General features: G+C 34.3%; 1 protein-coding gene across 1 annotated transcript; it reads right to left on the bottom strand.

Moving 5' to 3' along the window:
- Positions 1-48,463: 48,463 nt before the first annotated feature.
- LOC129947508 (homeobox protein B-H1) lies at positions 48,464-129,963 on the bottom strand. Its single transcript, XM_056058097.1, has 3 exons — positions 128,783-129,963; positions 74,427-74,658; positions 48,464-50,041 (listed from the first exon to the last, which is right to left on the bottom strand). The coding sequence occupies exons 1-3, from the start codon at positions 129,363-129,365 to the stop codon at positions 49,531-49,533; spliced, it is 1,326 nt and encodes a 441-aa protein (XP_055914072.1). The 5' UTR covers positions 129,366-129,963; the 3' UTR covers positions 48,464-49,530.
- Between the last annotated feature and the right edge of the window lie 14,216 nt (positions 129,964-144,179).

Here is a 144,179-nt window from a genome sequence, read left to right as displayed (position 1 = left end):
TGACAACAATATTTCTTAAACGATAGAATTATTTTGAAACCAAAATCTCAAAGTTTGGAAAAATATTTGAGGCAAAAATCAATTTTTACCAACGTATACATTTTTTTCTTTAGGTTTTTATTTTGTGTAAAAAAAAACTGTCAATTCGGTTTTTTTTATAAATTTTTTCCGAATGTTGAAAACAATATTTCTTGTAAGATAAAATTAGTTGAAAGCCAATATCCGAAAGTTTCGAAAAAATATTTAAGTTGAAAATCAAAGTTTACCAACTCGTGTTAATTTTTCTTAGGTTTTTAATTTTTTGTAAAAAAAACTGTCAATTTGATTTTTCTCAAAATTTTACCAGATGATTAAAACGTTGATTTTCGTTGTACAAAATTATTTTGCAGATGAAATAATTTTGTATTCGTATTATTTTAGAGGTGAGAGATTTTTTTCCAAAAATATGTATTTTTGATATCACGTTGCTTAGTGAGATATTTAGGGTTAACTAAAATTGTCACCTATTTTTTAAATTGCTATCGTAAAAAAAACCACACACGCAATTTTCTTGAGAGCCCTTTCTGCATCTTTCTGCATTATTATGCGTATAACAAAATTTATCTGAAGTCGATATCTCTTCTGGTTCTTGTGCTATCAACGACGATAAAACGTCACCAAAGTACGGACGTACGAACCAGAAGTATGTACGTACACACGCACTCACAGACATCTTTCTAAAAATCTTTTTTTTCGACTCTAGGAACTTTGAAACGTCGGGCTATGTCAAAATTTTCAATTCGACAAATCGGAACCCTTACAATAACTTCCTATGCGAAGTTAAAAATGTTAAGATTTAAAGTTGAAGCTTTAATTATTTTCAAATCTTATATTATTAAATCAGTCAGTTCTCTGTCAGTAACTACCAATAAGCTGACAACAGCATGAATGTTTTCATTTAAAAATTGATTATTTACAAGATTGGCAGAATTTACCCTGCTTAATAAAAATGCGAAGACTTTCACAAGAATACCGTTTAAAAGTTGTGGAATTATTATTTTCGAAATTCGCAATTTATTCTTAAAGGTTATGGACTTGCTGTGAAAAACCAATTTCAGCGATGAGGTTCATTTCTAACTTAATGGAAATGTAAAGTAGAGGATATTTTTTGGAGTAAGTATACAATCCTTATTAGGCTTTGTATACTTTTGGTTAATTTATTGAATTTCTTGAGATTGATTTTTGTCTATGTCTTAAAAAAGAACCTATATATGTTTAACACTGGCAATGAGATTTTTCATAATAAGGTGAAACATTTCACATTCACGTAGTACAGCTAAAGTTTACGACTCTCTTTTACCTCCAGTTTGACTGACAGTCCACGTTGGATTCCTTTAAAAGCACGAGGAAAGGAATGAACATTATTCGTTATAATAACGGTAAAAAGGGATGAGACAATGAACTCACGAAGGTCTTTAACAGCGAATCATTCATCTCTGATCCAGCAACTCCCTTCCTTTTACTCATTGTTGTGAGTTCACAAAATAAATTTCGAAGTTGCAAGAAAATTCCGTTTTGTATTAGATGTTCTTTTTTTTCATAAATGACAGACTTTGAGCCCTTTTAACTCAAACATACATAGAATTTTTAAGTCAATTATTAAAATTTAAAGGATTTCCATTAAAAGCCGTTCGATTTTAAAATTTTATAAAAAAAGTTTTATATTTGAGCCCAATGACATTATGTGTGAAATATATCATCGCTTAAATGGCCGCTGCTGTTTTTTTGGGTAGTATGCATTTGAAAAGTCAAGACGTAGATAACTTTGTAGCATAAACCAGACTCCATTGGCCAATGATATAAAATAAGCTGTGTTTAAGGGAAGCAGTGAATTGCAGCTTATTTGTATAGACGTACAACTAAAACAGCCCCATTAGGTGCAAACAAAAAGTCTTAAGGGGTCAAATCACACGATCTTTGTGGCCAATTCAAATCGCCTCAGAGCGAGATAACCCATGCCATAAAACCGCTCTGATAGCCTGACCAGCATGCTGCTGGATGTCAGTCTAAATCCGGAAATTTTGCTTACATATACAAGCACCAATTCTACCAAAAAAGGGCCTCATGATTTTTCGACCAAAATTGAGATCAACTTCCAACTGCTCCGAAACTCAATTAGCGAAGACACAACCCTAGGTATTGTTGTTCATTTTCAGTTTGGTTCAGTTGGATTTTGTATGGGTGCAGACCTTAATGACGATGCAAAATTTGCCATGTTGTGGGCAGTGCTAGGCCAAGTTCATGTAAGCGAAGAGGAATTGAGTACCTCTAATTCTGGTGCAGACTTTCACGAACAGCGGCAATGCTTTCGATCAGATCGAGTAGATTTTGCATTTATTTGACCTCCTGGTGTTGGCTGATTGTTCACTGTGTGGACTCGAAGTAACTGCAATAGAGAACATCTATTTTGAATTTAAAATAAAAAAAGAGGCTGGGATGCGACCCACACTGTGTCGAGTTGTCTTGCTTAAAAGTTTGTCTATATGTATTCGTATCAATTTTTACCGAATTTACGTACTATTTTTTATGAAAAAACGGACTGTGGGATTTTTATATAAAAATCATTGAATATTGAAAACAATATTTTCTGTAAAATAAAATAAGCCAATATTTCAAATTTTTGAAAAGATATTTGAGTCGAAAATCAATTTTTACCAACTTTTGTTAAATTTTTTAGGTTTTTATTTTTTTGTACAAGAACTATCAATTCGATTTTTTTTCAAAACTTTACTGAATATTAACAACAATATTTTTTAAAAGATAAAAGTAAATTAAAGCCAATATCTCAACGTTTTGAAAAGATATTTGAGTCGAAAATGAATTTTTACCAATTTTTTTAATTTTTTTTAAGGTTTTTATTTTTTGTAAAAAAACTGTCAAGTCGATTTTTTTCAACATTTTTCAAAATGTTGAAAACAATATTTCTTATAAGATAAAATAAGTTTGAAGCCTAAATTTCAAGTTTTTGAAAAGATATTTGAATCGATATTCAATTTTTACCAACTTTGAGTAATGTTTTTTCAGTTTTTTATTTTTTATAAAAAAAAAATGTCCATTCAATTTTTCTCAAAATTTTATCAGATTTCAAAAACATTGTTCTCCGTTGCTCAAAATTGTTTTAGAGATGAAATTATATTTTAGTCGGTAAATTTTGGAGGTGACAATTTTTTTTTTTTCAGTTTTTTTGATTTATAAAAAAACCGTTGGATAGATTTTTTTGAAAAATCTTTGAGATCAAGTTACAGTTTATTATATAAAATTTAATTCAAGTTTCTAGCGTTTTCGGTTCGTAAGATATTTAGGGTTAACCAAAATTTTCACCTTTTTTTTAAACTGTTATGGTAAAAAAAAACACCCACGCAATTTTCTTGAGAGCCCTTTCTGCATCTTTTTGCCTTATTATCTGTATAACAAAATTCATTTGAAATCGATATCTCTTCTGGTTCTTGAGCTATTGGTGGACGAAAAAAACATCGCAAACGTACGGACGTACGAACGAACCTACAAACGCACGCACAGACATCTTTCTAAAAATCTTTTATTTCGACTCTAGGGACCTTGAAACGTCGAGAAATGTCAAAATTTTCAATTCGACAAATAGGACCCATTACAATAACTTCCTATGGGAAGTTAATAAATTAGGTGGCGCAACAGTTCGTTAAAAGCTAGGACTTACCGACTTACAACTCTCAACTATTATTGTGTGCGAGAAATGTTGTCAGGGATTGTACAAAAGCCCTCTGACATGACAGTTCAACGCGCTAACCATAACGCCACGGGTTCTATTTTGATTATAAAGTTATTTTATTTGCACGTGGTCCTCAACTCTAAAACTTGCAATGATGATTTGCCTTTAGTGATTGATATAAAAAGGTTTTTTGACCAAATGTAAAAGAAACAATATGTCCACGAATTGTCAAAATCAACCTGTACTAATTTTAAAACCTTAAGTTCCTAAGTTTTATTTTGAATATAGGTACTTATAAATATTTGTGGTTAGGTAATAAGGTCTTTTTTTTTTGACAGGAGGAAATCTTCAAAAGACACTTGGCAGTATTCGACACTAAGTAGTGTGGGACTCTTAACCACTAAAACCACCTCTTCATCAGGGCCAATCTTGAAGGTTCGACTTCCGATTTTTCTTTCTTAATTTTGTACAATCACTTTGGGGGAAGTTTAAACTTTAAATACTTTCCCATGTTTATTTAGATCATTAGCTCATAAGGCTTGGTTCTTCTTAATCTCCGAACATGGTTTCTTATATTCAAGACGGACTCCATTTCAGAATTAGTATGACTTTGCAGTCTCTGGTTGTGCGATACAGTGTATTTTTTAACAACTTCTCTAACCATTTCTATTTGTAAGCCATGATGTAGATCGGTATTTCTTATGTACCAAGGTGTATTAACTATTCCACGAAGGACTTTGTTTTGGAATTTTTGGATGATTTTGGTGTTTGTTTTCTTTGTACAGCCCCATAATTGGATTCCATAGGTCCAAACAGGCTTTAGTACTTGATTATACAGCATTATTTTGTTTTGGATTGATAAATCAGAGTTGTTACCAAGCAACCAGTACATTTTTTTATATTCCAAGTTTAGTTCTTCTCTTTTCTTTCTGATGTATTTTTTCCACTTAAACTTTGTATCCAAAGTCATTCCAAGGTATTTGGTCGTATTGGCGTAAGGTTCAGCTTGATTATTAATGATTATTGGAATATTGTTTATCTTTTTATTTGTAAAGTTTATGTGTGAAGTTTTTTTTTCACTGAGTTTGATACGCCATTATTCGGTCCAAGTTCTCACTGTGTCGACGGCATTTTGTAGTTTTACTGCTGCCTTAGAGATACATTTGTCGGGTACCAAAATTGCGGTATCATCTGCAAAAGTAGCCATTATGGTGTGATTACCAATTGGAATATCCCTTGTGTATAGTAAATACAGGGTAGGACCTAGGACACTTCCTTGTGGTACACCAGCTTCTATTTTTTTCAATACCTAGTATTCTTGATCGTACCTTACTCTAAACAATCGGTCTGAGATGTACGATCCCTTTGCAGTTTGTACTTAAGTCCCTCATGCCAAACCTTGTCAAAAGCTTGAGCAACATCTAAGAAAATACCTGAACATACTTGTTTTTCTTCTAATGCTTTTTCTATTACATCCGATATTCTGTCAACTTGGAATGTTTATTTCTAAAGCCAAACTGATGGTTTGGGATTAACCTTCTTTCTTCCATGATTTTGTTAAGTCTCTTCAGAAGCAGTTTTTCAAAAACTTTTGGCATAATTGGTATAAGCGATATTGCTCTGTAAGCCGTCACTTCTGTAGGTGGTTTACTTTGCTTTGGTATGACAATTACTTCAGCAATTTTCCAATGGTGCGGGACATACCGGTGCTTAAGGCATGCATTTATTATATATTGGAGTTTTTTGAAGGCTTTCAATGGCATTTCTTTCATAACCTGAGCAGTAATTGGATCGTAACCTGGTGATTTTTTATTTGGTAGTTGATGTACGCACATACTTTTTATTTCTTTAAGTCTTACAATTGGTATTTCATTTAATTTAATTTGGTAATAAGGTCTGAAGTCAAAAAATTTAATTTTAAGCTTTTGATTTGGTCTGTTTCGTCTAATACTAGAAACCTTAGTATAGAACAACTGGTTATTATCGTATTGATTTAATCTTCAGATAATAATCCAGAAAAATTAATATTAACGTCTAATTTTATGAAGTCTGTGTGACCAGTTTCTGACATAAGCCCTTTTTGCCTACCATCAAATAAATTTTATATCAATTCTAAGGGTGAATCACTTAAAAAAAAGTGTCAGAAACCTTTTCACACAACTTTCCACACATTTTAGCTGTTTATTATTTTTTGGAGTTATGAGACTGTTACAAAAATACAATTTTCAGAAGAACCCATTAATGATTGCAATTGATGAAAAAAATAATCAAATAAATATTTAAAACCTATTTTACACCTTCCTACGCTCTATTTTCCTTATGACAAAGCGAATTTAATAGTAGCCTATGTTTGTATGTGATAAAGGACGAAGAGTTGATTATGACATAAGTAAACCGTTTAAAGATTAATAATTGCTCTACTTCAAAATGATGAACGGAACGGTATGCGACACATAGAATATAGCACATTGATGTGCCATCATAAGTTCTGTATATTCTTCTGTAAGTATTCTTGATGTAAGTAATGAATGTCAAATGAGTCGACACTATATTTCATCATCATCTTTCTTTTGCTGTCAAAACTGTCAAAGTCATTTGATATTAATGGATTTTTCATCTATATTTTTTTATATGCGTTACATAGAAAACTGCGTGTAAATGGTGTGTTAATATAGAGCTGCTGGGCCCTTCGTAATATAATTATTTTATTATAAACTCGAAAAATATTAATAAATAAAGAGAACAAAAAACACTCGTGGGCTGAACACGAATTAAACACTAAAAAAAGGTACTCAAAAATGAATTGTGCGACTCCAGAAGGCATCGTGTTTTATATAAAGGTATGTTTATGTTAGCTACCGACAACCCACACATTTTTGTTTAGGTCCATCAACATAATTCCAAGGTTGTATAATTTTGCAAAAAAAAGAAGACGAAAACATTTGAAATTAACAATAGCGGTGAGATATTTAATAATATAATAGGCACATAGGAGTGACAACATTAATGATAAATGATGAACAAATTTAAGCCACCTGGACTATTAAGGTCCATTTTCAAATGTCTTGACGTCAAGTTTGCACTACTTTGTTTTTTAATCTTTGAATATCAATTGGATTAAAGATTCTAAATTTAAATATTAGTTAAAAGCCTAGACTTTTTTAAATTGGTCGGCTAATTTTTCCAAAATATTGGTATTTGGCAACATAAGAAACATATTTTGTTTGATTATTTTAATGATTTGAAAAATGTTTACATGAAGATGAAAATCATTATGAGCTTCCTTAAAATTGAATAAAGAATTACAAAAGTTCAAAAACCATAGTGTTAGAACAAAATGTTCCAATTTCCGTACGTTTGTATGTTCGGGTAGCTTTTTTGGTCGTCCATATCACACGAACTATCTCTTCTGGTCAACTTCAATGACATTTTTTTTTTGTAAATTCATTTTTATTAATTCAATCTTAAACCTATTTAAAAGCTAGACAAAAATTCATAAAACTAGCCTAAATAACCATAACTTACAACTTACTTAATGGTCCCATACGGACACTCTAACTTATACAAGAATACTTAATTCTAATGCCTTTGGGAACTAAGATCTATTTTACTATGATAATTTTATTTATTTTTGTATTTATTAGCCAATTTGAAAAAAAACTAATATCGATATCCTCTTTTATTTTTACTTAAAAACTACTTAAAATAAGGTCCTTAATATAAAACTTAAAACTAACCTAAACTACCTATTCTACCTATAAACTACTTAAAACCAGAATAACCACAGCAGCAAATCTAACTTTCTAAATGTTTGTTTTTTTTTTCTATTTCTTTTTGTGCCACCAGGCCTATTCTACTTAAAACTAAACCCTAAAACTATAAAACAAGTATATAAGTTCGGTCCCGTTCGGACACAGCCCTACTGAACCGAAGGAGCTCTGCTCCACCTTATGCCATGACATCCCGATTTTACCAGGAGTCGCCTATCTACGGTTCTCCGTCTGACGTGGTAGATTAGCGGAACTGCCAATCTATCCTGTGTCAGACCCCACCTATCTAAAAAGAGAAATGCCTTTGGTGGCATGAAGACGCTCAAGCGTGCACTCTCAAAATACTCGTCGTTCGTATAGAACGCCCCGAAAATTAAATTGTTGGTCGAAGACATAGCTCTTGCAATGTGACCTCGGACGAGAATTGTCAATAATGTTGATTCGAGCCCCGTTGTATAGGACCTCGGTGGAATAGTAATGTACATAAGAATATTCGGCTGTTCGATATAAGCCTGTACAGCGTCGTAAACACTGCCGCTCGAACACCCGAAACTTATCCATCTGGGAAGGGGCAACCTTGAACGTTATGTCTGTCGAAATATAAATACTGATCTAACCAGATACCGAGGTACTTCACTACACTTTTGCTCGCTAATGGCTGCCCGTGAAGATCAACGATGACCATCTTGCGCCAATTCTTACACGTATCCCTCGTGGCCCTAGCCAACGTAGTCCGGAACAGAATTGTCTCTGACTTCTGGACATTTATTTTCAGTTTCCAGTCGTCACAATATCGCTGAATCTTGTCGAAATCCCGCTGCAAGAGAATTCTAATAACCTCAACCTTTCGGGCCGTTCTGCAGGCAATTAGATCGTCGGCGTACGCAATTGCCTTTGTAAGACTACCTATCAGATCGCTGTGTGTAAACGCTGAAGAGAATCGGCGAATTCACCGCTCCCTGTTGAAGACCATTTTCAATTGAGAATGTTGTGGTAGAAGTTACATTGCCACTTTTGACAACAAACTTTCTACCGTTAAGCATATCATAAAGTATATACAGCAATGGCTTGCTTATGCCAAGCCTGCTCAGTTTAAGGTAAAGACCCTCTAACCATATAGTGTCAAAGGCCTTTTCAAATCAACCAGAACAGCACCTGTGCATTTTTGTTTTGGTTTATTCCATTGGATATCAGAAACGAGTTTAGACGCAGCATAAATTGTGTCATGACCCGCCTTGAACCCGAACTGTTTATCCGGAATTATTTTGTTGTCCGCAGCCCGCTTAGTCAGATCCCTATTAATGATTTTTTCGAAAACTTTGCTGATGCTCGGAATAAGACTTATCGACCGAAGATTTGACGGGTTGAAGTTGTCCTTTCCCTTTTTCAGGAGAGGATGAACCACAGCGGTCTTCCAATGTACTGAATAATATGCATTATTCATTACCTCCATCGGTAAATGTCTTAGTACAACGTTGGATAGATCGACACCTGTTGACTTTTTGTTTTTTATTGAGTTGAAGATGAGCTGAAGCTCAACCTTCGTCACTAACAAGGGACTTGCTCCCGTTTGCTCGGCGATTATGGCATCTGCCAAGGAATCGTCATTGAACCGCATGAAACCTTGGTTCTCAGATCGCTATTGTGTCATATCATTTAGAAGGTAAAAGTGATTAAGTAAAGTCTCTGTTTTCCAGGTCGTGGTTGGGGCGAATGCTAAAATTCACCTTGTACACTTGCTGGAAAGCAGCTCATACCGCCTCCACTTTTTCCTTCGGATCTTCAATTATATAAAAGTCATCGTCAAAGATGGCTTCCTCTGGATCTATTTGCGCTGTCCTGAGTATGTCTCTGTTCTCTTCAGTTCTTTGGAGATTAAGACACGGAAGGTCATTATCGTTTTATTTTTCTGAATACCTTGTTGATTTTGGGGAACATACTAAGGTCACTCGAATCAACTGACCGGATCTTGCGGTCCCAGTACTTGTTAATTGATAACCTAGTTCTCCTTAATCAACAGATTGACATTTTTTATTGACGACTTCAGTGTCCTAACCTCCAAGTCATGTGGGTCTGTAAGTCGTCTGTACATGTTTTTGAGTCTTGTCAGTAAGCCACTCTTGTGCCTTTGCAGTGCGTCTATTCTCCCGTTCTTTGTACTTTGGAATTGTCCCTTCCATCGTTCGTTTTATTGTTTCGTCCATCTGTTGTAAATGTTGGTCAGTTTCTGTATTTGTCAGGTTTCTGTTGTTTGGTGGGGCTATGTCACTCGAACGGAGTTCTCTCGCTAGAGCGTTGGTAAAACGAGGCCAACGCATCTTACTGTAATTGTAAGAGTGCGTTGCAACGTATTCCTCTAACTCCACGCTTTCGTTCGGAATCTGCATTACGGCAGCCAGTCCGCAGTGATCACTGTAGTATTCGACTGTCTGTAAGCAGTTTCGAGTGTGATTACCCACTTTGTCTGTAACAGTCAGTCTGGTGTCGTACAGCAAAAGATCCAGAAAGGAGCCGCTTATTGGATACGATGGCTTTTCAGTAGCCAGCAGGTCGACGCCATATTCCACGCTGTAAAGATTCATCAAATTAAAAGGATTGCTATGTTGATTTCCCCAATCTTCATGTTTTGCGTTCAAATCAACGGCCAAGATGAAATAGTTTTCTTCCAAGCTCAGTTTCAGTTCCCTAAAAAGAATCTCGAGTTCTGATGCAAAGTAAGTGACCTGCGGAGCTCCAGCCGCATAAGCCGCAATCATATACATCCGCTTCCCTTGAGAGAGAGAGATGCACACAACGCAAACTTCTAGCGTCTTGAGCTTTCGCAATTCATTATTATATACGACTTTATAGTAAATGCCTTCTCGTATAAAGAGAGCGACACCGCCCCCTCGAGTGGAGGCCCGATATCGTCTCTTTTTACGATATTGTAATTTGTATGAGTCAATTTATGTTTGTGGTTTAGCTTGGTTTCGCTAGCCATAAACATATCTGGACTGTAGTCTTTCAACAATTGGAACATGTTGGCTCTTCGTTCAATCCTAATCAGTGAATTTACATTCACAGGTACGTATTTTAGGTCCATTTTGGTCTAAATTTCACCAGGCCAGGCAACAAAGAGTAGAGATGATCTACTCTTTTGCCTTGCTCCTTTATCTGACTTTGCAGCCCTGTTAGTTGACCTTGAATGCTCAACAATAAGGCTACAATGTCAGGCTGCACTTCTGGTGCCTTAAGCACGGGGGCCTTTGTTTGGCTTTAACCGAAGTCGATGGGCCCTCGGCCATTGGGCATGTCACTACTAATGGCCTCTTTTTATTTGGCTTCTCTCCTGTGGTCTTGGGAGCGGGCTTGGGTTGTGGCTATTTTTGCTGCTGTATTTTTTGTTGCTGTTGTTTTTGCTGCTGCTGTTTTTGGGCTGACTCTTGCTTTCGGTGCGCCTTTTGTTTCAACCTTAGGCTTTGCTCGAACTGGCTGATGGCTGCCTGTTTGGCTTGCAGGGCCTGCACCAGTTCTATTTCTTGAATGTCTGCCTCTACCTCCAGAGCCTTCCTTTTCAGCGGGACTGGCTCTGGCTCCGATAGAATTAAATCCCTACTCGGAGACTTGAATAGCCCCTCTCCACCTTCAGACATCTATTCTGTCTTCCTAGACTCGGCATAGTCTGAATTGTTTCTTTTGACCTTGTACGGGCTTTGTTTTTTAGCTTTCTTTTTTGGTTTCTTGCCGTTGACTGGTCAGATGCCTGACCTGATGTTGTTACGGTTTTTTGCGGTACCGCTGCTGGCACCACCGCAAAATTGCCTGATATGTTGGCAGAGGTATCTTTCGATAAATGTATGTATTTATATGTAGATATCTTCAAAGTCTGAAAACAATTTAAGTTGAAGTAGTTAAGTTTCCCAAACACCATATTTTCTCTAGTTTGAGGATACCATTTGGAAAAATATATTTTCATGTAAAATGCAAACATTAAATTCTTTTGTTGCCAGCCTCGTTTTAGGTTAACAACATTACTTATTCTTTAAGGATTCTGAAAATTGTAAAAGGTTATTTTGAAAATTCTCGAATTACAATTTTCTTCGTCTTTAGATTTAATTGAGCTATCTTTTTATTGAACTAAAAAGTTTAATAAACATGAATCTATTATGTTTACGGAAAACATATATTGGTCCCATAAAAACAACAATTTTCCATAAACTTATATTAAAAAAGTACATATTTTATTAATTTCACATTTTCTATAAAATAGTATTACAAAAATATATTTACAACTTTTCTTAACAGCCTCGTATTCCATTTTATGTGATACTCGCCTATCTATACAAACCTATAACCCCATTGTTCAAGACACCACAAAGCAAAACTCAACATTTAGACAAACTAAGCCATAATAATCATTTCATTGTGCGGATACATAATTTAAGTCTTTCCTTGACCACAATCCGATTAAATAAAAATAAACTGTATAAAAATTCAATCGGATACTCTTTATGGTCTTTGTGTCCTGATTCTCTATAACTCGCATAATAGAAACATCAAAGATAATAAAAGAAGAAGCGCCATAGATGTTATAAAATACCATACAGATACACTGATCTCTTTTGATATGAGTTTATTATACGCATAATAATTGTGTGTGTTTTAATATTTGTCGGAAATAAAATTTCAGGAAAAAAAAAACAATAAGAAGAAGTTTTGTCTTTGGTCATTATGTGACCAAAATCTACATTTTATGTCTATTTCCATTTTTGTCGTTTTCTCATCACATAAAGAAAAGATGAAATAATCCGAAAGTGGGTTTTTTAAATGCTAAGAAATCGCCTGTAATTGTTTTAAATCTTAACATATTTTTTGTCAAAATTTAATAATTCCTCCATAATTATATTATCACGTTATTAAATGGGAGGCATTATGCGACATAACTTTTACTTATTTCCTTTTTATTGCCTAAATGCCTAATTCGAAAATTTAAATTCAATTTTTCGATCTCTTTTTGGTGTTACATAAAGGAACGTTTTTAGAGTTTTTGTTTTTTAAATCAACCAACAAGATATTGACACACCCATAACGAAACGAGATCTCATTCGGTGAACAACTCAAGCTAAATTAAAAAGAACATTAGTTTCATGTCACAATTTAATTTAAGGTTGAAGTTTCTGCAAAATACGCACCTGCCGCCGACAATTTAAATTTTAACAGAACCCAACAACAAAAATACTCAAGATTAAACATTTTAATCTCATCTCAGCAGCAACAGAAAAAGGAGCCACTTTTTTATACATAACTACACTATCGTATCGATTGCCCTCCTGGGTAATTAATCAACTGCTGATTCTCAATTGACGAAAGGTGCAAACGCTTCCAACTGAACATTTCTCAAAGTGCCAAATGCCATTACAGACCATTCACACTTTTTTTTCTTCTTCTTTTGTGCACTGAATGCATTCACCAAAAAATGAATTCAAAAGGGTTAAAAAATGTGATGGGAGCCATAAGAAGAAGAAGAAGAAAAAAAATGATATTTTTGATTGATGCGCTTGTCTTGATCGAAATTAACCTTTTTGGTTTGGAAGTATAACTGGTATGTTGGTTAAAGGAGATACCTTGTAGCATGACGAAGAAAAGACATCTTTAAATCAGCATTTAGAAGAAATAAACGAGTGTTGCAGTTTTGAAATATTTTTATATTGTCACTGGGGAAGTTTCTGACTTTTTTGTGTATTTGATACAAATTTTCAATATTGCAAAACAAGTAGATGTAGATTTGAATCAGGAAACTTTTTCAATTCGCAGCTTTGACGAACAAATAGCTTTGGTTTTGTACACAAATAAATCTATAATACATTTATTTTAAATTTGTATTGAAGGGTGCGAATTTTGAATGTAAAATTGAATAGGTTTGAATTTGGTACAATTTGTTTATTGATTTTTTAATTATCAAACTTCAGCCGAAAAATTATACAAACCATACCATGAAATGTGGCACCTTCTTGAAACTCTGCTTCCCAGTTTTTTAGAAAACTGAAAAATGCAATAAGCATTTCCGCGAAATATGATGGTTCAAAATAATTTTCTTTTCTAGAAATATTAGAATACTTGTAATTTAATACACAATTTATTTTTGAACTGCATTAAAAGTATTCCCAGAAAATGCATCAAATAGGATCGAAATAACATTTCAATTCTAAATTCAATTTTTATCATTTGTATATGAAGGTCTTTCAATTGAATATATCATTCAAAAAATCCTAATAACCGTGTAAATATTTTTGTATGGCCAAATTATGGTCAGTTAGTGGTACCCGTGGCATGATGGTTAGTGCGTTGGACTGTCATGCTAGAGGTCTTGGGTTCGATCCCTGCCTATGCCATCTAAAGTCTTTTCACGGGTACTGCCTCTTGCGAGGAATTGACAAATTCTCCAAGAGTAACTATTGTCATGAAAAAGTGCTTTCTCAAAATTAGCCGTTCGGAGTCGGCATATAAATTGTATGTCCCCTCCATTCCTGACAACATTACTCGCATACAGGAATGGTTGAGAGTTGTAAGTCACTAGGCCTTGGTTCTCAACGGACTGTCGCGCCACCCAATTTATTTATTTTAGATGACCTACAAAGTGAGTACAAAAGTGACCGTTTTTTATTGTTTACATTTTAATTTAAGTGTAAAACAGGAGACGTCAAAAAAATAAACGAAGCTTTTCCCACCTCTCTAATCTATAAGCTCATTACAGTCCTAGAAAGAAGTCATAGTCCTAACCGAAATCGGTGAATTATATAATTTTCATTCTTATTAATTGGTAGATGTAGGAAGTATTGTAAACGTTCAAAATTACGAACTCGAGATTTTAGTCAAAAATACTAAAACCGATGGTGGAAAAGTCGAAAAAATGGGTCCCCCGATAACGTCCACTTGTCTGTCTATCTTCGCCCCTACATCCCAAATAATTGAATGGAATGAGTTCAAACTTGAAAATTAAGGGTTTGAGCCGATTCATGTTACTCGTTTTTCTATAGTTTTTTTTTTCAAATCATAAAATAACTGCGGTCTTCATACAAATTTTTTGAACAGATATAGAGAACTCAACTTTTATAGATAGATTTTTATTAAATTTTCTTCACTTGCCTTTAATCAATAATAGAAATTTGTTTGTATTGCTCAAGAAGAGTACCCCACACCGTTATTTTGTTTTTAAGTTTTCTCAATCGATCTCAAACATTTTTTTTTCTGCACAAGCAACATTTTCTTTCTCTTCCTCCCCAACCACCTCTCATCTTTATTGGGCTGGTTCTAAGTGTTAAACGACCCGTGCCGATGATCAGCCTGGCTGGGGGCCAAATCGCCCAATTCAAAAATAGCCCAGTCTCTAAGAGTCTCTAACGGAGCATCCGGATACCTGGCGACCTCCGGATTAACTAGCTTTATCTGTATATGCGAATCTCTGTGCAGATGGACCTCTTTTCTTCGAATCTCGTGGGACCAAGGTGTACAAAACCAAAACTAAAAACAAAAATGAAAAAAACAATGAGACTGGTATCTCTTCAGGACCGGGCGGCAACTTGACGCTAAAGCCTGCTGCCGTATCTCCTGCGGCCAACGCAGAGAAGGGAGTAGTGGCTAACCATGGACCCTTCTTTGCTATTGGTTGCAAGGAGAATATGAAGGTAGCGATACCTAATTTCAGTAGTGGCAGGGTTGTGAAAAATGGCCCTACCACTACTAATGAGAGTACATCCAGAAAACTCTCAAAAAGACTTTAAAGACAAAGGCGGCAAGCGGCGAAAATCTTAAAGGACTCTGGTGCATCATCGGGGGATGAAAGGACACCGCAGCGCAAACCGCTAGCGTTAAATGGGCTAAAAGCATACTTGCTACAACAAGGACCAGTAAGGACTCTACGTCTAAGAGAGAAAGTTTTTTTTGAGGGGGCCGTACCGCCACAAAAACGGCCTCGGGTGCACAACACCAGCACTCCCCTCAATAACATCAAGAAACAATCCAGTTTCAGTGACGTAACGAAGGGCAAAGTTGCGGGTGCGGTCATTGACAGGAGCGATGATGATGGCACAATATCGGCTGATCGTTGGCGGTTGGTCAAGGTTAAGCTCTCGGGTGGGTTTTTGAGCATTTTAAGGGAGCTTCCAGGACCACTTCCTTCCATAAAGCGATGGGGGTTGGCATCAAGGCCATGTCAAACTCATGATTTAGATACAAAATTCCATTTGACAACCCCCCATATATTCAAAGAACCCAATTAAAAGTCTCAGACGGGGCTAAATACCTGGGTCTTGTCTTAGATAAAAAACTAAATTGGAAACGCTACGTACAGGAAAGAGTCAAAAAAGCTACTGTAGCTCTCTTTTATTGGCAAAAAGCTATTGGTAATAAATGGGGTTTAAACCCAGAATCACCCATTGGCTATACACATCGGTAATCAGACCGATTTTAACGTACTGTGTGGCAGTGTGGTGGACTGCTTTAGAGAAAGGTATAAACAGGGATAAGCTGAATAAAGTCAAACGATCAGCTTAAATATGTATAAGCGAATCGCTTCGCACGACCCCGTCTGCGGCACTGGACACCTTGCTCTACCTAACACCTCTTGACATATTTAGCAAACAAATAGCTGCAAGCTCTGCTATTCACCTCAATGCTTCATCGCAGGGGACTAACACCAACATTGGCCACTCCGTAATTCTAAGGTACTTAGAATCAATTCCAAAGCACACAGACTACGCCATCCCCCAACTACAATTCGACAGAAACTTCCAGATTTCTATACCTACCAGATCTTTTTGGGAGGATAGGACATTCTTGGAGGATGAGTCAATCCACTTTTACACAGATGGCTCAAAGACCAAAGAAGGGGTTGGTGGTGGTGTGTACTCTGAACGACTGAAATTAAGTCTCTCATTCCGCCTTCCCAATCATTGTAGCGTGTTCCAGGCGGAACTTTTGGCGATTAAGGAAGTCTTGTCTTGGCTCAAAGAAAACGTGATATCAACATCTGATATCCGTATTTTCTCTGACAGCCAGACCGCTATCAAATCTCTGGACTCTGTCTCTACAAACTCTATAATAGTCCATAGCTGTCGATCATCTCTAATGGAGATGGCGCAACAGTTCAATATTCACCTTTGCTGGGTGCCGGGCCATAGAGACATTCCAGGTAACTGTAAGGCAGATGAACTCACCAGGAACGGTGCAGTACAGCTCATCCTACCACGTTTGGCAAGTACTGGCTGTGCGATTAAACATGAAATATTTAAGAAAATAATAAAATTAATAATAGTAATAGAATTAATCAAATTTAAATAAAAGCAATGTAAATTCAACTTTAAAAACAGTATTGCCAACCTTTGCATGTAAAATTAAACTTATCGAAAATTTAAAAGAATTCAATGTCAAATTAAAGTTAACGCAAAGATATATGTTATAATTGGATATTCTATTTTAACCTTTGTAATAAACTTATACTTAAATTAACCTTCAAACTTTGCGGTTTAACTTATTCAATTGTTCTTTTTTTCTTAATTTTTTTTCAATAAAAAATTCTTGTTCAAAGTACACACTGGCATTCCAATCGCTAATTGTAAACTGCTGCTAATGCAAGACGCTGTGAGGAGGGCAGGCACCAGGTGGAACAATATCACCACGTGCAAGTCACAAAAAACATCTAGCCAACACTGGATTTAAAACGTTCAATCCGCATATAAGCTCAAAATAAGTGTCATAACCGAACACTGTTTAAAAGGAAAGCACGACACGAGACTAGGCGTATTCTCAAATGACTTTTGCAGAAGCTGTATGGACTAGGAAGAGAAAGAAACGGTTCTTCATCTTCAGAGGAAAAAACGGTTCTTCAGCTTTTCTGCACATGCCCTGCTCTGGCTCGAAAACGCATGAATTGCCTAGGAGAATTTCTTTAACGATCTAACGGAATACTATTCGCGGTAAAAAACTACCTTATATGCACTTTGGTTGATTCTTTTGATCTTTCTGACGTCGAAATGCTATGTATTAAAATCAAATTGGAAACAGGTTATCTCTTTATCATCTCAGTATACCTACATACCTCCAAGATCTACCAGTTTTGTCTATGAAAATTGCATGCATTTAACTGAGAAGATCCACGACCAAATGGAACCTAATGATGAACTGCTCATCATAGGTGATTTCAATCTTCCGAACCTCAACTGGAAAAATTCGTCAGAATTCAACTACTTTACACCTATCAGTCCAACGAGCACCAATGAATTCACAATTATTGATGGTTTAGCTTCTTGTGGACTTGTTCAATTTAATGGAGTTGCCAATCAATACAACAAATATTTGGACCTAATATTTTTCTCCGACACGATAAATACTGACGTAGCTGTATCTCCAGCCGATGTTAAACTAGTAGAAGAAGACCGTCACCACCCAGCTTTAAATATATCACTGAATATAAATGTGTGCAATATCCCTAATACATCAAATGAAAAACTTGAATTCAATTTAAAAAAATGTAACTTTAACGAACTAACTAACTTATTGTGTAATGTTGACTGGAATCAACTGCTCCTAAATCGTAATATTGATGACATGTGTCTAAATTTTTATAGTATTATTTTTAACTATTTTTATGAAACTACGCCATTACGGAAATCTCGCTATAAATCTAAAACTCCACCATGGTTTGACACTCAATTAAAAAACTTAAAAAATAAAAGAAATAAGGCATGGCTAAAATTTAGTAAAACTAGAGCAGAAGAAGACTTCAGGATTTACTCCGAACTTAAAAATATTTTCATTGACTACTCCAATATTCTATACTCTGACTATATTATAAAAATTGAAAATGAATTGAAACAGACCCCAAAAAACTTTTGGGATTTCGTGAAAAGTAAAAGAAGAACTGACGGTTACCCAAACTCTATGTCTTTTAATAACACAACAAGTCATGACTCCCAAATAATTTCAAATATGTTTGCTAATTTCTTCAAGGATGCTTTCGACGTACCTCCTTCTTTTCAAATTCCCCATTCGTTCTTTCCAGCCCAAAATTATCCTCACCTTAACTCACTTGACTTGACAATATGTGAGGATTCAATTGTTCGTTGTGTCTCAGAACTTGATGACTGTTTTCACCCTGGCCCTGATGGGATACCATCATGTGTTTTAAAAAAATGTGTGTCTCATTTATCGTACCCTCTGTTTGTTTTGTTCAATGAATCTCTTAGAAGCTCAGTTTTCCCACTATTATGGAAAAGTGCATTTATAACTCCGATTCATAAAAAAGGATCTAAGAATGAAATAACGAATTACCGGCCGATTGCCAAACTTTCCGTTATTCCCAAACTGTTTGAGTCTATTATCTGTAAGATGTTATCCTTTAATTGTAATTCAATTGTATGTGAAAATCAACATGGTTTCGTCCAGAATAAATCAACAATTACAAACCTACTTCACTTCACTTCTTTCTGCCTTGACTCTTTCGAAGATCGTAAACAAGTAGATTGCGTATTCACAGATTTCAGCAAAGCCTTTGACAAATTGTGTCACAAGACTTTAGTCCATAAACTTAAGGCCTTAGGGTTTAACGACAAATTCTTGACGTGGATCGCTTCTTATCTCAAGAACAGAAGTTATAGCGTTATATTCAGAAATGAATTCTCCGACCAATTTTACGTCAACTCTGGTGTTCCACAGGGTAGCCATTTAGGTCCTTTATTATTTATCTTATATATAAATGACATAACATCCGTTATAAAAAACTCCTCCGTTTTAATATACGCTGATGACATTAAAATTTTCAAATCTATTAGTTCAATTAATGACTGCTCACAGCTTCAAGAAGATCTTCATAGTTTTAGGGAATGGTGCAATACAAACCGACTTTTATTGAATATTGACAAATGTAAAACTATGTGTTTTACACGCAAAAAAACAATTATAGATTATAACTATTTATTAGATTCTTCCTCCCTTTGTAAGCTTTCCGTTTTCTCTGATTTAGGTGTTATTCTTGACAGTAAATTAACGTTCTGTGACCATTATAACTTTATAGTTAAAAAAGCTAACAAAATTCTAGGTTTTATTAAACGTTTTTCTCGTGACTTTCGTGACCCATACGTCTTAAAACTTCTTTATGTATCATTTGTAAGGCCAATACTTGAATACGGCTGTGTTATATGGGCACCATACTATTCAGTCCATATTGACAGACTTGAAAGTATCCAAAAAAGATTTATGCGTTTTTGTCTTCGTTTTCTTCCGTTTTCCCAAATATTTACACCACCTCCTTATTCTCAGAGACTTTTGCTAATAAAGCTCCCTACACTTTCACAACATAGACAATATCTCCAATTTTGTTTTATTTTAAAATTAATTAATGGTTCTATTATATCCGCAACAGCTCTGAATCGTCTAAATTTTAGCTATAGCCCAACTAGCATAAGAAGACAGATACCTTTATGTCCGATCTTCAGCAGAACTAACTATGGTATGAATAGCCCTTTAAATCAATTGATTTCAGTCTTCAATAAATTTTATAATTTAATTAATTTAAACAATTTAAAGAAAGATTTTTTAATTTGATATAGTATTTATTTATTTCTATATTGATTAAAATTTTAAATTAAAAATTATGTAAATAGCTATAAGTTTATATTAACGTTAGATAATTAACGGATTAAATAAATAATAATAAACCAAATCGGTATAATCAGCCTCTCACGTTTCGTAATTGACTCAAGCTGGTTCCATTTAGCTTAGGAGGAAGCCTCAAGATTTATGTGGTATCACAATGAGCCATTAAACTAGCCTAAGTGTGTCCGTTTCCATCTCGGAAAGCCTAACCTAACCTAACCTAACTAAGCAAAATTAAAAAATGTTATGTATGCAAAATAATTTTAAGAAAACGTCTCTAACGATTTTTCAAAAAAAAAAAAACGATTTTAATGCATTTTAGTTTTTTAACTCAAACTTATTTTATAGGTACATTTTTGAATTTTAAAATATAAGTACCTTTTATAAACAGAGTCTTTGGATTTTATGGTACCCCATCCCCAATTTATGTTTTAAGGAAGGAATTGACAAATTGTATATAAATTCTTGTCATGAAAAGTTCTTTCTCAAATTGTCCGTACGGATTCGCCTTTTAACTGTAAGTCGCCCTTCCATCCCTGAAATCAGTACTCACGCACAGGAATGTTTTAGAGTTGTAAGTCACTAGCCCTTTTTTTCAATGCCCTGCGACGCGCCACCCAATTTATTCATTTGTACGTGACCAAGATTGTGCTATCATAGAACAAAATACAAAAGTCTGTAAAGATATCCTCATCTCATCACATTGGTTTAATGTGATGAGATGAAAAATAAACAAAATAGTTCAAAAACTTTATTATCGATATTAAAATTTCCATTTCAAATAAAAGGTTTAATGACTTAAAACTTAATGATAACATTGTGAGCCAAAAGCTAAACCAACCTGGAAAAACAATTGATCACTTTTACTGTAAACAATATCTTCTAAAAGTACTCCCATCGAAATATTGGACGACTTATCAGACGAGAAGTAAATTTTGTATTAACAAATAATGAGCGATTTGTTTACTATTTTTTGATAGCAATGACAGCTCACGCATTATTAGAGTTTTGAGTCATTGTCAACATCTTCAAGTTGATCTTTAATTCAACTATAAAGCGTTTATAAATTAAGTTAAGGGAGTTAACTGCGTATGCTTCTTCCATTTTATGGTCAATTTATCCGATTTACTGACTTAATTTCACACTAAATTTACATTGTTGGACATTAGACTTACAACACGTGAAAGTGAGAACTCTGGAAAATATTGCAGCTGTATAACTCAATGTTAATGATGAACGTGAATTATCGATTCGGCGCCGTTCGCAGCAGTTGGGCCTACGTGGAAAATTTGGAGGAATAATTTAGTTGAGAAGCTTTTCAAATTACAAATGATGTTGCAAGAATTGACGCTAAATGACCTGCCACAACGCCGAATTAGGAGGAAATGAAATCTTGAAAAGTCATTAGAAGATCTACTTTTTATCGAAAAATTGTGTTCAGTGAAGAAGCGCATTTTTAATTGAAGAAATACGTGAACATGCACAATTGCCGTATTTGGAGTTAAGGACAGCCAGAAGCATTGCAAGAGCTACCATTGCATACCGAAAAAGTTGCTATTTGGTGTGAATCATTGGGCACCATTTCTTCAAAGATTATGCGAATCGCAACGTTACTGTGAATGTCAAGCGATATGGTAATGAACCCTTTTTTGCGCAAAATGGACTTCCCTGACATATGGTTTAAACAGAACGGTTCCAGTTAAGAACTGACCGATTTCGGTTAAGAGTTTATTTCACGTTTAGGACCAGACGATTTCCAGCTTACATCGTGCGATTTAGCTGCTCAAGACTTTTTTTTGTGTGATGCTATTTTAAATCTCATACTTACTTGAGGTGGCGCTACAGTCTTGTGTGAACTAGGGCCTCACCCAAAAAACTTCTCCACCTAGCTCAGTCCCTATCGCTTAGATTGACACAATAGAAGCCAATATTGAAGCGGAGATACCGTCCGAAATGTAGAAAAGAGTATGCCAACATTGGACTTAGTGGGTAGACCATTTGAGACGGAGAAGTTGCCAGAATTTACATTAAATAATCTTCAAGAGTTAAATTGTATCGAACGTACTATCGATTAAAATCAAGATTCCCAGGTATGCTTTTTCGAATGGGCGTTTGTTTTGTTGTTTTATTTTTGGTAGATCTCAAAAAATCACTCCTTACATTGGAAATTGTAAACAATGAACTACCTTTCTTTTAATTGAAAAATGTATTTTGGAAACAATTTCAGCATTTTCTGCGCATCAATAACTCTACAAAGTGCAATTCCAGCTTTGGCCATATTTTAACCGTCTTTTCACTCAAAACATCAGCTGTTGGTTTAAAATTATTCACATAGTCTATCTAGACTAGAAACCCTCTACCTATACAGCACACGAAATACAACAAAACATTAACAACTTAAAACATGTCAAACTACAAACCAACTTTACCCGCATTTGTGAAAGTATTTAAAAACGTTTAATTTATCCACACCACAAATTACACATAATTCTTAAAAAGATAATGTTTGCGATTTGCGTGCAAATTGACATGATAATTACACACAGCATAGTCAAGGGAGTCACTGCTACCCCTTTCAAAATATACATTTTTTGGAAAGAAAATGCCTTCGGAAAAACACGAACCGGACAATGGTTACGCTCAATTTGCAGCGCTTGTCATTAAGGTTACCTTACACGAGTAGGTATACCAAAATGTATGTTCATAAAAATGTGTACTAACAAAATAGCAGCAGGTGCTTCAATTCGACAGAAATTTTCTGCATTACCAAACGAATTAATTTTTTTTTTTTTGAACTTACCACCAACTGTTTTCCTAAATTATGTTCACTTCAACATCGGTAATTTGTCCAAGAAACAAAAACATTGTGTGTATAGTTCGTCACAACTGGAGACGTAACATCAACTTCGCATGTGCTGCCAAAGTTAATCGAAACAACTCAAATGACAATTGATACGTCAGATACTCAAGCCTGTTTTCAAGAACTCTCGGTCTTTGTTTTCCATCAATATGTGATCAACTTAAGTTAAAACCTGTGAAAACGCACCTCAATCATAATGCCCCCGGATTGTAATTACTTGCTACTTGTGTTTGATTCAAAATAAGCAACCGGCTCACTTCAATCAAAATAACGCCCAAATTATGCGTGTGATGCGTTGCTCAAAAGATTCAATCTCATATAAGATAGGATAGGAAAGGAACCTCAATGGAGAGGCGGTTGTGTGGTGTTGTGAGCCGCGCCGCTGCTGTCTCAAATGATGCTGGCCTGGCCCTCAATCCATTAGGTAAGTCTGATGAGTAGGTAAAACATCGCTTAAATGCGAGATGAGTGTGCGTTCCTCCTGGATACCAGTACACAGCCGCCAACTGTCACTATTGATCCGTGATGGATTCGATTACCGTTGGCTGCTGATGCGTTGCTGCTGCTGCAAAAGTTCAACAATAAGGTCAATCTTCATATATTTAAATGAAGATCATCATCCATACCATGATGATGATGATAATGCTGATGATGGCAACAGAAATCGAATCAATTAAGCCACGGAGTGAGTGCGGAAATATGCTAAATAACCATTTGTGGATGACTTTGCTGATAAATTAATAAAAAAAATAATAAGCAACCCTCCTCGGGCGATTGTATATAAATAGAAGGTAGGTAAAAGGTAAGAATAATCAAAAGCCATCATATATACAAGTTGGTACCTCAATTCTTTGCCGCCGATAGCGTACCGTATACGGTATTCATTTCAATATTATAATGGAGCCTTAATGATTTTTGAAATGAGCGTATTGTTGCTTTTAATTGATTTCTTTTTTATTTTCGTTTAAACATATTTAAGATTTTATATTATTCGAACAATGAAACTATTGGCTTTGGGGCTATAGTGCGCGAGCATTCAAAATTAGATATTGCTACTGAACATTAAGCTATACAGGGTAATAGGTAAAGATATCTGTTAACGAGCTTGAATATTAACATTGTACAAAAGGTGAAATGCTGCTGAAGAAAAAATGTTTCAAGTTTATTAAGGAGAATATCACCAGAAAAACTATTGAACATTCAACACCGTTTTATGTGTTTCATTGTCTAATTGATATTTTACGAACAATGTTCTGTCACCCTGAACAAATTTTGGCACTTCCAGGAGTGTCCATAAGTTTATCCTTAGGCACATTTTCCGACGCAGAAGAATCAAGAATATTAAATGATGCAAGCCAATTCTGTTTAATACTCCAATTTAATTTTGTACGACTTTAAGGCCGACTTTAGATCCTTCTTTATTTTCAAAACGTGCTGTATGTAAAACTTTTTAAGTGTAATAACCCCTTCAGTTTTTTTGAATCCTAAAAAAAGCAACAGACTGTAAAAACAGTTAAAAGGAACATGGAAATGTCAAAGGATAAAAGCTTTAAATTGTTACAGTTTTCAAAAGGCAAAGGTTTTACCGACAAAAATAACGAAAGACAAAAATAGTGCATAGGAATATAATCAGCCCTATCGAGGTAACCGTCGGAGCGGAACTTTCTCCGCAACGCATCCTTTTTCGGAGATTGAATTCCGGTTTGATTTAGCGATATATCGAAAATGGGATATATTTTCCATAATATTTTATAAAATAAAAGACATTAAGCGTTTTAAACCATGACAAAATTGGTGGCAGAACGTAATTTATTGCTTATAAAACTTATAAAAAGTATTTTTTCAATTATAATGCACTAGCATTTTTAAGACATGTAATTAGATGCAAAGATTTTTAAATGAAAACTATCGAATAAAGTCCCCTCCCTATTTCAAACATATATTTTTGTTTCCATTTGAAGTGTCAAAGAAAAAGAATAAATTGGAATAAAAATTGTTGAAAATGCATATAATTCATTAGAACAAATAATAAAGAACTCGGCGAAAGTTTCAATCATGACTGATTTTTCTCCAAAACGTGATAAATTAAAAGACACTAAAACGCTGATAACCAGAAGAGATAACCTACGAAACAAGGACAACTTATCAGACCAGGAAAAAATGAACTAAGATAGCGTGGCGAAAATAAAAACCGAAATAATAGGAAGAGAAATAAAAGTAAAGGGAGGCGTAAGACAGGGGGATCCAATGTCACCACCATTATTCTCTGCCGTACTGAAAGAAATATTCAAGAAATTAAACTGGGACAATAGATATGGAATAAATATTTGGCGACAATATTTGAGCAACCTTAGTTCGCTGAAGACATAGTTCTCATTTCATCAACTTCCGGCCAAATACAAAACATGCCCATAGAATTGACAAATGAATACAAGAAAGTTGGACTTCATATCAATAAGTCAAAAGCTAAGATAATGGCTAACCATATTAAAGATGACATAATGCTGGATAACGAACACGTAGAATATGTAGAAGACTATACTCATCTTGGACAGACTGAGTCATTCATTAACCAAGAGAAAAAAGAAGTTTCTGGACGCATTACGAATAGTTGGAAACAATTTTGGAGTTTAAAACAAATATTACAATCGAATCTAAGGGACGAAACACGAAAATATATACTAGACTCTACTATTCTACCTGTTATGACGTATGGGTTACAGACTATATCCTTGACTTCAAGTTTACTTGACAAAATAAGGATATGCCAAACCAAGAGGGAAAGAAAATTACTTAACCTACGAATTGGCCAGAGAGTGAGAAATAGAAAAATAAGACAAAGAACTGGTTTAACGGACGTGGTTGAACGAGCAAAACTCCTTAAATGAAATTGGGCAAGACATATATCTAGAATACAGGACCAAAAATGGGCAAAAATCATCACAAAACGGACACCACCGGAAAGCAGAAGACCAATTTTTTTGTATCAACAAAAAAAGACGATTTGCTTAAAGAAAGACAAAGTTGGTACAATGACGCAAAAGATAGAGATCTTTGGGCAATATTGGGGGAGGCTTATGCCAGATCATAGAATTTTGACATGCATCCATTTATTTATTCAAACTCTGCTTATATATTAAAGTTGATAAAAAAAAGAAAAAAAAAACTATGTCAATTTTATATAGTAATTAATTCAAAAGAAACAGAAAAATGTAAATAAATATTGTATAAAATATCAATAATGGCAAATAAAACCTTATAATAATAATAATAATAATAATAATAATAATAATAATAATAATAATAATAATAATAATAATAATAATAATAATAATAATAATAATAATAATAATAATAATAATAATAATAATAATAATAATAATAATAATAATAATAATAATAATAATAATAATAATAATAATAATAATATACAAGCAATAATAATAAGAAATGGATATTGTTGGTTTATTTTTGGACGTTGAATGAGCTCCTTCACCAGTATCCGCTATTTCTTTTTTATTTGCCGAGAGTTTTTTTTGATGTAAGACTCTAAACCTTTAAAAATATCAATCAATGCACAAAATCACGAACATACTTTTCTCCATCCACCAACATCCCTTTGCCTTGGTCCTAATGAATTTAGCTGATTGGCCTAATCTTTCCAAAACCGGGCACAATTTGTGGTGACCTTTTTGTATAGTTTTGAGCTATGTCTGGATATATTCGCTCAGCAGATTTACCATTCCCTCATATCGCTGAGCGCTTGTTTTTTCGTTTTACCTAAAAACAAAAAGTCCATTATTAATAACACAAGAAATCGAAAATTAAGTTAATTTTTTTATTACTTACATTTAAAGTAACTATTTTTTAAAAAAGGAAAACACTTTCCGCAACAAGAACTTGTCGGAGGACTTCGGAAAATTGTGTTTGTATCTGTCAAGAATAAAACAAGTACTTAGCATCGCATGCAAATTGCATGCCTTGAATTATCGCGCAGAGAAGGTGCGATCAGCTGATCGGAGAACTACGAGTACCTTGAAGCAAAATGTCTCCGATTCGGAGGAAATCAGTGAGAATTCCGCTCGGACGGTTTTCCAGGTTTCATTTAGGAAAACCTTTATCGAACTTTTATGCTATCACAATGAAGCTTCGACCTCACGTTTTGTTTGACAATCGTAAGGAAAAGAACGTAATGTGACTCCAAACGGAAGCTTTAGTTAAATTATCTGAACATTTGCTTTGTCTGACAGCTCAACATACAGCTGTAAAAAAATGTCAACAAACAAAATATTTGCTCTTTGGAGGGATGAAATAATAGAAATGTCATTCAAAGCAACCTCGAAGCAGGCCTAACGTAACGCAGACGAAGCCGAAGCTGAAGCGTGTATGTGTTTCAGCCATTATTGTTTTGTAGATTTGTGTTTTAAACTACTGACAGATTTCTAGTTCTTAATTTTTAAGTCTCCTTATTGCTTTAAATTCGATTTTTATTTGTTTAAATTGACCTAAGGGAAGTAACTCCCCAAGAAATATCTTCTTTACAAAATTTGAAAGAGCTTTGGCGACTAGATTCATGTTTTTATGGGGACTAAATTAATTTTTCTTTTGAGGAAACAATCCTGATGAAATGACATCTAAAATGGTCAAAACGTATCGGAAGGCACACAAGAACTAAAAAAAGTAACAAAATTGAGTTAGGGTTTTTATTTTATAATTTTTGGGGACTTATTTCACGCCTTTTAGGGAATTTATTTCATTTTTGAACTTGAGTATTCATTTAAAAAAAAGAAATATTTAAATAGTTTTCTTTTTTTTTTATTTTTGGTATGAAAATAATAGGGTACTGCAATGCCACCCAACTTCTGACACTACTACCTATTTACAGGAACAATCTCAGCCGGCCAATTACCACTCTTTAACTAAGGAATCAACACAGGAAAGAACTTCTAGTTGATGATATGCATCTTACCAAATGTTAGCTCCGTAGCTAAAAGACTTTATGAGATACCTACATCACTTCGAAAATTGTAAAAAACCGTAACTGACTGACTTACTAAGCACTTTTCAACATCGCAGAATTTCGAAATTTCACACAAAGTTTGGTCTTCTGTTGCATGGAAAGCAAATGCTCCCATACGAAAACTCTAAGCTTATCTATAACACCAACTACTAATGCCTTTCGGCCCTAAGATTTTTTTTACTTCAATTTATATTTTATTTATTTTTGTATTTATTAGAAAATTTTGAAAAAAAACTAATATCAAGATCCTTTTTTATTTTTACTTAAAAACTACTTAAAATAAGGTCCTTAATATAAAACTTAAAACTAACTTAAACTTCCTATTCTACCTATAAACTACTTAAAACTAGAATAACAACAGCAGCAAATCTAACTATCTGACATTTTTGTTTTTCATAGTTTGTTGCCTTTTTTTGTTTTTTATTTATTTTATTCTATTTCTTTTTTTGCCACCAGGCCTATTCTACTTAAAACTAAACCCTAAAACTATAAACACAAGTATGTAAGCCGGCCAAGGCTTAAAACCCCATCCCGTATACCCACTATCAAGTGCCGATTAAAGCCACGAAAACTGGTTCTCCTGCTTCACCCTATCAGTTCGGTCCCGTTCAAACACAGCCCTACTGAACCGAAAGAGCTATGCTCCGCCTTGTGCCATGACGTCCCGATTGTACAGGAGTCGCCTATCCACGGTTTGTCGTCTGACGTGGTAGATTAACGGATCTGCCAATCTATCCTGTATAAGACCGCATCTATCTAAAAAGAGGAATGCCCCTGGTGGAATGAAAGGGTTCAAGCGAGCACTTTCAAAATACTCGTCGTTCGGATAGAACGCCCCTGAAATTAAATTGTTGGTCGAAGACATAGCTCTTGCAATGTGACCTAGAACGAGTTTTATCACGAAATTGTCAATTCTGTTGATTCGAGCCCCGTTGTATAGGACCTCGTTAGAATAGTAATTCCCATAAGAAGACTCGGCTGTTCGATATAAACCGGTACAGCGTCGTAAACACTGCCGCTCGAACACCCAAAACTTCTCCATCTGGGAAGGGGCAACGTTGAACCACACAGGACAACCATAAACGATCATTGGCCGTATCAGGGCCATGTAGCAAATTACCTTCACTCTGGGGTCAAGCCGACTGCTAAAAAACAGCCGTTTCGTCTGAGCGAAGGCCTCTGGCCCTGGACAGAGCAGCATTTATATGTCTGTCGACAAATAAATACTGATCTAACGAGATACCGAGATACACTTTTGCTCGCTAATGGCTGCCCGTGAAGATCAACGATGACCATCTTGCGCCAATTCTTGCACGTATCCCTCGTGGCCCTAGCCAACGGAGTCAGGAGCAGAATCGTCTCCAACTTCTGGACATTTATTTTCAGTTTCCAGTAGTCCGCAATATCGCTGAATCTTGTTGAAATCCCGCTGCAAGAGAATTCTAATAACCTCAACCTTTCGGGCCGTTCTGTACGCAATTAGATCGTCGGCGTACGCAATTGCCTTTGTTAGACTACCTATCAGATCGCTGGTGTAAATGCTGAAGATAATCGGCGAATTCACGGCTGCCTGTTGAAGACCCTTTTTAATTGAGAATGTTGTGGTAGAAGTAACATTGCCACTTTTGACAACAAACTTTCTACCGTTAAGCATATTATAAAGTATATACAACAATGGCTTGCTTATGCCAAGCCTGCTCAGTTTTAGGTAAAGACCCTCTAACCATACGGTATCAAAGGCCTTTTCGAAATCAACCAGAACAGCACCTGTGCATTGTTGTTTTGATTTATTCCATTGGATATCAGAAACGAGTTTAGACGCAGCACGAAATTGTGTCAAGACCCGCCTTGGACCCGAACTGTTAATCCGGAATTATTTTGTTGTCCGCAGCCCACTTAGTCAGAGCCCTATTGATGATTTAATTATTTTATGAATGATATAATGATGACGGGTACTACACCTAAAACTTATAGAATATAATTGACATACAATTATTGTTCTCCAGGGTTAAAATCTATACTAATATTATAAAGCTGAATAATTTGTTTGTTTGTTTGTATTAAGGCGCTTTTCTGAGGAACTACTGGTCCGCTTTGAAAACAATTTAAATTTTTGCCAGTGTTAAATATCCTATTTATTCAGGAAGCCTTTAGCTTATAAAACTACATGCTAATACGAGCGGAGTACCAATGTTTCAGAATCGGGGGACTTTTTTCCCTTTTCAGAGCTTCTACTTCATGCTCTGTGCAAAAGTTTAATGTCTTGTTTAAATGATGTATTACTAGTCACGTCACCAATAAGTATTGAACTCAAAATGTTTTTTGTTATTTCCGTTTTTTATTGATTTCTTGATTTATGGCACATTCTTTTGAAAATGTTTCTTATACTCACAAAATTCTGTACGGGAGCTTAATATGCAACCTTATTCAAAATTTCACTGCAAAAGAAGCAATGAAAGTCTTAACAGAACTAAAATTAAATCTGTTAATTGAATCTTTTAAATTTCGTATTTTATTGTCTATGGATACAGATACCTACATTTCATTGCAGAAGTTTACTTAGGCTAATTTGAAAAACTTTTAACTGTCGCCAATTTGTAGCAAGAGTGGAACTCGATAAGATTGGCCACTTCATACACTTACAAGAAGCAAACAAAAACAGGTCCACATTTAAACAGAAAACGACTTTGAGTATCAAAGCTGTAATTAAAATTGTATCTTGACTTTCCTCGATGGTCTCTATAACTGCTGCGTTGGAGTATAAATTGTTTTCCCTCATAGGCAATCAACAGCAACAACAACAAAAAGGAAGCATACAAGTGCTGCAACTAAAACCCGTGTACTTCTGTTACAGAGTGTTTATCGAATTACACGTTATTAACATCTCGCCCCTGCCCCTCTCTCTTCACTTTGCGAAGCAGATAACTATATGCAACAACTGCAGGTTATGTTCATACGTTGTAGCTTTGTACCCGATGCACGATCACAATGCAAACATTTAGTGAACTCCATTTTTAGGTACATGTACTCTGTACCACACCACGAAGTCTTTTAGTATGAAGTTTCCGCTCGAATTGACCACAAATATGCGGCCAAGTCAATTGCAGACTTGGCCAGCACAATAAAAGGGCATAATTAAAGCCTCCGGACGAAGCGGCTCGGCGGAGGTGGTTCAGTGGAGGTAAGATGCAGGGTGATGGTGGTGCAAATTTTTAATATTTGAAAATCGATACCATTGACATCGATGTGATGGAAAACAAAAAACTCTTGAAGCTATGTCGTATACGCTATACGGGCGAACGGACGCACGGACGGACATGGTCGGTGATTATCAATGCGTGTCTTTTGGATGATGATGATGGAAGAGAATGTCATTCTCTTTTTGTTATTTGTCATAATGTAGTGCAGTAAGTGCAGAGCCAATGTATACTCACCTACACATCAGGTTCATAAAAACGCGCATCAGGAATAGGAATAGGAGTAGGAGTCTGGGAATTTCTCAAGACCATATTAGATTACTGGAAATTATATCAGTTAAGAGATTGGTTACTCTTATAGGCTTTTCACCTAGATGGAACCGGCGTACATATATAGCCTAGGCGATAGTGGCGTTTAGTGAAGTTAATATACTTGCATAGCAAGTGAATTTTTGTATGCGAGGCAGGTAGTATCATTTTACTTTTATAGCAAAACATGGACTCATAATTATGATAAAGTGACACGCATTAAAGTGAATAGACTTTTACCTTGTGTCAATAATGGCTTTTCTTATTAAATCGGGGCCATGTTTATAGATACCTATTTGAATTTGAAAGCCTTGTTGAAAAATTGTAACATAATGTTTGATGTTGGGAGGATGAATTTCTTTGAAGTTTAAAATTGAGAGCAGAAGTGGCGTAACCCGAAATTGCAATAATTGAGAAAATCACGGTTAAAAACATTAAAAAAACCGTTTGTTTATTATTGATTTCCTATTTAAAATAATGGCTTATAAAATTCAGCTATGACATAGCTTGTGGAATATATTCTATTGTAGATCTTAACCTTGATTTTGTAAGGCTTACACCACTTCTACTTTCTGGATACAGAAATAATTTAACAAAAATTATTAAAAATACAAGTTATTCATTTATTTATTAGCTACAAGGTATTAGCTAAGACTGCTATGAAACTATCACTCTTCCTCCTTATCTACGTATTCAACTGGGCCAACATCTCTGCCTGTAGAAACAGCTGTCAAGTTTTTATAAAAGTCGTGGTAACTCGGGGTAATAAAATTTAGTAAGTCGAATAAAACTTTTTTTCGTTCACTTACCTTTTGGAAACAGTAATTCGAGATCTGGGATTAATGAAGGTGCTCTTTTTTTCATGCAACAGTTTTAAAAAGCACGTCTTCGTTGTTACTGTACTTGTAAGAAATATTGAAGGGGGTCTTTTTCAGAAATTGAAGCCATTCAATCTTAACCCTTCCACTTTCCCCTTATGAACAATAATCTTTTGATTTGTTATATTTGTTTACAATTTTTTATTCGAAAACATCATAGATCCATCCAAATAATAATTTTAAATGGATCCTTCTTTCTTTGTGCTGCTATAACCCTATACAAGTCCATAGGGCCATAAGCGTCTTTGAAATACTTCTTTTGTTTTTCGATAAGACCAAAGTCTTGACACAAGGTAAGTAAGATTGGTGGCCACTCAATAGAAATTTGTGAATTTGTGCGAAACAATATTTTGACACAAAACGGACATCTAAATAAATGATAAATTGGGTGGCGCAACAGTCCGTTTGAGAACTAGGGCCTAGTGACTGACAACTCTCAACCATTCCTGTGTGCGAGTACTGGTTTCAGGGATGGAAGGGCCCTACAGTTTTAAGACTCCTCTTTTCTAAAATGCATCTCATGTTCAATTTGTATTTAAGGGTTTTCGTAATCAGTCGCAAACTTATTGTTAAGAAAGTCACATTTCTTGCAAGAATCTTTTATAGGAGTATGAAAAGTCTTTCGCAATACATGCTCTGATACCGGATGGGTGTAAGAATTTATGTAGGTACAAATTATACATTTGTGAAATTTTTATGAATTCTCTAAGTTCTTGCAATTTTAGTATACTAGTTTTATTTCTTGGCTCAGCTTTGCCTTGTTGGTCTAGAGGTGGAGTTTGTGTTGAAGCTTTTTTTTGTATGTGCGTTTTCGTACTCGTAGTAGAACCGCAGTCGATGCTGAGAATATGGAAAAACCACTTCTCCAAATTATATAACGGCGATGACGAACCGAATTCCGCTGTAAGGGAGATAGAACCACTCAACCTCGGCGACGCAAATCAACAATTCCGCCTACCCGACCTTGACGAAGTGAAGATAGCTATATCTAAACTTAAATCAAACAAAGCTGCTGGAGCTGACGGCATCGCTGCCGAACTATTCAAAGCAGCAGGCGATGACTTGGTACGGAGCATACGCCAACTCATCTGCAAAACATGGTCGGAAGAAAGCATGCTCGATGAGTGGAATCTCAGCATTGTGTGCCCGATACATAAGAAACGAGACCCTCTAAACTGCGCCAACTACAGAGGCATCAGTTTCCTTAACATTGCGTATAAGATCCTCTCTGCCGTATTATGTGAACGTCTGAAGCCATTCGTCAACAACCTGATTGGTCCTTATCAGTGTGGCTTCAGACCAGGAAAGTCCACTGTCGACCAAATATTCACACTACGGCAGATCTTGGAAAAAACCCCAGGAGCTTCAAATCGATACCCGCCATCTCTTTATCGATTTTAAAGCCGTGTATGACAGCATCTATAGGAAAGGGCTCTATCGAGCAATGTCTAGTTTTGGCATCCCTGTCAAATTTATCCGTTTGTGTAGAATAAATATGGAGAATGCACGCTGCTCTATGAAGGTCGGAAAAGATCTCACCGATGCATTTGATGTCAAAAAAGATTTTAGACAAGGCGATGCACTGTCAAGCGACTTCTTCAACATCCTTCTGGAAAGAACTGTGCAAAACTCAACCGTCAACACTTGAGGCACAATCTTCCAATGGTCCATCCAATTATTCGGATACGCAGATGATATTGACATAATTGGAAGATCAAAGCGTGATGTCAGTGGAGCGTTTTTGAGCATTGCGACGGAAGCGAAGAAGATGGGTTTAGTGGTCAATGAGGGCAAGACAAAGTATATGCTGTTATCAAAAAAGGACACTGAACAACGACTTCTTGGACATAACGTCACCATGGACAGCTATAACTTTGAGGTAGTTAAGGACTTTGTCTACCTAGGCACCGCTATTAGCACAGACAACGACACCAGCGCTGAAATCAAACGAAAGCAAATCGTTGCTTCTTTGGACTTAGAAGGCAATTGAGAAGTAAAGTGCTCTCTCGAGCATGTAAAATCACCATCTATAAGACACTCATCATCCCGGTTCTCATTTATGGCGCTGAGGCCTGGACCCTGTCAAAGAAAGATGAGAGCGTCTTAGGATGCTTCGAGAGAAAAATTCTTCGGGTAATTTTTGGTCCCGTACGCTTAGATGGAAAATGGAGGAGAAGATATAACGACGAACTGTACGGGCTGTACAGCGACACTGACCTAGTTAGCAGAATTAAACTCCAACGGCTTACGTTTAGATGGCTAGGTCATGTAGAGGGGATGGACATCAACGCTCCAGCCCGGAAGGTCTTCGAATCCAATCTCGAGGGACGGCGCAGTAGAGGAAGACCGCAACTCAGATGGCGCCCCAAGGTGGGAAAGGACCTCAACCAGGAGTGCGAAACTGGAGACAGCTAGCTAGGGACCGAGCTGGCTGGAGACGTATGTTGGTTGAGGCCCAGGTCCGCTCCGGACTGTAGCGCCACCTTAAGTAAGTAAGTCCACATATTCTCCCATCATCATCAGGACCTCTGACCCCGTACGGGTCATAGGGCGTCAATAAAACGTCTCCATCCTTCTCGATCTGCAGCTAGATATCTTAACTGTGGCCACGTCTTTCTCTGGGAGTTAGCTTCCGACTGCTTCGCAATATTATCGTTTGGTTTGCTCAGAGTGCGACCAATCCATTGCTATTTGCTCGTTCTGATGTCGATGTCCAAGCGCCTCTGACCTGTCCTACACCACAATTCCTGGTTAGATATTGTTTGTGTATAGCGAATTTTAAGGTTGTGACGCAGACAGCGGTTCACAAAAGCCTACGATTTTCTCGAGATGGTGGCCGAGACTTTCCATGTTTCTCAAGTACATAATACCACGGATTTAACATTGGATTCGAAGAATCTCAGTTTAGTTCGTAAGGGGACTTGAATGGTTTTCCAAATTTCAGACAGAGCACCAACGGCAACGTGAACTTTATTTATTCTGCTTTTTACGTCCAGATCCGTACCACCATTTGCTGAAACAATACTTCCGAGGTAAATAAATTCTTCGACCTCGTCAACAGACGTGTCATGCAGAATAATACGATGTTGTGTTGGGGGGTCTGTCAGCATTTTTTGTCTTTTTGCTATTTATTTTAAGACCGCACGATTCTCCTTTCACCCGTAAAGTTTGACACATCTCGTTCAGCCCACTGCTGTTATTTGCCAGGAGACATATATCGTCGGCATAGTCTAAATGGCTAAGCCCTTCAAACGTTCTCCATTGAATACCTTGCCTCTTAGTTATATCGACATCATAAGAAAAAAACTCTAACAAACTCTTACCTTCTGACCTTCGTTATCAGGCACAAAATATAAGCAACTTCTTTTTCTTCTAGTGTTTTTAGCGTTTGTGTAAGCCTTCGCCTTCGAAACAATGATAATAAATACGAATTCTGAAGGTCAAATGAAGACAATCCATACAAATTGTTAAGGCTCCTAATGCGTTGGTCTTTTGCTCTTTTTAATTCTCTGATATTTCGTTTCTAGCTGGTCTCGCTGCGTTGGTGTTTTTTACTTTTGTTTGAAATATTCTCTTGAGGAACCACAACTTGCTCTTGAGGAACGATATTATTTTTTTCGGGAACAACACTCTCTTCTATATTAAGTGCACTTGAGGGTCTTGAAATATTGACATTGGATTGCCTTGAGTGGGGTCATATTCTGAATCTGGTTTTCCAAATTTGGGACAGAGCACCAACGGCAACGCGAGCTTTATTTATTCTGCTTTTTACGTCCAGATCAGTACCACCATTTGCTGAAACAATAATTCCGATGTAATTAAATTGTTCGACCTCTTCAACAGGCGTGTCATGCAGAATAATATGATGTTGTGTTGGGGGGCCTGTTAGCATTATTTTTGTCTTTTTGCTATTTATTTTAAGACCGCACGATTCTCCTTTCACCCGTTAAGTATTGACACATCTCGTTCAGCCCACTGCTGTTATTTGCCAGGAGACATATATCGTCGGCATAGTCTAAATGACTAAGACTTTAAAACGTCCTCCATTGAATACCTTGCCTCTTAGTTATATCGACGCTGGCCAGCAGAAAAAGAATTGGCGATAAAACATCCCCTTGTCTCACAACCTGACGCACTTCGAAAGAGTCGGATAGCTGCCCTTTATGCAACACGAAGCATGTTGCATTCTCCCGTCAGATACTTGGAACGTTTTCAAGAAAAAAACTCTTTCAAACTCTTACCTTCTGACCTTCGTTATCAGGCACAAAATATAAGCAACTTATTTTGCTTCCAGAGTTTTTAGCGTATTTCGTTTCTAGCTGGCCTCGCTGCGTTGGTGTTTTTTACTTTTGTTTGGAATATTCTCTTGAGGAACCACAACTTGCTCTTGAGGAACGATATTATTTTTTTCGGGAACAACACTCTCTTCTATCTTAAGTGCACTTGAGGGTCTTGAAATATTGACATTGGATTGCCTTGAATGGGGTCATATTCTGAATCTGAACCTTGGAAATTTTCCTCGTCGGGATCGTGTTCTAAAAGTTTAGAAATATTTATGGATTTTAAACAATATGAATGATTGTTATAATTACTATGAAGCAATATTCCCCGTGCTCTGCTTTTTTGAAGCTGTTCCATATATAGAATAGCTGCTGAATATATAGATTTTGATGACACAACATTATCAGATTCATAATACTTACCTAAAAAGGTTAAAAATATAACCCAAATGGAAAGATAAATACTACTGATCCCGAAAGCCAGTGTTACAGAATTTCCAGGTCACGTGACGTGGACATTAAATAAATTATTCACTATTCTTACTCTCATTGTATGATCCCCTAGATTCTACTCTGATCAGCATCAATTCTGCTTGTTTTAAATTTTCTAATTAATATTTTACCAATACCTTAGCAATTCATTTAAATTAATATTTATGTAGGCACTTTATTTTATTACTTACACTGCACAAGAACCACCACGAAACAAATGTTAGAAATTTGAAACTCTTATTTTGCATAGCGATTTATGATTGATTTAGCTTACTGTACAATTTTAGTTCAGAAATGGATTTATTTAAACAAAATTCATAAAAAAACAATTTGGTTTTGTTTCTTTTTTGTTTAAGTGTAAGACGGCCAACTATTAAAAATTGCTTTAATACATTTTACAATAGTGAAAAAAGGCCAAATTTCAAGAATTGGTCTCAATTGGCTTTATTTCATGTCTCCAAAATTTACACTTTCTGTTTCTCATTCTCAAGAAAAAGTGACAATAAACTTGTGACATCCTACGATGCAATGAATGCCCTATCGCAAAACACAATGAAGTATGATGCTTTTACTCCCGATTTTAGAAGACCTTAGAGCCAAAGAATAACTTGGACCAGAACAGTAGTTGAGAAGAAATCTCAAAAATATATAAAAGAAAGATCGCATGGCGTTTAGCTATATTTAACGACCTAAACTCGACTCAAGACACGATTATATAAGCAAAGTATAAGTAAATAAAAATGTATAACAAGATAAACATTCTTGAACATTTAATCTAAAAGCCATAATATCATTCGAGTTTGAAAACAAATGCAAACCATCCAAAATGATGTTAAAATTACCAATAAACCTTAGTCGTGGTCAGGTGTTTCGGTGGCATAAAGAGTGGCGTGCAAGCGTGCAAGACAATGTATTATCCATGAATATCGGTGTTTTACAATTCGAAGGTTGGCCTCGAATTTAGGTATAAACCGTAAAAGATTCAGACAAATTTTAGCTGACAGTTTTTTTGACATGAAATGAATGGCCGTCGCAGAAAACTCTTTGCAACAAGTGGAAAACGATTACAGGGAGCTTCAGCTTTTACGGGCGATGAATGCTGGTTTTTCCAACACTTCCCAAGCACAAAACAACCCTCAATAGTTATCTCCACATGCACATGGAAATCCTTGATACAAATGTTTATTCGAAAAATTATTTTGTTTTTCCTATTTCTAGAAAAAAGTACTCAGTATAACCAATTTATGAACTTTTCAATTGTTTAACTTCTATCTAGAATAATATAAGAACGGTACCAAGTATGTATAAATGGCTTTTTTTCTAAAAGTTATAAACTTAAAACACTACTTCTTTGACTATAAATATAAGTCATAAACTATTTGCTCGCATCAGCCAACATTCATATACGCATCACGCAAGGAATTCTTACCTGCTCGAATGATCTGCGTGCCATAGCAATAATAATAATAATAACCACAACACAATAGAACTCATAATTTAACATAATAAATAAAAATCTATATCTATATTGGCGTGAATTCGTCTAAATCTCATTATGTATCAGGCGTACCATAATTCCTGTATTCAAATTCCGAATATGAACAAAAGGAAATTAAATAGTTTTTCAACATCAGCAATATCAGAAACAACAAACAACTCTTTTCATACTGCATAAGAACAAGCTCGGGCGGCCTCACCACATCAATGCCATATCTATCGCTATCGTCACCGCAGCAGGACCACTTCCAATTTCGATTCCGATGAGTTGCTCAACGGTGAGTTTACACTAATTACCATATCATACGAGATTAGCCCCGCACTAAAATCAGGCTACAACCAAGGCAGGCTAACTCCACTAACTTATTCTATAGGCTATCTATAATACGGCTGACAGAAAGTATGATACGCAATACCGCACTGGTGCAAAATTTACCAACCTCACAAAATATAAAATATTATTTTTTCTATTGCCCTTCTCATAATATTAACAAAAGCCCATCACCACATTAAGTAGGTATAGACTGTAGGCTTTGCCAAACCGAACTGAATAAATATAATATTCATTAAATACCTCGATTGTTTCATGACATTATAGTGTAGTTTTACGATTTGGGGGCTTAGATGAAAATTCGTGACAAAATATGCAAATATGACGGTTAAATTAGTTTAAGCACTGTACCTAACTTCAATACAAGTGGTTCTATATAGTTATGTATAATAGTGCGCTGGCCGGGACTAGCAAAGCGTGAATGTTCCAACACCACTCTCTACATAATACTCTCTGTTCAAAAGACAGGAAACGTTATAGTAGTCATTTTTCTTCCTTTTTTCCCCATTTTAATTGCATGTTGTTTTTGGTCCGAAAAATCGACAATTGCCCCGGAACACGAATTAACATTTCCATAAACAGTTTCAACCTTTCTGTATTTGGTTAGTTAGTTAGTTAAGCTTAAAGCAAACGGCTAACCAACATTTACCTAAAGGTAGGTACATTACATATATCTATAAAAAAATAAAAAATGGTGATCACTGATTGTGACCTAAAAGAACTGTGAAAAGATTTATTATGAAATATACAATTTCCTAATGATGTAACTAAAGCTTTGTTTTTTAAAACAAAACTACAACATCTGATTTAACGTTAAAGATTTTGTATGGGGGATTTATTTCATTTCAGAACTAATTTAAAAATAAGTTTGTTTCAGAAACTTTTAGTTTTTTTGACAGGAGGAAATCTTCAAAAGACACTTGGCAGTATTCGACACCAAGTAGTGTGGGACTCTTAACCACTAAAACCACCACTCTTGAAGGATCGAATTCAGATTTTTCTTTCTTAACTTCGTACAATCACTTTGGGGGAAGTTTAAACTTTTAATGCTTTCCCATGTTTTTTTAGACCATAAGCTCATGAGGATTAGTTCTTTTTAATCTCCGAACATGGTTTCTTATATTCAAGACGGACTCCATTTCAGAATTAGTATGACTTTGCATTCTCTGGTTGTGCGATACAGCGTATTTTTTAACAACTTCTGTAACCATTTCTATTTGTAAGTCACGATGAAGATCGGTATTTCTTATGTACCAAGGTGCATTAACTATTCCACGAAGGACTTTGTTTTCGAATATTTTTTTTTTGTACAGCCCCATAGTTGGATTCCATAGGTCCAAACAGGCTTTAGATCTTGATTATACAGCATTATTTTGTTTTGGATTGATAAATCAGACTTGTTACCAAGCAACCAGTACATTTTTCTATATTTCAAGTTTAGTTCTTCTCTTTTCTTTTTGATGTGCTCGTTCTACTTAAGCTTTGCATCCAACGTCATTCCAAGGTATTTGGCCGTATTGGCGTAAGGTACAGCTTGATTATTAATGAATATTGGAATATTGTTGGCTTTTTATTTTTAAAGTTTATATGTGAAAATTTTGTTTCATTGAGTTTGATACGCCATTTTTCGGTCCAAGCTCTCACTGTGTCGACGGCATTTTGTAGTTTTACTGCTGCCTTATAGACACATTTGTCAGGTACCAAAATTGTGTATCATTTGCAAAAGTAGCTATTATGGTGTGATTACCAACTGGAATATCCCTTGTGTATAGTAAATACAGGGTAGGACCTAGGACACTTCCTTATAGTACACCAGCTTCTATTTTCTTTAATTCCTAGTATTCTTGATCGTACCTTACTCTAAACAATCGGTCTGAGATGTACGATTTTAATATTTCAAAGTACTGCCTGGGAAGATCCCTTTGCAGTTTGTACTTAAGTCCCTCATGCCAAACCTTGTCAAAAGCTTGAGCAACATCTAAGAAAATAGCTGAACATACTTGTTTTTCTTCTAATGCTTTTTTTATTACATTCGATATTCTATGATATTCTATGAACTTCGTTTTCTATCGTGGAATGTTTATTTCTAAAGCCAAACTGATGATTTGGGATTAACCTTCTTTCTTCTATGATTTTGCTAAGTCTCTTTAGAAGCAGTTTTTCAAAAACTTTTGCCATAATTGGCATAAGCGATATTGGTCTAAAAGACGTCATTTCTGTAGGTGGTTTACCTTGCTTTGGTATGACAATTACTTCAGCAATTTTCCAATGCTTCGGGACATACCGTTGCTTAAGGCATGCATTTATTATATATTGGAGTTTTATGAAGGCTTTCAATGGCATTCTTTCATAACCTGAGCAGTAATTAAATCGTAACCTGGTAATTTTTTATTTGATAGTTGATGTAAACACATACTTTTTATTTCTTTAAGTCTTACAATTGGTATTTCACTTTTATCTATCTTATCAACAAACTGTAAGTTAATTTCAGCCGCGTTTGATGAGTATGGCTTAAAAACATTCGCAAGATGTTTAGCGAAAAGGTTTTCTTTCGTGTTACCGATCCATTTCCCATCTTGAGATTTGTAACTGGGGTCTTTTCAGACGCTTGGCTGCGTTAAATAGCGAAAAATCGGTTGAAGCATCAGTCGTTAAATTCCTTAGGAATGTACTGAGTGAATAATTTTTGAATTGGTAAATTTGTTTTTTTTAGGATTGTTGCTTATACGATTAAATGTTGTTTTATTATCTGGAAATCTAGTATTTTGCCATTTTCTCCGAACTCTTCTTTTCTCTATTATCAACTCTCTTATCTCTAAAGGATATTTTGTTTGTCTTCTATTAGAAAATGTTGGAGTACTTTTTTCAGCGGCCTGTTGCACATCAGCAATAAATTGTTCCACTTCATGGTCAATTTGCTGGATTGAATCCATGGGAGATCTTAAATTTATAAAACTTAACAGCCTTTCTCTAAAATCACTCCATTTTCTTTTCTTATTTACAATCTTACTTAGTGATAGAGTATGATTTGATGACAGGTCATAATTACCTTCGACACTGATGTGATTTCGCTTGATTCCTTTAGCTACGAAAAAGTCAATATAGTCTGGTATTTTGTTAGTATCGGAAGGCCAATGATACTAACAAAAATAAGTTGGCGAGCTGGAGGAATAGAATTCGCAATTGTATTTACGGCCTGCTTGCAAAAGTCTTTTGTTGATATAAGTCTTGAACCCCAGTGGGTGTGTTTCGCATTGAAGTCTCCGCCAACAAGAAAGTTATGCCCAAGAACATTAAATAGATCTGTATAGTCATCTTCTGTCAGGGAGCGCCTTGGTGGGCAGTATATAGCTGCTATCTTAAATTTTTTCTTTTTCATACCAATACTAATAGTTGTTACTTGCATATTTTCACTAGTAAACTTGGCTACTTCATAATGTTTTAAGCTTTCTTTTAAAAGAATCGCCGATCCACCTCTTGCCTTGTCAGCTGGATGTGGAGAATAGTTTTCTATTAGATTATCTAGACTTTGCCTATTGGAGAAATGAGTTTCGGACACCAGTCAAATATTGATATGTTCTATAGTTAAAATGATTTTTAATTCGGATGCATGTTGTATAAGACCGTTTGCATTCCATGAAGGGATTTTAAGTGTTCTGTCCATAATTGTTTTTTAAGAGTGACTTTTTCGCTTAGCAGTTTGATATTCAAATCCTGTTTATTAATTCTTTTAAGAATAAGTTGTAGCATTTCTTTTTATGGAAGTCTCTTCATTCTTCCTCACATTTTTAACAATCTAAGAATAGGCTTTCTTTTCATCGCTTTTACTTTGAACAACCTTTTTAGGCGGTTCCTTCTTAGTACTGTTTTCAGCAGTTAAATCGTTATTTACTGTGTTTCTGGGTTTGTCTCTAGCAGATGTATTTTTGCTTCTGAACTCTTGGAATTTTTTGGCAGTTGGGCAGCCTCTATAGCTTGCCGGGTGATTACCCTTGCAGTTCACACATTTTGCTTTCTGATCTTGCTCATAGAACAATTTTAAGTTGCATGTTTTCCTTACACAAGCAAACTCTCGGTTGCAGTACTTTTGGGTAAGACCAAAAGCTTGGCAACGTTTGCACTGCGGAACAACTTTAGATTTTCGGAAGATTCCTATTGAAGGTCGGAATTTAATGAGCATATCATATTTTGTCGTTGCAATTCCACATACGAAGAAGAGGGATGTGAATCTGAAAATTAATATGAAAAGCTAAGAGTAGTATCGCCATCGACAGCGAAACAATGTATTGGATGAGAAGTGGCAAACAAGAGATCATTAATAAAAATGAAAAAGAGTGTTGGAGATAAAACAGAGCCCTGGGGCACACCAGCATTTATTTTGTGGTTTTTAGACTTGAATCCAATCCAATGAAGCAAAGATTGATGAAAACCGAAAGCACGCATAAGATAGGAGAGCCTGATGCCAAACCATATGAAATGCTTTTGAAATATCTTGTGCCACTGATTTAGACTTAAGGCCACCTCTGGTTTTTTTGTGGCGAGTTCAATGAGACAAATTTAAATTGTTCAAGTAATTCAAAACTAAGATTTAAAAAAAAGACAAAATCAAAATAATTCAAATTGAGTCCAAAGGCTCTTAAAAGCATTTTTGTATAAGATTGTTCCGAAATGTACGCAAAATTTGAGTTACGTTAAGAAAATGTTGTTTATTTTCTTGAGATTTGTAGGTACTTATTTATTAAAATAAAAAGTGTTATATCAAATAATTAAGGCATACATTGTTGTTTAGCATATATATTCAAAACATCAAAATGATCAATATTTGCATCAAAAAACCGTTTTCAGGGATAAGAGCATTTTTTTTTCATTTAAGGCTACAAGTTTTATTATTAAAAAACATCTACAATCTTAACATTAAAATGTCTGGCTGAAACGCTGTGATTGAACCTTAAACTAATTCGATAAGGCTGTTGCATCTGTTCCGGTAAATGATGATCAATGATTTTGAATCTTCGGCAATAAAAGATATTAATGTGGATGACTTTTATTCTCAGGAAGGCGGTACTATTATATTATAATTTTCTGACCGTGTTACTTCTAGAAGAAACGATCACTTTTGGATACCAAAATCTTGTTATCTACCACCTTTTGGATCAAAGTTTATTCAAAGTCATAATAATATATAAACTGTTTGAATAAGTAAAAGAGAAAATTCACCAAAGTTTTCTTGAAATTTCAAATAAAAGTCGGTTTTTGAAACTTGCACAGTCTCGAGAAATCTAAGGCGAAACATTTCCAAAAGAAAAGGACGTTTTGAAAATTAAGCAGATATAAATATTATCGCGTGACAACTCATTTGGATAAAATAATCATCAACAAAAAAAGATACCTTCCAATTTGTCTACAAATGCCCAAATACTAATGGGAAAATACTTTATCGACCACCTAGGCACTTCTTGTTTTAGCCACTTAAGACATTCTGAAAATCTCTCAAAAATCAAAAGGTTCAAGAGAGTGCCCCAAACTTAGTCTTCATAAAACTTCATATACCTTTTATAATCCTTATTATTTGGGGAGCACAATATAGAGATATGCAAGTGAAATTCTGGATAACCCCGTAAATTCCAACCAAACGTAACACCTTTTGACTTTTGTCTTCGAGGGCACGTGAAAGATAAGTTATATTTCAAGAATAGCTGCCAATGGGTGAATGGAAAATTTAAAGCTGTTGTTTCCACTGTTAGTTAATGGCATATTTTTTTGTAGCAATGAAATGAACATTCATCGATTCCTATCAAAAATATAACCATTTTTTTTTTCAATATTAAAACGAAGTTTGTTATTGGAAAACCTTTTAATATTTATTTATCCCGCTTTTTGTCTTGAATACCTTTAGCTTTCAACAAGAAACAAACGTTGTATAATTGCTTAACGAAAACATTTGGATTATGTTTAGCTTTTACTAATTGCCTCTGCAAAGTTATAGCAATTTAAACTTCAACATTGATTAGTATAGTTGTAACAACGGACCATTTTGTCAAAGGTTTCATACTGAATTTGTCTAGTTTAAATTATATCACAAATTGCATCGTATTGCTTCTACTCTGAACGTCGAACTTGTCGAGTTGTAGAAACTGAGTAAGGTCAATGATTCTCGAGAATTTTCTCCAGATGAGTACTGAAACTAAAGGACGTTCTTATCCCTCTACCTTCCCAAAATCATCATCCATTTTCACATAAACAAGGCATACCAGCCTATGTTTATGTCACCAACTCCCATCCCACCTCCCACGTTGTAATGTCGAAAAAGCTAGCAGCGGTCCTATCTCCTATGCTCCTTCTCACTCTAGGTAACCTATCTGAATTGCTGTTACCGAATCCCAATCTTTTTTACATATCAGAATGATGATTTAACTGACTCCTCACCCTTTCTCTTCCTCCCCAACCACATCTCATCTTTATTGGGCTGGATCTAAGGTGTTAAACAACCCGTGCCGATGATCAGCCTGGCTGGGGGCCCAATTCAAAAATAGCCCGGTCTCTAACGGAGTATCCGGATACCTGGTGACTTCCGGATTAACTAGCTTTATCTGTACATGCGAATCTCTGTGCAGATGGACCTCTTTTCTTCGCATCTCGTGGGCCAAGATGTACAAAAACAGAAATGAAAAAAACAATGAGACCGGTATCTCTTCAGGACCGGGCGGCAGCTTGGCATCAAAGCCTGCTGCCGTATCTCCTGCCGCCAACACAGAGAAGGAAGTAGTGGCTAACCATGGACCCTCCTTTGCTATTGGTAGCAACGAGAATATGAAGGTAGCGATACCTAATTTCAGTAGTGGCAGGGTTGTGAAAAATGACCCTACCACTACCAATGAGAGTACATCCAGCAATAGAAAACTTGCTACAACAAGCACCAGGAAGGCCTCTACGTCTAAAAGAGAAAGGTCTCTTGAGGGGGCCCTACCGACAACAAAACAGCCTCGGGTGCACAACACCAGCACTCCCCTCAATCCCATCAAAAAACAATCCAGTTTCAGTGACGTCGCTAAGGGCAACGTCGTGGTTGCGGTCATTAACAGGAGCGATGATGATGGCACAATATCGGCTGATCGTTGGCAGTTGGTCAAGGTTAAGCTCTCGGGTGGCTTTTTGAGCATTTTGAGGGAGCTTCCAGGACCACTTCCTTCCATAAACGATGGGGGTTGGCATCAAGCCCATGCCCAACTCATGGTTTGTGGCGACCAGAGGTCTTGTGACCTATACAAAATGCTTTGGACAGACTAATACTTTGGGCTGATGGGTGTGGACTTGGTGTTAACCCACGCAAAACCGATCTGGTCTTATTTTCGAGGACATACAAAATTCCATATGTCAACCCTCCCTATATTAAAGGAATCCAATTAAAAGTCTCAGATGAGGCTAAATACCTTAGTCTTGTCTTAGATAAAAAACTAAATTGGAAACGCAACGTATAGGAAAGAGTCAAAAAATCTATTGTAGCTCTTTTTTTTTGGAAAAAAGCTATTATTAATAAATGGGGTTTAAAACCCAGAATCACGCATTGGCTATACACATCGGTAATCAGACCGATTTTAATGTTTGGTGTGGCAGTATGGTGGACTGCTTTAGAGAAAGGTATAAACAAGGATAAGCTAAATAAAGTCCAAAGTTCAGCTTGCCTATGTATAAGCGGATCGCTTCGCACGACCCCGTCTGCGGCACTGGATACCTTGGTCTACCTAACACCTCTTGACATATTTAGCAAACAAATAGCTGCAATCTCTGCTTTTCCCCTAAAAGCTTCGTCGCAGTGGACTTACAACAACATTGGCCACTCCGTAATTCTAAGGTATTTAGAATCAATGCCAAAGCACACAGACTACACCATCCCCCAAATGCATTTCGACAGAAACTTAAAGATTTCTATACCTTCCAGATCAGAAGGTGTGTAATCTGAACGACTGAAATTAAGTCTCTCATTCCTCCTTCCCAATCATTGTAGCGTGTTCCAGAAGGAACTTTTGGCTATAAAGGAAGTCTTGTCTTGTCTTGTCATGGCGCAACAGTTTAATATTCACCTTTGCTGGGTGCAGGGCCATAGAGACATTCCAGGTAACTGTAAGGCAGATGAACTCGCCAGGAACGGTACAGTACAGCCCATCCTACCAAGTTTGGCAAGTACTGGTATACCAATCGCTACTTGTAAACTGCTGCTTATGGAAGACGCTGTGAGGAGGGCAGGCACCAGGTGGAACAACATCACCACGTGTCAAGCCACTAAAAACATCTGGCCAACACTGGATTTAAAACGTTCAAGGTGCTTGCTCTCTCTAAGCAGATCGCATATAAGTTCAATAATAGGTGTCATAACCGGACACTTTCTAGTAGGAAAGCACGCCACGAGACTAAGCGTATTCTCAAATGACTTTTGCAGAAGCTGTATGGACGAGGAAGAGAAAGACACGGTTCTTCATCTTTCAGAGGAAAAAACGGTTCTTCAGCTTTTCTGCACATGCCCTGCTCTGGCTCGAAAACGCAAGAATTGCCTAGGAGAATTCTTCTTTAACGATCTAAACGATCTCAATCATATCGGTATAATCAGCCTCTCACGTTTCGTAAGGGACTCAAGCTGGTTCCATTGAGCTTAGGAGGAAGCCTCAAGATTCATGTGGTATCACAATGGGCCATTAAACTGGCCTAAGTGTATCCGTTTCCATCTTGGACAGCCACTATAACCTAACCTAACCTAACCCTGCATCATATTCGAAATGTTTTCTATAAACACGTTTACAGTAGAAAACCTGTGGTTGCTAATTGATCCCAACTTTGAATCATTAAAATTATATGAAGGTCGAAATGGGTCCAAATCTACTGAGTAAACCTTCTTTAAATTCCTCCCCTCTTTCCGAAACCATTTTACACTCAGAATACTCAAACAATATATCCACAAACTATATTCGATCATAGTTGATCTGAGCCACGTTTTGACTCTCCCCCAAAGTTTTTGAGCTGGTGTAAGGAAAAGGTAAGTTTCGTTCTCGGGGAAAAATCATCTGCTTCTTGTACGATATCGCATAACTTGCGTTTTTGGAGATCTTTTGGAGATAAGTTTGTATCTTTCCAAAGATTGTACTACAACCCAGCATCTTCAACAACATTTTGAAATCTGGGAAAAACTCGACAAAAATTTACTATTTGGAGGAATCTCACAATTGCTAGGCTGATGAACTTTGCTATCTTTTTAGAAAAGATTAGAAATAGTAATAGCAGTATTAAACTATTTTGCTTCTAATTATAATTGATTTTGAGAAACCCACTATCAATCGATCACAATCAATCACTATCAATCGATCACAATCAATCACTATCAATCGATCACAAATTTCTAGGATGTTCATATTGACGCTGCGTACGACCGTTGCTTTGTTTCGTTCTTATTTCTTTTAGAAGTAAATTAAACAAATTCATATTTTGATTTATAATTTATTTTATTTTATCATATTCTATATCGTCCTTCTTATCATCTTCTTAGCTACATACAAAATTTTATACTAGAACACTTAAAAACAAATGACAAAAAATAAGAAAAAGAAATTAATTTATTCTTTTTTTTTTCTTTTCAGAATAAATTTATATAAATACGTGTTTTTTTTTATTCGATACTTTAGAGTTTTTCTCGAACAATAAGAATCATAACAGACAAAATAAGTGTTATAAATATTTTGTTTATAAATAAATACACAATATTACACTTTAATTTTTCGTCTTTTAAACTGTACAAAATAAATGAAAATTAAATTTAAATAAATACAAACTGGAAGAAACAAAAGATAGTATTTAACAGTTTACTTTTTTTTTTTTATTTTATGAATTTGTTTCAATTAAATTTATATATAAATCACTTGTATAAAGAAATAATCTCCATTTAATTTGTTATTTCAATTAAATGTATGAATAGAAGTTTCTTTCTTTATTTAAGATTTGTTTGTTTGTCTTTAATTTTTAGTTTTGTATAAAGTATCTACTTAGAGCAAAAAATACATATACACCATGCTATAGATATATTTTAGTTTTTTTCATCTTTAATTTAAAAAATATACACTTACACATTCGCTTATAATTCGCTTAAACAATTTTGTACAAAAATTTACAATACATTATTGGCAACAGTTTTACTTTTCATTTTCATTTTTATTTGTTTTATTTTATTTTTCAGAATTTATTTTGTATCTTTTTGTTTTTTTTTTATTTTTTCAGGGTTATAGTTTTCTATCTAATTAAAAATATATAGATATAAATATTTCTATTATTACAAAAATTCTGTTTTATGTGCTGATGGGGGCTTACACCAAAAAAAAAATTGTTAAAATGAAAAAGAAAATAATATTGTTTTATGTTTTTATTTTGAAATTATTAAATTTTGTGCCACTTTGTTTTTTTTATATTTATTAATTTAAAAAATAAATAAGCTAATTTACTGTACACTGAGAATAATAATAATAATAATATTAATTTATAATTAAGTTTCTATAAAACTCATACTTGAATAGTATCTTCATCATCACTAGGCGGTCGACTACTTTCTGAACGACCCGGTGGACTGCCGGGATTCAATGTCGGACTGGGTGATCGCCGGGAACTATTGCTATTGCTAATACTGATGTTATTGTTATTGCTACTGCTATTGTTGTTGTTATTGTTGTTGTTAGTATTGGTTTGATAGTAACTACTTAATGACGACAGAGAACTAGACGCTGAGAGATGGGGAAATGGAGCTGTAGCTGGACCTGGCAAGCCACCTAGGCTGCCTAGGGCAGCCGGAACACCTGGATACAATCGATAAGGTAGAGGTTTTTGTAAAGCTGCTGCTGCCGCCTGGCGGTAATATAAATCGGCGGCAGATGGTGGCGTTCCGTGTGGTGATTGGGCTGGATATGGCCATGCACCGAGATAAGGTGGACCGCCATATAATCTCTGGAATGCTGCATAGTTGCCAGCTTCGGCAAGTAGTTCAAGACCCACAGCAGTTTGACGTTTCCATTTTGTTCTGCAAATAGAAAAAAAGATAAAAGATTGAAATTAAGTTAAGTTGAATATTTGCAAATAAAAAGTCAAAGAAGTGAGCATATTTAGGAACTTTAAGAACATTTTTCTTTTAAGTTTTTACAGCTTCATTAATTGGTATTTGAATAATGCTATCTAGGCATCTTAACTTTTTTGTCAAAAATTGTAAAATGTAATAATTCATTTAGGGTGCTTTTGATAGGATATCAAGACATTTGAAGGTATTTCATGCCATTTCTTTCAAACCAGGTTTAAGATTTAAGTTAAGATTTAAGTTGATCACTGGTAACTTTATGATTGACCAGCATTTCAAGCGTTATAGTAGCTTTCTTAGACCGTATGTTAGCTTTGCGTTGCACAATGTGTTTCAAGAGTCAATAGTCTATCTAAGTTTAAAGAAATAAGGCCCGATAATAGTTTCAGAGCACAAACCGGGTCAAAAAGTTACTTCCTGGTGGGGTTTCATGAATAGTTTTTGAGTCTTCCAAAGTGGACAGTTTTGTTTATTACCGCAGCCACCGGAGATGGTGAAATGAGCATCGGCGTTTTTTGCGATAAGCTCATGCACTGAACCATCGTTTTCATAACGATTTTAGACCGTTTTTCGGAATGTTTTCACAAATAGCTAATATATGACATTTAATTTCGTTTTAGAATCGGCTAAGAAGTTGCTTAAACAAGTTTTGTTAATTTTGCTTCGATTTCTTGGGTACTACCACATTTTGGAGTTATATACCATCAAACGAACCACTGTTCCGCATTAAGCCTTTTTTAACTTCCCAAAGGAAGTTATTGTAATGGGTCCGATTTGTCAAATTGAAAATATTGACATTTCTCGACGTTTCAAGGTTCCTACAGTCGAAATAAAAGATTTTTAGAAAGATGTCTGTGCGTGCGTGTGTACGTGCGTTTGTACGTCCGTACGACTTCAAATAAATTTTGTTATAAAGAAAATAATAAGGCAAAAAAATGCAGAAAGGGCTCTCAAGGAAATTGCGTGGGTGGTTTTTTTACCATAGCAGTTTGAAAAAAAGGTGAACATTTTGGTTAACCCTAAATATCTTACGAACCAACAACGCTAGAGACTTGAATTAAATTTTATATAATATATTGTAGTGTGGTATCAAACAAGTATATTTTTTGGAAAAATTCCATTTAACGGTTTTTTTTATAAATCAAAAAAACTGAAAAAAAAAATGTTGTCACCTCCAAAATTTTAAGACTAAAATATGATTTCATCTCCAAAACAGTTTTTTGCAACAAAGAATAATGTTTTTGACATCTGATAAAATTTTGAGAAAAATCGAATTGACAGTTTTTTTTATAAAAAATAAAAATACAAAAAAAAAAACATTACTAAAAATTTTTAAAAATTGAATATCGATTCAAATATCTTTTCAAAAACTTGAAATGCGGGCTTTAATCTTATTTTATCTCATAAGAAATATTGTTTTCAACATTCTGAAAAATATTGAGAAAAATCGAATTGACAGTTTTTTTACAAAAAATAAAAACCTAAAAAAGAAATTAATAAAAGTTGGTAAAAATTTATTTTCGACTCAAACATATTTTCAAAACTTTCAGATATTGGCTTTAATTTTCTTTTATCTTTCAAAAAATATTGTTGTCAACATTTAGTAACATTTTGAAAAAAATCAAATTGACAGTTTTTTTACAAAAAATAAAAACTTAAAAAAAAAATGTATAAAAGTTGTAAAAATTTATTTTGGACTCAAATATCTTTTCAAAAATTGTAGATATTGGCTTTAAACTACTTTTATCTTTCAAAAAATATTGTTGTCAACATTCAGTAACATTTTGAAAATAATCTAATTGACAGTTTTTTGTACAAAAAAATAGAAACCTAAAAAACGTTAAACAAAAGTTGCTAAAAATTGATTTTCGATTCAAATATCTTTTCAAAAATTTGAATTATTGGCTTCAAACTAATTTCATCTTATAAGAAATATTGTTTTCAACATTCGATAACATTTTTGAAAAAAATCGAATTGACAGTTTTTTTTTACAAAAATAAAACTCTAAAAAAAAAAACAATACTAAAACTTGGTAAAAGTTTACTTTCGACTCAAAATTTAAAAATATTGGCTTCAAACTTATATTATTTCTTAGAAAATATTGTTTTCGATATTAAGTAATTTTTATATAAAAATTCAACAGTCCGTTTTTTCATAAAAAATTAAATCTACACAAAATAGTACCCAAATTTGGTAAAAATTGATACGAGTGCATATATAGACAAACTTTTAAGCAAGACAAATCGACAGACGGGATGGGAAGTTATCAGTGTGGGTCGTATCCCAGCCTCTTTTTAACTTATTTAAATCTTTCAATAACAAATAGAAATTATTTTATTGAAATCTAAGCATTTTATAAAACACATATAAATAAAAAAACTTCATTCAACATCAAAATTCATGTGAAAATTTATCTAAATGACCATCAAAATAAGTAAAATTCAACCCAGAGATACACATAAACACATTTAACACCTCATTTTAAGGATAGATATATTTATGTAATACATTCTTTCTTATCATCTTCTCAACACCACATTACTTACAAACATACACATATACACCTAAGGTTAACCTATACAAAAGAATGATTAACGATGTGTAGCAATAAAATAGTTACCACTTTAATTCTTTTTATTATTCAAGAATTTAAATAATTTCCACCACAACGAACCTTCACATTTAAAATACCTACCTACCGAAAGAGAAAAAAAATCCATTACATATAAATAATTCTAAACGCATCTACAATTAGCATAAATTAGTAATAAAAGATACAAATGTATCTTTATTTGTATGAATTTAACCGAATACGATTCACTCGAGTGGAAGTTCAACTCTTCTTTATTTTATTAATTGAGAGAGAGAAATAAAAATCAAATTGCAACTGAATCATATAATTGTCAAATTGCAAGCTGTAATTTGTTAATGATTATTTATTATTTGCATTTTGTATATTTTTATATTGTATGAGATTGTTTGTATCTATTTATCTACGTTTGTATGCATTCATACAGACAGACAGATATTTATTATAATTTAACTCAGAGAATAGGGTAATCATCATAGAATTGGTTTACTTCCTGTCCGCGCATTCGTTATAGGTTAGAATTCTAATTATGGGTTTTCGCCACTTCGTATACTTTGTATATGGAAGACCGAACAAACGGCCAAACAATGGGCCAAAACAAAAACATAACTCCAACCATCAAAAACTCTTTATAGTTAACCCGACAATTTGAGCTCAACTGCCGCCGCCACCGCCACCGCACCACATCCCATCAAAGTGCTTATTATAATTGAGCTCCACCGCCACAAAAATATTAACAACAATAACAACTGCATGAAAAATATCTATCCAAAACTACACTCTAGAGGTATGAGATGGAGGTTCCTATACTATAGGTATGTATTTAGAATTTAGAATTAATACGTCTATTTATCATCAAATTAATCAAACAATAACCGCTGTAATAATTCTCGTTTTCCAAATGAGGTAACACGGTAATTTCTCTCGATAAAAGGTACCTGGGCTGAGCTGAACTGAACTAAGCTGAGACGAGCTGCCAAAGAACGACAATCTAACCTAAACCTAACCGACCAACAAAACAACCAACCAACAGACCCGATCTATAACTATGGCGCTATTTAGGGTACGTTTACATCTCTCCGGATGGCATATTATCTATACAAACTCTTTTGTATCTCCTTTACAACTCCGTCACAATATATAGATACATATGAAGATGTACAGATGTACCTCTATATAGATACTATAGAGAGGCAGATAGGTGAATGTATCTCGGGAACCATTTAAATCACATTAATACAAATTATCTAGCACATTAAAATGCGGTTAAATTGTGGTCTGTTTTCAATATATTTTTTTTTTTAGTTGAGATTCATGTTTTTTTTGTTTTTAAGATACATTCATACAGAAAAAGAAGAAGATACGGGGATATGAGAGGATTTGGAAGAGGGTTGTTGTGCTTGGTTTATAGACTTGAATGTTGCAATGGAATCGAGAAGAAGTGAGGTAGTGGCACGGCAGCGACGAAGGTGATGGGGGGAATTTTTGTGGCTTCGCGTTAAAAATTGTGTTTTAGGCCACGTTTTGTGTGTGTGAACATCATCAAGTTAAGTTAATTACACGAATAAGCACGGATAATTTGTTTTATTTTTCTTTTATTTATTTTTTGATTTTTCATGAATGAAGAAAGGAATTATATAAAAGAAAATAAATTTATTTAAAAAATTAAATGTATCTAACAAGGAAATATTTCCCGATTTTTGTTTCTTTTTTTTCTGTAGATGTAAGTACTGTAAAAGGGTGTATATACCTCGCTTAGTATTTTTCTTGTAATTTTCAAACTTAAAACCATTGATTTATTTATAAGAAGGAATAAAAATAAATGTTCGCCACCCTAGTATTACAAAAAAAATAGTAAAATATGAAGTAATGAAATCGTCATTGCGGGCGATTTCAATGTACACAATTCTTTTTGGCTTCGTTATTCTGGCCAGTCAACACCGGAAGAAAGGTATGTTGCGATCTTTGCTGAGTTAAATCAATTAACTCAGCTTGTCGACTTTGCAGGTCAATCCGCCAACACCCTAGACTTGTTTCTTACCTCTGACCCTAATAAATACACAATCAATGTATTACCGCCTCTTGGCACATCAGACCATTGTATCGTATCTGCAAAATTCTCATGTCGAAAAAACCCAGTTAAAGAAAAAACTCCTATGAGAACCGTTTGGCAATATGAGAAAGCCAACTGGGACGGTCTCAACGAAATCTTCAGGAACTTTAACTGGTCACTATGCTTCCTCGATACTGACATGAATTCCAAGGCAGAAATGGCCAAAAATTTAATTCTTTGTGGAATGAGAAATTTTATCCCGAATAGGGTAAAATCTATCAAACTCAAAGAGAGCTCATGGTTTGATTCGAGCTGTAAAGATGTTATTAGGTTCAAAGATGTAAGTTTCCGTTGTTACATAAAGCCAACCCAACTGAAGAAAATCTGTAACGTAATGTAATGGTCAAATTCGTCGAACCAAATTTTTGCATGATCAGAAATTAAGGCAAAAAATACTACAATGTCCCAAAGGTAGTACAAATTTCTGGTCATTTGTTAAAAACGTATGAAACTCCACGTCATCCTGGGTTCCAACGCTCGTCCACAATAACACTCCCTAAGCTCTGTTGATAAAGCCAATTTGCTTGCAGCACAGTTTGCTGTTAAATCGACGCTACCGAGAAGTGTCATTAGTCCTTTTGTTCTTGAGAGCGTAAATGATTCTTTCGGACGAATCTTCTTTCGCACTCGTGCAGTCCCAAGAGTACTGAAAGACCTTGACATACACAAATCCGCTGGCTCGGACAGTATTCCTCCTATTGTTCTGAAGAGGTGTTCTTCAACGCTGCCAAAACCACTGCGTAAGCTTTTTTATCTGTCCTATTCTACAGGTCTCTTCCCAAATGGATGGAAAACTGCATTTGTAGAGCCTGTCCTCAGACCTCAGACTATCGTCCAATTGCACTTTCTAAGGTCATGGGAACGCTGATTATTTTTCAGCTTAAGAAATATCTTGAAGAACGGAAGCTTCTTAATGACCGAAAGTATGGCTTTCGTAGCAATAGGTACACTGGTGATCTCATGGTTCATCTCACCGAACAGTGGAACAAATCTTTACATCGTTTTGGAGAAAGTAATATTATTGCACTTGATATTTCAAAAGCATTTGATAGAGTTTGGCACCAAGCTCTCTTATCGAAAATGGGTTCTTTTGGTATTGACGAATCTCTTCTTCGTTGGATCAGATATAACCTTTCTAACCGTTCAATAAAAGTTGTATTAGATGGTTTCAAGTCTGAAATTCATAAAATAAATGCTGGTGTCCCTCAGGGCTCCGTTTGGTCGCCAACTCTCTTCCTTATATTCAAAAACAATCTTTTGTCTGTCACTTCTAATCTATTAAACTGTTTCGCCGACGAAAGTACCCTCAGCTTTTCATATTCGTTTGTAGATTCACTTCTAGGAATGCTCATCAGTTTACCCTTGAGCTCAATTTCGGGCGTACAGTCAAGTATAGAGATTCTTTCTTAAATCGCACATAGAGAATGTGGAATGCTTTGGCCAACTCTGTTTTTCCCTCCCATTTTGATGTTCAGAACTTTAACACCAATGTGCACCGGTATCTCCTTTTAAATCCTTCCCTATTTTCCTAACGCTCGCACTGTGTTTAAATATAAACATATAAAGGGCACTAATAACCCCTTGAGTGCTTGTGAATGTAAAAAAAAATTATATACTTGATCATTAAACTGCATTAATGTTAAGAAAATGTTGTCCTTCAAAAAAAACTTGAAATAACTTTTGTCCTGAATTAAAAGTAAATGTCTGCAAAAAGTATAAGAATCTATCGTTAAAGAGTTTGTTGCTTAATTAAGTTATGAAGAATGAAGATATGAATGAACTGGGAGTTAGGGCTTTGCATTATTTTTCTTTTATTTTTTGTTAAAAGTTAAAGAAGTACTTATCATAAAACAGTTTATAATATAAAATAACCCTGACACGTCAAAAACATTGGTGCAAAATTTTAAACATCTTATTGTAAAGACTAACAATTTGCTAAATATTTACAATTTACTAAAAGAGTCCACAATTTTAAGCCTTTCTTTTTGTTTAATTCTGTAACTATAATAAACTGATAAACAGAAAAATTCGATTCATGTCTAAAAAGTGACAGTTCGTGAGAAAAACAAAGCAAATACGCTTAAACGGACCTATAATTGGAATTTCTAACTCGTAACTCAAACAAACCATCCACCGCTCTTATAAGCATAATTGTAACATGCATTTAGAAAATTGCTAAAAGTGTTAAGATCGTTTAAAATTAGGTCAATCATCTATTAAGCTTAGTAAATCGTTTAAAATTGTGTGCCACGTTTTTCTTAAGATAGTATTGGAGTCGCCAAAGAATTTTATTTTTCAGAATTATTTTTGTTAAAACTTTCCATTGATTTTGTTCAACTAATTCCAAATGATAATAAAAATATTGTGTATAAAATGAAGTACGCTCTACAGAAAGAATCTTAATTTTGCTCAAATTATTTCAGTCAGAAAACAATTTTGACAATTTTTGCAACAGTATTTCTTTTGCGTACTTTCCTTAAATTGCATTTCGAAAAGAAGCCTGACTTAATCTATTCGTAACTCTTTTCTGCATAGATTCTAATTTTAAGAGATATAGTTGAAGAAAGAAAGGAAAAGGTCTTAAGTTGTAAACATATTGAAACGTTAAAGAATATCAAAATTTACAATTCGACAGATAGGCCGCTTTAAAAAGTGTAAAATATAGTACTTAGGGTTGAGCGAAGTGTTCTCCTTGAAACTCCCATTCTGTTTTTTTAATATTTCGCAAGTTTTTAGGAAACTTGTTTTTGGGTTCCACATCTCAAATCGTGATTGATAAAATAACATATACATGTACATGTTGTACAGTACTGCATAGAAATAGGAAAGGCTGCTTTCTTGAGTAATTCTTGATTATTTTCAAATAAATGTTGACGATATTGCTAAAGATTACTGCAAAACTCATAAAATTCCCCTCTTGGATTATTAATGATATTTTATTTCCTCCATCAAAATCAAAACCAACAATAATTGTTAAGCACTTAAGTATCTATATAGATTGCATCCCTTTTTTTTTCTCAAATTCGTATACGTATAAGACGAGTTCAAATTCGATGTGGTTTTCTATGTTCTTTGCCAGCAACACTATAAAATTCTTCAAAATGTTTACAATGATTCGTTCCGGTTTTAAAATAAAAATGTATTGTTCACCGAAGGGTGATGAGATGATAATTTAATAGGATTAAATAAAAATTAAAGAAGAAGAAATAAAAAAAACAACAACAAATACCATCCCTTTTTTCTAGCTGGCGTCAGAGTTTTGCCAAATAAATACAATTTCAAAATTGTGTGTCTACGAAATTTTGCATATCCATTTAATTTAATTGTATTGATCCGCCCATAATTGCACACCTTTTTGTATCCCAAAAATAAAGTTAATCCTATTGGAAAGGACCTGTTTTATTTTTGCAACTATTGTTTTATTCTGTCACCTTGACATGGATATGGTCAAAGAGGTATTTCTCCTCATACACGTAAAACCGTCAGGTACGTACCTTGAGATAATTGATCTTTTTGAGGATTTTTGTTTTTCCTTAATCTTCAAGTGCGCATCAAAAAAATAAAGGAAAGAAAAGTTTTAATTGATGGAATTAGTTAAACAGCAGTAGTGCAACCTTTTATGTATATGTACATTTCTTTTCCTAGCTCTATATGCAAAGGCTTCTTATAAGATGTCGAAAAAGACTTTTCTTAACACACAAAATTAATGATCGAAAATATATGTACACCCAGCAGCACCAGCCATAAGCCATCAGCATAGCACAACCAGAAGCAAGAAATCTTGACACACACTTTGACTTCAAACGATGTAGGTATGGCTGTGTACCTACGAGTATATAGCCTTTGTTGGCGGTGATTATAATATAGCATCGAGAGACGGCGGCGGCGCCGTTATGGCCTTTTCGAAGGTACATCATAGTGGCGCCTCAATCGACTTAGGGCGTAAATTTGACGAACGAACATGATGAGCAGAAAAGATAATTGTTCGGATGCCGACCTTTTATACTTTAGTTCAGTCATCAGAGCATCTCTTCTTCTTATATTCATTCAGAGGTAGCGCGCTAGAGAGTGTATTTAAATATTCGTCTAAATGATTTTCGTTTTTTTTCCTTTCATTTTTAAGCTTTGAAAGACCGTCTCGACTCAGCATGATTGGTTTAAACTGATTCGAGTAACGCCTTCGATTGAAGTTAAAAGGTGAACTTGGAAGTACCTGTCACTTGCTAATAATAAATGCACGAGGGGCATAATGTGTATACCAAAAAAAAACTTGAAAAAAAGGCTCTTCAAAGAACGCGCTCTTAATTGGTGCTCTTAATGAATCAGTTTATGAAGTAATAGGATACAAATTACTTAATTGTTGGATCAGGTCTTATAACATGCTCGCCATAGCCAGGTGAATAAACTGGTCTTAAAAAAACTTATAATAGAAATACCAACCTAGGTAAAGACATACCCATATAGACAGACAATGTATCTACTCTCAATAATAATTTTTCAATAAAATTTGAGTGGCAGTCTTATAAGGCAGCTTGATCGAAGATTTATGTGTGTATGTATATGAAAGTATCTCAAGTATGTGCATATACGAACGAGTAAGTAGACATACCTATTTTCTGGATATTGACTTTTTATATCAGTAAAAAAATACTAAAAGCATTCATAAATCAAATAAACAACTTTTTGCAATTTGCATTAAGAAAAAATGAAAAAAAATATAAATTGGCAATTTCATTTGCATTGGAATGTGTAATGTTAGGAATTCAAATTCGCAAATAGGTGTTAATATATAATTGGAGTGTTTTTTTTGTTGCAGGTTTTATTGTTATAGCAATACCTTTAATTATTATTATTATTATTGTGCACAGCAGCTGAAAATCTGCTAAGATCATAATAAATATTTTTAATCAAACCGAACTTGTTTTCAATTAGTTCACATATGTACCTACATACTGTATTGACACCGATAAATTTAAACTAACGTCGAGGAACTGCAAGGTTGATACAAAGTTTCTGTTGACATATTGAGAGTAAAATTTATTTTGAGAAAAAACACTTTAACGATGACTTTAAGTATATATTGCTTGATAAAGAATCTTTCTTAAGGAAACATGTATAAGCGGATCGCTTCGCACGACCCCGTCTGCGCCACTGGACACCTTGCTCTACCTAACACCTCTTGACATATTAAGCAAACAAATAGCTTCAAGCTCTGCTATTCGTCTCAAAGCATCGTCGCAGTGGACTAACAACAACATTGGCCACTCCGTAATTCTAAGGTATTTAGAATCAATTCCAAAGCACACAGACTACACCATCCCCCAAATACAATTCGACAGAAACTTCCAGATTTCTATACCTACCAGATCTTTTTGGGAGGATAGGACATTCTTGGAGGATAAGTCAATCCATTTTTACACCGATGGGTCAAAAACAAAGAAGGGGTTGGTAGAGATGTGTACGCTGAACGACTGAAATTAAATCTCTCATTCCGCCTTCCCAATCATTGTAGCGTGTTCCAGGCGGAACTTTTGGCGATTAAGGAAGTCTTGTCTTGGCTCAAAGAAAACGTGATATCAACATCTGATATCCGTATTTTCTCTGACAGCCAGGCCGCTATCAAATCTCTGGACTCTGTCTCTACAAACTCCATAATAGTCCATAACTGTCGAACATCTCTAATGGAGATGGCGCAACAGTTTAATATTCCCCTTTGCTGGGTGCCGGGCCATAGAGACATTCCAGGTAACTGTAAGGATGATGAACTCGCCAGGAACGGTGCAGTACAGACCATCCTACCACGTTTGGCAAGTACTGGCAAACCAATCGCTACTTGTAAACTGCTACTAATGCAAGACGCTGTGAGGAGGGCTGGCACCAGGTGGACGGACATCACCACGTGTCAAGCCACAAAAAGCATCTAACCAACACTGGATTTAAAACGTTCAAGGTGCTTGCTCTCTCTAAGCAAATCGCATATAAGCTCGATGATAGGTGTCATAACCGGACAGTGTCTAATAGGATAGCACGCCACGAGACTAGGCGTATTCTCAAATGACTTTTGCAGAAGCTGTATGGACGAGGAAGAGGAAGAAACGGTTCTTCATCTTCTCTGCACATGCCCTGCTCTAGCTCGAAAACGCAAGAATTACTTAGGAGAATTCTTCTTTGACGATCTAAACGATCTAAATCATATCGGTATAATCAGCCTCTCACGTTTCCTAAGGGACTCAAGCTGGTTCCATTGAGCTTAGGAGGAAGCCTCATGATTCATGTGGTATCACAATGGGCCATTAAACTGGCCTAAGTGTGTCCGTTTCCATCTTGGACAGCCACTATAACCTAACCATAACCTAACCTAAGGAAACATAAATAAGTTTATAAATGATGAGTTTTATTCTAAAATAGATTCTGCCACTATGGGGATTAAATCTGAGTTTAATAAAACTAATAGTCTCAAAAAATTACTTTTTAGAAAATGCAAAAGAAAATTAAGTAGTAGTACCCGTGGCGTGACGGCTAGTGCGTTAGATTGTCATACCAGAAATCTTGGGTTTAAAATCTGCCTGTGCCATCTAAGTTTTTTTCACGAGTATTTACAGATCCTCCGAGAGTGATTATTGTCATAAAAAGCGCTTTCCCAAAATAGCCGTTCGGATTCGGTTTAGAACTGTTGGTCTCCTCCATACATGATAACATTATAGTCGCACACAGGAATGCTTAAGAGTTGTAAGTCACTAGGCCCTAGTTCTCAACGGACTCTTGAGCCTAAGCATTCAAGTTCACAAAAGAAATCCCACGGCATAAGTGGGTAAAAATAGTGATAAAATATAGTAATAGTCATATTAAAGTTCGCGCATCAGCTCTTTTGTTTGTTAGATTATTGTTTTAATTTTGTGGTTTAGTTAAAAAATATAAGTATGTAATTGTGTGTAATTTAAATGGTTCAGTTGTTTAATATTTATTTATGCATTTTTATATATATTTATGTTGGTATTTCTAAGCTTTTTTAAATCAATAACAGTTAAAAAATAATTTTTTTTTCAAAAAGAAACATTAAACAATAAAAACAATTCTAATGTTAAGATTTTCTGATTTTTTGTTTTGTTCCAAGTTCTCAAATTGTATTTTTTTTTTTTAATTTTAACTAAACACGTTTTTTTGTACTTTCAAAGTTGAAGTTTCAGATTACTTTAAACGCTGAAGTGTTTAAATTTGTATATGAAAAAGTGTAAAAATATAAATGCGACTACTCGCTTGTTATTATTTAATGCCAATTACCAAAAATCAAATTAAACTGTTCATTTTTCTTTTAATCAATTCCACCAAATCACCATAAATACAAAAATAAACTAAACAAAAATTGGAATAAAGTTCAAAACAAAACCAATTTCCAATTAGCATTGAAAAATAACTTTCCGCAACTTCTACCTTCATTGCCTACCTACTTATATAATAACAACCATTTTAAAGCAAGGGCATTCAATTTCTAAAACAAAAACATCCAAAGCCTTCTCAAAACCTCCCACTATAATGTCTGCATATTATTTTCAACCCCCTCCATCTCTCTCAAGTCTCACTATGCTGATCATAACACAAATTGGTAACGAAATTTTTCAAACTATTAGCATGTTCCTGCCCTTTTGAACCAAAATCCTTCAGCAGAAATTATTTGCTCTCTCTCTAGCTGTGTATAAGTACGTCCAGTTTTTGAATTTAAGATAAACCGCCAATTAGAGTTATACTCTATACACTGAAAATATATGTAAAAAATGGAAAAGTAGCGAATAATGGCGGCTGAACGCTCTGCAGTCGCTGCCTTCAACGTCATATACTGTGTGTTGAAAAATGCTCCAGCTCCCTCGCTAATGATCCACTTCTGTATTGTATGTTAGTACTCAGAAGTAGGATGGAAGAAGGTAGTAGCCTGCTGCACGAGAAATTCAAATCATGCTCTAAAGAGCCAATTTCCTTTGCTGCTGATGGCATATTGGCATCCCGCACTTGAATTGCGCTTGTGAAATATTTATAAAAACAGTTTCCCGCTTATTCTCCTCCAAACGCTTCTTATACAAGTATATATATTCTTCATGATCTTCGTGCAAATATACGGAGTTGGAGCATTAAGCGATGACGATGACGACAATGACGGAGCGGTGGCATGGTGCGGCAGCGATGATGGCAGAATATAAGCGAGAGGTGCAGCTGCACTAAATGCATCGTTTTGAAGTTGTTCCTTTTTATACTCACAAATCACGCCAAGTTTTATAACTTGTGCCCGTTTTGGTGGTAATTTTGAGACCGACATGGCTGCTGCTGTTGCTTTTGCTGCTCCTACTGCTGCTGAATTGCTTTAAACTCTATAGGCCTCCGGGTGAAAATTGTTATACCAAACTGAATAAATGTCTATGGCTACAGTTTAATCCTTTCCAAGGACAATTATTGCCACATCATGATATAAATTGCACACATACTTCTTTATACACCACTGCATATTCCGTAAGTGCGGTAAAGCGTATGCAAGTGGAGTGTTTGTCCAATTATAAATCAAATCAGAAACGTTACCAGTTACCATCATCTTCATATAAATGTAAACCCATAGAAGGAGTCATATAAAAGACCATCATAAAACCTATCACGAAGTGGTTAGGTTTTGATGACTATGAATGACTTTTGTGGAAGCAACTTTGCCACTGACCATCACTGACACTGTAAATGGAGGGCTGTCATAAAATTATGCAATAAAAATGATGAACTAAGTTGCAGAAAGATGTAACGAGTCTTGATCTTGATACGATGATGTTGGCAGAAGCCCAGAGCTGAATAACTAGTTTTGTGAATAGAAATTATTTATGAGGGAGAAATAAAGTCTGAACGTCTTTTAACTTGATTTTCATCTATGTATTTGTTTGAAGTTTTTTAGACAATTTTTTTTTTATGATTTTGAGTAGGTACAATTTTGATTTTAGGAAATTATATTAACGAGGGAATTTTTTGTTGGTAATATCCTCAGCAAAACAAAGAAATATTTTCACAAGGAAATTTATTGTTTTAAATACTTTATTTCTTTCTCTCCCTTGTATACATTTTTAAAAATTGTGAATGACTTAAAAGTGTTTCCCTCATTCCTAATTTTGTCTTCATTTTTCAAAACTCCTCTAAGGCCTCTCTTTTAACAGCTTATACATTCATACTTTGTATAAACCTAATGAATAACTTAATAAAATATAATTACTACATCACATCCAGGCACAACATCATCGCAAATATCGTTATAATAACTTTATTTCCTACATAAATATAAACTGTTTTATATACATACATATATATTATATATTGTTATATACGTATGAACAAAGTATATCATTTAATGTGTAACCAAGTTTGAAATTGCAATGTGCCATATTATTAAACACAAAATGAAATGAAAAAAATATAAACATACGTACATCTAACTTAAAAGGGGAACAATAACTTTTAAGTGAAAAAAAACTAGTGCAATATTTAATTGCAAGTTGCAGACGAGTGCATTTGTTATAAATATTTAAAAAAACACATATCTGAATATACCTACCTTACCTATGTAGGCATAATCACATAGGGAATAAAAATAACACAATACAAAAAAATAATAAAAGTGAAAGACTTTTAATTAAATCAATTATTTGCTTGATGTGAGTTTTTTTTGTTGTTGTTGTTGTTGTATTATTTTGTTGTGCATGTGTGAAAAAACATAAAGTAAATTGCAAACATTTTTCATTATAAACAGCAGCAGGAAGGGTATAATTGTTAAGCAGCTTAACAATATCGGTAAATGGAACGTTTTTTTTTCTTTGTTCGTTTTTAGAAAGAAAAATGGAGCCCATGTCCCAGGGGTGGTTAGGAAAAATTGGGTTTTTGCCAGTAACAGGGTAGAAGATACTTTTAAGCTCTACTTATATATATTCTTGCGTTATTCGGCAGATAAATTAGCGACAAGTGGACATACTTTGAAAAAATTACTTACTAACTTGTGGTAAAGAGCTTAATTGATACGTCCTTAACACTCCTCACAATGTCCCTTTATTTTGGACTGGAACAAAAACTTTAAGGGTTGGGGGTTGAAAGAAGATCAAGTATACTGTTTTAAAAATTATTTTGTTATTTCTATATTATACATTTGGAAAAATATGATTTATTAAGAAAAGAAGGTTTAGAGTTTCACCGACATTGGAAATACAGCCATTTTGAAAACAAATTACTTTTTGCAATATGTTTAATAGCTGCTCGGAACTTTAGTTTTCACAAATGATCTAAGAACAACCTGAAGACAATATTTCTATAAAATTTCTATTGATCCAAATTTTTAATGATTAGTCAAGATGGATACATTTTCAATTTAATTTCAAATACCTTTGGTTTTTTTTTAATAAAGTTTATAATCTTATTTGCAAACAGTTTTTGCCGTAACTTGACTTCTTCACGATTCTTTCAATTTTTTTAGAATGTTACCATACTTTGTCAACAACTAAATTTCGACTTCTTATTTAAGAACCATTTTTTGGTATCAACTTAAAAGGAAAGTACATAATAACAAATAATTCATCAAGTGAAGTATTTATTTTGGTAGATTTATTAATAATTGTATTAAAAATTATCAAATAAATGTATGAAAATATTCTTCGATCATCTTAACCGAATCTTATGATTTTTAAAAAACCGTTAAAGGCATATTTTTTTAAGAATATCTATAGCACAAATTTAAACAAGAAAAGCTGAATTTTAATTTTTTTTTTAAATTTTAACCATTAAGCGAAAACAAATTTGTGACAATTTCTTTATAATATATGACAGTTTCAGCTTTTAGATGGCATGTGTTTTTTTTTTATAACCACAAATCAGTGCTTTGATCCTTAAAGAAAAAAAAAAAAAGAACACAATCTTAAAATTGATTTTGCACATAAAATAATTGACTGCCAATTATTTTCTGACCAAACTTATCATAACATTCTATATTTGAAAAGTGAATAGAACAATTAATTCTCTTTACTCATACAACTAATTAGAAATCAATTAGCACTTAATTAGAATTCAATTTGCACTTATGTATATCTAAATAAACTTTTGTGGCTTAAATTGACATTTTAAATATTAAGCTGTCTAACTTAACGTGCATATAAATTATTTTCTTTTTTAATTTATAGTTCTTAGTATCAATAAATTGTATTATCTTTGTCATTTATTTCTTTACTGTAATAACTATGTCCCCACCTTTAAGAGCAATATTTTTCCGGCTAATTTTTACAATTTTGCAACTAAAGTTCACTTGTATTTATTTTTGTCAAGACCACAGTTTTGTAATTAAGATCAACATTTTCAAGATTCATTAACTCCTTTAAAATAATAATACATTGACTCTCGACTTGTAAATAATAAATTAAGAAATTAGGTAGTGCAACTGTCCGTTGAGAACTATGGCCTAGTGACAACTCTTAATTCTTAACCATTTCTGTGTGAGAGTAATGCTGTCAGGGGTGGAGGAGACCTACAGTTTTAAGCCGAATCCGAACGACTAATTTGAGAAAGCACTTTTCATTAAAAGAATTACTCTTGGAGAATTTGTTAATTCCTCACAAGAGGCAGCACCCTGAAAAAACTGTATGTGGCACAGGCAGGGATTGAACTTAAGACGTCTCGCATGACTACGTACTTTTTGTTTTATTAATTTTTAACCACAGCAGCAAATCTAACTATCTAAAATGTTTTGTTTTTTTATTTGTCATTTTCCTTTTTTTTTATTGTTCCATATTTTCGTATATTATTTTTTTTGTGCCACCATTTTGTGCGGCTATTCTACTTAAAACTAAACCCTAAAACTATTTAACAAGTATGTAAGCCGGCCAACGCTTAAAACCCAATCCCGACTACCCACTATCAAGTGCCGATTGAAGCCACCAAAACTGGTTCTTCTGCTTCACCCTATCATTTCGGTCCCGTTCGGACACAGGCCTACTTAACCGAAGGAGCTCTGGTCCGCCTTGTGCCATGACGTCCCTATTGTACAGAAGTCGCCTGATCAATCGGGTAGATTAGCGGAACTGCCAATCTATCCTGTATCAGACCGCATCTACCTAAAAAGAGGAATGCCTTTGGTGGAATGAAGCCGCTCAAGCGTGCACTTTCAAAATACTCGTCGTTCGGATAGAACGCCCCGAAAATTAAATTGTTGGTAGAGGACATAGCTCTTGCAATGTTACCTCGGACGACTTTATCACGAAATTGTCAATTCTGTTGATTAGAGCTCCGTTGTATAGAACCTCGTTGGAATAGTAAATAACGTAAGAAGATTCGGCTGTTCGATATAAGCCGGTACAGCGTCGTAAACACTGCCGCTCGAACACCCGAAACTTCTCCATCTGGAAAGGGGCAACGTTGAACCACACAGGACAACCATAAACGATTATCGGCCGTATGAGGGCCATGTAGCAAATTACCTTCGCTCTGGGGTCAAGCCGACTGCTAAAAAACAACCGTTTCGTCAGAGCGACGGCTCCTTTGGCCCTGGTCAGAGCAGCAATTATATGTCTGTCGAAATATAAATACTGATCTAACCAGATACCGAGGTACTTCACTACACTTTGGCTGCCCTTGAAGATCAACGATGACCATCTTGCGCCAATTCTTACACGTATCCCTGGTGGCCCTAGCCAACGGATTCCGGAACAGAATTGTCTTCGACTTCTGGACATTTTTTTTTCAGTTTTCAGTAGTCGCAATATCGCTGAATCTTGTCGATATCACGCTGCAAGAGAACTCTAATAACCTCAACCTTTCGGGCCGTTCTGTACGCAATTAGATCGTCGGCGTACAAGTCCTACGTACTAACCATCACGCCATGGGTACTACTCTCCACTTGTTAAACCTGATCCGCCTCTGGAACGTCGATGTTGTACGCGTGAAACTCATCAGACCTTATTATTTATATGATTAAATAGTTTGTTGGAATTTTGTTGGTAAGTATGTGATTATAATTACTTTATCTCACATTGTTATAAATAAAGGTAGTAACGTTTAATGGAATTTAACTGGTGATTTCCTACCTTTTTTATACTACATATATCTGTAGTTTAACGTATTTATAAAACCAAGTGCTTGAATAGTTTTATATGCTATGGTAGTGGAAATACCAATTTTGTTTTAAAGTTTCTACAAGGTTAAACAATGGTATATATTTAATAACATAAGTATCGAACACTTGCTATTTAAAATATATAACTTTCTTGGAATCATCAATATTTTTGTTAACATTTATGTCAAATATTGACATCAAATTGACTAAAGTGTCACTTATACAAACATCATTAACCGTCAATTCTTAGTTGATAGAAAAGTGCAAGATCTCTATTATTTTCATCAGCTTGAAAACTTTTGAATAATCAACTAAACATCACATAAGTAAAGGGTGTCCCAAAATTAACGCAAGATTTGAATTAAATAGAAAACGCCGTTTTTAGTCTTTTGATAGTTATATTTGTATTGACTCGTAAAGTACAAAGGATAGGGTTATGTATGGAATAACACATCGGACAAATGGCCTCCACGGCTTTGCATGCACATGTTGAAATTTTCCATGACCATTCTGCATAAATGTGGCTGAATTTCGTTGATGCAGAGTTGAATCTCCTCCTTTAATGCACGGGTGGTTGTGGGCTTGTTGACAAAGACTTGTGATTTCAAATAACCCCATAAAAAGAAGTCTAATTAAGTTATTTAAGTTAAATCACACGATCTAGGAGGCTAATTTTGATCACCGAAACGAGAGAGTACACGACCTGGAAATGTCTCATGCAGTAATTAAATTGTTTCACGGGCTGTATGACATGTGGCACCGTCTTGTTGATACCACATATTGGACACATCAATATAATCCAATTTTGGTTGAAAGAAATGTGTAATCATGTCGCGATATCGAGCACCAGTAACAGTCACTGCCTGACCAGCATCATTTTCAAAAAAATATGGCCCAATTATGCCTCCAGCCCAAAATCCACACCATACAGTCACGCGTTGTGGATGCATTTTTGGGTTCTCCGAACCCCAAATGCGGCAATTTTGGCGATTGACAAAGCTATCAAAATGAAAATGTGCTTCATCGCTTAGGAGGATTTTGCTCGAAAAATCAGGGTCCATTTGTTGATGTTCAATAATCCATTCAACGAACTCTCTTCTCTGTCCATGGTCATTAGGCTTCAATTGAATTTTGTAAGCATGAAGACACAGATCTTTGGTGAGTATACGCTGTAGAGAGGTTCTTGAAATTTGCAATTCTTGTCCACGACGTCGAATTGAGGTTCCTGGATTGTCAGCAACACTCTCACGCACTGACTCTTGGACGACCAGTGTGTTTGGCGCCTCCAACGGATCCAGTCTCCATGAATTTTACAATTAATCTCTTCACAGTTGACGAAGTCAAAACACTATTCCGACCATATTTTGTATGAATTTTTCGAACTGCAGCCGCCAAGCTTTCACTATTTTTGAAATATTCTTTAATAATGAAGACACGTTGCCGTTGTTTTATCGTGTAACGCTCCATTTTTAATAACCCTATACTGTTAGCTATCAAATTGCTTTTTTTTCAGGGTAACCAACACTTCACTGCACAAATGGCGGCAAATTCAAATCTTGTGTTAATTTTGGGACACCCTTTATTATTCTTTTCACTTAAAGCTTTTTAGTGTTATCAAGTTCTATGTTAGCTGACTAAATGTTTGATTGATGATTATAAAATTAGCTTTAAGTGTTTATAATTTATAATCCAGAATATTTGCCTTCTAACAACCTCATGTCGAGTAATATATTTCTTGCAATTTTTATTTCTTTGTTAATAAATACACATAACATTCCTATTGAACTGTTTGATTTGTTTGACACTAAGCAAAAAAAGCTGTCAGAGATTTGTCAATAAATGTAATTATTTTTTAAAATACATTTTCATTCATGTTTCTCACATTGAATTGAACCAAAACGAAAAAAAAAAAACAATCTTTACCTTGAGAATTCTTAATTCAAATTTAAACCCAAAATATTACAAAAATGCCAACAAATCTGTCAGATAAACCGATTAAATGGGTCGATCTGGTGAGTGTCTGTGATCCGTATTACCCTTTCACTGTTATGTAGTAAAAGATGTCGCGTTGGCGTGTTGTCGTTTATATCCATCAAACAAACAAGCTCTTAATTTAATTCTTTTTGTCCGTTTCTGTGTTTATTTATCTTAATTTGTATTTCCTTAACAAGTTGTATGCTTGAATCTTTAAAAAAAAGACATTGCCACATGAACTCTTTATACAATTTATAAGAAAAAAGTCAAATCATTGATTGCGCCTCATCTAAAAATATTGTTTGTTTTCAAAAACTAAGCTTAAATGATCTTAATTCGTTCAATTCAAAAGCTTAACCACCTATCTAATGAGGTCTTGAAGTGATTTGGTGTTTTTTTTTAACATCACTACGTGTACGAATGTGCACCTCTAATGGGCTATTATTGAAATATTTTTGCCTCGCTGATCGATATAATTATATTTCTTAATATACAAAAGAAATAGCATCTTTTGTATCCTATCTACCTTTTGAAGATTTGGAAATCGACATTATGACGTTCGATGAGGCAGTATTTCTCGAGTGAGCATTGTTGTCGTCGGTCGTCGGTCGTTCATCGTCATTGTCGGTCATTAAGTGATTCATCGACTCTCTGATGGGCTTGACAATGGGAAAGTGCTTCTTCTTTTCGATGTTCGATAAAGACCGACGACGACGACGACGATGATGAAGAAGAAGAAGACGACGGACGTTCCTTAAGGTATAATAGAGTTCATACCTTCATCAATAAACGATCATTTTTCACCCGCCATGCCATCACAGCTTTAACTTTATGTATGTTGATGTCTACCTATGCATACCTTCATGTATGCAGTAGCCATCACATCATCAAGATTCTTATGAATTAAAGTCGATCTTTTCATATAAAATATAAGAGAAATAAAAATATAAATAAATTATAAGTAATCATTATCTTTTTGAATGGACTATTGATTTTTTATTATATGAATATAAAAGAAAAGTCGTTAAGATGTTTTCATTTTTTAAAGTTATTCTATTTGTGTCTTGAGTATATATAGTTCTTCGAATGAGCATAACGTGATAGCTTAAGGCATTTAAGCTACTGAATTGATTTCTACTTTTTTTATTAAATCTTTTTTAGGAGAAAAAAAAATAACATAATTTGTATAATATTGATTGTTATTTCTCTAAGTCACGAATGAGCCTTTAGGTATAGTTTCTTAATGTACGTATTATAATTAACATTATATTTTTTAAATGAGATAAGAAAAAAAATATATTTAAATTTTTTTTCATATAAAAATATGCAGATATTGAGATTAAGGAAGCAAACCTTGAAGGCAAAGTAATAAATATTTTCTTAAGTAATTAGAATACGTTTTTATTTTATTTTATTTTGATTCCCTATAAAATATTCGACCGTTTGGCGGGAAATTTGAATGAATAAATAGTTTAATGAATTTTTTATTTTGGTTGAAACTTGGGCGGTCTTTAGTTTGAGATGTCATTAGGTATTCAAAAACATTTTAAGCTGTTTTTTGTTTTGACATCATCAAATATACAAACATATTCATAACATAGAGTGTGTCTGCCTTAAGATATTCATACAAAAATACAAATTTATTTAGGAATTCTTGCAAGTTTTCGAATTATGTACACAATAGTTGTTACGCTGTGTTTGAGTTAAAGTCCTAAAAACTTCTTACGGTCGTGTTTTTAAATCGAGTGACAACGCTAGATTTGACGGCTGTCACATATTTCTTACTTACTTAAGGTCGCGCTACAGTCCTGTAAGAACTAGGGCCTCACCCAACAATCTTCTCCATCTAGCTCGGTCAGTCGCTAGATGTCTCCAGTTTCGCGCTCCAAGTTGGGTGAGGTTCCTTCCACTTGTGCGCACCACCTGATCCACGGTCTTCTTCTACTGCGCTGTCCTGTGGGTGTGGATTCGAAGACTTTCCGGGCCGGAGCATTTGTTTTCCATGCGCTCTACGTGACCCAGCCATCTTAGTCGGTGGACTTTTACCGTCGCCCGTACTGCTCGTCGTTCCAGCTTGTCCTTCACTCCCCTTCGTTGCATACGGGACCGTAGATCACACGAAGAACTTTTCTCTCGAAGCGACCCAAGGTGCTTTCATCCGCTTTTGTCATGGTCCATGCTTCTGCACCTTATGGCAGGACGGGGATGATAAGGGTCTTATGTAGCAACACTTTGGTCCCTCGAGAGAGGACTTTACCACTCAATTGCTTTCTTAGTCGAAAGAAACAGCGGTTAGCAAGAGTTATTCTTCGTTTGATCTCAGCGCTGGTGTTGTTTTCTGCGTTTAGAGCGGAGCCTAGGTAGACGAGAGGTTTGACTACCTCAAAGTTACGTTTGTCGATTGTGAAGTTTTGACCAAAACGTCGGTGTTGTATGTCCTTTCTAGACGACAGCATGTATTTTGTTTTGCCCTCATCAACCGTTAAACCCATTTTTGCCGACTCTGCCTCAATACTCACAAAAGCCCCATTGACATCACGCTGAGTTCTTCCGATTATGTCAATGTCATCAGCATATGCCAGTAATTGAACAGACTTTTGAAAGATAGTGCCTCTAGTGTTGACGTGTGAGCTCTGCACTATTCTTTCAAGCACGATGTTAAAAAATCACATGACAGCGCATCACCGTGTGTTAGACCTTTTTTGACATCGAAAGGTTCTGTTAAGTTGTTTCCAACCTTTATGGAGCAGCGTGAATTCTCCATGGTCATCCTGCACAAACGGATGAGTTTGGCAGTTATACCAAAACTAGACATGTCTCTATACAGGTCGTATGTAGATGCTGTCATATGCGGCCTTGATATCGATGGTGGGTGTCGAATTGGTGTTCTTGGGGTTTTTCCAGGATCTGCCGTAATGTGAATATTTGATCAACTGTGGACCAAAAAAACCACACTGATAAGGACCTATCAGGTAGTTGACGATGGGCCTCAGAGGTTCACATATTACGGAAGAAGATTTTATAGGCGAAGTTAAGTAGACTGATTCCTCTATAGTTGGCGCAGTTTAGAGGGTCTCCTTTTTTCAGGATCGGGCAAACAATACTGAGGTTCCATTCATTGGGCATGTTTTCTCCCGACTATATCTTACAGATGGTGCATGCTCCTAACCAACTTATCTCCAGCTGCTTTAAAGAGCTCGGCATTGGAGCCATCCGCTCCAGCAGCTTAATTAGACTTCAGCTTAAATATTGCAATCTTTACTTCGTCTAAGTCGGGAGGACGGGGTTGTTGGCTTTCATCGTCTATGTTGAATGGATCATCACATATTAGTGTCCCAATTAAAAAAAGTGTCTATGTGAACAATGACATTATTTGTTACCACACAAATTATGACAGTTCGTGCGACCTGGTTGACAATGAAGCTGAAAACAACGCTTCTGTCAACAGAGCAATGTTAACCAAATTTCTGTTCCTGAAATTGAAGAGATAGGTAGTATGACCTCACGTTCGTCCAGGATGGCTTGCTGTTATATGGCATTTGTTTTGTTTTTGGGAACCATTAAAGGACCGATGTTATGCAAGATAATCCGGAAACGATTCAAACCCAGAAATCTGTGGGCTACAGCGCAAACCCTATTAACAAGCTTTTGGGAAATTTGAGTGATAGTCCCTTGATTAACGCGACTTTATTGCATTTGTAAAAATTAACTTGTATTTAACCCTCACTTAACATTTCTTTTTATTTATGAAGTTTTAATTATTAGGATTTGTCAAAAGTTCAAAAAATCTATTAAATAAAATTTAACTTAGTTTCAATGAAAATTAATAGATCTATAATTACTTAAGCGTTCAAAGTCATGTTTTAACGATGTGTGAGCTCGTTATTCTTCATCGATGTTAACGTTCCATAAAAAAAATGAACACAAGAGTCTGAATTAACCATCATCAAAATGACTATAAATATTCTCCACAAATAATCAACCATCAAAGTTCAACTCATCGCGCAAGATGCATTATATAATGATGATTGACCATTATAGACGATTTTCATATAAACAAGCTTTTTTTTATAACTCAAATAAACAAATTCAAAGAAACCAGAAAAATACAATTAAATTAATCTTCGAAGCGTCGTCTTTTCGATGCACTCCTATACATCAAATACCCAGAAGAAGAACCAGAACTTCCATTTCCATCATCTTTCCTATACCTTATAAATATCTACTAAATAATACTTTATAACCTTATAACTTGGTCGAAACAAAGTGGAAACCATTAATGATTCTAAACGAATTGAGATTGGCAATTTAGTGGTTTTTTTGATGATTTGTTTTTATGGCGCTGCGCTGGGCTGTTTTGAGGTTTAACTTTATTGTTTGGTTAATACTTAATTACATTCCTAGCATTTTTATTATTTATGTTTGAAAAGTTTTTTGTTTTATAGCTTTACAATTTGTATGAATAGATTTGTTTTTTTTTATTTATTGGGGGGTGGGAAGGTGAAAAGAAATGGACAAATTTTTATATATAGTATTTTTTAAACTCACCTTCGATTTTGATACCAAGTTTTCACTTGTGTATCACTAAGTCCTAGTTTATTGGCTAATTCCATTCGATCTTGAACACTTAAATATTTTTGTCTTTCGAAGGATTTTTCTAATGTCTGAAGTTGATGATCGGTGAAGGCAGTTCGAGCTTTTCGTTGCTTTTTACTTAAGCTAGACGATCCGCCAAAGCCCATACCACTTTTTATACTATTTCCATCTTCATCTTTGGCACCTGAAATGAAACAAAGAAATTAACCATTAAAATATGAAATATGATTCGATCATTAAATAATGTTGTCAATATCAATCTGTTATAAGATAATATCATGAAATTTGGTATAAGCCCAATATTGATTATTTATTGACACATCATAATGGGTTATTACTACCCTTAACATGTTTAAAGTTTATACACTGCGTATTTTTGAATATCGAAATTGGAAGGAAAAACAGAGTTGGCTAAAACATTTCACATTCTTGGTGTGTGGTTTAAAAAATAATATCTTTCATGGATAGTACGCCCGAAACTGAGTGTGGGTTAAGGGGAGCGATGCAAATGGCTGACAAAACTAATGGTGCGAAAGCTTGCCACTGTGTTCGAGTACAACATTTCAAAGCTCCTTTTAAAGACTTAAACTTGTTGCAAGGACACGTAACCAAATATAAAAATTGCATATATATTCAAGTCTTAGACAAACGAAGGCCTTAAAAATACAGCCAGATCAGAAGAGATGAAAAATTACTCGTTCGGAGAAATTCTAATCACCTAGCAACATTGTTAGCAACGTCGAACATGCAATGTGATTATACAAAAGAGTTGACTTTCTTCGATGCAAGTGCAGCTCAAGGAAAGCGACAGAAGACAACATTTAGTTTCTGAGGCATTACATTCCATACACGGTTCTCTACATTGGACAATTCTGAAGAGATCGGAATTTAATAAGTTAAAGTTTAACGTCCGAAAAACAAATCTGTCAATCTAAATAGAATATGAGAATTTAAGGGTCTTGCCATAAGCGGCACATTTTCGTAGATTGTAAGCTGCAAACAAAACACATAAGGGATTTGGAGACACAATGGAGGCATGGAGAACTCTAGCATTTATTTTGTGAGTTTCTGACTTGAAACCATTTGATATACGTCTTGTATTGATGTGTTAGAAAGGTTGTTTTTAATCGAACAAAAGATTTTTCTATAAAAGAGCTTGGTAACGAACTCTATAACATGAATTTGAAACATCTTTTAAATGTAAGTAGGGGAGAGGGTGGAAAGACGGGGTGTCGTGCAAGACGAGGTACTCATCTTATATCGGGAACCATTTGAAAAATCAGGATCATTATTACTCATGCAAGTAACACTTGTTTATTTGTGGGGGAGAGCACTGTTTTTAGATGTTAATTTATTTATTTATTTGGACATGAGAGGGTAAGATGGGGTATGGGGTATCTTGGCCGAACTAAAATAGTTGCTATATCAGTAAAAGACTAATTGCAACTACGAAGACTGCAACTCCAACATCTATAATATTAGCAGCTGCAGCAGAATTGTTGTTTAGTTCCCAGATTTTAGATACAACTTTCACAGAGAACAGTCAAATATTGAAAGAGAACCAAACTGTCATGAAGTCATTCCCCTTGCAACCTCCACTACAGTTCATCCCCTGAGCCTGGTTGTTCTGGTTGGTTTGATGACACTGAAATGAACGAGACACCAAGGAGTGCACACAAATAAACACACTCCCCAGCAAATAACGCCCTTTCCAGCAACATGCAAAATTCCCGCGTTGTTAAAAACGAGGAAAAATCGAAATTGTAACTTCATCGCTATATAAAAATTAATTACACAAGACCATTAAAAATAGAAGTTGGCAGAAAAAGAAAAGCATTAAGAGAACTAATGAAAACCAAAAAAAATCTGCGGCTAATAAAAAACGGGACCAAAAAGAAAACGTTATCTAAATATGTCCCATCAATAGAGAGGTTGAAAATACACCAAGTTTGTTTTGTAATGGTTGTTATTTGGCGTCGAATGAAGGCTAGGCTGCCTGTGCTGGTATAGATGATGAAAATGAAGATGCAACGTTTACTTGCAAATTTTGTCATCAAAAATAAATTGGATTGTTTTCAACCCCATCTTGCAACTCAGGGTACCCCATCTTACCCGACGGTGGGGGCATGATGGGGAGATCTGACCTTGTCTACATTTTATCAATTTTCCATTTAATTATTAAACATATGCTCCTAATTGCAATTAGTTATGTGTGCCCCAGGGCTCTGTTCTATCTCCAACACTCTTTCTCATTTTTATTAATGATCTCCTGTCTGCAACATCTAATCCAATACATTGTTTCGCTGACGATAGTACTCTTAGCTTTGCATATTAGTTTTCAGATTCACACCCCTCTTCTTCGGATGTGGAACTGCAACGACAAAATATGATAAGCTCATTAAATTCCGACCTAAACAGCATTGTACAATGGGGAATAAGAAACGGTGTGGAATTTAATGCTTCGAAAACGCGCTTCCGTCTTGTATCGTTAAAGCGAAATATACCCCCCCTGCCATTATCCATAAATGGCACTTGCATCGAGGAAACTGAACATCTCGATATTCTTGGTATGTGTATCACCAACCACCTTTTGTGGAACGATCACATACGCGATGTCGCCAAAAATGCCGCAAGATGTTTGGGTTTTCTATGGCGATCCAAGAAGTGTTTCTCCCCCTCTGATCTGGCTGTTATTTACAAGACTTATATACGTCCAAAGCTTGAGTATAACTCACATATCTGGGCTGGTGCTCCTGCAACTTACATAAGCCTCTTGGATAGTATTGAACGTAGAGCATTTAGATTGTTTGGTGATATTACCATCATAAGATCATTTACGTCCCTTGAATATCGTCGAAATGTTTCTTGCCTCACCCTGTTTTACCGTTATTTTAATGGTTTATGCTCTAGAGAAATAGCCAGCTGCATTCCTCCCCTCAAACAGTTCAACCGTAATACTCGCGCTTCTAGGTCGTACTGTCAAGTACAGAGATTCGTTCTTTAGCCGTACTATGCGAATGTGGAATGCCTTGCCACACTCTGTCTTTCCCAGCTACTGCAATATTCAGGAATTCAAAACCAATGTGCACCGACATCTCCTTTCAACCCCTCTCTCCCTTTCCTAGTGCTCACACTGTGTCTACATAATAAGGGTTATATATTCCCTTGAGTGTGCGCTTATTATAAAAAAAAGACTGATTACCAAAGATGATTACTGAAATTGAGAAGAAGTCAAGACCCGAAAATGTTAGTTTTATTGAGATTCCAATGTAAAGTACCCCGTCTTATCCACCTCTCCCCTATTTTTGAGCAATGCAGAAATATTTTTGTTTACTTAATATATCTACCTCTTATTCAAAACTTAAATTAATAGTGAATTCTTAAAGTAGCTATTGGAAATACAGCTAAGAATAATATATCTAAAATATGACTCAATAGTTTAAGTCCACAAAGACATTTTATTTATTACAATTGGCTATGGCTAAGAGTTTAACTCTAATTATTAAATTAGTATCGAATGTCAACAGTTAGGTTATGGATAAACTTTCACTAGAATCGAGACCGAAATCGAAAATTATCTTTACATTGGATTTGCCAAATTAACATGTTCCCACTTCTGAACAAATGTTGGAAAAGCAAATTAATGAAAACTTAATAAAAATTTAAGTAGAATTATTTTGATATTATTTTAGTTTTTTTGATCAAATTTGATAGAAGATTAAAAACAAACAAACAAATTTTACTTAATATGATGTCTTTGTTGTATAATGTTGACCATTTGGTTATTAATGTTGTTTGAACAACTCTCTTTACAATGTCATCATTTGCCACAATTCTCATGATTATTTACATGATTCAACCTCGGCTTAAAGTTTTTAATTTATCCGTTCTCATTATAACAAACATCTAACTTAATCTAAATGTATTTTGTAATTTTTTTTTAAATTTTAAATGGCTATTTATCAACTTAACAATATATATCCACCATAACAGTGTGTCGTTCGTTTTTGTCATTTTATTTTCAAATTACAATTAACACGACAACAAAACATTAAACAAAAATAAATGTAGATATGTACAACAAATATAATATAATAAACAATAAAAACGTTCGCTTAAGCAATTAACTGCCATCTCAACCATGACATTTGAATTGCATAATTGATTGCACTCTACTTACATTTTTTTGACGAAACAAGAAAAATATGCAAAAGGGTGTTGTTTCCTTTTGTGAAGGTAGACCTAAACGAAAGTAGCACACCACAAATATATTGAAGAACAAGAAAATAAAAAACATAAACGTTAATTTTATTATCTTTCGCTCCTGTGGCTGATATGAAAAAAAAAATATAATTTGTTCCTGTCCAGGCGCTGTTCAAGTTAATAAAGGTAACAATTAAAATTTAAATTCATTATATTAACAATGCCTTAAACTTCTTTACTTATACAAACATAGATACTTTGGGGGACATGGAAGTAACACTTATACTTGTTTACCAACTTCCGAGGGTTTTATTTATTTTTGTAATTTTTGTTTTTGTTTGTATATTTTATTCAGACAGATAGATTGTGGTAAGTGAAAATTGCTCTTAAAAAAATAGCCACAGCAGTTAAAAAAGATACAAATCTATCTGACAGAGTCATGATGAGGAAAAAATAAAAAAAACACAAAAACGAAACAAACGAACAAAACGCACTGAAGTGTGATAAAATGTCATGCGGTTGTGTTATTTTAAACTTATATAGGTACCAATTTTTATATAAAGTTTTTATTTTCAAAAAAATGAGTAAAAATAATGAACTGCGTATAAAACTCCTTGAAAAAAACTTGGCTAACGTAACAACACAACAACAAAAAAAAGGTAAGAAATTAAATTCGTATTATCTGAACATATATACAAATTCCCTTGCGCCAAGTGACAATGTCAAGAGAAAAAAGATGTATCTATCTTTAATGTCAGTTTAACACCTTTAACGTTGGAATCATTAAAATCTTTTTTTTTCTCGAATTTTTTTTAACTTCAAATTAAAAAACTTTAAAGACCTTCAACAACAAAGTCAAATCACTCAACTCGAAAGGAGATGCCTTATAAGATAATATAACTTGTCCCTCTATTTTGACGCTATACGAGTTGAGGTATCGCAGATATTTTCTAAAGAAAAAGTCATTTGAATCCGTATAGAGACGACTACAAATATATCTAGATTCTTGATAAGCAAAACCAACCCACGCTAAACTTTTATCTATGTCATCAATTTGGTTTAAAAGTCCCGCCAAAATGGAATAAAATTTCAATTAACAAATAAAAATATACAACAAAAAAATGGTCTCATATCGGTTGTACATATATTTAGAAGACGATGACCAACAGATGACCATCAAACCGATCGACGATGTGGACGTCGAACGTCGAACGCACGGACGCTTTGCGCCATCAAAAAAAAATATATAGACGGACACATCGCACCTACACCAGACCTTTGGAGTTCTCTGGAGTCTTAAAACAGTCCGAAAGAGCATTTAAAAGGTTATGTTGAGATAATTACCTTTTATCCAGATCTTTTTTGTTCTCTTTTCGTTTTCTTTCCTTAAAGTTGTTGGTCGTTTTCTTTGGATCGTGTTTTGAATGCGAGTGCGGTTCCATCCATCCATCCGTTTTTTATTTTATGTGTGTGCTCCATTCGGTTGGTTTAAGTTTTTATTTTTTATTTAGTAATTAATTAAGCTATTAAGAGTTCTAATTTATGACGGCACAACAGAATTGGTCATTTTTGTATACGAATCAAATCGAAACTTATAGATGGAGGAATTTTGTTTGAATTAAAAATAAAAATAAAAATAAAAATAAAAACGACATTCGTTTATGATCATCGCGCCGTTAAGTGGTAGTATGGTCGACCATTAAGTCAAGAAGTGTTAAAACAGATTTTATTGAGGCATCAATTAGGTAATAGGTGTACTTTATTTATTTATATTTTATTTGGTCTAAAGATTAACTTTAAGATTGTCTTGAATTAATTTGAGTGTCTATTTGTTTTATATTTTGGTGACAAAGATTCACATTCTTGTTTTTTTGTTTTAACTTTAAGTCGTCTGTTTAGGTCTTGAGATGATGTATAAGAAACCAAAAGGCAAACCTGATGGTTAAGTTTTTTTGTAGTACCTATGTAATCCTTGGACTTATTTTCATACCTACATAACATCAGAGTTGCTGTTGGTCATATAAGTTTAATGTGAAAGAAGAAAACCATAATAAAAGATCGCATGTTAAAGTTATTTTTGCGTTCATGTCATGTGAAGCTGCCATGTGGAACTAAGTACTTAAGTTGCATAATTTTATAAACATTTTGTGGAACGTTTAACAAAAATGATAAAGAAAAATAATTTCCATTTAATTTTATACAGGGAACCTACTTTTACCTACCTACCTCAGAATATAGGTACACAAGTCTGTCTATAAAAACCTATTTTGATTAAAATAGCGTTTTAAAATATTAAGATTGTGATAAGTTAATTTTATTTAAAATGCATTGTAATTAAAAATTACTTAATACTATTTTTTGTTTTTATTTTTTTACTAGCTAATATTTATAATGTCGCATATAAGATCAATTTAGATCTTAAACATATAAACTTTAGAAGTTTAAGTTTTAGCAAAATCAACGTATTGCAACTTTGTAGCACTTCTTTGTATTATCACAATTAATATTTAAATAATTATTATCTAGGGTAAGTAGATATTGATTGCGTAAGGTATTTAATTTTAAAAATTACGATGACGTAAAGTAAAAAAAAAGTCAGCTTGTTATTAGTCTCGTTCACTACTCAAGAGCTATTAATTTTAAAGATATTGACGTACGTTTTTAAAAGAGAATGGTGTTAAGGCTTATTTTATTTATATTAAGCTATTTCGAGATTTAAATCTTTCTGAACTCGTCTAAATAGTGAATCAGTTGGTAAAAAAAGTTAATGTCAGAAATTTATAAGTCATATTGATTTAGTAATTTACTTAAATTTAAGAAGCTATTTTCTGATAAATTAAATTAAATTGGGTGGCGCAACAGTCCGTTTGAGATAAAGTGCCTATTGAAGCCACCAAAAATGGTTCTCCTGCTTCACCCTATCAGTTCGGCCCCGTTCGGACACAGCCCTACTGAACCGAAGGAGCTCTGCTCCACCTTGTGCCATGACGTCTCGATTGTACAGGAGTCGCCTATAGACGGTTCGTCGACTGACGTGGTAGATTAGCGGATCTGCCAATCTATCCTGTAATGGAACCCTGTCAAAAGTGCACTTTCAAAATAATCGTCGTTCGTATAGAACACCCCGAAAATTAAATTGTTGGTCGAACACATAGCTCTTGCAATGTGACCTCGAACGAGTTTTATCGCGAAATTGTCAATTCTGTTGATTCGAGCCCCGTTGTATAGGACCTCGTTGGAAAAGTAATGCACATAAGAAGATTCGGCTGTTGGATATAAGCCGGTACAGCGTCGTAAACACTGCCACTCGAACACCAAAAACTTCTCCATCTGGGAAGGGGCAACGTTGAACCACACAGACAACCATAAACGATTATCGGCCGTATGAGGGCCATGTAGCAAATTACCTTCACTCTGGGGTCAAGCCCACTGCTAAAAAACAGCCGTTTCGTCAGAGCGAAGGCTCCTCTGACCCTGGTCAGAAATATAAATACTGATCTAACCAGATACCGAGGTACTTCACTTCGCTTTTGCTCGCTAATGGCTGCCCGTGAAGTTCGTGGCCCTAGCCAACGGAGTCCGGAACAGAATTGTTTCCGACTTCTGAACATTTCGCAATATCGCTGAATCTTGTCGAAATCCCGCTGCAAGAGAATTCTAATAACCCCAACCTTTCGGGCCGTTCTGTACGCAATTAGATCGTCGGCGTACGCAATTGCCTTTGTAAGACTACTAATCAGATCGCTGGTGTAAATACTGAAGAGAATTCACCGCTCCCTGTTGAAGACCATTGTTAGTTGAGAATGTTGTGGTATAAGTAACGTTGCAACTTTTGACCATACCGTTAAGAATACCATGAAGTATATATAACAATGGCTTGCTTATGCCAAGCCTGCTCAGTTTTAGGTAAAGACCCTCTAACCATACGGTGTCAAGGGCCCTTTCCAAATCAACCAGAACGGCACCTGTGCATTGTTGTTTTGATTTATTCCATTGGATATCAGAAATGATTTTAGACGCAGCATGAATTGTGTCATGACCCGCCTTGAACCCGAACTGTTTATTCGGAATTATTTTGCTGTCCGCAGCCCGTGGCACGTAGCGCCTGTCCTGCAATATTCACCTAGTTGAAGTCTACGAAAGGCTGAGTTCTTGTGCATGGCGAGGAATAGACTGCCTCGGGTTCTGCTGTACACATACCGTGGGGTAGTTCGTTCATTGAACGTACGGGTGTTGGATGATTGTTTACTGAATCGGTAGTCTTAAATTTGGCCTCCAAACGTTGAAGAGTCGACTGTAAAGGGCCATTACATCTGCCGTAAAATGTGCGCAATGCGCGCAACGTGCTATTCAATCGTGTAACTTGCCATGATGATTTCGCGCAAGCAACTAAATAATAATAAAAAAAAGAAGATTTGACAGATGTCACCAAACAAAATGGCCTGCACGGGACGCCAAAATGTACCCACGCTAATTTAAAAACCCTATACAATGAATGTTAGCTCCCATGTTTTGGAGATTTAATTTTTGTATAATGTTTTATTCTGACGATTGGGAGTTGTTGCAACAACATCAGGTAAGGTAGCAATATGGAATTAAGAAAAGCAGTGAAACAAAACAACGTGTGTACGTATTAATTGCGGTTAATTCAAATTAGGTCTTAATTATTCGATCAACCTTCAAATAAAACTGTGATTGCTGTTCTGATAATAAAAAAAATTAAATTATATTTTATTAACAAAAATGTGTGTTTTGTTTTTCGTTATTTATTTTTTTTATTTTTATAGCTTTATATAGAAATTAAATTTGGCAACACTATTTTAACTGGTTGCAATTATGTTGGTTAGTATGCCGTTTCAATGTGATAGCTATGGAGAGCACTTTTGTAAATGGATATTTAGTAAAAAAAGAGTACGTACTGTGGTGCTTTGCCAATATGCCCGAAACTACTGATCACTTGGAGTACAATATTAGTCGCGTTATTGCTAATATACGGCAACATGTGTGAAAAAAGTGATCGAAATTGGAAAACCAGATAAGACTTCCTTCGGGCCAGCCATGTCGGTCAGAAATAATAATACCAGAAGATGTACTTTCGAATAAAGTGAATTTCATTTCAATTTAAAAAAAAATCTTTGTTTTATTCCAATTCAAAGTTCTATATTTCTACAAAACACCTTTTTACAATGAATGTAACTTGTCTAGGGACTATAAATACCCTTCTAATAAATTAACACAATTGCGATAAAATTAAAAGGGAGAAACCATGAGAAATAATTATTGGAAAATTTTGAGCCCAGATTTTGCAGTCCATATTTGTGTAGTGCGGCTAAAGATAGAATTTCTAAAATGGAGAAAGTATGTTCAAAACGATCTACTTTGGCTAGAGGATTAGAAATTTTTCAAGTTAAGAATTCAACTACCGAAATGTTTATGTAGGAATGTTTATAAAAATATAAAGATAAAATAATGATAGACGTGAAAGAATTTGGCGCGGTGTTTAAGAGATACAAATGTTAGACAATGGCAACTGGGCAACTCTTCTAGTAGACGTTAGTAGAGGGAAACCGCAAGGTGGTGTTCTATCCCTTCTCCTCTGGAACCTAGTGGTGAATGAAATCCTAACTAGTCTGGAAGCGGAGAGTTTCACAGTGATAGCCTATGCGGACGACGTTGCTATAGCAGTTTCGGGAAAGCATCTTAACACCCTAAAAGAACTCTTACAAAATGCCTTGGACAAACTAATACTTTGGGCTGATCGGTGTGGACTGGGTGTTAACCCACACAAACCCGATCTGGTCTTATTTTCGAGGAGATACAAAATTCCATTTGTCAACCCTCCCTATATTAAAGGAATACAATTAAAATTCTCAGACGAGGCTAAATACCTGGGTCTTGTCTTAGACAAAAAACTAAAAAAAGCTATTGGTAATAAATGGGGTTAACAGCCCAGAATCACGTATTGGCTATACACATCGGTAATCAGACCGATTTTAACGTACGGTGTGGCAGTACTGCTTTAGAGAAAGGTATAAACAAGGATAAGCTAAATAAAGTCCAACGTTCAGCTTGCCTATGTATAAGCGGATGGCTTCGCACGACCCCGTCTGCAGCACTGGATACCTTGGTCTACCTAACACCTCTTGACATATTTAGCAAACAAAACGCATGAAAACGCAGACGATTCGTTAGTAGAGGGACACCGCAAGGAACCTAGTGGTGAATAAAATCCTAACTAGTCTGGATGCGGAGGGTTTCAGAGTGATAGCCTATGCGGACGACGTTGCTATAGCAGTTTCGGGAAAGCATCTTAACACCCTAAAAGAACTCTTACAAAAAGCCTTGGACAGACTAATACTTTGGGCTGATCGGTGTGGACTGGGTGTTAACCCACACAAAACCGATCTGGTCTTATTTTCGAGGAGATACAAAATTTCATTTGTCAACCCTCCTTATATTAAAGGAATCCAATTAAAATTCTCAGACGAGGCTAAATACTTGGGTCTTGTCTTAGACAAAAAAACTAAATTGGAAACGCAACGTACAGGAAAGAGTCAAAAAAACTATTGTAGCTCTCTTTTCTTGCAAAAAAGCTATTGATAATAAATGGGGTTTAAAGCCCGGAATCACGCATTGGCTATACACATCGGTAATCAGACCGATTTAAACGTACGATGTGGTAGTATGGTGGACTGCTTTAGAGAAAGGTATAAACGGGGATAAGCTAAATAAAGTCCAACGTTCAGCCAGCCTATGTATAAGCGGATCGCTTCGCACGACCCCGTCTGCGGCACTGGACACCTTGCTCTACCTAACACCTCTTGACATATTTAGCAAAACAAATTGCTGCAAGCTCTGCTATTCGCCTTAATGCTTCGTCGCAGTGGACTAACAACAACATTGGCCACTCCGTAATTCTAAGGTATTTAGAATCAATTCCAAAGCACACAGACTACACCATCCCCCAAATGCATTTCGACAGAAACTTCCAGATTTCTATACCTTCCAGATCAGAAGGTGTGTACTCTGAACGACTGAAATTAAGTCTCTCATTCCGCCTTCCCAATCATTGTAGCGTGTTCCAGAAGGAACTTTTGGCGATAAAGGAAGTCTTGTCTTGTCATGGCGCAACAGTTTAATATTCACCTTTGCTGGGTGCAGGGCCATAGAGACATTCCAGGTAACTGTAAGGCAGATGAACTCGCCAGGAGAACGGTACAGTACAGCCCATCCTACCAAGTTTGGCAAGTACTGGCATACCAATCACTACCTGTAAACTGCTGCTTATGGAAGACGCTATGAGGAGGGCAGGCACCCGGTGGAACAATATCACCACGTGTCAAGTCACAAAAAAACATCTAGCCAACACTGGATTTAAAACGTTCAAGGTGCTTGCTCTCTAAGCAGATCGCATATAAGCTCGATAATAGGTGTCATAACCGGACACTGTCTAATAGGAAAGCACGCCACGAGACTAGCCGTATTCTCAAATGACTTTTGTAGAAGCTGTATGGACGAGGAAGAGGAAGAAACGGTTCTTCATCTTCTCTGCACATGCCCTGCTCTAGCTCGAAAACGCAAGAATTACCTAGGCAAATTCTTCTTTAACGATCTTAACGATCTAAATCATATCGGTATAATCAACCTCTCACGTTTCGTAAGGGACCCAAGCTGGTTCCATTGAGCTTAGGAGGAAGCCTCAAGATTCATGTGGTATCGCAATGGGCCATTAAACCGGCCTAAGTGTGTCCGTTTCCATCGTGGACAGCCACTATAACCTAACCTAGACAATGGTTGGGTACCATATTTATATATTTTTTCTGGAATTCTGTCCAAAAGCCTCATCTGCCCTGATCTAAGAATTGTATTCGGTTTTTGGATGAATAAAGATTTTTTCAAAATATAGCAAAATGAGAATGGATATAAATTATGATTCAATTTTTGTTAAATAAAAAAAAGTTACCTCTTCTTTGTTTCGATAAGACAAATTTAATTAAAATTTTAACTTCTTTCAAAACAATGTAGCTAATCCAATTACATATTCATAACTTATTATAATTACATATTAAAATTCAATTTTTTCATTTGCTATACAAAAGAAGAAACACACGAACATAAGATGTTATCTTAACTTAACTATACCAGTTTTTGATATGATGATGATAAAGAACAATCGCGTAATGTTTTTTATTATACAATTTTGAACGCATTGCATGTATCTAATCCATTGATATATGTAATTCTTATAGCTATATACAAAGATACCAAGTTTAAATATTCCATCTAGCAAAAGGTAGGTATACAGAGGTATAATCTAACGGATATGCGCATTTGCCACATAACCACAAACTCTAATTCCTAGCATTATTTGCGAGTAAGCTAGTTTGAGTATAGCCTTATACCTATCTACCTTTGCTCTGTATATGCGGCCATCAAATATGCACAAAATCATGCGTTTTCCATTTGAATAACAATTCAAACTTCGTGTAGCCCCCACACTGCATATATATGAATGCATATATGCAATATGCATGTCCTATATTGAATACAGTAAACTATTAAATTATTAATAATACACATACAATTCAATCCATTATAATTTCGTTTTTATTACTTAGCGCGCATGTATCTTTTGTATTGTGATGTTGTTTGGAGCGAAGACAAACAAAAAAGATACGAGTACCTACAATTTTTTTAACTGCCCACACAATTGTTAAGTTAGAGAGAATAAAATAAACAATACGACAAAATGACCATTGAATATGTAGGTCCATGTGTCTGTTTAACTTAGGCACTATATGTCCATTGAACATATTGCAGCCTTTGAGACTGTACCCTATACAACAAAATAAAATTAAATTAAAAAAAAAAAACATATCTATATAGACAGATACCCTATTTCACGGATTGATAATTCTTCAAGTGAAAGTCTGATGGACATCATAACATACGTACCTACAAATATCTAGTAGGTGGGTAGGAGTCTGGACTTGAATAAAAAATATGTAATAATTTTATTTTATACCTAAGACCAAGTCGTATCTATACTCTAGTATAGATGAGGTATATTATTATGGTTATGGGGCATCGAGTCGAGAAGGCTTTTAACGTATCATTGATGTTGATGGACAAGCTAAATTATGTGGCAAATGTAAATGCATTTAGCGCATAGCTATACTTAGTTAAACCGCAATTTTTCTTTCTTATTCAATGGTTTTTGTTTTGTAAATATATGCGCGCAGTTTTGCAATTTAATTGCCGACAATAAGTTGGTTGAATTGCATCGTGTATTCGTATATAGATAGACATGGTATCCAGGAAGAGGAAATGAATACAAAATGAATTTATTGTTTCTTGTTGTTGTTGAGAATTTATTCAAAAACAAGGTTAAGTATTAGATCATGTGTTTCAAATAAGTCTAAACTTATGATTTAGTGGAAAGTGTCCAAGATTATGATGCAAGAGTTTGTTCTCTGTTGTTCTTCTTCCATTAATTTTTTTAACAGTAGATTTGGTGGAAAGTGTGTTCAAGATTATTATTTATTTATTTATTTATTTATTTATTTCGATATGGCTATACACATTAAGATATAATATCTTATAAATAAAGTGTGTTCAAGATTATTACCATTTTTTTTTAGCTATCAGAATTTCAGAAAGTAGTAAGCTTATAGCAAGCGTCAAACTACGATCAAAGGCTCATCATAAGTGCATGTGTTAGTTGTTAGTAAAAAATAATACAAATGTAGCCTAACACACGCACAAAATACAAAACAAAATTAGCATTTAACTATTACAGAACAAAAAATAAAATGAGAACGTTTACGATAGTGAAGCACTGGTTCTAAACAATGATTTTAGTCCCACCTTATTTAAATTTAAATCTATCGATGAACTGTTTAAGTCATATAAAATGCTCATTCGACTTGAAGCTTCATTCTTCCCATAGTTAGTTCCATGAAAGTCATAATGTCTGAAATCAAATGTACGCAGGTGATGAGTTACGCCTCGGTAATTCAAATGTACACAAGAAAGCAAATAAGGTGCATCAATTTCACCATTTAATAGTTGATGAAAAAATACTAAGTCATTATTAACACGCCTTTGATGGAGAGATTCCATTTGAAATGTGGAGACGCGACAGAGTTTTTGCTGTGATATACAATAATCAAATACACTAACGATTCGTTTTTTAGTAAAAGTTATCGTCTGGCATTTTAAAGGGTTGAGGGCAAGGCTATTTTTCCCACACCAAAATGTGAAACTGTTAATGTCGGATTGTAAAAGGTTACGATCATGGGTGGACTTTATAATCAAAAATTTGTATGTCATCAGCAAAAATGAGAAATTCACTTGAGCGTAGAAATGACGATACATCGTTAATAGACATAATAAACAGAAAAGGGCCAAGATGGCATCCCTGGGGAACACCAGATTGAGCAACAAAAGGTACAAAATGACAATTTCAAAATTTTACCTTGTGGGATCTGTTTTCAAAGTATGACTTAATCGAAGCTAAGAAAAATGGTGGAAACCGAGAGTCTTAGGTTTAAATAAAATAATTATGTGGCTAAGTTGGTCAAAAGCTTTAGAAAAGTCAGTGCATACACAGTCAACTTCATAACCTTGTTATAAGGCGTTTCAACATATGTTTGAGAATGTGAGGAGATTTGTAACGGTTGATCTTTTTTTCACAAAACCATGTTGCTGTTCGCAAATGAGATTTTTACTTAAAAATGCTACACTTTCACAAACAACTTATTCAAATACCTTAGGAATGCAAGAAAGCTTTGCAATGGGCCTGTAGTTGCTTATATCCGACTTGTTACCTTCCTTGAAAATTGGTGTTAGAAATGAGAAATGAAGTTTGCCTGTTTTTAGAGAAAGTTTGAATAAGAACGTAAAGGGTTCAACTAAAGCATTACTACACTTTTTTAGTACTATCGTCGGAATACCATCGGGACGCTGAGCAGTCATCATTCAACGCAGATAAAAGATCAAGGACCGTACTCTGTAGCACAGGTATGTGACTACAGCTAGTTTGCGAAAAGGAGTGAAGATTATGAAAATATACTTCATCAACTTCTTCAGGGCTATTAATAAAAGACTCCCAGAATTTTGTTGCGAAAGCGTTACAGATATCAACAATTTTATCTAACGAAAGGTTCTTCTATTGCATCTTTATTATGATGCAAGAGTTCATTTTCAGTTGTTCTTCTTGCTTTAATTTTGTGTTTAAATACAAACACAAACCTGAGGATAAGAATAAGTAGTTAGTGCTAGAGGACGATTTGGTTTGTAATTTCAGATCAATTAAATTAGGAAAAATGTTATCTTTTAATAGTTATCCAAATGTTTTTAAGAGATAAATACCATAACGTTTTAATATTTGGTAAGTTGTTACTTAAAATTAAAAAAAAAAAAAGAATTATTTTTTTATTTCAGGATCAATCACTTCTTTGGCGTATACCTACCACAATCTTATTGGTTTTGTAATTTTGCTGTGCAATATTTGCAAGAAAAAAAGGAACAAACATATCCCAAATATTTCAGGATTTAGAAAAATTTCAATCCAATTTTAGTAATTTACTAAGTTAGATGGACCATTATTCTTCTTTTAAACGATTTAAAAACACAAAATTACGGCATCAATTTTTATTAATTTGCTAAATCTATATGAATTCTTTTTTTGACATTTTAAAAATGAGCGTTTTGTTTCTACAAACTTTCACTGATTAGACGTGTTTTCGATGAACTAATTTGCAACGTAAGCAAACGATTCAAATTTGTGCACCATCTAATTCGAAAATTGCTCAGTATTAAAAAAGGAGTTTAGTGTTTTGCACCGTTATTTTGAAAATATTGTTTTTTTTTGGGAAAAAAAAAATTTTGAAATTTGTGTAAGATCAATAAAGATCAACAAAATATCAAAATGTTTTATTACTAAATGAAGACATCTTCTGATTGAAAATATATCACTATCGTATTAGTTACATAAAATGTAGGTATAAAATATAAGTTCTAGTATTAAACATAACATAAAATAACCTAAATGCCGTTTATACAATATAAAGAAAATATCGTACGATCTCTTATTTGTATGAATATGTCTATCGTTTTAAAAAAAATACATTTGATCTACGAACAAGTTCATATCAATCTCACTGACGATTTCCAAAATCAATCTACTTAAAACATTATCTTAATTTTCCGTCGGTATTTTTTCTGTTTTGCAATAAAGTTTAGATTTAAATTTGAGTACCTAGGTACATATACCCCTTGATATATTTTCAATATTTTACTAAAAATGACATTTTTTTTAAAATATTTATCAAAGTTATCTGAATCTCGATATTAAAGCTATCGTCTCGACTAAGGGGTTCTGGGATGTGTTATTTAAAAGCGTTGAAAGTTATTGTAGAAAATGGATTCAGGCTTTTTAAAATGTATTTTAAGAATGTGAACCATTTAGATCATCTTATTCCTCAAACACACATTTTTAAAAACTGAAAAATTGGTAGATGTTGTGTTAAGTACTCAAACCAAATTACCTTAAAAAACAGAACTACCTAATCAATAGTAGGGGAGCGGGGGGCTAGTTGTAACAGGGGTAAGTAGTAACATGCATTTTTTACCTATATAATAGAACAATTTTATTTTTTTTTCAACTCAAACTTTTATTTAATGCGCAATGCATCATATAAGCACAGTCAGTATCCCACTGGACGTCATAGGAAGCGGCTGTGTGCATGCGCTCTGATAACGTAAGTTTCTGGAACTTTTTTTGTTTATAAGAATTTGACTAGCGTAGATTTCAAATTATTTAGCAATTTTTGCTTAATACAAATATATTAAGCATTTATTTAGCTTGATTATTATTTACTTTAATTTGTCATCAAGTAATATTTTTTTTTTTAATAACATTTTATTCAAAAAAAGTCCCTGTGGGGTAAGTTGTAACACTTTTATGGGGCTAGTTGTAACATGTTACAACAAGAAAAGCAACGGGAAAAAGGGCAAGGAAAACAATAAGAGAAAGTTGGCTGAAAGACAAGGGATCAAAAAAGTAAAAAAGAAAGTTTTAAGGTCCGAATCGGAATCTGAACCTGAGGAATGGTTTTGTTTAGCTTGTGGAGAAGCTTATGAAAATTCAAACGTGGAGTGGATACAATGCATTATGTGTAAGATGTGGGCACATTTAAAATGTGCAACGGAAAATAAGATCTCATTTGTGTGTCTCAATTGTAATTCCGATGATAACAACTGATTTTAGGGCTATGAGCCTAAACTTCCTTTTAATTTTAAGAAAGAATATATTTTTGTAAATTTTTGTTTACTTTTGTTTTGTTTGTTAAAAATGAAGTTCCTTTTAAGTTTAAGAATGAATATGTTTTTGTTTATTTTTGTATACTTTTTTACCTAATCTTTGAGCGTGTCCGAAGTCTTTCACGCAAAATAAAACTTTATAAAATATAAAACTGGTCTTTTATTCCTCACGTTACAACTTGCCCCAATCACGGGGTAAGTTGTAACACTCGTCATTTTTTTTTTTAAATCGTTTCTACAAAAAGTCGTTACAGGTTTGATTACATTTTTTTTTGAAATCGATATTTAAAAAGTTGTAAATTGGAATGGTATTGCTAGATTTCTTAAAAACGAAACAAGTAAGCTTTCAGAGCCAAAAAACAAAAAACTAGCCCCCCGCTCCCCTAGTCTTCCATTCTATAGGAAAAAATCTCTAAACTTAATTTGACCTCATAAAAGAAAAACAATTCTTAGACAACTTTTCCCAGCTAATTCACCAAATCGTTTAAAATTTAAAAAAAAAAGCAAATCCCCTCTTTTCAAATGGAAGCCATTTTCTGCATCATCATTTCTATTTTCCCGTTTTTCACACTTAAAAATAAAGTATGGCAATTGAAACCGAGAAGCAGAAGTAAATTTAACTTTACAAATTACAAAAACAAAAACTCACACTTCCAACAAACAGAAACTAACACACACATAAACTCATAAAATCAACCCAATCAGCCGCTAAGAAGCAACAAAAATAAAACAAGATTCCCCCACTTTCCGGTTCATTTAGCAAATTCTCATTTAGAAAAGGAAACAAAATACAAAAGAAAAAATTAACAGTAATATGCGAACGCCATTGCGCACACATTTTTTTTTCTTAAATATGTTCTCTCTCTTTCCTACGTTTTCATTTTGGCAACTGAAAAAATAAACAGCAAGTATGTTGTATTCGAATCGCGAACATTAGAGGCGTGGTTATAGCTCATGGACCATGGGTTACAGTTTCTTTTCTTCATATAAATGTTTGAGAAAAAGATATAGGAACGTTTGTGGTGGTCCCCATGAACTTTTAAAAAGAGAGCGAAAGTACAACAATATTGTTTCGCCAAACCAATACCTCAGTACCTCTATTCACTGTTGTAAGAAAATATGACTACATGCGCAACATCCGGTCTAGACGAGTTTATTTTGTTACTGTTACTGTGTGTTATTCTCTCAATTGCATGCAGCGCTAAACTACCCGTTTTCTTCATCTTGTGTGTGACGGAACGGAGTCTGTATTTGAGTTCGTGGTTGGAGCATCAAACCAGCAGCATCCATTCACCATCCCCAACTCCACTCCATAATCAAGATGATGATGATGACATCGTGGTGAGTTTGAGATTTAAAAATGGAATTGTTGTTATTGTTACTAAATCTTATTCTGGGGAATGTTGGTGTGGTACACGCCCATTTTTTGGAGTGGATGCGAAAAATTATATCTCTGTAGCAGAATATTAGATCAAAAGTTGAGAAAGGTGGTTGCTTGAGAAGACACAGTGTCGAGTCGAGGTCGAGGGAGAATTGATTATTTTTATAGTAAGTAGGTGTCTACTGTGGACCAAGTGGTGAATTCCCATCCTTTGTGTCAAGTCAAGATAAAAGTGTATAATGTACCTTCTCAGAGAAAAGTTAGTGGGTAGGTATTTTTTGTTTTTGAATGCAGCTTTTTATGGAAGATTTTATTTTTGTAGTTGTTGTTTTATTTGGGTTTCAACTTTAAAAGTTTCTTTTTCTACACGGTTTAACACAAACCTAAATTGCCAGACAAAGAGAATTTCCAGAGTGGATTGGAATTTATCCAGAATCTTGTTTATTTTATTTTCTTCTTTTTTCGTTTGTTTTGCAATTGAGAAAAATACGAGTACCTAAGTGAAGAAAAATGGACACAAAGAGCTTTTTTATTGGTTGATTTTATATCTACACAAATGATGATGGTGTGGGGTGAAGTTGGGTTGGGATTTGACTTGGTAAGATATGTTTATAGGTATGATGATGGAAATAGATAGGTTAAGGGGGTGGCGAAGAGATTTTGTTTGGAGTGTGTACTTTTTATTTTGTTGGCAAATTGAACGTGCTTAGTTCAATGCCCGAGGAATAAGTTGGTATACCAAAGTAGCACTTATCGATTTTACAATAAAAAATGTCAATATGTAGATATACTTTATTCAGATATATCTAAGTACCTGAAAGAGTGGAGAATATTTAGGTTAGATTGAATTTTTGTGCAAACAAGTTTCATTGAATCTTTTTTAAAAGGTTGCAATTTTAATATCTTATTTAAATAAATTTGAGAAAAGGTTGATTTTTTCTTTTGATGTTGATGAAATTTTGTTAAATTGTATGTAAAATATTCCATTTGTATGGAAGCAGTCACTTTTAATTTTTTGACAAATAAATTTTGTTTAAAGTATAGATATTACCACCATTTTTAAACGTTGTTCTGGTGTTAAGTGATTCATGATTAAAAAAATGTTAATCAACAAGAATGTCGACAATGTTTGATATTCTCAATTTCAATCTCAAGGAGGTAAAAAACACGCTATTACTTACCAACTTATAGGTAATCTCAGTGCTTCTTGGCTTCTCAAATTAATTATACATTGATTTGTATGAGATTGAGAAAGGATCAAAAGGAGCACATTAAAGATTGAATGAGCTTTGGTTGTTTTAATTTAAGACTAAACATATTTCAAAAATTATAAAGTGTTACAGAAATTACCGTAATTTTAAACGAAGGTACATGTACAAACGTATCCCCCTACAAATTTATAACTGTATAGGTACCTAAGTGAACATATAATGTGTTTTCCAAACAAGAGGTTTGATTTTTAATAGATCAATTTCTGGGCAATTGCCACTTTTAAAACTGTGGACTTTTGACATTTGATACGTTTAGACTTCACAATTACTAAAAGTGGGACAATAAGTGTATAGATTTCCCAATTCTGCAAAGTGCAATTCACTCGATTCACGACCTTAAAAATTAAATTGGAGCAACGGAAAGAGAGAGTCCAATATTTTAATAAAACCTTTCTCGGTAGGCAAACGGCTCCACCTTGGCTGAATAGCGACATCTCTGCTCTGATGTCACGACGAGATGCCACCTACAGTCAATGGAGACGTTACAAACCAGAGCACTTCCACAAATTGTATTGCAGACTGTGTACTCAAGTTGTCGTAATGGTCAGAACGGCAAAAAAAAACTTTATTATGAAAACAAACTTGGATCTTTACCTCTGGCAAAAAATTATGGAAAAACCTGCGTGAAATCGGTATTGGCAAACAATCTTAAAAGCCTGTTGGTGACGTCGATTGTGATGCACTCAACAAAAAGTTTACGTCCCGTGAATTCCCTTACTGAGGATGAACCAACTGCTATCAACAGCTCTTTGAGTTTTATAAGAATACAAGAGGAAGACATTGTAGAGGCAATAATATCGATTAAATCTAATGCTACTGGCCAAATGGACCCTAAATATTTGAGACTACTGCTTCCATATATACTGCGCTATATAACCTACATATTTAACAGCATATTGACTACTTACGAGTTTCCTTTAGAATGGAAGAAGGCTGAGATTATTCCCATACCCAAAAAGCACACAAGTACTGCTACAGAATTTCGGCCGATTGCCATTCTTCCGTTTCTTTGGAAGGTGTTTGAAAAACTGTTGTGGGGCAGATCCAAAAAAATCTTACAATCAACAACCTGTTAAGTACCTGTCAGTCTGGTTTTCGACCTAAGCGCAGCTGCAAACCCGCCTTACTTTTTGTAACTGATGAAATAAGAATGGCTATTTACAGTGATCATGATACATTGCTAACACTGTTAGATTATTCAAAGGCTTTTGATAGTGTTAACTTCTCAATTTTTTTGTAGAAAGCTTCGAATTAACTTTGGGTTTTCTTTAGAGTCCTGTTAGCTTATTCTTTCGTATCTCAGCGGAAGGCAACAATACGTGGTGGCCAATGGATACTCGTCCACATTTCTCAATATTTTGAGTGGAGTTCCACAGGGATCTATCCTTGGACCAATCCTCTTTTCACTTTACATAAATGAGTTACCACAAGTTGCTAAACATTGTTTAATTCATATTTATGCTGATGATGTGTAGATCCTGATAAGTCGACCTTTTGGGCTCCGCATTTCATAGTGGTGAAAGAACGATCACCGCTTTACCCCTGTCAAATCTCAATCCCTCACCATCTATCGCAAAAACTTTGATCTATTGAATATGAAAGCACTGCTAGAAATCTATAGGAGTAGTATTCAATCGCACTCTCACTTGGGATGACCACCTTAATAGTGCCATTGGTAAAGTCTATGGAAGTCTCCTCCTTCTTCAAGTCACCCGAAATTTCATCCCGACCAAAACTAAACTGCTACTCGCTAAGGCCCTTATACTACCAATTGTGCTGTATGGGTTTGAAATCTTTTGTAAACTAGACTGTGTGACCAGCCGTAAATTTAATGTGGCTTACAACAATATTGCCCGCTATATTTATAATCTACGTCGTTATGATCACATATCCATTTTAGCGGTACGGATTTCTGGTTGTTGCCTAGACAGTTTAATAAACTTTCGCTCTCTGAGTTACCTGCAAGAAATCATCCAAACACAACAACCTGTAAGCTGTATTTCCCTCATTCAACAAGGTCCTGCTTGCTTTAATATTACCCCGATACAATTTTCTATACACTGAGCGTCAATGTTGTATTCATATTGTACGCCTTTGGAACTCTCTGCCCATCGCTATGAGAAGAAACAAGAAGCATAAGTACATTTATTATTTTACTTTTCAACTATTTGGCAAATAATTGATGTTAAATTTCCTTTTCCTTATATAAATATGTAAATTGAAGTCTTAGTTTGTAGTATAGTTTGAAGAGACCAAGTGTTAGAAGACCATTACAATTGGTCTCCACTTCAACGATGGCAACTACGCCTTACTTTATAAAACTGTAGCCAACTTCATTGTAAAACTAAAATAACCGCAGCCAACTTCAGGAAAAAAAACCGAGGATAAACTAATTCGAATTCTAGAAGCCAACCGCCATTGACGCCATAGTTTTTGTAAGATATTTTCCTAAGAAAAAGAAAACTAAATTATAAAAAAACCAGTTTAATAAACGTGTGAAGCAACTAAACTTCTTTTGTTTTTATATATTATAAGTTATATAATTTTTATTAAAATTCTGAAATTAATGTAAAGGCTTGCAACACTTTATAAGACTCATGTTCTACCTTGTAAGCGATTTTTGAAATAAATTAAAAATAAATAAATGTATTAAGGGTTAATATATTTAAGAAAGGCTATTTTTCAAATGTCTGTTTTTTGTGTTGTCTTAAATTAATATCCAATCTCTTCATTTTCCTATTAAACAAAGCAACAGTATCAAGTTTTTCAGTAGGTGTAAGTAAAGTGAAGGTAAAGTGTAACAAAACACACTTTAAATAAATTGAATAAAACGCAAAAGTAATAAAATCCCAATTGCTAAAACTCTCTAAACCTATTCCTAACCTACTATTTACTGTTCAATTTACTTAGATACCAACTTAATTACTTTGGCTAACAGGCGATAAAACTCAGCGCATAATCCATTTAGTTGACACAGATATTGGTATAAAACTCGCGAATAGATTTTAAACGACTCAAAGTGGGTAATAGCAAAAAAAAAGAAAAAAAAAGGTTAAATTGGCTGACAGATAAAAACAAAAACAACAACATGCTAAAGAACATAAAAATCACCAGCGATGACGCCGCCGCCGCCGTCTAACCGAACCGCATGCCATATAATAATGCGCTATAGAGCAATAGCGCCAACTTTACCAATAAAAAACCAAAGCACAAACGTTTGCGTTACCTACAAACACTACGTATATTCATAGATATTTAGTTATCCATGAGATATCTATAAGTTTTATATAAACGTATATACATTAGACTGGTTCAAAACAAAAATTCTTCGATTTCAAATGCAACCTGATTTTTGGTTAGAGTTTGGTAAAATAGTAAGTAAGTAAGTAAGTAATTCATTTTATTTATAAATATTTTAATACAGTTTGAAAAAACATAACGAATTTTATAAAGCTATGGCATAGTCGTCAGCTCAGTTGGCAAAGTATATTAAGCGATTTCAGTTTATATAATAAAATTTAAATTTCTGCCTTGTAAAAGTGTTTTTTTTTTTTCTGGAAAAATCTTAGTCTTTGGTGTCTTAACGCTCGGCAGATGCTTACAAAATGGAAGCAGTCATTCTTTGCTTTCATGTTGCATAAGGTACAGAGTTGCTGGAAATTTTCGTTGTATAGATTGTTGTGGTACCCGTGGCATGATGGTTAGTGCGTTGGACTGTCATGCTAGAGGTCTTGGGTTCGATCCCTGCCTATGCCATCTAAAGTCTTTTCACGGGTGCTGCCTCTTGCGAGGAATTGACAAATTCTCCAAGAGTAACTATTGTCATGAAAAAGTGCTTTCTCAAAGTTAGCCGTTCGGAGTCGGCATATAAATTGTAGGTCCCCTCCATTTCTGACAACATTACTCGCACACAGGAATGGTTGAGAGTTGTAAGTCACTAGGCCTTGGTTCTCAACGGACTGTCGCGCCACCCAATTTATTTTTATTTTATGACTTACAACTCTCAACCATTCCTGTGTGCGAGTAATGTTGTCAGGAATGGAGGGGACCTACAGTTTATTTGCCGACTCCGAACGGCTAATTTTGAGAAAGCACTTTTTCATGACAATAGTTACTCTTGGAGAATTTGTCAATTCCTCGCAAGAGGCAGTACCCGTGAAAAGAATTTAGATGGCATAGGCAGGGATCGAACCCAAGACCTCTAGCATGGCAGTCCAACGCACTAACCATCATGCCACGGGTACCACATAAATATCAATCTCAATAGAGGAAATTCGGACTGGAGTCTTAATTTAAGAACCTATAACTCAAAACTAAAAAATATACCTACTTCCATTGAATATCGAAAACATTTCTTTTTTTGCATCAGTCTAATGTATCTGCATATATACAGTATTTATCTATGCACATATGAATGTAAGTGGCAATGAGTTTGTGCCTATAATAATAATTGGTACCATTATCGCATTTAACACTGCTTAATACTGTTTAGGAGCAATTTGCATATCGAAATAATGCGTCCAATGTGATGTTGTTTTCAGTTTGTGTATCTTATTTGTAGTACGAGTATGTATTTGTGCCCATACGTTTTCTGTGTGTTTGTGTATAAAGAAGCACTTAGGCTCTATACAAGTTTTATGGTTGCACGATAATGTTAGCCAATAATTGCCATAAAGGGGGGTTTTTATATTCGCTTATATGCATGTGGAAGATTTTTGATGGGGTTTCCTTATGGTATGGAGGTGTTAAAAATTATCATTTGTTTTTGTTGTTTTTTATAAAAAAAAAATATAAATTATACTTATATTTTTCTTTAAAAGGTTTCACATGTAGTTTATTATATTATTAAGTTATTTGTATCGTTTAGTTTTGCAAACTGAAAACAAGTTTAAGGTGGTTATGGTTTCAACAAAAAAAAGAGACACATAACTGAGGTTTCAAAGCACAGTGGTTATTTCAACCTACCTACACATCTTTTTATTTCTCCGCGCAATGAATTTTTATAGTTTGAGCTTTAAATTCTAGATACATAAATGTGTTAAGTATTACGCGGCGACCAACGAATCACTTAGCAAATGAGGTTATAGGATTTTCAATCGATAGTTGCCTATACACCCTAGAGAGATGTCTGCTGGTCATATGTTGAATATAAAGTTTATCAATTCTTATGCAGCTTAGCGATCATAAAAAATTTAACAGAGTCATTTGAATAAAAAAAATAAAAATAATGGAATATCATCAAATCAATAAATATTACTTTTCTAAATAATATCTGTTGAAGCTCTTTTCTTAAGGAAGTAGATAGCATATAAGGCGTATTATCTCGTATTCAGAAATTATTGCAAATTAGTTCAAAGTTTTTGTTTGCTTTGATTCATTAAAAAAAATGACACACACTTCAAGTTTCAGTGTTGTGTTTTATCTGAAGAAATATCATCTGTTGGTTTATAGACTTCAAGAATTTTTGCTTACACTAAAAACGGGACTTCTACAATGAATTTTTAAACCAAATTTCTCTTCTGTTATCAATAATATATTTCAAATGCCCTCATAAAAAATAATTTATAAAATGGCAATCTGGGGCGTATGCGTACTATTTTCTGACATATACAAAACTATAAAATTTCATTTGTCACATTATCATTATGTTACTTAGTTTTTATGTGGGTAAATCCAGTAAAAATTAAGATTACAGTATTCCCCGCTTAATTGCAATGGCCATTTTGTTAGTTGCATTTTTTATTATGTATGAATATGGGAAATATATTAAGCGAGTTGTAATCAAGCGGAAATTACTGTATTTCAATAACAGAAATCGATGGAATTTTAATTCCATTATATAAGGAGGTAAATATACAAAAACCCCAATCAGGAAATTTGCCTCCATACTAATCCTTTTCATGAAATATTTCAAGGTTAATTTGCATTTGTATTTGTATTTTATTTATTTCAAAAATCGCTTACAAGGTTGGACATGAGTCTTATAAAGTGTTGCAAGCCTTTACATTAATTTCAGAATTTGAATAAAAATTATATAACTTATAATATATAAAAACAAAAGAAGTTTAGTTGCTTCACACGTCACTATGGCGTCAATAGCGGTTAGCTTCTAGGATTCGAATTAATTCATCCTCGTTTTTTTTTCCTGAAGTTGGCGGCGGTTATTTTACTTTTACAATGAAGTTGGCTAGTGTAATGGTCTTCTCATACTTGGTCTCTTCAAACTTTACTACAAACTAAGACTTCTATTTACATATTTATATAAATAAGAGGAAATTTAACATCAATTATTTGCCAAATAGTTGAAAAGTAAAAATTAAAATTTACTTATGCTTCTTGTTCTTCTCATAGCGATGGGCAGAGAGGCGTACAATATAAATACAAAATTGACGCTCTTACTTACTTACTTACTTAAGGTGGCGCTACAGTCCTGTGAAACTAGGGCGTCACCCAATAAACTTCTCCATCACCTGATCCGCGGTTTTCCTCTACTGCGCAGTCCTGTGGGTGTGGATTCGAAGACTTTCCGGGCCGGAGCATTGGTTTCCATGCGCTGTACGTGACCCAGCCATCTTAGTAGTTGGACTTTTACCCTTCTGGCTAAGTCTACGTCGCTGTACAGTCCGTACAGCTCGTCGTTCCAGCTTGTCCTTCACTCCCTTTCGATGCATACGGGACCGTAGATCACACGAAGAACTTTTCTCTCGAAGCGACCCAAGGTGCTTTCATCCGCTTTTGTCATAGTCCATGCTTCTGCACCGTATAGAAGGACGGGGATGATAAGGGTCTTTATAGCAAAACTTTGGTTCCTCGAGAGAGGACTTTACCCTTCAATTGCTTTCTTAATCCAAAGAAACAGCGGTAAGCAAAAGTTATTCTGCGTTCGATCTCAGCGCTGGTGTTGTTTTTTACGTTTACAGCGGAGCCTAGGTAGACGAAGTCCTTGACTACCTAAAAGTTACGTCTGTCGATTGTGACGTTTTGACCAAGACGTCAGTGTTGTATGTCCTTTCTAGACGACAGTATGTACTTTGTTTTGCCCTCATTAACCGTTAAACCCATTTTTACCGCCTCTGCCTCAATACTCACAAAATTGACGCTCAGTGTTTAGAAAATTGTATCGGGGTGATATTACACTAAAGGACCTTGTTGAACGAGGGAAATTCAGCTTACCGTATAGATAATCAGGTTGTTGTGTATAAATGATTTCATGCGGGTAACTCAGAGAGCCAAAGTTTATTAAACTGTCTAGGCTACAACCAGAAATCCGTACCGCAAAAATGGATATGTGATCATAACGACGTAGATTATAAATACAGCGGGCAATATTGTTGTAAGCCACATTCACTTTGCGGCTAGTCACACAATCTAGTTTACAAAAGAGTTCACACCCATACAGTACAATTGGTAGTATAAGGGGCTTAGCAAGTAGCAGTTTAGTTTTGATCGGGGTGAAATTTCGAGTGACTTGAAGAAGGTGGAGACTTCCATAGACTTTACCAATGTCACTATTAAGGTGGTCATCCGAAGTGAGAGTGCGAGTGAATACTACTCCTAAGTTTCTAGCAGTGCTAACATATTCAATAGATCAAAGTTTTTGCGATAGATGGGGAGGGATGTAGATTTGACAGGGTTAAGGCGGAGATCGTTCTTTTTTGACCACTGTGAAATGCGGAGCACATCCTCATTCATTATAAAGCTACGGCATCATTTTTAGCCTCAAAATTTCGACATATCATTAGCTGCACATCATCAGCATAAAGATTAATTAAACAATGTTCAGCAACTTGTGGTAACTCATTTATGTAAAGTGAAAAGAGGATTGGTCCAAGAATAGATCCCTGTGGCACTCCACTCAAAACATTGATAAATGTTGACGAGTATCCATTGGCCACCACGCATTGTTGCCTTCCGCTGAGATACGAAAGAACAAGCTTACAGGACTCTAAAGAAAACCCAAACTTAATTCGCAGCTTTCTACAAAGAATTGAGCTGTTAACAGTATCAAAAGCCTTTGAATAATCTAACAGTGTTAGCAATATAACATGATCACTGTCCATAGCAATTCTTATTTCATCAGTTACAAGAAGTAAGGCGGATTTGCAGCTGCACTTAGGTCGAAAACCAGACTGACAGGTTCTTAACAGGTTGTTGATTGATATTTTAGGATCTGCCCCAGAATAGTTTTTTCAAACACCTTCGAAAGAAACGGAAGAATGGAAATCGGCCGAAATTCTGCAGCAGTACCTGTTTGCTTTTTGGGTATGGGAATAATCTTAGCCTTTGGTCCACGCAGGTGTATGACCTCGATAACTTCTTGAATTCCACCCTTAAGGTCATTGGTGAGGACCTTACATCTCGGTGGCCAATTATAATAGCTCATTCGCTTTCTATAATCATTTTCCGAAAATTAAATTGGGTCTCATACTACTGACGATGATTTTTCGATAAATATCAGGATCATTTTGATACATTTGAAGGACTTTATCAGCAAATGCACGAGGTTGCTATAGTGAATGACCGATTTAAGTTCCTTTATTTACTAAATTCTTTAAACTTTAAGACTTGAGTCCCTATGCACAATACGCACTTGAAGTCGTTATTGAAAATGCAACCTCTTTTTGGAAATCTCTGTATAATCAAAATCGTTTGCAATCTTTTTTCAGAATAATCATTTTTCTTATATTTTTTAAAGACAAAATCCTTGTTTTTTAATTTAAAAATATCGAAAAAGGAGGCAGTCATCACATTTTTCTGTAGTTCTTCCAAACATCGAAACTCATTAAAGTGTTATCAAATAATTTCGACGGAAGTTTCTATTAGATAAAAGAAATACATTGTAAGGTTTTTCAACAGCACGCGACATTTTCTATATCATTCCCTTATAAAGAAATAATACGATTAGGTTTTATAACAAATAAACAATATCTCTTTTTCAATTATAAGATATCTTTCTTACTTAAATGTGAAAATCTGTCTTCACATAACAATTCAAATAAGTTGTGTGTGTTTGTCTCGCTCGAAGAAAGAAGACATTAATGTCAGTTATAATTAAATAATGGTTTTGCTGCTGTTTTACAGGTATTTTTAATTCTTCCCTCCATATACCTTTCCTATGATGTTCATTTTCTTAACTTCTTTCACATCAATCGAAACAAGTTCTCTTCTTTTCAAGATTGAATTGAATAAGGAAGGTGATAGTGATATGGCTTATGGTGGTAAAGACGAACGTAAGGAATCCTTGCATTCTTCTTCTCATCTCATTCATGTTCATAAATTGAAAGAATGAATAAAATAAATTTACAAAAAAACAACGAAGAAACTAAACATAAACACAAACTGAAAAAAAAAACATCCAACAATCGTTAAAATGCTCTTTCACGGTTCGTTAACGAAGCACGAACAAAAAACAAGACTACAAAAGAAAAGCGCGCGCAGTTGATTTTATAACAAGTAACAAGACTAGATATAGATACATCTAGTAGCTATGCATATCTGAAGATAGATACGTATACACATTTTACGTTATTTAGCAGGAGTAACTAGTAAAACGAATAGTGGTTAATTACTTATGAAGTCACATCAAGACTTCATCATCAAAGCAAGCAAAAGATTGGTAAAGGCTTGGTTAATGTGTATATAGTGGGTATAAAGCCTAGGTAATTCTTTTTTTATAAAGAAGCAGTTAACTGCTTTTTTATTAAGAGTCTCGAATTAAGCTCATGTACTTCCAGTTATGCTATGAGTCTTGGTCGGGTTTTCTGTGGGGCTTAAGCTTGAGCAGAAATAAACAAAACATTACACAAAAGAAGTGTTGCAGATACATACGTATATTTTAGCTATGCCTCTTATATACTCGTATTTAGTTGCACGGTGTATGGACTGTTGTAACAATGCAGCTTAGTTAATTGGAATTAAGTTCCTTGTCTTGAGTCTTGGGAGACCAACCTGTTTGTTGATGTCGGTGGAGGAAAATGTTAATTAATATATAGATATTGGAATTTGCATATTAAAGTTACACTTAATCCGTTAATTTTGGAAACAGTTTCGAGTGATAGACAATTTCGAAACTTTGTCCTTAAGAAAACTTGTTTTGAGATGACATTGATGGGGAACAAATAAATCTATATTAATTTTAATGAAAGTCAACAACAAAAGCAACCTTTAAAAGATACAACATTATTCTGATACCTTATTTAAAAGGTTCTTCTTCTAGGTATATACATTTGTCACCTTCATATGCCTCATTAATATTGGCTTACAAAATTGATATCCCTTCAAACGGACATCTCCAACTTGCCGCCAATTGAGTAAAATTGTTCATAAATTTCCCCCTCACCTTACCTTCCATACATAATAATGCAATTTTATATTTGTATCTTTTTATGCAACCACAGGAGCCACATCAATGACACTACGTCCATATAACCTCATCATTATATAGATATGCCTTGAGCTTGAGTGCCCTATAGAATAGAATTGCCTTCATTCAGCTCCTATGCGAGTAGATACTCCTTTTCGTAAAGATTTATTTTTGTATTTCATTGTTGTATAAAAACGAGATCGAAGGAGTTTATCATCTCTCGGGTAAACATTTAGAATAGATCGATCATTTTAAACCTTTGTCGGTACTTTTCTTGAGATTCTTTTTTTTTTGGTTTTATTGTATGCGAAATAACACTTTGCAGTCGTTATGTTGAGTAAGTATCTATACTATAGTGATAGGTTTATAGAAACAGTAAGAAGAAGCATATGATAAGGATTTATTGAAATGAGAGCCTTTTTTCAAATGTTTAGAACTTTATAAGATTTTCAATGTTCTTCCACTTAGATAACCAATGGTTTTATTTTTTTCTGTTTGCTATTAATTTCGTTAAAAATAGAAAGATTCAATCTTGGGTTAAGTTACTAAAGTTGTTAATCAAACAAATCTGTTAGCCTTAGATTAAACAAACAACGAATTTGTTATGTTAACCCAGGGTTAGCAGAAGCTTGTGATCATTAAATGTTGCAATAAATCCATTTTCAGAAATCATCAATCTACTATTAAGTCAGAGCTTGAAAGGTCATATGACACATTAAGCTTTGTATACGAACAGAATTGTGGACCTTAGGAAGAGATTTTATGGTTAAATTGAATTGAAATACTTATGAAATAAGTAAGTTAGGTCACAGTGGGTCAATTGTGAATATTGCATTAACAGGGATGTGTTACAACATTTTACATTCGTGAAGTATGGCTAAAGAACGAATCTCGGTTCTGAAATTACTATCAAGGCTGACCCCGAGGGCATAGTGCTGACAAATCTTGAAGGAAAAAGTGTTATCATTGAATATCTTAAGGGAGGAATACAGTTCACTATTTCACTACATCCAAATCCGTTAGAATGGCTTACTTTTATTGAGATAAACCGTGCAATGGACCTTTAAGTTCTATCGACTTCACTAATAAATCCGCCACTGTTTAAAATTTCTAAAATTTCCATTGAAAGCTTTTCTGTCTTCTTTCAGAATCCTTGGAATCTGTCTTGCGGTCTTGGAATAAGAAGAGACCTTCATATAGCATTGTGTGTTTGACTTATGGTAGAAATATAGTTCAACACAAATTGTGAAGGTAATACAATGCACAAGCTAGATACTAAGGTTACCTCTATTGTAATGAAGTTCTCTATCATAATGATGGCCATATAAGATTCCAGGTGTGCACTTAATTAGTTCATTAACCATGTAAACGCTTCGATGAAGATTTTTGTTTCTTCCAGTTTTTCTTCTTCTTTTTTTATTCCCGCTGTGTATGTGCTTTGTTTTTTGTGTTTTTGCATTTCAAAGGCCAAATAAAATTTGCATTTTAATTCGATCAAATTATGTAAATAGAACTCCAAAAAAAAGTATAAAAACAAAAATTATATATCAGTTAAGGTTTTCGAGATGAGTAATGTGTGAGTTTTAAGTCAACACATCGGACTGCATGTTTTAACACCTCCTTAACAATAAACTTGAGATTTATTGCTACCAAAATGATATGATGCCAACATATACCTATCTATTCATTATCTTTTACGTACAGCTAAAAGGCACCTTTTTAAATATGTGTATCTATTTATGGAGATATAACATCCTCATTATAATTTTCTTTATGACCACTTCATAATCGCATATGAAATTAATGTTTTTGAATTAACTAACTCCTATTTTTTGTATAAAAACAGGTGTTTTTTTGTTTTTTGAAGATTTGTATTTTGATGATGGTGAGTTTTTAATTTCTAATTTATTCAATGACCATTTTCGGCAGCCATGAATTAGGTTCGTAGTTCGTTCCTATTTATTACCCAAACCAATCTACTAACCATAATTTTAAAGTATCTATGTTTTTTTTTTTGGTTTTATGTCTGTTTTTGTTTAAGTGTGATTAAAGATATAAAAATTTCTTCGTTGCGGTTATCTTAACATTTTTCTTTTTGGTCCGTTTGTTCTTTATTTTTATCCAAGGGCATCAGCCGTAATTTCATGCATCGGTAAATGTGCGTAGGTTGATTTTGTGTTTCTTTTGCAGTTTTAAAAACCATCAGGGGTGTTTTAAAGAATCGTATTTAAATGAAGAGTGTTTTGCCATAGTAAAAAATATATTCGTAGGTAGGTAAGTTCTATGGCACTTATGGTCATTAGCTTATATTTAAGATGCAAGAAAGGTTTTGGTAAAATATTCTTGTGTGTACGTAAATATTTCATCTTTTATAGAAAGAAGAATGAAAACGCCTTTTAGATGATTAATGATTTATATATTTTTCATCTGTAATGTAATTTAAATGAAGTATGAATATTTACGTAATTATATATTTTTGAGAAATCATTTATTTTAATTACCTTAAATGTGTCAAATTTTTATCAAGGTCTAGTGTCTTAAAGTGGTAAACTTATACCTTACATATAGGGCTACACATATATCCAAAATATGTAACAAAACTTTTTTGTGGCATGAGAATCGAAAAATTAACAAAATTTGTTAGTACATTAATAAATACAAAATTGCGATACTATTTCGTATTCTTTATTTTAAAAAATCTAGGAAAATAAAATTGTTTAAGCCCTTTTTTTTGTTAAGAATAAGGTAAGCCTTATTTTTCATTAAAAAAAACTCCATCTCTGTTTTTTGGGTTCTATGTTGGGTCTCTACAAAAAGAGGACAATCCGTTTGTCGTAAGAAAAGCTACAACTGAAACCGTCAAAAGTCAAACTTCAATTTTTTTTTAAATTTACTCACAAAAGAAGTACAAACAAATTCATCAAGAAAATTAGATTTGTATTTTTATATTTCATTAAGTAAAATATGAAATTGTAGACACTTTGTTTTTTAAGTTAGGATAGTTCTTAACGTAGAAACATTTTTTAGGCCTATACACATTTTTGAACTTCTTTTTTGTGTGGCCCGTTAGAAAAATTACTCTCCTTTATTTTATTTTTATTATTTAGTCAAAGAACAGCCTTTTTTACAAGGGTTATTTTAGATCTTATCTTTTTGGAAACACTGGTTTAAGCAGCGGACGCACGTTTCGTGTTTTGTTTCACTGTCAAAAATCTTCGGTTTGGTCTATAATTTAACGTACAAACAAACAACGCTTGCAAATTATTAAATTTTATTATATATTTTTTTTTAATTCACAAGCACTCAAGGAGTTTTTATTACCCTTTATATGTTTATATTTAAACACATTGTGAGCGTTATGAAAATAGAGAAGGATTAAAAAGGAGATACCGGTGCACATTGGTCTTAAAGTTCTGAACATCAAAATAGGAGGAAAAAACAGAGTTGTCCAAAGCGTTCTACATTCTCGATGTGCGATTTAAGAAAGAATCTCTATACTTGACAGTATCCCTGAAATTGAGCTCAAGGGTAAACTGATGAGCATTCCTAGAAGTGCGAGTATAACGGCTGAATTGTTTAAGGGGTGGAATGCAACTGGCTAATTCGACAAAACATTGTTTGTAAAAATATCGATAAAACAACGAAAGGCATTAAACATTGGGGCGATGTAAATGCTTCGATTATAGTTCTGTCGCCTATCATTTTTAAAGCCCTTTTTTGAATTCTATCCAAGAGATTTAAACTTGTTTTGGGGCACCTGCCCAGATATGCGAATCATATTCAAGCTTTGTAGATTATAGCCAGAACAGAAGAGGTGACAAATTTCTTGCATCGTTGGAGAAATCCTAAGCACCTGGCAGCATTTTTGGCGTTACGCTTTAAAGACAGGAGACAGCATTGAGTTTTCGAAGCATTAAATTCTACACTGTTTTTGATTCCCCAGTGGACTATGCTGTCAAGATCAGAATTTAATGAGCTTATCATACGCTGCCGTTGAAGTTCCACATCTGAAGGACAAGGATGTGAATCTAGAAAGAGTATGAGAAGCTGAGGGTTCTGTCGTCGGCGAAACAGTTTAATGGATTAGAAGTCCAGATCATTTATGAATATAAGGAAGAGAGCCGGAGACAAAATGTAACCCTGGGGGACACCAGCATTTATTCTATGAAATTTAGACTTGTATGAATTTTAGACTTGTAACCATCCAATACAACTTATATTGAACGGCTAGAAAGGTAATTTCTAATCTAACGAAGAAGAGATTCATCAATACCAAAAGCACGCATTTTCGATAAGAGAGCTTGGTGCCAAAGTCTATCAAATGCTTTTGAAATATAAAGTGCAATAATCTTACTTTCTCCAAAACGATGTAAAGATTTGTTCCACTGTTCGGTGAGATGAACCATAAGATCACCAGTAGACTTATAGCTACGAAAGCCATACTGTCGGTCATCAAGAAGCTTCTGTTCTTCAAGATATTTTTTAAGCTGAAAATTAATCAGCGTTTCAATGACCTTAGAAAGAAGGACCGTAAGTCCCTTTCTTTTTTTGGAACAGGTTGGACAAATGTAGTTTTCCATCCACTCGGGAAGAGACCTGTAGAATAGGGCAGATGAAAAAGCTTACGCAGTGTTTTTGCCAGCGTTGAAGAACACCTCTTCAGAACAATAGGGGGAATACTATTCGGGCCAGCGGATTTGCGTGCTCTCTTAAGAAAGTTCATCGTGCACTTCTTCCAGCGAAAGACGAAGGTCATTTTTGGCTAATTGGGTACGTTAGTATGCAGAATTGGCAATTTTGAAGTGAATATCAGCCAGAAGCATTGCAAGAGCTACCAATGCATCTAGAAAAGTCACAGTTTGGTGCGGTTCATGGGCTGGTGGCATCATTGGACCGTATACTTCCTCAAAGATGATGCAAATCGTAAGGTAACTGTGAATGGTGAGCGCTACCGTGAGATGATACCCATCTCTTGTTTGCCCAAAATGCGAGAGCTTGAATTGCTTGACATGTGGTATCAACAAGACGGTGTCACATGCTTCACAATGGACTTATTGAGACGCGAGTTCGGTGAACATTTTATTTCACGTGCAGGACCGGTCAATTCGCCGCCTAGATCGTGCGATTTAACGCTTTTAGACTTATTTTTATGGACCGTATTATCGATTCAAGTGAAGATTTCAAGCATTTTTTTTAATGTTTTGTAATAAGATCTTATTTTAAATATTCTTTTATTAAATAAAGTTGTGTTTTTAATGGTTGGAAGAATAACAAAAATACAATAAAATAATTGCCCTAATAATATCCAACGATATGTGAATCGCCATAAATGCAAAGAAATAATAAATTTTCATGATATAGTTTTTTTATTTAAATATACAAGTTTCTTCCAAAGATACACCTTCATATATTATTATAAACATGCATCTCACTTTATGTTATTAAACATTTGTATAACTTGATGATCTAAATTTACAAGAACATGTGGAATACAATATTTTAAACGGAAAATCAGCAGGTACTAAACAAAAATTATACACGCTCTATTCTACCGTAAATTGCCCCAAACACATACAAATATTAAAACAAAGCGCACTAAATTACTTCCTAGATCACCGTATGCGGTCCGCTAAATGCAAGACATAACTAATTATTTCCTATTTCAGAGTGTTTTGGCTTAATAAACTACAACAAGTCGTGAGCATCCGTGATGAATTCAAGCACATGTTGGTTACCACTTTTGCTTTAATTTTACTTTATCGTGAAACAATTTTATATTGATTTCATTCACATTCATGTTTAGATACATTTTACATATGAATCTAGAATGAATAGGTCTAAAAAATGTTGCATATTGAATATCTCTGTTAAGGTGATGAATTTGACAGTGTAATGGATGTAAAGAACTTAATTAAATAATTTTTTTGGCACGAGGGTTTAGGGGACCTATTATTTTCTGACAAAACCCCAGACGGATATGCCATATATTTTATTTCTTAAGAAACTTATACCAATATAATAAAATAACTTAAGAAAACGAGAAAGAAAGGATATTTTTTAGATATTGGCAACCATAGATTTTTGTACTGTATACAGTGTACAATGTACATTACATATGATAAGCTGTTGGATGAAGTTTGCCGGTGGTAAATTGTTTGCGCTGCTGCGTCTGCCATGCCACCGTGCTTAAAGCAACAAGAGGAAATCCAAAATACGATTTGAAGCTCATTAAACATGCGCATTTCATTTAACCGCCAGATGTGCAGATAAACGAACGATATATAACTTTGCTGCAATGGGGATGTATTTATGTAGATAAACGAACAACAACAACAAAAAAGCACAATATTCAAACTCGTAGGTATATAAAGTATAGTTAGTAACATCAACAACTAACCTAAAAAAAAAACTTTGCGCAGCTTTACACGATGCAATTGTGATGGCAATAAGTTGCTTTTTTATTTATATGTTGCATTTATGTTGCTGCGCTTTGCTGCAGAAGGAACATGCTCTCTCCACCATTGCGGAAAATTGAGTTCTTTTTGCCACGTTTTGTGTTGTCAGTTTTCGTTCTTTTTTTTTTTTTTTGAAGTACTTATACGCATTTATACATTTTTTGTATCTTGTTCTTGTTTTCCCAATTTATTAAGCAACAAAAAAAGTTCATGAGCTAATGTTTCTCTGGGACGGCAATTTAAATTTTGATCAAATCATTCACACCTTTAGTCGAAAATCACTTGAATATGCATACGTCTACATAAGTCCGTATAGCTTTTTGTGTTCCTCTGGATTTGAATATGTATATAAACATGAATATTGTATTTTTTGTAATATTGTTTTTATCTAAACCCATCTAATCTATGGATATAAAGTTTAAAACATCATCTATATCTAGATTTTATATAAATACATAAAGAGAATAATAATTTGTTTTACATTGTAAAATGTTGCAATATGCATGAAGTGTCATTGTTTAAAATTATATTTATGCGCATTAATTTATTCGCAATGTTAATGTTTTTCTTGTTTTGTGCAACAATGTTGCAAAGTTGCGTGCCTTTAAATTAGTTTAAAGATTACACATGTGATTTGTGTTCTTAGGTTAATTGATTTTTACGCAGAATGAACAAAACTAAGATGAATTTTAAATAAAACTAAAATAAAAGCAAAACGCAAAGGACATTTATGAATTTTTTTAAAAGGAAAAACATGTTGCTAAACCGTCATAAATAACCTATATACAAAAGTTACACTTTAAACAAAGTTTTTGTTTGTTTTTTTTTTTTTTTAACAAGAATAGATAAAGGTATAGTTTCAGATAAACTGACAATCAATGTTTAGTATTTTAATTCCTCAAGTTGACAGGAGCAAATCCTCCTGTTTTTCACACAAACTTTGTGTGTCGTTGTTTTTAGAAAATAATTTGTCATAGGCGTAATATTAAATAACATATATGTATTTTATTGAATTTTATATTATTTTTCTTCCATTTTCGACTTGAACACAACATTCAAAATTTTGAACCTGTGAAATGTAAAGTACAGCGATTATAATTAACCACTAACTCAACTCACTAAGAAAAACACTTTTAAGGGATATTAGATTATGACTTAAAAGTCACTTCTCAGTGATGAGACACATTTCTGTTGAGCACTGAGTTTTTTTCTCTGTGGATTGAAAAATAGGTTTCCGTGACAAGAATATTTCCCAGGGGGCCAGTTATAGCTATCATTGATTTTACCACTGAAACCAATCATTGAAATCAATCATTGAATATTTCGGTCTTCCAACAAAAGATTCCTTGACTGGAATCAAGCATTTCCTAATTGGAATCATTCATTGGAGTTGTAAATGAAAGTAAGTATGTGTTTGAGTACAAAGAGAATGGAACGCTGGGCCCTTATTATGAATTACGAAACGAACGGCAGAGAAAAACGAAACTAAGAAACGAAAGTCATGGTGAAGAGCGATTATAAGATACGAAAATAGAAAGCAAAAAAAGTTGCCAATTTTTTAAACGAGCAACTAACTTCATTCCTATTAACAAATGTCAAAATATAAATAAAGTCGACGAAGTTTCAAAAATAAATTTAATTTGCATAAATTCTATAAAATGTTTTTTCACTGCGATTATTTCCTTGAAAGCGAAGATGAATCCCAAACTAACGAAGAAGAGGAAATGCGTATAAAAAGAAGAGTTTTAAGAGATTCATCGAACCCAATGAGCCTTCTAAGTTCAACGTAAGTAAAGTGAAATCCTTTCCATCTTATATTAAAAAATTTGCCAGGTTCAATCTTCTTTATCGTTTGAACAAGGACGCATCCAAATATGTATTAGAAGAGTTCGATCCTCACCTTCCAAGTTTCAAATCTACATACATACCAAATGTATTAAAATTAGCCGCAACATTCAGGATTCTGGCCGAGGGTGGTTACCAAAGAGGAACCGGACAGGACTTCCTTGTTGGTATGGCACAACCAACTTTGTTGGTCACCCTCTCAAAAATATTGACAATCATGGAAAATGTTCTTTGCCCAAAGTTTATATCCTTTTCATCGACGGAAGAAGAAAAGACTTTAAGCAAACAACATTTTTTATGCTTTCCAAAGGTCTGTGATTACAAAATGCGAATCCGCGCTATTGGCGACCGGTATGGAGGAGCGCCAATGACTCATTTTTCTTCAGTTTAAGCGCCTATCGCAGACACCTTGACCAGAAATTGAATGATGGTGATAGGAGAAGTTGGTTATTTTTATTTCTTTATTCATCAATGGATACATAATCTGTTGACTATACAATTAAATTATAATTTATCATTATACATCATTAAAAAAGTTTAAAACAATACTCTTAAACATATCCCTATTCATTTGAAGGTCGACTTCACTATGAATTAAATTAAAAAGAGACAAATTATGAGTTATGGGTTCAATAAGTCAATAGTTCGTCCTGCGACTAGAAATCAAAAAGAGAACGTCCCTATTTCTTAGATGTCTCTGAGGAACATAAAAAGAAAGAAGAGCTGGTAAGTCCGGAGATTTTATTTTACCATTGAGTATGTCCTTGATAAAAAGAACCCCAAGGGTTGCTCTACGGCTTTTTAAAGATTTTAAAGCTATCAGTGCGCACCTAGAGCCATAATTGGGAAAACCATTAGAGGACCTGAAATTCCTTAAAGCAAAGCGCGTGAATCTTCTTTGAATATTTTTGATCCTGTCTGAGGAATTTTGATAAAAAGGACACCAAATAACACAACAGTATTCCAGTATGAATATTATTCAAGATATGTAAATCGTTTTCAGAGTATAACTATCTTAAAATACCCAGTGTTGCGTTTTAAAAAACCTAGCAAAGAATTCGCTTTTAAAATAATAAAATGTATGTGTTCAGAAAAAGAAAACTTAGTGTCAAAAATAACACCAAGGTCCTTTATTTCACTCACGGTTGAAAGACTTTCATTTCCAAGACTGTAATTGAACAGCACTTTAGGTGTTGTACGAGAAGCTCTAAATATTTTATATTTAGAGATATTAAGCTCGAGATGATTATATTTACACCAATTGAAAAACGCATCTACATCTTTTTGAAAGTTAACACAGTTTTCAACTGAAGAAATTTGGGAATATAGTTTCAAGTCATCTGCGAACATCAAACAATTAGAGAATTGCAGACAGTTCGGAATGTCATTGACGAAAAGATTGAAAATGAGGGGTCCTAAATGACTTCCCTGAGGCAGTCTTGATAAGACTTCAATAAAAAAGGATTAATTGCCTTCGATTTTAACAATATGTTTTCGATTTGATAAATAAGATTCTAACCATTTAAGAAAACCGAATCTGAATCCCATCCTCTCCAACTTTCTTAATAGAAGTCTATGATGGACTCTATCGAACGCTTTCACAAAATCCGTGTACAAAACATCGACCTGCAATCTTTATTCCAAAGTAGATAAACAAAAAGTTGTAAACAGACACAGATTCGTAGTACAAAATCCATGCTGTCTCGAAGATATTATGTCTTTCACCGTGAAACTAAGTCTATTGAACACCAACTTTTCAAAAAGATTCTAAATTCACTCAAAATGTTTGATGTTTTATAATTGGTTTAGGTGATTCTGGGTACACTCTGGAACCGTGGATGATGACTCCCTACCGAACTGCGCAAGAAGGAGGTCGAGAAGACCATTTTAATACGATTCATTCTAAATGCAGGAATATTGTTGAAACAAAATTCTACAACTCATTCGCTTACTTTAAATGCCAATCAAAACAAAGTTGACGGCCCTAATGGCTTTTTAATCTCATAACAAAATGTTCAATGATGTAAACCGATGACAATAACTCGCATCTAAGTAAAGAGTTAAAGTTACCAAATAATTACCAATCGAAGTCATCTAAGAATTCATCCATCAACTTTATACTTCATTTTAGTTGAAGATCGTTAATTATTTTTAAATTTAAAATTGTGACCTTAGTGACAGAAATTGTGACCTTAGTGACTTAACACTTGGCTAAAAAATATTTTTTAATTAAAATTAGATGTTGCACTTGCACTTGTAAAATAAAAAGAATATAAACAATATGTGTTAACTAACTTATTACAATCTTGTACCTTTCATTTTAAACCATAAGTAGGGCTCAGTTACAGCTATTATTGAAATCACCATAGAAAAATGTTACTTAAATGGATATTTACCATGCTTCCTCTTGACTAAAAATACCAACAATATAGTTTGGAAATCACTCAAAGAATGTATTTCAAGAAAAAATAGTTTAGTTCCTGCATTTTTCTATTTGTCTGAGGAAAATCAATTTTCCTGAACAGCAGGATTTTATTTTGTTTAAGACCTAAACCAGTCGTTGTGCTGATTTGTGTTTTAATTCATTTCAATCAAAAAATAAAATGGAAAAACCCAAAGGAAAAACAATAAATTTTCAATGATCGCCATGTCTACAAAAATTTCAATAATTGGTTTCAATGTTCAAAGCCAGAAACAGCTATAACTCGCCTTTTACAAACAGTTGTAAATTTAAAAAATTCATATTCCGAGGCCAAAACTGAAGCAGTAACAATGTAATTTTGTTATACGAGATTAAGGGTAATATTTAAGGGTAATAAAAAGTATAGATCAAAGTGTGTGTCCAGAGTCAACTATCTTGATGAAAATTGAAAAAAAAGTTGCCCAAATTTATAAACATGGGTCCTATTTAGATTTTGTCATCAATAAACTTATTTTAGAAATTAAACAACAAAGCAGGTAAAATATTTTCTGTAAGTTCACATTCATAATCCAAACATGTGTTATATATATAGAGGTACATATTTATTATAAATTCAAATGATACATTTTTGTTTGTGCCCGCGCAAATCAAGATTGTTAGCCTGTCAAAAACTCAACTTGATGAATGAATCAGAACTATTATTTTCATCATCTCTTGGCCTTTATGTTCATATATCAGGCCTTAACAAAAAGCCGCACCGTGCCAAGAACTCGTTTATTTGTTTTACAACCCTGCGATGGCCAATATTCGTTCATTTATTAATTGCCTGTATCGCTGTTTACGTTTGGCTTTATCTTTTGGTCGTCGTCGTTGTATGGTCGTCGTTTTTCTCTGATGTTTTGGTCTGGATCTGGAGAATATACCTATAACCTACCTAAGTGTATAGGTTCTGGCCGGATCTTTGCTGAAAGATGTGGTGTTGGCCGCTCGTGGCCAATGTGCCATAAGCCAAGCCATAAGAAGGTGCGAGACGATAAAAATCCCAGCACTATAGCACCAGCACCCAGTAACAGCCCAGCATACAGCAGCATGGCACAAAAGGCGAAAGAAATTCACTTGGACACGAGCACGCGGCTTAATTGAGACCAAGTCATCGTCGTCGACGACGTTCTTTCGTTCACTATGCTATGATGCATGGAGATAGATAGGTATACAGGTTCATGTATACATCCATCCCGATTCTGATCCCGATTTCAATTCCAATCCAGCGTTTGGCAGGAACCTTCTATGTGATGGGGCTTTATATATTTTGTATAACAAATACCATGTCTTTTGGTACTCAACATTCCCCAGATATATTTACACACAAATAAGTAATAAATTCCCCCTTCGGGTAGGAGGACGCACGAATAGTATCTCGTCTTTTGCGATATAAATTTCTCTGGAACATGGATTTTACATTTGGCAATTATTATCACGGCCAAATACCACAAAGGGGATCCTGACCAACGGCGGCGCGTCGGCGGACGGCGCTGCGGCTGTGTATCTATGGGGGTTTTATTGTCTCTTGAGACTTTGTGTGACATATTAATTGGCAACTAGATGCTGAAGGACACTAATAAATAGTGAAAGATACACCACTCCTTATATGAGCGCCTTTTAAATGCTTCACTGCCACTTGATTGTGATGCTTAATCGATCGATCCTTATAAGTATACATATTATGTTTGAGTGAGAGGGTATAGGCTTAAGGGTGTTAATTTTTTAATTTGTATATTTTTATTTTTACGTTTGAGTTGTTTCATTTCTTAAGCCTATATGCTGATGCGTGTGCATTAATTTCTTCACCTGGGAATTAGCAAACGAGTACAACATTGTTGCAAACAAAAATGCAACATCAACAATTTTGTGCAACAAATTATCGATCGTGAGAGATTAAAATGATATCAAAACGAGAGTTAATGTCAAATTTTGTTTATATTTTTAAGCCGGTGCCGTTCGACGTAGCCGGGCCGGGCCGTGCAAATCGAGAACGACTGGTTGTTTTATGAGGACCTTTAAGGGTGATGCATGCTTCATCTTCACCTTCGTCGTCATCGTCATCGTCATCGTCATCATCACAAACCGTCATATTATGTCCATTGATGGTTGAATTTTTCTTTTATAAATCGAGATACTCTGTATGCATAGCTCCCTGCTTCTTTAAACCATCATACGTAACGATCAATACGTTGATATGCCTAAGACATTAATCTCGTAATCAGATTATAAGAGAGCGCGCAGTTTTTCTTGACTTTTCTTATAACTCGTATTTTATTTTTCTTTCGCTCCTCAGTTTATTTTCATATGTTCGTCTTAAAAATGATTGTGTTGTGTTTTTTATATATTTCATTCCTCCAAAAAGGTCTTTGATTTTTTAGGTATATATCTTTAGGTATTTGGAAGTTTGAATTTGTATCTTTGTTTGTTTTTTTTTCTTGGTCAGTCAGATTTCGATGACATTACATTTCCGCTGTTGAATCAATCAAGGGATTGGGAAAACGAGGCATAAACGACAATTGACATCAACAAGACATCAAACTACTGGAATATATTTCTAGGTTTTTTCTCGTGTTTGATATCAATACTTCGATAGGAGATTGACATGTTTGACAAAAATTTGGGTTTATTTCTAACATGGAGAGCGGGAACAAAACAATTTTAATTAAATTTCAATTTAAAGCACATGTTTTAAATTTATAATAAAGTTCTGATGTGTTTTGTTCAATTTTTACTGTTCAATGGTTCAAGTGAGAATTTTAGATTTTGAGCTGATATTAATCTTATAAGAATTTATGTCCGAATTAAGTTGACATTCTATGAGAGAATAAGTGTAGGGAAATACTGAGTATCGTCGTTTATACCAAGGTAAACTTTTAGAATACTCTTGAAGGTAAGAAGGTAGACAGTTCACATTTCTTTTAAGGTTGTGAATTTTTTGAAAAACAACTGCTTGAATAATTTCTGAAGCAGAATTTGAGAGAAGGAAAATAATTTCTTATTTACAAGTGTGTTTGTTTAGGTATAGAACCTTAAGTTGGAAACACCATTTTAACTGGAGGTAATTTGTCAGGCATTTAGTGATTTACTTTTAGTTTGGTGTGGCAGCTTAACATGACCAATTCTTCCGAATTGTGAACATTTATTTTGAAAGACTTGGTTCGTGGATATGTATTTGGAGTGATAATATTCGTCTAGGTAGTTAGCAGAGTTAAAGTCCAACGGCTTAGATGGCTAGGTTCTGTAGAGCGAATGGACAACAACGCTCCAGCCCGGAAGGTCTTCGAGTCCAATCCCGAGGGACGGCGCAGTAGAGGAAGACCGCGACTCAGGTGGCGCACCCAGGTGGGAGAGGACCTCAACCAACTTAGCGTGCGAAACTAAAGACAGCTAGGTAGGGACCGAGTTGGCTGGAGACGCATGTTGGTTGAGACCCAGATCCGCAGCGGACTGTAGCGCCACCTTAAGTAAGTAAGTAATTTAGTAATATTCGTCAAGCGTATGGTGAAGCATCGTTACATCCAAAAACACTAACTGTTCGTCCGTTTACTTCTTAAAAAACGATGCTGACCAGAACGTTGCAGTCAATGGTGACCGCTATAAAGCCATAATTACTGACTTTTCAGTTCATCAATTGATGATGTGCTGGTTTCAATAAGCAGGCGCAATATGTCACAAAGCCCGTGCCACCATTATTTCATCAAAGGATGAATGGTTACGGACCCGTGAATTGGCCTCCAAGATCGTGCGATTTAACGCCGCCGCTTAAATATATTATTTGGAGCTATATTTTAAGACGCAAGTCTAGACGCAAGTCTAGATCTTTTAGAGGACAACATTTGCTGCTTTATTTTTATCATACGGCCAACAATTTTTGAAAAAGTAATGTTGCAAAATTGGGCATCCATGATTAAATTACATCCAAGCTAGCCGTGGCGGTTTATTATGACAGGTTATGATGTCAGAAGATTATTTTTTGAATTAGGTAAATTTCATGTCAATTTAAAAAATAATCTTTGTTTCATTAAAAATTTTAAAGTTGTATACATTCCCTTCTTTACAAAGGTCAAAAACGTGTTTTAAAATTATAATTCGCCAATTAATTAATTTCTATGCCTACATCAGTTTTCATCTCGGAGTTGCTTTTTCGATCTTCATTTTCAAATTACTAAACAAATTACAAATGGATTGAAAAACATTGAATTCATGGCGCAGAAGGACACATTTTTTTATTTTAACAATCTAAAGAAATTTATGTGAAGTACCTACATATTTTTATAAAGACGGAGCATAAAAGAAGGATGGGGTTGGTGGAGGCGTATACTCAGATAGACTAAACTTAAGTCTCTCTTTTCGTCTACCCGATCATTGTAGCGTGTTCCAAGTTGAAATCCTGGCTATAAAAGAAGTCATATCATGGCTTAGAGAAAACGTTATATCAGCAGCGTTAAAGTCCCTAGACTCTGTCTCCACTAACTCAATATAACAGCCCTAAATTGTCGATCATCTCTTACACAGTTCAACATTCACCTTTTCTGGATGCCGGGTCATAGAGACATTCCAGGAAATTGCAGATTTGACGAACTTGCAAAAAGCGGAACAACTTTACCTCTGCTGGCTCACAATGCTAGCATAGTTATTCCCTTAGCTACATGTAAACTCACGCTAAAGCAAGATACCATAGAGAAAAGAAACTTCAAGTGAAATAACACCACCAACTGTTTAGCGATTTTGGCCTAATCTTAGCGCCAGGCGCCCAAAACTGAGTAGATTGCACATTAGCTACGTTATAGGTGTCCTGACTGGGCACTGATTAATAGGAAGACATGCTATTCGACTTGGAGCCCCTGCAAATGATTTTTGTAGGAGTTGCATGGACGAGGAGGAGGAGAAGACAATCTCTCATCTTCTGTGCACATGCCCTGCCTTATCACAGAGACGTAGAATCCACCTTGGAGACTACTACTTCAACGATACCAGCGATCTAAAAAATTCTGACATTATAAGTCTCCTACGCTACATTCGGCGCTTCAATTGGTTCGACGAGTTAAGCTGATGAACTGATCCATGAGGTATAACAACGGACCATACTTTGGTCTAAGTGTGTTGGACTTCTCAACCAACAGCCACTTTAACCTAACCTAACTTACATATTTAAAAAACAAAACAAACTATCACAGCTTATTCAAGACTCACTATCGTCCAAATATCAACAAATATTTAAACAAAATTGTAATTAATTTTGAAATAGTCTTAAACAGGTTGTTCCTGTAGCTATGTCATTTAATGGTACTTAACGTTTTTCATAGACTGCGAAAATCTTAAGTTATTCTTGAATTTATTTTTTTTTTATTTGAACGGTTTTAGAGTTTTGTACAATTTTCGAAAGAAGAATTTCTTTTAATTCTAAAAGCATAGTTTTTATATTGCAGGCAAGGGAAATTTTTGATTGTAACAAACGATTACCGACGCATTATTAGAAAACTACATTTAAGGAGGTTTTGTGCGGTCAGCAGGTTTTATAAATCTTACTTTAATGTGTCAACATTTTCAGTCAGATTTAAAAAGTAGTTGAGTGGAACATGAACAGAATTATGTGTTCATTCTCACCGAGCAATAATATTAAAGCTTTGCATTATTTGTCCTCCTTTTTGGATTGAGCGATGAAGAAAGTTAATCGACAAATCGACAAATCGAATAAGATATTAGAAATATAGACTTTTCAATTCTTTAAGGTAAATATTAAAATTCAAAGGTCAAACATTTTTCTTTTTACTTGAAAAATATGACCAATTTTATCCACAAAAAAAAAAGCAAGTTTTTAAAATTTGTTTAAATGATAGTAGAAAATAGAAGAAAGTGTGTTTGTTCTTGAAAACATTTGGAAAGCAACTACAGATACTTAGTTTTATCGAAAAAATTACGGTTGTTTTAATTAAGAAAATTTAATAACATAATTTCCTCCTATTTTTTATAAAAAAAAGTATTTGCATATAATTTCTTCAAACCATTTACTAATTACTTCTGTACATTCATCAATTAATTAAGTTCAATTTTGTTTTATTGATAAAATTTCGTATTTTAACAACTATATATAATTAAAGTCGATTAACATTCATTTTTGTACCGTCGTATTTTATTAACATTACCAATTAAATAATCAACATTATCTACTGAATTAAATTTTGAAAATTTCTAATTGCAATATTTTTACAGAATTTTTTTTCACAAGTATTTAACTTATTTTAACAATTACAAAAATAGCGTGATAACAGTTTAAAATACCTTAAATATTCCCTTTTCGTCTCTTTTAAAATAGAAACACAACATTGTTCAAATAATCATTAATAATTGAATGTTTACCCATGCATTAAGTTTTTTTTATTTATTTAAACAACATTTATAGATCGAGACGAAGCGACGGGAGTTTTTCAGAAATTAGCTAACAATTTTCTCAAATTATCTGGACAAATCTGAGAACAAAATATTATACTATAGGAATAGAAATTAGGAGTACATGGAAATAATTGGTTACTCATTCTAATTTCTCAATGTGTTTTTCAAAAAGAACAAAACTAGTTAGGTTAATGCAAAAGAAAATTGTTGAATATAATAGATTATTCGGTTGGAAAAAATATTTATTTATAAGCTATATAAACGTCTCATACAATAACACTTTCACGCATTTTAAATTAATTAATTGTGCATAGAGAAAAATGAATAACAAATGTTACCTGTATACAAAATATTTAATTGTACAATTTATTGGGAAGTTGAAAAAGGATAATTTCGACATTGTTAGAAAATAAAGTTTATACAAATTTAGGTACCTTATTTATTAAATAAAATATTCAACTAGTTTTATAAATACCAATAATAAAAGTTAATGACTTTTTAACAGGAATATAGATACTTTCAAAACTATTATTGAAGACTTCGACTTCGAGAAGCCCTTTGATAGCGTTAACAGGGAGTATATCTGGTTAGCTTTACGGAGGAGAGGCATTAAAGCACCACATGATGGATCCAAGTGTCACGTTCTGCACGGTGGTAGGTTATCAGATATTTTTGAAATCCGTAGCGGAGCCATCCTCTTAAATAAATATTTCCTCGCAACCGGTGGAAAAAGTGGAGAGCTTTCAGTACCTTGGTAGTACCCGTGGCATGATGGTTAGTGCGATGGACTGTCATGCGAGAGGTCTTGGGTTCGATGCCTGCCTATGCCATCTAAAGTTTTTTTCACGTGTACTGCCTTTTGCGAGACATCGACAAATTCTCCAAGAGTAATTTTTGTCATGAAAAGTGCTTTCTCAAATTTGCCGTTCGGATTCGGCTTAAAACTGTAGGTCCCTTTCATCCCTGACAACAGTTCTCGCACACAGGAATGGTTGAGAGTTGTCTGTCACTAGGCCCTAATTCTCAAGCGGACTGTTGCGCCACCCAATTTATTTATTATTATTTCAGTACCTTGAAAGTATCGTCTCCTTCGAGGATGAAACCGTACAAGACGACATCTGGGGCATCGGCAAAGCAAAAGAGGGTTCGCGGTATGTTGTCGAAAATTTGTTCAATGGTTCAAGTGGGAATTTTAGATTTTGAGCTGATATTAATCTTATAAGAATTTATGTCCGAATTAAGTTGACATTCTATGAGAGAGGCAGTGTAGGGAAATAATGAGTATTGTCATTTATACCAAGGTAAACTTTTAGAATACTCTTAGGCAAGAAGGTAGATAGTTCACATTTCTTTTAAGGTTGTGAATTTTTGAAAAACAACTGCTTGAATAATTTCTGAAGCAGAATTCGAAAAAACTCAGAAAAAGTTTAAGGACAAAGCTACGACTGTTTCGCACAAATGTCGAATCTGTGCTTCTTTATGGGTGGAAGTTTATTTCAGCCATTACAAGAAAGGTGCAAACCTTCATGAATAGATGTCTTCATAACATCCCAATTGTCTGGCCAAACCGTATATCAAATGAGGTCCTTCATAGAAGGACAGGCCAGGAACCTATAGGCTCTATAATACGAAGGCGAAAGTGGCAATGAATTGGACATACGCTTTGAAAAGGTAACGACTAAGCAATGCAGTGAAACAAGCTCATGGCGCAGGACAGTCGAGGCGGATTCAGCGTCACTAGGCAAAAGCGGAGGGAGCTGATACACATCTCAAAAAACCGTACAAGATAGCGCGTAGGCGTAATAGTGGCCCTATGCCCCTTAATAGGTTCCCAACGGACTTCACAGGTCTGAGGACCTAAGTAAGTATTATTAAAGACAATTAGTAGCATAGGTAGGTAGGTAATAGAGAATTCAAAATACTTAAAATTATTTCAGAGAATTAAAAAATATTATTATTAAAAGTGAAGTTAAACCTTATTTCTTTTAAGTGGATTCCAAGTTTTTAAAAATATCTAGCCAAGCCAGTCAGAAATTGAAAACACCTTCAAAATATACTAATAAATAATAGTAATAATAATTATTCGTATTTAAATTAAGTTTATTAATAATAATTGTTGAATGACTAACTCTCGTTATAATCAATTAAAATCTAAACAGTCTTAAGAGAATATCTACAGTGTCGGCTAAAACTAAAGCAACTTGATCTTTCGTTTTCATATTTGGTATATATTTTCATAGGTTGACATTTTATTAATATCTTTTTATTACAAAGTGAGGAAATCACGGCCAATTGTATGCTCCAAAAAAATGGAGATTAACTCTTCAAAAAAGTGTACTTTACTGCAGAATTTTTATAACTATTAGGTTACAGGCATTATTTATAAATATTAAAGAAAAAAAATTGTATAAATCTGTTGTTTTATTTTTATAAAAAAGTAGGAAATAGTTTATATTCTCCATACAATAGAATTTAAATCAATTACAATATTCGAAAACCTGATTAAAATAGCTGAAAATTGAGATTCTGCATAGAATCTAAAGTGCGTCTAATAATATGGCCAGGGACTGTATGTTATAAAATGGCCAGCGTAGTCTTTTCGAATTGAACCAAACGCATTGAAGATTGTAGATCGACAGCAAATCTTAAGAAATTGCTGAAATAGGAATGATTTTTGGATTTTTTTTTTAATATCTACTTAGATAGATATTAAAAACATTTCAACCTAAAATATTATATTTCAAAAACAAAAACAGTTTCAGCCAACATTATTCTGCAGCTTTGATTATATTTATATTATACTATGATTGTTGTAAATGAATTATGAGAAACATTAACATAAAGGTGTTTAATTTCAAGGAGGTAAAAAAAACAAGAATCTTAAAAATAAACCAAAACCGACTTCAAAACTAAAAAATGCTAAGAAAATGTTTTTATTCAATAACAAGAAAAGAAAAAATTGTTTATAAATTAAATCTACTGGGGTTATCATCCTCTAAGATTTCTAAAGTAGGTACTAAGAAAACTTTACAAGAACACAACATCAGCTGTATTGGACGGGGAACAAATATCAGAATAGTTTGAAACAAAAAGTGGAGTACATCAAGGTTGTATTTTATCCCCCCTGTTGTTTGCTCTTTTTATCAACGACATAGTTGACGCTTTGCCAAACGGTATTAAAATTGCAGGACTTGTTATAAAATGCCTCCTATATATGCTGATGATGTCGTTTTGTTTTCAAACTCCACAATAGGTCTTCAGCTCATGATAAATAGGCTAGATAAGTACTGTAAAATGTGGAATCTGGTAATAAATATATCAAAATCCAAAGTTATGATGTTAAGAACAGGTCGAGGACGACACAGTAGAAATGAAAGGTGGTTTTTAAATGGTGAAAATATTGAAGTTGTGAATAAATTTACTTACTTGGGAATGATTCTCACACCCCAACTGAACCCTAAGAAACACTTTCAAAGTAAACTGAATAAATCGTTATCTGCTATAAACTCAACCTGGCAAAACTTGTTTAGGGACACAAATGTTGCACATGGTGTCAAATTTAGAGTGTTTGATGCGGCTCTGAGAACTATAATGACCTATGGATGTCAGGTATGGGGATATCAACAGTATAATGAGGTTGAAAAACTGCAACGGCTCTTCTTAAAAAAACTATTTAGATTACCAAAATCAACACCTAATTACAGGTCTTCTTCCTATTTCTATTTTCACCTTGAAAATGCACCTTGGTTATGTAGCCAAAATACTTTCTTATGATGATAATTGATTTCCAAAAGTATTAGCAAAACACAGTATACAAAAGAATATAAGTTGGTTCAGGAAATAGGAGGATATAACCATATTGAGCGATATTTCGGTGCATCCTTGGGAGATGGAAGATGGGAGTAGTATGGGAGATCAATTGTATTCTCAAAAATCTAGATGACAAAATAAGACTAGATCTAAATGAGGAAGCAAAAGGCTCCTCACGTAGATCTCTATATCCAAAGCTCAATTATAATCTGAATGAGCTCAATTATTTTACAGACAAAATGAGCTTATTTGAAATTTCTTTCATTTGTGGCTTGACTTAAATTACAAACCTTATTTTAATGACCAATCAACTTTTTGCTCTCTCTGCAAGAACAAGAAAACTCTTAGGTATCACTTTTTATCAGTGTGCCCTCTTCTAAAAGAAATAAGATTTGTATACTTTAAAAAGTCAATTATAAGCGAATGAAACTCTATAAGTATCTTAAATGGAAGCAACTGGAAACTTCTTGCCCAATATTTCATTGAAGCCCTAAATTACAGAAAAGATTTTATAAATTACTAAGAGATTTGAACCCAAAAATGTATCTATTAAGTATTTGGTGTACAAAATAAAACATATTTTTGTATTGCAATTTATTTAATTTTATGTTTACACCTTTTTTCTTTTATTAACAAAAAAAATACTAATTGTTAAACGAACTATGTAAAAATAATAGCAAAACACACCAAAAAGCTTACTTGAATTATTAATATTAAAAACATATTTTGTAATTTTTAACAGTAAAAATAGAGATGGCATAGTACAGTTGGTTTCAAAACCAAGGCCATAATTTTTACAATTTATTATGTTGAATGCTGATGGATCAGGACAGTTACTCTTACTGAAGTAATAGTAGATTGTGCAACCTTCTTTTGAAAACCAGTGTTGTTGGCTTTAATGACGCTTGAATTAAACAATAAATTGAAAATGACTGAGGATTGTTTGACATAAAATTTTTCTGAAAATGCCATTTTTTGAAACTACCAAAATTTCTTTAAATTTGGTAACTCTATATGGTGTAGGTTTTAACTTAAGTTGAAATGTTTGGAAATTCATAATTTAACTATTCTCAACTAAAAAAACAAAGTATATTTGCTTGAAACTAAAAATTGTGACGGGTGTGTGAGAAACAAGTATTAACCAAAACTATAATTAGATCTTAACTAAATCCGACGAATTTGGCGAATTAAAAACTGTATGGGTAAAGTTTGAATTTCCCTTTCAAAACATTTTCATAATCATGAGAATTTTTTAAAGCAGAAAGAAACTTTCAATATAGTGAGCATATTTAAGCTTGGCTAATAGCAAACGAAATAGGTTAGTGCGTTGGACTGTCATGCCATAGGTCCTACGTTTGAACCCTGACTGTGCCATCTAAAGTCTTTATACTGCCTCTTGCGAGAAATCGACAAATTCTCCAAGAGTAATTCTTGTCATGAAAAGTGCTTTCTCAAATTTTCGGTCAGGATTCGGCTTAAGACTGTAGGTCCCTCCATCCCGATTTTACCCGCATACAGAAATGGTTGATAGTTTAAAGTCACTAGACGCTAGTTCTCAACGGACTGTTGCGCTACCAAATTTATTATTCAATAGCAAACATTTGAAATATCAAATATTTTTTAAAGCTCTAAGATTACTATTACATCAAAATCCCGTCGGTATTTAAAAGTTAAGATTTTTTTGTTTAAGAAAACTGAACAAATAATTATGCATATCTATCAGTATCGATTAAATACTCCTTAACAGAGATATGTTGTGTTTTAAGATTCAAATGATTTCAAAACCCCATCAAATGCACACATTTTATGAGAATGAAGAAATATTTGGCGCCCAATTGATGTTAAAGTTTCACACTATGATTTGCCGTCGCTTCAGCAACATGTGTCTAATGTCTTTTTTGATAAATGAAATATTTTGTACAATTGGAACATTTATGAGTCATAGTTTATTATTCCAATTAATTATTTTACTAAAAATATAACTGTACTATTTACCTTGAACCCTCCACAACAACTTTTCGAAAAAACAAAAGGCAACATTAATTTATCTATACCGTTCGTTATTTTTAAACTTCCCACAAATTAAGTAACGCAACATCACAAAAATATAAACAAAACGAAAAACTTAATACAATGTCACTTCCGCCTTCAGACCAAAATTGAAAATAAAAATAAAAAATAAGGTAGGTAATTCCATTTGCCTTAATCTGGCTTTACTGATGTACTTAGGAACTTTTTTTTATTTTTTTGATTGCCCAACACCATTCTCTACATTCGTCCAAGCCCAAGGTGAACATTGAACAATTTAATTTGATTCTTCCTTCTTACATTTTATATCCTTAAGTATCAATCCAATTGAGTATTAAATTTGTAATTCACTGAACCCACTCAACTGTAATCGGTTGGCACTTGACATGTGAATCACAATAAAACAACATCGATTTGACAAGAGGTGTCATCTTTCAGTTCGAGACATTTGAATTCCCCCTGGATACTCCCTCATCATAATCTTCTATTTATAAGAACGGTACCTACACTATATAGAAGACAACAACAACAAAACATACAATGTAGTCCACTGCTGTTATATTGTGACAGTGACAGTGACAACACATACATAATACAAATACCGATGCATGGTATCAATTTTCATTAGGAGCGATGGGTATTCCAATAATTCGACTAAAAATGTGACAGAAGACTTGACCGCACAATTTGACAGATTAAGGAATTTCGTTTGTTTTTGCGAAGGTAAATTAAAATAAAAAAAATAGAAATAAATTTATCCTTGACTCACCATTGCTACAAATACTATGACTATCCAGATTTCCACTGGAGTCGCTGTCACTATCGTCGTGGGTACTGGCTCGTCCGCCGCTGCTTCCACCTCCTGGAGGTACACTGAGGTCGCGCGGTCCCTGCGGTGAAGGCGACCGTCCGCTGCGGTCATGATCGTCATCGAGATCGCGGTGAGCTGAATTGTATGCCGCCGCCGCTGCGGCTGCTGCAGCTGCTGCTGCCGCCGCATGATGTTGCAGATGGTGAGGATGCGCATAATGGGAATGCAGACCGTTTGTGGGGCCATTGCTATTCATAACTACTCCCCCACCGCCGCCGCCGCCACCGCCGACAACATGCAGCGAATGCGAAAGTGGGTGTTGGAGGTGAGGATGATGTGAGTTAAGATGATGGTGGTGATGGGGCGAAATGTGATGGTCGCTAGAATTGTCACTGCCATTCATGGCGGCATTAGCTGCTGCGGCTGCCGATGCTGCCGCCGCGGCCGCTGCTGCACTGCCTGCTAAAATATCCGTTATCATGAAGCGCGATCGCGGCGGTTGTAAGACCGCCATCGATCCGCGTTGAACGGGCACCGTCATTGCCGTCGCCGTCGTTGTTGTGTGCGTCGTCGTCCCTTCACTGTCACTATCGCCGTGGGCGTCTCTCGTTATTCTTCCGGTGGCCGTAATTGTGAATGCGTTAATGCGTCGTTTTTGTCTCGACTAAAATTATTTCGCACTGAGTTAAATATTATAATGTTATATAGGAAGGTACAATTTATATGGATGTGTTCACAAAATGTGAACTGTTCTCGTTTTGACACTTAAAATTTCTCAATTCATTCAAATGACATTTGGTTCACACTTTGACACTATTTCACACTCCAATCACTTTTTTTCTCAATTTTTTCAATATAAACAATCAATAATTATGTTATTTCGCAACGAAATCAGGAAATGTAAGAATAATCCAAAATGGTTTTTGGTCCGCACAAATCACTCAATTACACAAAATTGATAAATTTCCGTAACGTATGTCAACGATAAAAAACTATTATATCAATTTAATCTGTCATATCAGTCCACTGAACTAAAACAATTAAATAAAAATACCTATTCAGTCAAAAATTATGACACCCAACATCTGACAACCGAACGGGCACGCTGTCGAATCGACACTAACAACATGGTGAATAAACAAGCTCCGATCATTTCGACATTTACCCCGTTTCTACCACACATATTCACACTGCTGCTGTTGTTCCACTCATTGAATTCAAATCAAATGGGCCAACAACTACAGCTGTCTCTCTTTCACTTGCACTGTTATCGTTTGCGGAAGACACATCCCATTTTATCCAATGAATACGAATACATTAGACCGGAAAAAAGTGGAGAAACAAGAAAACAACCACCATCATTTATAAAAACAAAAACTCCCTGTTAAACGGTCTTACAAAACTCAGTCAATAGGGGGCACACGGTCTGCATTGTTCTCTGTCTTTTGCAGGCCAACACCATCTTGTCCCACTCTGGCATGTCGTAATTGAAAGTAAATTCATTGATGGATGTGAGGCTGAACCGGAATGTGTCAAAGTAACTGTCATGGCAGCCAATCGTGTCGTGAGTTTCATAGACAGAGAGCGAGAGAATGGAGGATTATAGGAACGATGGTGATTTTGCTATAATTTCTCAGAAAATTGTACTAGATTTACAGAGAATGTATTGTAAATGAGTCTATTACTGATGAAAGCGCATGCATTTTAAGAATGGGGCGTGGCCTAAATTTAGAGACTGGTTTTTCTTGCTCTCGTTCTGAATGACAGTTGGATGAATTTATTGCTACTCTATTACACAGTAAGCGGTTAATCTGCACCTCGCGGCGCGGTGCCGCGCTCAGAATTCTGAATACTGTGGAGACTGAATCTAGACTTGTTGAGCTGGAGCCGTAGCAGTATGATAGGAGAGTGCATTTTAATGGCAATTAAAACAATAGTCGTTATTCTGGTTTGTGATATTGCAGTGTAATGGAGATTTCAGAATTTGGAATGGGATAATATCATCGCCCACCACACCATCAGTTCAGTCCTTCACCCAACTCCACCCCACACACATCTTATAGCAAGTTATTTGGCATTTTATTTGGAAAGAGTGGTATCGGTGTGTGTTGGATTAATGTAGGGTGGGTAATTGTAATCGCAATCCTCCCCTTCGCTGGCATTGAGAGGAAATTTGTGCTAATTCACCTTTTGTTCGGTTTTTAGAGCTTTTTGACATTTTCTTTTCTTTTATGGTGATGCGTGGGAGAGTTCGAGTTGAGCTGAGTTGATGGAAATTGAGAATGTGTTTGTGGTGGTTTTTTTTTGCTTTTGTATTTATATTGCTTTTTGTTGGTAGGTATAGGTTCCTAGCTAGGTATAAGTACTTACATACCTTCCTTCCTTACGTCCTTCCTATCAAGAAGGTACATAGCTAAGGTGTACCATATAAAGGTGACGTTGAATGTGTTTTTGGAAGAGCACTTGAGGACAAATTTGTAATTGGAGCGCTCTAATTAGTTAGCTCGTTAGTAGCTGTTAATAGGGTGAAATTGTTGTTGTTGTTGGTAAGTATTTGGAGTGAGGGATTTTGTTCACTTAAGTAAGTAGATATACCTTACCACCTACATACCTACCTACATACATAATTTTCTTTAGGATTTTTTCGTTATAGGAAGGTTACCTTTAGGTAAGCAGTTAGGTACATGTACATACATAATATTCTGTCTTCAACTTCAAGACGTAAAAGGAAGGTAGGATAGGTACGAGTACATGTATACAGAGGTATACATTAATTCTTGAAAAGCACATTGGAGAAAAAAATATTCTTCTTTTCTTTATTGTTCAATTGTTCATTAGTGGAAAATGGAAACGGTAACGGAAACTAATCAAATCAAAATGGTAATTGGAACAAAAAAGAATTTAGTGAAGTTTTGTTAACGAAGTTTTGTGGTGAAGTTTATGCAAGAGGCAATATCTTAAGTAAAATGATAGAGTGAGTAAGAAGATATATGAATAAAGGAACACTCTTTGGTTTTCTTTTTTTCTTTCTTCCTTTTTTAGTTATATAAGTAAATAAATAGGAAATGGACAAGGATAAAGTTTAATTCTTAAATAGGTTGAAAGAAGGACTACTGATAGGTAAAATAAAATAAGTTTCAAAAGTAAGAGAAAAGTTGGAGTCTTGATCTTATGCCTAGGAGATCTCAATGTTTCTCAGGTATTAGATTTATAATTAGGTAGGTACCTACCTATAGGTATACGGATTTTAAGAAGTGTAGGTACGTATTACGTAGTAAACGTGGCATGATGGTTAATGCCACAGGTCTTGGGTTCGATCCCTGGCTAAGCCATATAAAGTTTTCTTCTCATGAAAAGTGATTACTCAAATTAGCCGTTCGGATTCGGCTTAAAACTGGATGGAAGGATTTAAGAGGAGATACCGATGTACATTGGTCTTAAAGGTCTGAACATCAAAATGGGAGGGAAAAACAGAGTTGGCTAAAGCATTCAACATTCTCGATGTGCAATTTAAGAAAAAATTAAATATTTAAAAAAGATTTTTCCTTATTGACCGCAAAAATCGTTATAAAAAGACAAAATTTGTTGTTGTTTTTAAAATTTTAATACTTTTTATTCAATACGAATGCATTTCGGTTCTCAACTGCGGAACCATCATCAGCGGACGACAATTAAACAAAAACACAAAGAGATTACACAAATTACAATTTACAAAAGCTTGACTTTAAGAGAAAACAGAACAAAACAAAACAAAGAGTGTGATAAGTACTGTTTTTATCTATTCTCTTTCTTAATAGCGCTGAATAGTTTGGAGTCAATTGGTCCAGGTTCTAAGTTCATGAGGTTGTTGTTGATATATATATGTATAGATTCATATGCGTCCAGTTTATTAGGTTTGTTTACTTTTTTCAAAAGCTTAAAATTGTCGTCAAAAGAAGTTATTTTGTGTGGACTATCGTTGTTTAGGTCAAATATGTAGGCTGCTATTGCTTTGTCTATCTCTTTCTTTTTTACGGATCGATGGTGTTCGTTGAATCTAACCTCTGCAGCTCTTCTTGTTTGTCCAATGTATTTTTTGTTGCAGTTAGAGCAAGAGATTTGGTAAATGCCGCTGCATCGATTAGTTGGTATGTTGTCTTTTGTTGATCCTAGGATAGATTTTAATTTGTTGTTGTTTGTATGTACAATGCTCATTTCTGATTTAGCAAAGACATGTATTAGCTTGTTGGTGATATTCGGGGTGAAGGGTAAAGTGACGCGGTGTTTATTTGAACTTGTGTTTTGGTCAAATAACGTACTGATGTTGCTGAGCTTTAACTTCTTCGAGTGTTTTTTCATCAAATGGTCTATGACTAATTTATCGTAGCCGTTCACATCAGCTATATGAAGTATTTGTTGGTATTCTTTCATGTAGCTTTCAACTGATAAAGGTAGACGGCATAATCTGTAAACCATTGAATGGAAGGCTGCAATTTTTTGATTATAGGCGCAATATGAATCATTTGTTATGTATCGATCTGTGGATGTGGGTTTTCTGTACACACTGAACTCAACGTTTTTCCCTTTTCTCTTGATTTCAAGGTCGAGAAAGGGCAAAGTGTGAAGGGTGTCATCCTCTTTCTCGAAAGTGAATTTAATGCTATGGAATCTGTTGTTGATTGTTGCGAGTATTTTGTCAGCTTCTGATTTCTTCACTACAGCAAAGGTATCATAAACATATCTGTGCCAAATACGTGGTAGTTTACCTTCTTTTTTTTTTGAAATCAGATTCAAATTTACACATGTAAGCTTCTGCGACGATAAATTAGTCATAGACCATTTGATCAAAAAACACTCGAAGAAGTTAAAGCTCAGCAACATCAGTACGTTATTTGACCAAAACACAAGTTCAAATAAACACCGCGTCACTTTACCCTTCACCCCGAATATCACCAACAAGCTAATACATGTCTTTGCTAAATCAGAAATGAGCATTGTACATACAAACAACAACAAATTAAAATCTATCCTAGGATCAACAAAAGACAACATACCAACTAATCGATGCAGCGGCATTTACCAAATCTCTTGCTCTAACTGCAACAAAAAATACATTGGACAAACAAGAAGAGCTGCAGAGGTTAGATTCAACGAACACCATCGATCCGTAAAAAAGAAAGAGATAGACAAAGCAATAGCAGCCTACATATTTGACCTAAACAACGATAGTCCACACAAAATAACTTCTTTTGACGACAATTTTAAGCTTTTGAAAAAAGTAAACAAACCTAATAAACTGGACGCATATGAATCTATACATATATATATCAACAACAACCTCATGAACTTAGAACCTGGACCAATTGACTCCAAACTATTCAGCGCTATTAAGAAAGAGAATAGATAAAAACAGTACTTATCACACTCTTTGTTTTGTTTTGTTCTGTTTTCTCTTAAAGTCAAGCTTTTGTAAATTGTAATTTGTGTAATCTCTTTGTGTTTTTGTTTAATTGTCGTCCGCTGATGATGGTTCCGCAGTTGAGAACCGAAATGCATTCGTATTGAATAAAAAGTATTAAAATTTTAAAAACAACAACAAATTTTGTCTTTTTATAACGATTTTTGCGGTCAATAAGGAAAAATCTTTTTTAAATATTTAATTAATCTGACCACAAACCTGGCTAAATCATCACAAAATTAATTGTGAATTTAATTAATTAAGAAAAAATCTCTATACTTGACAGTACGTCTGAAATTGAGCTCAAGGGTAAACTGATGAGCATTCCTAGAAGTGTGAATATTACGGCTGAATCGTTTAAGGAGTGGAATGTATAAAACAACGAAAGGCATGAAACATTGCGGCGGTGTTTTAGCGATGTAAATGTTTCGATTCTATCGCCTATCATTTGTAAAGCTCTTTTTTAAATACTATCCAAGAAATTTAAACTTGTTTTAAGGGCACCTGCCTAGATATGCGAATTATATTCAAGCTTTGTACGAATGAAGGCTTTGTTATCAGAAGGGGTGAAAAATTTCTTGCACCGTCGGAAAAATCCTAAGCACCTGGCAGCATTTTCGGCAATATCAAATATATGATCATTCCATAAAAGGTAATCTTTGATGCAAATATAGAGTACTGACAGTTTATTAGTTTCCTGGATGCAAGTGCCACTCATAGAAAGTGGCATCGGGGTGTGTTTCGCTTTAACGATAGGAACCAGTATTGATTTTTTAAAGCTTTAAATTCAACACGGTTTTTGATTCCCCATTGTACAATGCTGTCGAGATTCAACTGCCGTTGAAATTCCACATCCGAAGTACAAGGATGTGAAACTCTAAACGAATATGAAAAGCTGAGGGTACTGTCGTCGGTAAAACAGTTTAATGGATTAGAAGTGACAGACAAAAGATCGTTTATGAATATAAGGACGAGAGTCGGAGACAAAACGGAGCCCTGGGGGACACCAGCGTTTATTTTGTAAATATCAGATTTGAACCTGTCCAACACTACTTGGTCCGAAAGATAATTTCTAACCCAACGAATAAGAGATTCATCAATACCAAGAGCACCCATTTTCGATAAGAGAGCTTGGTACCACAGTCTATCAAATGCTTTTGAAATATCAAGTGCAATAATCTTACTTTCTCCAAAACGATGTAAAGATTTGTTCCACTGTTCGGTGAGATAAACCATGAGATCACCAGTGGACCTATTCCTACGAAAGCCATACTGTCGGTCATTAAAAACCTTCCGTTGTTCGAGATATTTCTTGAGCTGATAACTAATCAGTGTTTCAATGACCTTGGAAAGAAGGAACGTAAGTGCAAGTGGGCGATAGTTAGGAAGAGAGGAGGATTGGCCATTTTTAGGGACAGGCTGGACAAATGCTATTTTCCATTCGCTCGGAAACAGAATTGTATAGTAGGAAAGATGGAAAAGCTTACGCAGTGATTTTGCCAGCTCGAGAAGTCGTAGTACATTTATGGAGTACATCGTAAGTACATTTTCTTCTTTAAATAAGCCAAACCAGAAACTTGTAATTTGAAGACTAACAAGTCACTTAGATAGGATTTATATATAATGATAGTTTTTGATGTTTGTCTTGCATAAAAATTTCTTACAACATTTTTTTTAAGAAAGTATCAAATGATGGCTGTGAATTTTCTGATTTATTTTGCATTGATAACATTTTTTTTGAATTTTTCAACTTATAAAGTTATGTATTTTAACCATCGATAAAATACAAGTTTAAAGAATACATTTTTATTTCCAAAATCCTCTAAAAATCTCCGTATCCCCGATTTACAGTTAACGATTACACTCAATCAAAATATACTTTTATTAGTTTATGGAGTTATGCTAAAATTTGAACTCAGCTATTTGCTTTAAAGATTGAAAAGCGATGAAAAAGTTTTTTTTTAAAATACCAATTTATAGTTGATTTCCACATTTATATTCCCTTCAATATTCGTATCAAATACTTTCAGTTTCACATTTTTTTCAAGAATAATTTTGTTTTAAAAGCATTTTAAAAAAAGTTCATATGTGCTCTTCAATCAAAAAATTAGGTGGTGCTACAGTCCGTTTTGAACAATGGCCAAGTGACTTACAACTTTTGTCAGAGATAGAGGGCACCTACAGCTGAATCCGAATGGATAATTTGAGAAAAAAGAATTTGATATGAAAAGACCTTGCATAGGCAAGGACTTAGCCCAAGACCTTATTTTTCAATATCCCATTGCAAAACTGTCCGTCATCCCTAAGTTATTCCATTATTTGTAAGGTCATATCATGTAATTTTAAGTCTATAATTTGTGACAGTCAACATGATTTTGTTCAAAATAAGTCAACAGTTACTAACCTCTTTCATTTCAGTTCATTTTGTTTAGATTCGTTTGAAAAACGGAAACTAGTTGACTGTGTCTTCATAACAGACTTCAGTAAGGCCTTTGATAAATTGTGCCATAAAACGTTAACTTCCAAACTTAAATCCCAAGGCTTTAACGATAAATTTGTTAGTTGGGTTTCGTCGTACTTATATAATAGATCGTACAGCGTAGTATTTAGGAATGTGCAGTCATCATATTTGTACAATAACCGCAAGGTAGCCACGAAGGACCTTTACTGTTTATTTTGTACGTTAACGACTTACATTCTATTATAAAACACTCATCTGTTTACATTTATGCTGATGACATTAAAATTTCAAACGTATCGACTCACTTGACGACTGTTTACTCCTACAAGATGATCTAAATAGTTCTCGCGAATGGTGTTTTATTAATAAGCTTTTACTAAACATAGACAAATGTAAATCAATGTTTTTTACACTCAAACAAAATGTTTTGACTTTCAATTATCAATTAGACTCTTCTTATTTGGCTAAACTATCTACTTTCTCTGACCTGTGTATTATTCTTGACTCAAAATTAACTTTTACAAATCTATATAATAAAAAAAACAAATAAGACACTGGGATTTATAAAACCGTTTTACATGATTTTTGCGACCCTTATATTCTTAAACTTCTTTATATAACATTTGTAAGACCCATATTGGAAAATGGATGCATAATATCGACTCCCTTTTATTCAGTCCATATAAACAGAATAGAAGGAGTACAAAGAAGATTCATGCGCTTCTGCCTCCCTTTCTTCCCATGGTGCAATAGGCTCGAACTTCCACCCTACAATAAAAGGCTAACTCTCATAAAACTTCCATCGCTTTCTAAACACAGAAAGTACCTTCAGCTATGCTTTATTATAGAATTAATAAATGGGTCAGTCATATCACCATCAATTTTGGAACAATTAAACTTTATTTATAGACGTTCAAGTATTAGAAGACAAGTTCCATTACGTCCTACGTCAAGCAGATCGAACTATGGTAAAAACAGTCCACTCAACCAATTGACTTCAGTTTACAACAAGTATTACTTTTTGGTATATTCCGTAAGCGATGATTTTAAAAGTAAAACATTTAAATTAATTTTTTTCAACACTTCAGTTTAGCTTTTTTATTTGTTTTCCAAATTGCTTAAAGCATAGTAAATCTATTAATCTAAGAATCTTAAGTTCCAGCTTTAGTTTGTTTAACGAATTTAATAAATAATTAAACTTTTTTTTTCGGAACTAATACAGAAATTGAAAGTTTTAAAGGATTTATGGAAGCATGAATTAATCATTTTCTGAATATAAATACATAGGTAACCAGCTTTGAACTTTTGAAAATATTAAATAAAACCAGCATAAAGTGTTTTTTAAATTGAAATTAATAAAGAATATTGAACAATATTTGAGTGTTTTAATGATTGGTTGAAGCAAACAAAATATTTGTATAGACAAATTCCGCCATTTTTTTTGCAATAAAATACTATTTTTACTATTTTGAAAATAACAAATTACTTAAAGCTAACAAAAATATAAAAATAAATTTCCTCTTTTGATTTTTTTTAAAACCTATAGAAATTCTAGATTTTAGAAACTTAAGTGTTGTTAGGTTTTAAATTGTTTACCTCGTAAAGTATTTGAAGTTTTTGTGAATTATGAAATTATGGTGTTATTTTTAATACAATTTTATAACTCCATACAAAATTGTTTCAGGAATCATACCTATTAAGAATATGAAACAAATGTAATTAAATATCTTACAGCTTCTTTTTAAGTTTATTATTCGCGAGAAATGTTTGTACATTTTCTAGTAACTGCTCCTTTTTTTGGAAACACAATTTTAAAATGGCTAAGTAAATGTATTAATAAAAATAACATTTTAACATTTTCTTTGCCCGCTATTTTAAAAGATTAAAAGTAATTAGTTAAATAAAATACTAGAAGCCTGATTAAAATGATAAGTACTGTGGTACCTTAGCTTAAGCTTTAAAAAACATTAAATTAAGGAAGAAAAGGGCGTGTTTTTTAAAGTCTCTTAATAATATTTTTAAAAACTTTTGATTTTGTTCATTCATAATCTCTTAAAAATTATTATTCCTTATCTATAAACAAAAAACTGATTTCTAAGTAATAACTAGTGCCACACAAATTATATTTACAGCTCCATTGGATATATCTTAAAACTTAGGGCAAAAACAAAAAAGCGCTTGTTTAAAACTTCGATTTTCATAGCAATTGTAAACCTAAATATTCAATTTGTGGCATTAAAAATTGCTGATTTGACCACAAAATTTTCGCAAGATTAAGGGACGTAAAATTTGAGCATCTAAATAACGCATGTAAAACTTAAAAATAAGATTTTCCATAATTTGTATATTACTTTCCTTTTACTTTGATATTTATAAATTTATAAATATAATAGCTGGCCCGAAAAACGTTGTTTTGTTATATAAATAATTTCTAGAGATCATTTTGCTAGAAATAAATAACTAACTTATTGTAAGTACTCGTATGTAAGGGTGTGGTACATAAGTGGGAGAGATATAGAGAACTTTATTCAGTTACAAAATAGTGAAATATGAAGTCACCAAACAAATTTTTTTAATATATTAAAATTAGTTCCTTCAAATTAAATTTATAATATCACTAATTATGACAATAATACGAAAAAACAATGTCAATACCTTAATGCAACAGAGTGTAAAAATTTTTTTTTGTGATCCCATCTTTCGCCAATGCAAAGAAACTCGATGGTTTGACCACTCGAGAGCACGCCACAGATAATTGTCCATGTGAAAAATAAAGTGCTCCAATCTAAGCCGCAGACAGGCATCGTTTGTCCTTGAGACTTATTGATAGTCACTGCAAACGCTGCCAATCTAATTGAAAATTGAAGGCACATTTGAATTGAATTGGCACATCTGCGGGTATTGTAGGGATTCGCGGTAATAATATATTCTCACCTCGGAATTTGCCATTTAGATTTATGGCTTTTTTAAGTACTAATCGCATGCCGCTGCACAACCGTGGTGGGTTCAAATTACGAAGCAAAATTTCCGGAGATACAACCTTTAGTTGTAAATTATTCGGTGACATGTCTGAGTCTATAGTAACAGATGTTGTATCTTGAGATTTAATTCGTTGACATCCACATCTTTTGCTCCTAGAACTGCTTTTTCTGCCAGCCACTCATGATTTGTATATTGTCTGTGTACATCGGGAAATATCTAGTCAATGAGAGCATCTTGTGAATCAATAATCGTGCATAAATCGACCGGTAATTTTATCCATCCAGTTTCATCTATAGTAACTTTTCCGTCGCCTATATATAACAGATTTTTTTGAGAATGTTTCAGCAAAAGGATCATGTAGCTTTTGAACACGCATATTTACTTTCAGATGTACTTTTTCAACATTACGTCACGGTGTTGATGGTTTGAAGCACGCGTTGATCTCATCGGCGTACGTTGAACGCGGAATAAGTGGAAGTGTTTGTCTAAAATCATCTAAAAGAGTAACAGCGTTCCGCCAAATAGTCTGTCGTTATTTTTCACATCTTTCAAGGTCCTGTTCAACGCCTCGAGCGAATGTTTGTGTGCCTCAGCGGATTCATCCAGATGACAATTTTATACACTGTTTCAGCACTGTGGTCATGGATGATTGTTTTTTTATATTGCACACGGCGTCTCAGTTATTTTAGTTTTTAGTGGCAGTTTAAATAATGAATGAGCTTCTCTGCCTCCATCCAATAAAGTTGCCGCAATCCCAGAAGACGTAACAGTCAATGCGATACCATTATTTGATCGTATTTTTGCAAGAATTAGCGAAATAAGAAATGTTTTACCAGTTTCACCTGGTGCATCCAAAAAATAAGAATCCAGCTTTTCCTGCCGAAACTGCGAGCATGATGTGGTCATAAATGGTTCTCTGTTCTCCACAGTGACGTAGCTACCGCTGTATCAGCTGTATCCACGTAACAGGGCCCCCGAGATATAGGGGCCCCAAAGATATAGAGCACAAGACGTGTGTAAAAAAATTCACTTAAATATTTAATAAAGTTTTATTACAAAAAAATGTTCCGATAATCGGAAGCAACTCGATGTTTTTCAAACTTTCATTACTCATATTCAAATAAGGCTGGTATTCATCTATAGTAGCAGATTGTCAAAGCAAATCGTACTCTTCCGCATGGATAAACGATGTCGTAGTTAGAACCAATTTAACTAAAAATATATCTGATCATGCAAACTCTCAGCAACACACAAACTCTGCTTTAAATTATAAAAATTGGTTACAAGAAGGTACCCATTTAGAAAGTGAACTCAACAGTAAAATAACTTTTTGGCGAAATGTTTTGCCCCGTATTATAAATGTCATAATTTCTTTGGCCTCGTGCAATTTACCTTTAAGAGGACATGATTCAGATTCTGGAAATTTTATATCCATTATTCACTTAATATCTTATTTTGAAACCAAAAGGTGAAATAAATTATTTAAGCCCTACAATTCAAAATGAGATAATTGAATTGCTTGGTATCACATTAAGAGAAAACAAATGTGATACCATTAAGAGAAAAAGAAAGAAATCAAAAGAAAATCCAGTGATCTACTTAAAAAGTCCAAGGATTTAGCCAACGATTGGGGAGTGACGCCTGTCTTCAAAAATAAAAGGGGGAAAATAACGAAGCGGTTTTTTGATGAGTTGGCAGAAGATCATAGAATTTTTGATCCGGAAATTTACTTCAAAGGCAATATTTACTATTCCTGCTTGGACATTTTGATTGGACAAACTCAGCAAAGATTTCAAAGCCTTCATAGTCTTAGTAGTATGTTTAAAGTGTTGGAACCGGATAAGCTTTTATCGTTCTCAAATGATGAGATAAATCAAGGTTCAAAAAAGCTAGTGGAAAAGTACAATACAGACATATCTGGTGATTTCTGCAATCAACTAATTGCTCTAAAAACATTCCTTAAATCCGAAATCCTGAAAATTCATTCCATAAAAGAACTTGCTAAATTATTAGTCATCGAATTTAATAGTCTTGCTTCTAGTTTTTTTGAAGTAATAATAGCATGCTTTCTCTTTTTGACTCTTCCGGTCACCACAGCAACAGCTGAAAGATCTTTTTCCAAGCTGAAAATAATAAAAAATTATCTCAGAACTTCAAAGGCACAGAAGAGGTTGTCAGATTTATCACTTTTATCAATAGAAGCAGATAATCTTGAAAAACTGAAATCTTCTTCAGGTATGGAAGATTTAATAAATAAATTTGCAAAAAAAAAGGCAAGGAAAGTAATACTTTGAGAAGAAGTGCAAATATTATTTAATTTTTTTTTTGAGCTTTATAAAACATGTATCTATATATTATGTAATATGTATTTATGTTAAAGTTCCTATGTCGTTATACATTGAATTAAATTTAACTTATTTATTGACGTTAGTGTTTTAATTTAAAAAAAAGTTATAAGGTTATGGCCCAGTTTTGGTAAGAGGTGATGGGGCCCAAAAAAAAATTGGATACAGGGCCCCTAAAGGTCTAGCTACGCCACTGGTTCTCCATTCATTAGTTTGACATTGCGAGCAACAATCGCTGCCATTTCTACAGTATTGAATTGTAGTTCACGATTCAATTTAGTGTCTATTAAATCAGATGCATTTCGATTTGGTTAATGTATACCGAACTGAATGAGTGGTAAGTTGGCAATGATAATGCAAAGATTCTAAATATCAGTCAATGCTTCATTATAGCGACACTGAGCACTATAGTAAGATTATTGCACCATATACGATGCACTCAGGAATATAAAAAATAGATAAAAAAACAATTCTCAGACCTACCGAATGTATATGCAAAATTTCATTGAAATTGGTCAAGCCGTTTCGGAAGTAAATGACAACTAGAACTGTGACAGGAAAATTTTATATATTATTTGATATTTGATATTTATTGATTAAAAAAACAGCTATACCTACATCAAGATTGACTTATAAATAGTACTGTATTATATACAGTATTTATTTAGGATGATGCAAGTATGCAAACACTATTTTTAAAACAATTGTGGTAAACTATTAATAATTTATTAAATAACAATCAGTTAAAAACAAAATTAAAAACTAAAGTTGCAAGAAGGAAAAATTACAATAATTACAAAAAAGTTACCGCAGTTCAAATTTGAGATATATTTAAAACGAAGTTGATGAAACCTTCTTTGTTCGATTCCAGACCTCATGTGACTGGGAAGATTATTCCACAGTCTGACAGCACAAACGAAAAATTTCCTCTGTGATGTCAAACAGGTAAACCTGGGGGAGCGCAACAAGGTGAAACGATTTGAAGAGCAAAAATCAAGCTTATTAAACAAATAATTTGGAGTCTTGTTAAAAATTAGTTTGAAGAGAAGCAAACAACACCGATATTTAAAAAAAGCTTCCAAGTTGCAATTTAAAAGTTAACGTGCCTAAGACGAAACGTGATCGTATCTTCGGAGGTTGAAAACAAACCGAGCAATGGCATTGAATGCTACCTTTAGCTTACGAAGCAAGTTGGAGTCAGGATCAGGTGATTTAACCAGCTTTAATTTAAGTAGGTAGAATTGATCTAGTAACGGATAGTCCTCGGAGTGAAGCATACATTTTGGAGATAACAATATCGATATGGGTGTCCCACGTTAGCCTACTTTTGAAAGTTATACCTAGGTTTTTTGCATTTGTGACAGATTCGATTTGGCAGGCGTTCAAGTAAAGGGGTGGACAATTTTCAAGGTGGGGTTTATTTGTTCATATTGGAATAGCTTTTGTTTTTTCTGGATTAAGTACAAGTTCATTCCGAGTTGACCAATCGAATATTGAGCATAAATCAATTTTAATTTTTTCCATCGCTTCTTCAATCATACCGACAGGAAAGCTTATATATAATTGTACATCATCAGCGTAGATGTGAAACTTGCAATAAGATAAAACAGATGGCAAATCATTAATAAACATAGAGAACAGTAAAGGACCAAGGATAGATCCTTGAGGAACACCTATGTTGACAGGAAGAAACGAAGACATTTTACCCTTACACGATACGGCTTGCATGCGATTAGTCAAGTACGTATAAATCTATATAGTCTAAATCTTGTCTTATACGAGTATCTTCAGAAACTTTTAAAAGGGCTGAGATGCAGCTGTACCCAGATCTAAATCCCAATTGGAGAGGGTTAAGAAGACGTGTATCTTCAATATAATTTTTGATCTGGTTACTTAAGATAGTTAAAAGCCCTAGATTAAAAAGGGAGGATAGCTATTGGTCTGTATTCCATTTTCTTTCATCGTTTAGGAATGGGTATAACTTTAGATTTGATTTTATCCAGGAGGTGGGATAGATGGAGGTCATTCTGATGGTGTTGAAAATGTGGGTTATGTGAGGAAGTATATGAAAGGAAGAAGCATTTTTAAAAAGTATGGGTGTATGTTGTCAAGTCCAGTTAAGAACCTTGA

The sequence above is a fragment of the Eupeodes corollae genome, chromosome 2, assembly GCF_945859685.1.
Source record: "Eupeodes corollae chromosome 2, idEupCoro1.1, whole genome shotgun sequence".
NCBI lineage: Eukaryota > Metazoa > Arthropoda > Insecta > Diptera > Syrphidae > Eupeodes > Eupeodes corollae.
Note: the sequence above shows the minus strand (reverse complement) of the source record. Positions and strands in the feature narration are given on the sequence as shown.

Bases quoted from the DNA above. Each gene is read 5' to 3' on its own strand.
- LOC129947508 (XM_056058097.1), bottom strand. From the start codon at position 129,365: ATGACGGTGCCCGTTCAACGCGGATCGATGGCGGTCTTACAACCGCCG. The intron at 74,659-128,782 runs GTGAGTCAAGGA...GTTTCATTTCAG, and splicing joins TCATAGTATTTGTAGCAATG to GTGCCAAAGATGAAGATGGA. The intron at 50,042-74,426 runs GTGAGTTTAAAA...TTCTATTTGCAG, and splicing joins ACTTGGTATCAAAATCGAAG to AACAAAATGGAAACGTCAAA.